Source organism: Leuresthes tenuis, unplaced genomic scaffold (assembly GCF_036924035.1).
Source record: "Leuresthes tenuis unplaced genomic scaffold, fLeuTen1.0.hap1 SCAF_2, whole genome shotgun sequence".
NCBI classification, from domain to species: domain Eukaryota; kingdom Metazoa; phylum Chordata; class Actinopteri; order Atheriniformes; family Atherinopsidae; genus Leuresthes; species Leuresthes tenuis.
In genome coordinates, this window is record NW_027325356.1 from 18,745,568 (window position 1) to 18,888,587 (window position 143,020).

General features: G+C 41.5%; 8 protein-coding genes across 13 annotated transcripts in view; 1 reads left to right on the plus strand and 7 right to left on the minus strand.

The window, feature by feature from the left end:
- Positions 1-1,893: 1,893 nt before the first annotated feature.
- On the minus strand, positions 1,894-72,822 carry furina (furin (paired basic amino acid cleaving enzyme) a). 5 transcript variants are annotated; one of them, XM_072380473.1, is made up of 16 exons: positions 72,652-72,822; positions 66,895-67,217; positions 36,291-36,389; positions 30,180-30,275; positions 28,328-28,456; positions 28,085-28,161; positions 21,298-21,386; positions 18,471-18,643; positions 17,117-17,329; positions 15,058-15,158; positions 13,809-13,912; positions 13,455-13,572; positions 8,860-9,039; positions 8,641-8,765; positions 7,691-7,813; positions 1,894-6,765 (listed from the first exon to the last, which is right to left on the minus strand). In XM_072380473.1, exons 2-16 carry the CDS (start codon positions 67,171-67,173, stop codon positions 6,158-6,160), a joined length of 2,514 nt encoding a protein of 837 aa, XP_072236574.1. In that variant the 5' UTR covers positions 67,174-67,217; positions 72,652-72,822; the 3' UTR covers positions 1,894-6,157. The 5 variants fall into 5 exon arrangements, with proteins under 5 accessions (XP_072236574.1, XP_072236575.1, XP_072236578.1 ...); XM_072380474.1 differs by lacking the exon at positions 72,652-72,822 and adding an exon at positions 72,099-72,205; XM_072380477.1 differs by lacking the exon at positions 72,652-72,822 and adding an exon at positions 69,664-69,755.
- A 2,631-nt stretch (positions 72,823-75,453) lies between these two features.
- On the minus strand, positions 75,454-90,919 carry LOC140302487 (stereocilin). The gene is made up of 29 exons (XM_072381306.1): positions 90,826-90,919; positions 89,599-90,723; positions 89,071-89,095; positions 88,425-88,977; positions 87,386-88,270; positions 87,233-87,295; positions 87,022-87,147; positions 86,582-86,748; positions 86,317-86,503; positions 85,115-85,230; positions 84,635-84,767; positions 84,335-84,517; positions 83,993-84,031; positions 83,736-83,912; positions 83,333-83,482; positions 82,137-82,195; positions 81,874-81,997; positions 81,663-81,745; positions 81,432-81,567; positions 80,699-80,901; positions 79,372-79,462; positions 79,110-79,281; positions 78,843-79,012; positions 78,227-78,382; positions 77,982-78,124; positions 77,573-77,721; positions 77,241-77,338; positions 75,710-75,857; positions 75,454-75,578 (listed from the first exon to the last, which is right to left on the minus strand). The coding sequence occupies exons 1-29, from the start codon at positions 90,917-90,919 to the stop codon at positions 75,490-75,492; spliced, it is 5,844 nt and encodes a 1,947-aa protein (XP_072237407.1). The 3' UTR covers positions 75,454-75,489.
- Positions 90,920-93,862: 2,943 nt separating this feature from the next.
- LOC140301870 (dynein regulatory complex subunit 4-like) lies at positions 93,863-99,904 on the minus strand. Its single transcript, XM_072380507.1, has 11 exons — positions 99,856-99,904; positions 99,523-99,618; positions 98,293-98,490; positions 97,249-97,449; positions 96,317-96,371; positions 96,029-96,231; positions 95,596-95,748; positions 95,410-95,490; positions 95,092-95,295; positions 94,920-94,985; positions 93,863-94,800 (listed from the first exon to the last, which is right to left on the minus strand). Exons 1-11 carry the CDS (start codon positions 99,856-99,858, stop codon positions 94,723-94,725), a joined length of 1,338 nt encoding a protein of 445 aa, XP_072236608.1. The 5' UTR covers positions 99,859-99,904; the 3' UTR covers positions 93,863-94,722.
- An 854-nt stretch (positions 99,905-100,758) lies between these two features.
- On the minus strand, positions 100,759-104,383 carry LOC140302417 (transcription factor E2F4-like). The gene is made up of 9 exons (XM_072381246.1): positions 104,188-104,383; positions 103,528-103,637; positions 103,288-103,443; positions 102,962-103,005; positions 102,008-102,072; positions 101,603-101,909; positions 101,199-101,246; positions 101,043-101,087; positions 100,759-100,955 (listed from the first exon to the last, which is right to left on the minus strand). Exons 1-9 carry the CDS (start codon positions 104,341-104,343, stop codon positions 100,915-100,917), a joined length of 972 nt encoding a protein of 323 aa, XP_072237347.1. The 5' UTR covers positions 104,344-104,383; the 3' UTR covers positions 100,759-100,914.
- Positions 104,384-106,351: 1,968 nt separating this feature from the next.
- Positions 106,352-111,895, plus strand: LOC140301866 (lysosomal protective protein). Of its 2 annotated transcripts, none has more exons than XM_072380502.1 (11): positions 106,352-106,587; positions 107,312-107,423; positions 107,502-107,639; positions 107,736-107,894; positions 108,017-108,108; positions 108,672-108,756; positions 108,846-108,998; positions 109,080-109,225; positions 110,172-110,334; positions 110,868-110,957; positions 111,048-111,895. In XM_072380502.1, exons 1-11 carry the CDS (start codon positions 106,418-106,420, stop codon positions 111,129-111,131), a joined length of 1,392 nt encoding a protein of 463 aa, XP_072236603.1. In that variant the 5' UTR covers positions 106,352-106,417; the 3' UTR covers positions 111,132-111,895. The 2 variants fall into 2 exon arrangements, with proteins under 2 accessions (XP_072236603.1, XP_072236604.1); XM_072380503.1 differs by having other exon boundaries at positions 106,407-106,587; positions 107,295-107,423.
- On the minus strand, positions 111,858-120,032 carry slc38a7 (solute carrier family 38 member 7). Its single transcript, XM_072380504.1, has 12 exons — positions 120,014-120,032; positions 118,671-119,072; positions 118,323-118,376; positions 117,373-117,517; positions 116,693-116,837; positions 116,493-116,591; positions 116,314-116,371; positions 116,111-116,225; positions 115,419-115,566; positions 114,141-114,340; positions 114,011-114,062; positions 111,858-113,764 (listed from the first exon to the last, which is right to left on the minus strand). The coding sequence occupies exons 2-12, from the start codon at positions 118,923-118,925 to the stop codon at positions 113,662-113,664; spliced, it is 1,374 nt and encodes a 457-aa protein (XP_072236605.1). The 5' UTR covers positions 118,926-119,072; positions 120,014-120,032; the 3' UTR covers positions 111,858-113,661.
- Positions 120,033-120,514: 482 nt separating this feature from the next.
- got2b (glutamic-oxaloacetic transaminase 2b, mitochondrial) lies at positions 120,515-129,340 on the minus strand. Its single transcript, XM_072380478.1, has 10 exons — positions 129,183-129,340; positions 125,923-126,079; positions 124,959-125,087; positions 124,810-124,869; positions 124,546-124,707; positions 124,344-124,448; positions 124,001-124,151; positions 123,534-123,699; positions 123,249-123,399; positions 120,515-121,788 (listed from the first exon to the last, which is right to left on the minus strand). Exons 1-10 carry the CDS (start codon positions 129,263-129,265, stop codon positions 121,666-121,668), a joined length of 1,287 nt encoding a protein of 428 aa, XP_072236579.1. The 5' UTR covers positions 129,266-129,340; the 3' UTR covers positions 120,515-121,665.
- Positions 129,341-134,319: 4,979 nt separating this feature from the next.
- Positions 134,320-143,020, minus strand: part of LOC140301869 (calretinin-like) — a 12,919-nt gene continuing 4,218 nt past the window's right edge. Inside the window, exons 2-11 of the mRNA XM_072380506.1 lie at positions 140,990-141,066; positions 139,435-139,524; positions 139,126-139,206; positions 138,275-138,331; positions 137,734-137,811; positions 137,346-137,401; positions 137,197-137,236; positions 135,929-135,982; positions 134,928-134,999; positions 134,320-134,799 (exon numbers count right to left, since the gene is read on the minus strand). Of these exons, the coding sequence (XP_072236607.1) occupies positions 134,683-134,799; positions 134,928-134,999; positions 135,929-135,982; positions 137,197-137,236; positions 137,346-137,401; positions 137,734-137,811; positions 138,275-138,331; positions 139,126-139,206; positions 139,435-139,524; positions 140,990-141,066 (722 nt within the window). The 3' untranslated portion in view covers positions 134,320-134,682. The remainder of the gene's footprint in view (positions 134,800-134,927; positions 135,000-135,928; positions 135,983-137,196; positions 137,237-137,345; positions 137,402-137,733; positions 137,812-138,274; positions 138,332-139,125; positions 139,207-139,434; positions 139,525-140,989; positions 141,067-143,020) is intronic.

Genomic DNA, 143,020 nt, shown 5'->3' on the forward strand with positions numbered 1-143,020 from the left:
AAATGAGCTGTTAGAGAAGCTGCTGAGATGGGGAAAAAGGCGCTCAGACTGAACCGACCACAGAGGAAACAACAGCTTTCACAAAACTTTGCACAAAAATTCAACGGCACACCATTAACAGCGAGAGCCCAGACTCACATCGCTCCTGATGCTTCATGTCCAAATGTCCCTTCAAGGGCACAAAATGTGCGAACTCACATGAAAGCACACAGCTCCATGGGGTCAGAACAGTGACTTTAAATTTGGATTTCAAAACCTGAAGAAAACACATGAATAGGGGCCCTTTACATACAACAGATTAAAAATATACTGAGGACTGGCACAGAAAAATAACACACAGTAATTAATCTTTCATAACATTTCAATGAACAGCCACGATTGTGCACTTTTCTTATTCTTTTTCATCGTTTTTGCCGTTTTATTAATCCAATACTGCAGAGAGAAGAAGGGCCGCATCAAGGCCATCCTTCACCTCAGCTGCTGTGAGGACCGCAGACACAACATATTCGGTCACGGACAGACAGTTAATCATTTATTTTTTGTATAACAGGAGGTGTATCAGGCAATGTACGTTGTTGACGGATAGATGCTGAGATTGAAAAATGCACCGGGCAGCAAGAAAAAAAATTGCATCACCAAAAGAAGAAACAACTGTGAGGACACCGAGGAGACGACGTAGCTTTGAAAATGAAACGTTACCCGATTCTTTATTTACATCGAGTATATTTTCAGATGCTTACAGAAATGTTTTCGTTGGTTTAGTGGTGCTCGCTGCAGGAATACCAGTTTAGCCTCTTGTTTCACTACAGAGTCACGAAAGACTGCCCAACTCTCAAAAAACATGTCAGGTTTGACGTTTGTTCATCTGGGCAGATGTGGGCAAGGGTTGCGCTCAGACGAATCTGCAGCCTCTAGTGGTTGTGAGAGTAACTGCAAGTGGAAGACTAATAACGATACATTCTTTAGACACATTATATGATGTCTGTGGTCACATTATAAAGATTATTTAATTCAGTCCCAACCATGACTGTTCTTCTAAGCCTAACAACACAAGGTTTCAGCCTGAACATACAAAGGAAGTTGGTGTTACGGATGGAAGGTATGTTGATCTGTCACAGATCAGTGCCGTGAGGACTGGAGCTTCTTGAAGGAAGATATGATGATGACACTTCGATGTCGAAATTTTATTAAATCTATATAAATACTATATAAATCTATTCTATTCTACGGGGGCGGTGCTTCCCAGGACTCAGTTATGCGCTGAAAAATTTGTTCAAGCACCATATCCAACTACCCAGCTGTTACAAGAACGTTCCCAAAAACATTTTGAAAAAAATCCAACAGGAATACTGGATTTCCCTTTTAAAGTTCAATCAATGACATGTTGTCAACATTTGACCTGTTTAAACATTGATTCACGATGAATTTAAACCAAAAATCAACCATACTGATTCTAAATCAGCACTGAATTTACATCTTTTGCTGACTGGGTTTCAAAGTGAGATGTTTTACTTTCTTTTTCTCTCTCCAATTAATCTCGTCACGACTCCTCCAAGAAACTCTGACTTTCTTGGTGCTGAAGAATCCAAATCCAAAGGCTGGGAACCACATGACGCTGTTTAACTATTGAGTGGTTTACACAAAGCTCAGTGTAAATCTGCTTAGACTCTATCTGCTTCTACAACACCAGCAAATTCTCCCTTTTGATCCTTTTCATCTCAGCAGATCTGCAGAAAAAACTTCTAATGGCATCTGAGATGTTTCGAGTTCGCAACTTCGCTCGACTGGTGCTTTCACTTCAGAAGAGGAACACTAGCTGAACGACCGTGCTGGATCAACGTCGCGACTGAACCATTTTTTTACTGAAACGTCTTCAAATAAACAAAAAACACATTTAAATTTGCATAGATCTTTATTTTTATTTTTTTTAGTAGAATCTATAATTGACATCAATTAAATAAAAAGGAGAAAACAAGAGCAAAAAAAAAAAAAAAAAAAATCTTTAAATTACAAGAAAATTACACTGCACCATTCATATAGTACAAAAATAGGCCTTATTTAGAGTTATGTCCCATGTAAGATAGTCATTCTTGTACATTAATCATAGGTCAAAAATCTGTAAGGTACTGTGTGCAGCCACAGCTCGGGAACCTCGTGAAGAGGCGGGAGGAGGTCAACAGAGTCGACTGAGGCTGCTGCACTTACTGCCCCTCCATCACAAAGTGTTTCACTTCTACTTTAACAAGCATGTGCACACGCACACGGATCTGATTCAGCCCTTAAGGTAATGGCGATGGGATACATTCTACCTCCTCCCTCAACAGCTGCTGAGTCCCCGCTGATCTCCATAAAGGCAGAGACAACAGAACAGTTTCAACAAAACACTTTGAACTCAACCGAAGGGGTGTGTGTGCGTGTGTGTGTGTGTAGGGGGGGGGTGATGGACCGTGACAACCTGAAAGCAACACGTTCCAAAACTAAACAGACAGCATTAAAATGATTGTCTTTGGTTAAGCCAAAGATATTGCTCCTATCAACTACATCTGCCTTCATGTTGATCATTTCTCACTACCTCCTGAAGCAGGACAGGAGCAACATCGAGCTCCACGCGAAGGGAATTGGCGACGGGAAGACGTCTCCGCTGCGCGTCGTCTCTTTACAACCACGGCGGAGACGCTTTCCAACAAGCGGATTTTTGTCAGCATCGAAAGACTTCACACTTTACTACCAGGGATGTGGAGGCCTTATAGCTATGAGCACGATTAGATAACCTGCTGGTTCTTTTTTTTTTTTTTTTTTTTAAATCAAGTTTTTTTTTTGTTTTTTAGTGTGCAGTTTCTCCTCGTGGCTTCTAATGTATTTCAGCAGCTTTGGAAGCAAAAGCTACTCAATGGTGGCCACATTAAGGACTTTCTTGAAAGCTAAACCTTTGAATGCAAATAGTTCAGAGTTCATCGGTTCAAGGTTTTCAAGTTGTAGTGAATACGTCGAGCTAAGATGAAGACATCACTTTGGGTGCCCACTCTTTGGGCCCAAAATGTTGCATTTTAGAGCAAATTATTCTTTGTGGAAGCAATACAAAAGTTTAGAAAGGCAAAATGTTTGTGCGTGACGCTGACGAGATGCAGTTTTTCCCATTATACTTCTTCAAAGGATCCTAACTCTAAGCTTCCAGAGTTTAATTGGAAGCAATTTTCTTGCAGCAGCAGCCCATTATCTGTTGTTTACACACTTTGCATCAAGCTGGGAAAGTCAATAAGATTTTGTGGCTGAAGTCTGACGCCGGAGATAAATTAGCACCTTCCTTAAACTGGGACTATTCAAAGCTTAAATGGCAGTAGGCACAAATGCACATCACACAAAACCCGTCACCACAATAGCTTTGCTGCTCTTATGAGCATTTTCTCTGAATCCACATTCTGGGGTTTGCCTCCGGTGCAGAAACTGCCGCAGTAAACCGTATGTGCTGCACCTGCTCTGGCCATCTGAGGCAAATTCGACCTGCTGGCTCAGAGCTGGGTTTGACACCAATCACATCAATCTTTCTCTGTTCCTCTGAAAATGGGTTTTGGCAGGTGCACGTTCGAAAAATCGTTAAGTCAGTTTGATCCTTTTGTATTCAGATCTTTTTCTTGGACGAGCACTTTTCTTACGAGTGTCTTTTAGCAACTTCAATCCCATTCAAATGCACCGACACCTCCTGTGAAGGCTACATCAGGAGCTAAAATCGATTTGCCTGTGTGCTTTTGCACCTTCTTGCCTTTAAGACAAGGAAACTGATTGTCAATGACAGAAACTTTAAGAGCAAAAAAAAAGGTCTTAATCCCAGGAGGAGATGCCCAGTTAGAGAGGGAGGAAAAAAAAAACACCCACCCTCCAATCATTTTAGGTTGATTTTGCACTTCAGTGTTGCCCAACAAGATCTGAGGACATTTCTCCAACACATTTTATTTCAGCAACAAGTTTTAAAGCCCAGTTGTGACCGTGCATGAATGCTGATCCGGAAAGGCAATACATTCAAAGGGAAGATGGGGTATCCGGGGGGATAGAATTTATTCAGCAGCTTTGCTGTTTCTGAACGGCAATCGCTCGTTTCTCCTCTTAAACATAAATTTGACGTGCGCACCTAGTATCTGCCGTCTCCCCAGAGAGGCATTTTCATATCTAACTTACACATAATTTCACCTCTATAATCATTTAACAGCCCCTCTAACTGCATATGAAACTTTGCTGTATGATATGAGAGGTAGATAAAAGGATGAGCAGCTGCAGTTTTCTATGCACGTCATCACCATGACAACCTCTCCCAGCAAGCTCTGCTGTTATTGTGCTGGAAATGGAAAAAGAAAACGAAAAGAAAAATAAATAATTACAATTTCAACAAAGAAGAGGAAAAAGATCAGTGGAATCAACATTTCTACAATGGATCAAACAATCTGATGGATATTTCAGATCATTAACCGGGGGGGGGGTTACTTTAAAATAATCAATTTCCTCAAGGTTTGATTAAAATATCCCAGAATTTAAACTTCTTAATTACACATATAGATACTTAGCTGTAGTATCAATTGGAGAATAACAGCCAAGTACGCTGAGGAGATTATCGGAAGATTGAGCTCGGAGGAAGACCGAGACGCTGAGACACTGATGAGCTTCGGAGCCTCAACCAGAGAATTTTAAACAATACTCAAGATTTGAAGAGGAGAGCAGAGGCTGTGAGATGAAGGGGGGAAAAGAAACCTTCGCTTCAGAGGGGCACGTAAACATTTCCCATCCTCGCATGTCGCAAACTAACATTAAGATACGAGACGTGTGTTTATTGTACTGACGCGCTGCGATGGGAGGAAAGCCTTAATGTATTGTTGCTGCGCCTTCTCTGTCAAGAAATCAATCCCAGGTAGCTCAGCACCTGCAGGTTTGCTCAACAGTCGCACGCACACACCAAGCACTTCAGCTGCTTTCCCCTCTCAGCCCCAGGATGTGGGTACATCAGATGCTGAGATCAAACATCCCTGGAAGGGATTGTGCCTCAGGCTTGACCGAGTCGGAGCGAGTAGTTTTCCTGTCATTTCTGTTTTTTATGGATACCCTCCATGTACCGGTTGGGAGGTTATGAATGCAGGAGAATTCAAAGTTAGTCAAACCAGAATAAGCTCTGTTCACGTGAAATCCCAAAAGGCTGAAGGAAGCTCTGCTGGTTGAGTGACAGAGAGTGCGACGACACTGGATTTAAAAAAGCAACTTGATGAAAGATGGGGTGACGTTTAAAAGAGCTACTACTGCTGTCTGACTGTCAAATGAGAAACAGCTGAGATGGCACTTCCAGAAACGCCATCCTTTTTGTTTCTAAGACTAGAGATGCAGTTTCAAACCATTTAAGTCTGGACGTTTCCTGACCACCTAATTCTACCATTAAGCTTTTGATTTGTGCATTTTTAAACGCACTTTAAAAAGTGAATTAGTACAGATATGTGAAGCCTTTGTGAGCAGATACAAGATGTCGCTGTCACAAAATGACACTTTGGAGAGAACAAATGTTCCCATTTGAATCGCCTGCCTCCTAACGAATCTCTTTTTAGTTAATATACGAACTGACTAACATCTTTATAAAGGCCACTATCCTATTCAATGTTCATCCCATCCAGACACTTAGTTATGCAGACCCAATCATTAAGAAATGTGTAAGCACAAACAAGCATCTCAACTTCACACATTCAGCAATCTCATCTGGCTACTGCACTGAGACTAATGAGAAGAGGGGAAAAAGAAAGAAAAAACAAGCAAACAATCGTGTGTTCACTGTAACAAAAAGGAGCTGGAATTGGAGGGGAAAATGGACTCTGCACAGACAGACACTGTTAGTGATGGGGGGGCGAGAGGAGGGAGAGAGCCACTTAAATAGAAACGCACCCAAGTGTGAACGGAGCAAAGCTCAGGTCATCCCCAGCTTTAAGAGACAGCAGCTTCCCACCAGGTCTCCCACCGCAGAATGGAAGACCAGATCTCAATACAGGACACAGATGAGAATCCGATAAAATTAAAAAAGAAAAAGGAGAAAAGAATGATGGATAAAAGCAGAAGAGGCTGTGAATCAAACCCGAAGGGTGCGAGAAGACTTAAAAAGCAGGAGAAGAGGAGGAGGGACGCGATGAAGACATTAAAGAGCACTTTGTGTTTTAATGAAGGCAGTCCTCTCATTGTGGACGTCAAACTCTTCGTTTTCGGAGTCTGTATTCACACCCTCATCCCCCCACACCGTTGGGATCCCACGGTATGACACCATTCTATTTCCCCCTAAGCTGAAGGTGCCCCTCAAGCCGCCATCGGCCTCGAGAGATGGCAGTTTGATGAGTGCACCTGAGCGCAGCTGCAGCAGCAGGAAGATGCCGGCAAATGTGGCGATGATGGCTATGCAGCTGAGCACGGCGATGGTGATGGGCAGCCGGGAGCCGAGCTCCAACTGCGACCTCTGGTTCCCCTGGCCCACCATGAAGCTGCCGGGAGACTCGCGCATGTAATGGTTGAGATGCAGGCAGGTACCAGAAATGGGGTCCAGGAAGCTGTGAGGGAGGCAGGACAGGCAGATCTGAGGGCTGACGCTGCTGCAGGTGAGGCAGGGCGGTAGGCAGGGCAGGCAGGCTGGGACGGAAGCTGGTTCTATGAAGTTTCCCACTGTGTAGTTGAGAGGCTGGGAGCCCACTGCAAAGCCTGCTGGACATTCTTTCACACAGCCCTGCTGATAGAGGTAGTAACCGGCATTGCACTCTGTAACAAATGGAGATTGAAAGTGAAATTAGCAGCTGCGCACACCTTTTATCTCTTCATATGAGTCAGACGACCCACAAACAGGGAACTAGGACTCTTGCCCAGACAGTTGAGGCGCAGAGAGAGCGGTTAAAAACAACAAACCCTGTTGTGCCTGACATTTCTGTTACTTTTCTGCAACTGTGAGGCAAGGGTTTAAATGAATTTGCTTTCAAGTTGCCATTACTAAAGCTACCCTTTATTACAAAGAGAATAAAGAAGATGGATTTGAAACGTAGATGCTGAGTGCCGCATGTTAAACCCAACAGCGCATTTCCATATGCAGCAGAGCCAGGTGCAGACACAGTTACAGCCTACAATGACAATTAAAGTGTTTGTGCTGGGGGACACAGAGCTGAAACTGGAGAGCCAACAGAAACATGGAAATGTTATTAACTGCAGTATTCCGTTAGCTGGTGAAAAAAACAACAAAAAAACAACAGAAATAACCATCACTGTGAGCCTCCAGTCAGAGCTCAGTGATGCATGTTCATCATAACATACTGCGTGAAACAAAAATCCAACACACAATAATTACATCTCGTCTGTCACCGTGTGAGGACCTCTGACAGCCTGTAGGGGTCAGACTGTCACTGTCTCAGCCAACATGGAGGTGGACTTCACATTGTGCTGGTGTTCAGTGGTATCATTAGACCTTGCCTGTAGCAATATTTGTATTGGATTGGGACTTTGGCGTGAGCACACTTAAATTAAAATTAGATTAGAAAAAGGAACTTGAGGTCAAGCTAAACTGAGCCCTGCAGAAATTAGCTCTCCATTTAAAATTGATAGTGGCCACATCATGGAATGAGTATAATTTTGCAGATGTTGTGAAAATGGGAGCAAAGCTGACGTAGAAACTGGAGACAAGAGATGTCAGTCTCACCGATGCACACGAGCCTCAGATCCAAGGTCTTGCAGCTGCCGTTGCTGGGCTGAGACTCCTCTGAGGAGCTGGAAGATGCTGAGCCGATGCCGTACAACACCAGGGTGAACTGGGTCAGAGTGCCTAAGTGGAGAGATGGGGATTAAACACTGAAATTAGAAGTAGGCCTGTCAAAAACAGTAACACTCCAGCAGTCCCAAAGGAAATGTGCCCTCTTCCCATCGTTGACTCTGGCAGAAAATGACTCTGTTACATTAGCCCCATGTTCCACTCGGTGACTAACTAATCACTCCTTCCTGAGAAGGGATGTGCGAGGTATTCATCTAGATACATTTTCTGGGAAATTCTTGGCTGAGTATTGTGCTGTGGGAGGAGCAGTTGCGTCCAGATGACACTGTTGTTGGTAGATGATGCAAGGGCAAAAATAAAATAAAGGGTGCTTTTCATTATAAATCACGCTTCTTCGCTCCTCCCATGTGCTAAAACTTGACCGCTCCACCGCCATCTTGAGTCATTTGCCAATCCCTTAAAAGCACGTTGGGGAGATCAGGACATCGGAGGCTTCTGGAGGAGCTTAGAACAAAGGAAAGGAAACAAAGGTGGATCCTTCTTCGCATCTCTTTCTGACATCCTCGCTGAGAGGAAGCCGGAGACACATTAGCAGAGTGAAAAGCACCCATAGAGTGTTCACTTCACTTTTTTTTTTTCCCCATCTTGTGCAGGAAGCATGATGAATAGGTCGACTGATTGCTGCAAAGCTACACAGACTCATCGCCTATAAAGATACTTTGGCTTCCAAGATCTCTAATCTTCTTGTACTGAACTTTGAACCCTTGAGTGGAAGTGCAGACACAACAGATTAGAACGTGCTAAATAACGCTAAAGATAACGCTGGCGTTCCTTTAATGACTTTTGCTCGGAAAAAGGCAGGAGGAAGAAAGCTGCTTTACCATAGTCACTGGCACCTGCCACGTTCTCAATCTCCAGCGTCCACACGCCGTTGGGGTTCTCGTCCCATGAGTGGGTGGTCATGAAAGCCCAGTCGTTAAAACCCTCTGACGAGTAGTCGTGAGGCCTGCAAGAAACAGAGCGAGAGGAGTGTAAAATACTTTGCGTTTACCAACCTGCGCAGTACACCACCATGTTCGCGCAGCTACGCCTTTTTGTACCTGGGGTGGAGCAGGGTGGAGCGTGTCCCCGCAGGACTAATGAGGTGAATGGCCAGGTTTCCCCTTCGGTTGTAAGACAGGGTGAGCTGGGCCTGGACGTGCTCTAATGAGGTCACGTAACTGTCTGACCCGATGCAGGAGTCCACACTCTTGTTAATAGATAAGTAGTTGCCAATGTTCCTGTAAAACAGAGAAACCAGCGCATTAGGATGACATCTTAAGCCAGCGGTGGGCACAATGTGTAGGTTTTGTGTAACTTATTCGGAAAGCTGGATTAAGGAAAGTCTCAGAGTGACATTTTGTTTCTGGACCTTGTGAGAGCTTGTGAAGGGTGACTAGTTTGTGGCCTTGAAAAGGATTAGTGCCTCACAACCTGCAGCACTTCTATCCTCCGAAAGGGAAAGCCCCCCCATCTCTTCTTTCTCCACCTCAAATCCTCTTAGGAGATTAAACACAACCACAACAATTTTTAAGGAGGATGACTACACAGGGGTTTGAGTTACAAAGATGTGCCCACAGTATAGACAAGAGGTGGTGTCGTCATTAAACTGTCATCCCCCCCTCTGAACAATTCCCTCTCGTTTCAGTTCTAACTGATCTCAAATAACATTAAATGTCTAACTGAAGTTAACATGTTTGGCACTTAAGGGAGTCTCATGTGGAAGAAAGTCTTGAAGCACTTCTCAGATTTCCAACCAGTCACACAATGATTGCCCACCTCAACATTAAAATGCAAACTGACAGCCAAGCAGCCCTTCCCCATGAACCCGTTTGCAATATGTAAATTTATGTGTTGATTAGTGCCGTCATAAAAATTTGAGAGCAGGAAATGGAGATTTATACAGATTGCTGCTGAAGTTGATTTATCACCTCCGGTTGATGAAAGCGATGCATATATCAGTGATTCAGGGCTGAGACAAAACAAAACGGCGACAATGTTGCAAATATCTGATTGAAAAAAAAACAACAAACAACACTGATTTGTGCACTGAAAGAAAGACTGGAGGCGTCACATACTGCAGACCCATGACCAGGAACCTGCCATTCAGAACTAACAACGTCTTACAGTCAATTCTGCATCACATGACATCGTAGAGCGCGATGGGCCCCGTAGCATGGATACAAACGCGTCTCTCTGGAGCAACCATTTTCTATTCACCTCAGTCCTCAGGACATCTGATCATAAACACGCAAAATACTATTAATCCTACTCACATGATCTGACTTTAAACAAACCTTACATACATACATATTTACTCCAAGCAGAACCTCCGTCTCCCTCTACTGGCCACGGGTGTAATTACACTATTGCTGTGAACGGAGGTGTGACACATGCTTGTATGTGCTCATGCCACACTACCACTGATGGTCTGTGCAGTTGATCACTTTTGTCTTTGAGACTATATTCCTCTCTCTGAAGTGCATTTTGTTTTCCTAACAGCTCCAGAGACTTTTTCTCATACAGTTCCTGGGATGTTGTTTGAGCACGTTCGACCTGAACGTGAAAAGTTCATTATTTACACGCAAAAGTCTGCAGCTCTGCAGGATGTTCATCTAAAAATGTTTTTTTTTCCACTTGTCATGGCTCTCTTTTGAAGTATGGAAATTGGATTTCTATTCGATTTCTATGTGTGCACCAATAATTAAAATACTTGCATATTTCTGATGCACTGAAGACCACTTTGCTCATATATATATATATATATATATATATATATATGAATAGAAATATATTTATATTTCTATTCAGTGTGAATAAAGCTTTTCAAAAAAACTGTCTGGGAGCCAACAAACCTAAAGCGTTGCTATGCGTTCCGCTGGCTGTATAAGAGAAGTAAAAGGGGGCTTTTAAATCATAAATCATCTATTGAAAAGCTATGCGAGAGCTTCCAACACATTCCCTGCCCCATTTTTCAAAGTTTTATTTTTTTCCTTGCACTGCTGGTGGTAATTTGCATAGCCTGTTAAATCCTCTTTGAGAACAAAGTGTGCAGACACGCTTACATGCCTGTCATATTCAGTGTTCATACAGAAGACTGGAAGCCTCACTGATAACCATTTGAAATGAAGCCTGTATGCTGCCTCACTCGGTTGGGTTTACATGAGATTTTCTGCTCATAGATCCTGCCTTGACTAAATCAATTTTCCAAAACACAAACAGATCGACTGTCCCAACGGTACATTTCAGATCACAGAACTGCTGTCACGCTAATATTCATAAACGAGCCTTTTGATATCACTCAAAACTTCCTTCTTAATCTACAAGAAGATGCTCAACTGTGGTTATAATAAATCACTGTTACTGTGAGCCAAGCAATCTGTACCAGTGCTTAGGAACAGAAATTATGCAGTACTGTTTTGGATGTAACAGTGACCACAACATTAATATAACCCGCTAATAAAATCCACCCCCCCATCTTTAAGTATACTCACATGACACTGTTGGAGGTAATGACAGTGAGAAAGAGACCAAACTCTTTTCTCCTACCTTATTGCAAGTCATTCTTGATAAATAGTCAGCTAAACACCTAAAATGTAAATTACAACCTGAACCGAGAGCAGTTTACAGATGCTCCAACCATCTGCTCCGAGTGTCTCACAGCCACAGTAAAAATGACAAAACCTCAGACCCAACGAGAGAAGTGACAGGAGGCGCATAATGAAGAGGAAATGTCAAACTCGGTTTGGGCAGTGACACCAGGAAAAAGAAGAAATGAAATGGTTGAGGAGAAATATTGAGTCTTACAGTAGACAAATCATCACTTTTCTTTTGAAAGCCTCATCTCAAGCTGTCTGCACCACTACACCCACACACCACCTCGTCTTCTTATCCCCGTGGGGTTTACTCAGTGTCATAATGCATTCCTCAAGCCCCTCTCTCTAAACGGAACCATCGCATATTAATGCCTGACCTTTTTTTTTTTTTTTTTAAATCTTAACCTTAGTCTAAATGTTAACCTTGGGAAAGCAGTTCCTATGCAGTGGGTCCCCATTGGGAATATTAATGTGAAGCCACACACACACAGAATGACAGACAGTTCAAAAGGCACCCAGAGACCGCAGATTGATGATGACATAATGTGCGACTTCAGTGAAGCTCGACAGCTCAGTCATACACAGGCAGCTCCGACACCTTCGTGTTGTTATGGACCGGTTTCTCTTTTCACTCACTGCCTCTGAAACATGCAGCCTTATCTAATCAAGATACTTAACCACAGCTCGAGTGTGTGTAAAACAACAATCCATTAAGAAATAATAACGTAAAGCTTTTATTTCTTTATGGGACATTTTGTGGGTTTTTTTTCTTGTATTAGTACACAGTTACCGTTACATTATCATTTCCATGTTTGTCTTCTTGATCATCCTCTTTATTCTCACCTGTTTTATTAGAATCTGGTCATCTGGTTCACAGCTGATTTTTTGTTGTTGTTTTGTTTTAATGAAAGCAGCATATTTATTCAATCATTCATTCATTCATTTTGCTGAATGGAAATATCCTGACCGTTTGTACTGCATTTAGGTCAAGTTACAAGAACATACAAACAATAATTCCAGTAATCCATCTCAATGACTTCCTCCAGAGCCACAGATGGATGTGGGCTTTGTTAATTCCAGTTCAAAATAGAAACCATCTTGTTCTTAGGATCACTCAAGTGATTACACCAATTTCACCTCCGGGACATATTTGTTCATACTCCGCTATCTAAATAACAAAAGAAAAACAACAACAACAATCAAAGAAAAGTGTGCTGGCAGGGGTGTAAAATTAGAAAAGGGGCACGGGCCCCTCGACCTCCCTCTTCCAGCACTCTTAACTCTAATTGTTCCATTTTTCTAACATGTTTTCACACATGCATGGTAGCAACCATTTCCCAGACATCTAACAAAGAGATCGTGTAAGATTACAAAAAAATACGCCCCAGACTCACTGGCTTTGTGCAGACTTTCCCAACCAGATTCCTGGTTTGTAGGCTGGAAAATATCCAAACGAGCCCACATGTAAACACAGCATGTAGAGGCACAGCAAATAAGCGTACGTGCAGGTGACAGTTTAATACTTTTTTTTTCTGTTTGAACGTGTGTTGCTTTCGCCTCTTTCACCAAAACTGGAGATTCTCTTAAATACATGTAGCGTCGCAGTCAGAAAAACAGACAAAAAAAAGAAGAATTACTGTGTTAATCCAAAACAAAACCAGACTAAAATGTCCAGATAATGCAGTCGGGTCGCATTACTCAGCATGTAAAAATGCTCTGCTAGAGTCAAAAGGTCTGAGACATGCCTCAAAGTTTCAATTTTTACATCTTTTTGTAAAAGCAGTAAAGTGTATATTAGTACGGTAATATAAATATATTAGTATGTGCCTGAAAACCAGACCATTAAGACCTCATGTCAACTCGCAGCCGCACACAGTGTTCCCAGACTGTTCTACTACAGTCCTGGTTTTATAACCTCATCATTCAAGTGATTTAAAGACATCTGTGCAGTGAATTCAGCTGTGCTTGCATGTAACTATTAATGTGTGTAGACACTTTTAATCAGGATGCTGAGATAAACTCAGCACCCTGATATCAGTGTGCAGCTGCAGAGTACTCACCTTGGCTCACTGAGGATAGTGATCACACATTTTCTCTGTGGCCTCACATTGGTCCACGTCTTTGCCAGCGATACAATTGCACCAGCATCAAGTAAGCCATATCCATATGAGTGACTGACTGCAGAAACCAAGAGAAAACATGAGACAAAGACACGTGAATGTCAGCCTGCTGAAGGCAGCAGCCTCACTCCCCCGGCTCCAATGTGTGTGTCCCATTTTCAAGTGTCATCCAACTTTTCTGAGCAGTTCCCGCGCCGTGCATTTCCACTGACAGCGTGACAGTGACATGCGTTGTGCACTAATGTGTCTAACACCTGAGGAGGGCGGCATAAACTGTGGAAGGAGTCGTTGTACCTTTGCGTCCAACCCCATTGGTTCTCCAGTCATTAGCAAGTAGGTGAACAGGGCGAGAAGTTCGTACAACCAGATGCTGCATGTCCCTCCAGGTCAGGTTTTGACTGTACATGCAAGCACACACAGAAACACACAGAGGGTCACATACACAGAGGGTAACACGCATAAAAAAAAGGCTCTGGTTTGCAAATCAAGCTGAGGCACTAAAGCAGATCAAAGAGACACCTTTGACAAGTCATCCTACAGCCTTTAACTGCAGGTGGACATCTGATTAAAAACAATGAGGTGCCTGTCACGTTCTTTCCTGAATTACATTAAATCTTTCCTCAACAGATGTTTGAAGTCCATTTCTGCCCTTTGGCAAAATGTTTTGTAGATAGAAAAGCACAAAAAAAGCTGCTATTATCATTTTCCCTGGAGCCACGTAGGCTAAAACTGAACAGGCATAAAAAGGCGTTAACTCGTGGTCACAGAGGGATTTTCCTCTCGGACGTGATTAACCACACGCAGGCTAGGAATTCATAACTCTTATTGTGGACTTAGAAAAAAGGAAGGCATTTCATTTGGTCACTTTGCTGAAACCTGTTCTCAATAAATTCATTACTAATTGCTTTTGTCTTTTTCTATTATCTCGCTCCACCACAAGACTAATTACTCATTTCCAGGACTGTTGTGATGTTCATGTTTGTCCCTCGCTTAGTGCTGCATGGCCAGCTTAGATTGTTAGTTGCAGATTATTTCGGTTTGTAAAAGCACAGTTAAAATATGTGGCGGAGAGGTTAAAACCTGAAAAAAAAAAAAGAAGAAGAAAAAAGGCATAATTGAGCAGAATTGATGCAAACACGCGCTGCACCAGCAGCTGCAGCTTGATCTCATTCAAGGGATTTAAAAAAGTTTGTTTAACAAATAAGTCTGAATAGTTTTCCTTTCTGAAATATTTATACATCTTTAATAAAGCATTTGGTGCCCACGTGCTAGAAACAGATAACAGATGTGCATTAATTCAAGACTCTTCTCAATCTAAATATTTTAGCATATAAGCAGGTCCTGGAAACGAGCAAACTTTGGAATATTTATTGCACAAACTAATGAGCCTGTTGTGAACGAGGGACGTTTTTCTTTGAAATTTCCTCATCCAATTTTACTCAACAACAAAAAGGGAAAAAGGCAGAAGTTAGAATAAAGGTGTACGGCTGAAGAGCAACGTAAGGTCAAACTGACCAACAGGAAAACAGTGATAAGCACTCACTTGGCTTCAAGGGCGAGAGCAATGATCCCAGCAGCCAACGGGGCGGAGGCAGAGGTGCCAGTGTGGGAGTCTGTGCACTTTGATTTAAGGTCTGTTGTCACCTGCAGAAGAAGACCACAAGTGACTTAGCTTTGATGAAATTACCATTACTATATCATTTTTTTCTATTCTTCTAAAGTAAAAATAGGTGAATGATTGAGAGCAGAAGTGTACCACGCCCTCTATTAAAGTGCAGTAAAACAATTCCTAAACATTCATCTCAACTGTGCTCCTGTGTCTTCACAAGGAAAACACTTGTAAACTGATAACTTTTAATTTGCCCCCCCCCTTAACTGAGCAAAACCCTTTATTCTGCATCATATCACCATTTGTTGTGTGTATTTGGTAAGGTGGAAATCGCTTAGTAGGTGAACAAGCTGGAACTTAAGAGCAAAAAGCCATCGGCCTGAAAATCAAACTGGGAAATCACACGCTGTCCTTTTATTGAGCAACACTATTTAGAGTGAACTCCTGAACAGCTGCAGTTAGATTGTGGTTTTACAGCGCAGCTCCAAAATGTGACTCTCTGCCACTGAACACAAGACGAGGTGAAGCAGAACCAAAGAATTTGTCCAAAAGGGAAAAAAAAACTCTCTTAAAGAATAAAAGCTCGAATCAGAAATCTGTTGACCAGCGCAGCGCATAAAGGAACTGATCTATAAGAAACAAATACTTCTCAGAAGGGTTAACTTATCACACCTTGAGGAGTTTCACGAGCACAGCCCCCTTACTTTATAGTAAAAGTGAAGGTTAGTATGACATGGAAGAAAAAAGCTGCACCGACATTAAGACATTCTCCCCTGTATAACCCCAGAGGTCCCGCCCACTCTCCTCTTCACCAGCTCTTCATTCCCAGGTTCATGACTGACAGCACAATTAAATGAGAACATCAGAGACACATTAAGGGACCAGCCACATGTCATGGAGATGTCATAAGCTGTCCGTCTTGCTGGTCTGGCTGATAGACTGCATGCGAGAGAAAGAGTGAGTGTGTGTGTGTGTGTGTGTGTCCTTGTGCATGCTCATGTCTGTCTGTGCACGAGAAAGATTTAGTGCTTGTGACAAGAATGTTAAGCAGCAACAGACTGCTGCGTGGAGTTTCGGCCGTCCACTATTCATAATCGTTTTAATGATCCAAAACTGCATGAATGTTAAAAAAAAAAAAAAAAAAAACGACTGGAAAAAGTCGTGTTGTGATTCAGACAGCAGGAACATAATAAAACTGCCTAACGCAGTGGATGTCAAACACTGAGAATCACTTACTCTGTTGAACTAAAGCTAAATCTGCTTTCATGTAGATCACCAGTTAATCATTCAACTAGTTTTCCTTCCAAACATCTTTTACTTCTTATCTGAATCTGGGTCGCCTGGGCACCAGTCTTAACATAGCTCCCTTTCTTCCTTTATCCCCTTAAGCTCTTCATGCGGGGGGGACACTGAGGCTCTCCCAAGCAAGTCAAAAGACATAATCTGTCCAGCACGCTACCGGTCAGCCAAGTCTGAAACACTTAAAGTGGGAGACACTCATATGTACACAGAGCACATGTAGGTTGTTTGGTCAAACGCCGCTTCCTTAACTATAAAGCAAGTAAAAAAAACCCAGTCCAGCTCTTTATGACCAAGACAAAATGCATTAGCTAAGGAGAGGTGGGAGCTCCCTGTAAACCTTTCCACCTGATCAGACCCATCACCACGCTGTGATGACATGACAGCTTGGCTTCTTTATATCATCCAGTAGAGCAAAAGCTTCCCATTTCTTTAATGTTAGTATATTTCTTGCAGTTTATTTATCTTTAGGTTTTGAGCATTGAAGGCATCGCACAGGGCTTAGGGAATTGATGGGCTTTTTAAAATCTAACAAATTGCAAAAGGTAAAAAACAGAGTTTGTTTGCATTAAGCGTTTTATTTGGGAATAAAAAGTTCCTTATTCCAGCACAGACCAGTGTGCGCTGTGCTCGTGTGAGGCAAACGAGACGAGGCAGATAAAGAGAGAGGACACTCCACACGGTGACAACTCACTATTTGTTTCTCATTGAGGTTCCCCGAGCTGTAAGTGGTGGCGAGGGTGGAGGAGCAGGCCTCGCTGTACCAGGGGACATTGCCGTTCTGTGTGGAGCTGCTGATGGACAGTGTGTAGATGCTGTTGGTGTAGCCATCGCAGTTACAGTTGTCCTTCTCTCTTCCACCATTCCCAGAAGCCCACACAAAGATGGAGCCCAAACCGCCACGACCCTGGGGAGAGTGCAGCACATTTAGAGGAGCAGAAAAAAGGCAACCGCATATCCTTTCATTCAATTATGCAACAGATCACCACGACGCAGGCAAGAACAAAATCTCATTCAATCTTTTAGAGGAATCCCAATTACGGGAAGGCAAATTCGTTTAAGGGTCCCTTTCGGCGGGGGCCAATTAAAACCCAGCATACATCGCGGAGGCCAGGTCATTGAGGAAATTGCAAAGAGTTAAATATCGCACGACAGCGATGCAATACAGAAATGCACAAAATGACAACCGCTCATTGTAATTAATCATCCGACCTCTCAGTCTTTGAAGTACAATGATTTTCATCTAAGAGCTGCTTTATTGTATTGAGTGGCACTGTCGCTCTCTGCAATGATCAATTCCAGCTCCACACCACCCACACCACCAACTGACAGTGCTGTCACTGTGCCAATTATCTTAGCAGCCAGTGTCAGCGGTTCCAATCAGCTTTATGGCACATGCTTTGAATCCTACTGCTGTACTGCCAGAGTCAGAGCAAACTGCAGGGAGGTTGTTTCCATCAGAGAGGATGTGGCAGATTGGGTTGTGATCTGTATACTTAATAACGTGTGAGGACGGTTGACATAACAATGTGTTCCCTTTCTTGTATAATATTCAGATTGTAGGATGCTGACAACATGGTTTTCTTAATGAATTTCAAGTGTGTTTGCATGTGAGTGCGCACACATTTAGAAACCTTTTAAGATGAAGCTCTTTTTGAGTAAAGTAAAGCTCAAGTAACTGTTGAACAGATAACTTGAAAGACAACCTTCATTTTTCAGAGAATTAAAAGACTGAAGTTTTACTTGAACAAACCACACGGTGACAAACTGAAAGAGCTCCAAGGTAAAAGTGCCCTTCAGCTAACAGCAAATATCTAAAAAAGAAAAATCAACACCACTTCGATTCATTTTTCCAAGATTATCCTCCCGGTGGCTTTTAGAGGACATTCCTTCTCAGTCATAATTGTCGGGGTCAAAAACTGCTTTGTTCTTCCTGCTTGTGTCCCTCTCATGCTTGAGCAGTTCAATTACTTACTGCTGAAAGGAAGCAACACACAGGCAGTAAATAATTCAGTCTCGCACAAACAATCTCCCAGTCATGCACCCACCTCTGTGACTCCACGCAGAAAGGCTTCCTTGGCCAGTTTGGCAGGTCCATCGACCGTTTTGCCGTCGTCCTCTGGGCCCCAACTCGCACTGTAGACGTCGATGTGTTGGGGATTCAGACTGAGAGACTGGGCCTCCACCATGTCGGTCACCTCACCGTCCAGCATGCGCACGCCTGCAGCCATGTTCCAAAAAAAACACAAACACAAGGACAACACGGAATTTTTATTTCATGACATTTCTTCTTTATGGAATCTCATTCACCACACCTGACGGTCACAAAAGCAAAGGTGACAATCAGTCACTGAGAACAAAGGAACAGACATTCAAAATGATGAATGACTTCCTTACGGCGGTCTTAATGGCTCCACTGAACGTATGCAACTATGTACTGCAAACACTGACTTTAAAGTGAGCGGTTTTCTTTCGAGCTGCCGAAGAGACTTGACGGAAATCAACCTCAGACAATCCTGTAAGTGGACAGTTTGGTCTTTGAGCTTTGAGCTGGTCGAGACAAGCAGGAAGAAATCGTGAGGGGGAAAAGAAAAAAAATGAAAAAATTAAAATCGATTGGCTGCTGGAATTGTCTTTTCTTTTTTTTTTGTGATGTTTTGAAGAGCAGATTATCACAATGAAAGATACAGACTGCAGCAGATATGCCAGTTTTGTAGAATCCTGTCAACAGTCGGCAGCACAGCGTGTCAAAGGTGTTGTACTTCAGATTTTTCAATTGACGGCGTGCACGGGAAGATGTAGGTAGAGTGTTCCCAAAAATGTTTCATTTGCATATTTACACATTTGTTGGCGGTGCTGTTCTGCCGTAATGTTCATGTGTGTTTGCAAAGCTTGTGCAGCGGTGCAGAGAATGCTGCTGGCGTTCTTTTCCTGCGCACCCACTGTCATATCATCATGGATCCAACCCTGTAAATCAAACAGTATCTCTATTGATTTTCCTCCGAGCGTGAGCTGGTTGGAAGAAAAAAAAGTACATAAAAAAATTAAAAAGGAATGAGATCAGTTGCATTGTGGGTGAACCATCTCCTCAAGTGTGAAGTAGACCTCTGAGACTAAAAATTCATCTAAGAGATGAAAGAAACCCTTAGTTGACTTCCGCTGGATGAAATTAGTGCAGCTCTGTGAGTGTAAATTGGATCAGAAGTGCTCTTATTTTTAGAGTTGCAAACAACTCAGCTGATGTTTTGGTGGCAGACTTAAACTAAAGCTCATTTATAAGGTGAATTTAAAGTGATAGCAGGCAAGCTCTAATACAGAGATGAAACAACCTACCGCACAACAGAGAGTCGGGTACTAATTATTTCTTCCTAAAGTTAAGAGAGTTTTCTTGCAAGAGTGCTCTTAGTCTCTTAGTAGCATTCTACAAAGAGGCAGCAGTTGGAGGAGAGAAAATAATAGAACAACCAAAGACACTTTAAAACTAATTTCCCCCCTGTGATACGTAGCAGGTCAAGTTACTTCATGCTGCTCAGTACAGGTTAAAGTAACAAGGCACAATCACTTTGAAGTTCCCAGCAAACATCAAGAAAGCACTGAGCTGTTTCTCCATGGCAACCTGCACCTCAGTGAGAGCAAGATATGAGTTGAGCATATGTCCAATGTCCAGTAAAAACAACTGGTGCTTTGCAATGAAGCTGCGGCTTCATATTTACCAAATAAACATGATCGGGGGTGTTGATCTTCACATTCAACTGCCTGCATGTCAGTGTACATGCAGGTTTACCAAAATATATTGAAATGCTCCTTTAAACGGAAATTTTACCACAATCCTGCCTGACATTTAAAGTTGAAATTTTTGTCCCGGACACGTTAAGGACAAAGCTCGATGAAAGTCAGACGCTTTTTATATCGAATTTCGTTGAAAACTGCTCAAACCAATTTCCGCCTAAGCTGCCATGGTGATCCAGCCAGGTTAAAAGAGAGCTTTTCAGAGACTTTCGGCTCAACAGAGTTCACTAAGCCAATAATCTCGCTTCAAAGTATACCCCTCAGGTCTTCGTTGGTATTTACAGACATTGGGAGATTAAATTTCACCGACTACAATGGCACGATAAAACTATCCAGCATGTTTAATACATCCGAGGCTTGTTCGGGTCAGAGTTGCGTCACTTCATAGCAACAGGGCCCAGGAGTTGTGTCAGGATGTCAGTTACAACCTCCCAAACGTGTACTATGACAATTTGACCTCAGCCTGTCTGAGACATGGCTTTAAAACAGTGATTATCTCATAGCAGGTGTGTTTCGCCTTCAATCAACTACACTGCAATGCAATGAAATCCAACAAACATGCCTCTGCTGCGAGCTCGGTCCGTCTGAAGCTTGTGATTTTTTGCTGCAAAACGCCAAAGAGGTGGTGGTTCCGCTGATAATTCATATGAGTGTCTGCTGCTGTCGGTTTTTGAGCTGAAAGGTGTTTAAAATGTTTTGTCGACACAGTAGATAAGGCACAGAAAGTGTGAAATAAGTTACAGCGGCTGTTTTCTGTTGAACATGTAGACAATCTGAGAACAATCAGTGTGACACTAAATTAAAGCAGATTTAATCAAAGCTACAGCATTGTGCCATTTCAGAAAACTGCATCTCAGAGCTGTTACTCCAAGCAAAACCAATATACTTACAACACTCTGACAATCCACACAACGGTTGTGATGCTTAAAAAGATTTAGTGGCATGCTGTGCCAGAGAAATACACTGAAAATAACGGAAGCACTGCAGATCCAGTATTTCAGCTGCTCTAGCAGTAAAAAAAAAAAAAAAAAAAAACAACAACTAAGATTTACCCCTGTGATATCATATCATTCACCCACACCGTACCTCCTATTTTTGCATTGTAGGCCACGCCGACTCCGCAGATCCCATTATTAGCCACCGCTGCCACTTCTCCTGCACATCGTGTTCCATGCCTGGAGACAACAAAGAATGAGAAAAGGGAAAAACCTCTTATCCTTGTGTCATTCACCTACTAACAGCATAATATTGCATCTTTACCCACAGGTAGGATACACATTAAATGATGTGCTCCACCATGCATAGTGGTTAAACTATAGACTGAGACCAAACAAACTCATGGTTCTGATTCCTTTGAAGAAACAAAAATAATCAGCAGACACATTCCATTGGGCATCATCTCTCCTTACTTGTTTTAGAACCATAATGCCTATAGCATGTATAAAGTCAAGTGAAAAGGAACATTAAATGACATAGAAGTAAGACACAGGAGAAACTTGTGACTATGATCATCTAGTTTCATTAAGCCTGCGCCATCATTAAGCCGAGCTGCAGGCACCACAGCGTAGAGGTCCAAAAAAGCTGTTACAGTGGGGCTGATGATCACATTCCAGTGCATTACTTAGGTCTGCCAGATGGATATGCATGCACCCTTAATGCCCTCAAAACCATGGTGCCAGTCCCACTGGACTCCAGCCAATAAGTAGATGTGTAGGAGAGCTGGATCCACAGCAGCATGTGAACACCATGTGAGCACGCCTCCAATAAGGTCCTCTGGGTAAACAGCCAAACTAAAACTAAATAATCCAAACAGCAGCCACTGATGAAATGGAGTGCATTTGAAGTCAGCCTGTGGACATCTAATTTGTGTCTTGCTTTATAGCCTGTCAAAAGCGATGTTATCAGTTACTAATCAGCACTGAATCGTATTGCCTGACTTGCTGTTGTGGGGGGAAAAAAAGGCAGAGAGGTGAAAGCCTGTCCCAACTGACACTTCTCATTGGAATCACTTTTAAGACTTCTGGTTTCATTAGCTACACAGATGTAATGACAGTACTGTAATACATTCGTCAGTCTCCAGAGGTTCCCTAAGACACTGTGAATGGCCTAACCGACAACACCTGCATCACAACTCTGATGTGCAGCAGGATTTCATGGAGAGAAAGACGAGGATGGAAACATCTGGGTGGAGACAAGCTGCTGGGTAAAGAACAATAATATATATATATATATATATATATATATATATATATATATATATATATATAAAAAGATTTATAAACACAAAGCAAAGAAACTCACGCACAAATGTCATCTGGGTGATTTTACAGTTAACCTTATCGCAACATTCCTGGAAGTTCTAGTCTGCTGACTGCATCCATGTTTGTGATGATAAGGAGGAGGGTGTCTGCAGCGAAATGCCAGGCATGCACAGGCCTATCCCTCTCATGGTCAGCACAACCTTTTTCGAATAGTTCATCTTGATAATTTCACTTTGTTCATTCGCATGATAAGACTGATTTACAAAATACAAGAAAAATGCAGTTAGAGAGGTGAACCTGATTAGGTAAGAACTGCTGGCATTATCAGAATTTTGGGCGTAATTCTCCAGGAAACGATAAAACGGACACAAGCAAATAAAAGGTGAACAAAAAAAAAGTGAGGAGTGTATCCGTTGGTAAGACACTTTCCTCAATTCTGTTTGTGAACAGCTCGCTCCTGAAGTAATTTCAACCTGACGCATCGATTTAGACGGATTTTCATTATAGTATTAGCAAGTTTAGTTTCACAATATGGATTTCAGGTTGAAATGTTACAAAAGAGTTAATTAGTTTCAGATTTTAGAGAGAAAAAAAACACACACAAAGTGTTTCGGGATCGTGCCGAATCACTATGCGTCTCCAGAAAAGTTTCATTTCAGTTTGATTTCATTTGGTGCTTTGATGAAGGTGGTGGAGAATTCTGACTAACAGTCCAAAACCCATCATAGGTGCTAAACTAAATTGAGATCTGGTGGCTGAAAGCTATAGCATATGATTAACATCATGTTCGGAAACATACATCCTTTGTGCCCTGTAGATGAGGAGATCCTGGAAGAGACGACTCCCAAACTGGAAAGAAATGTCCTTTAAATGGCAACACAACCACCTGATCCACTCACGGCAGGGATAAGAGATTAAGGTTTCTCTGTCCATTCGTCACCGATCTGAAATGGTAATGCTAAACATTTTAATACGTGGCCCAAGTGCATATTTCATTAGAAACTGCTAACAGGATGAGCAGTCACGAGTGTTTACCTCAGAGAGCAACTCATCCTCTGACAATAAGACCAAGACGTTGCTGTCGGTTCTGCTTATTGTTCTCATGCCCTGACACAGCTGACATCATCGTGAAACCTCAGCTGGATCAGACCTCAGGCTCGTGATTTGAAAAGGATGTTAAAGAGGTGAAAGATAGAGCAGGAGATCATCGCTGTAAGTGCACCCGTGAAACAGACCGTTTGCAGGAACAAAGAGCGGTCTGTCACTACAAGTGCAGCAGTGTTCAAATCAGTGGTTTAAAAAGTCAGAGAGATTAATCATCACTGCTCTGTCTGATGGGCTGTGCTATACATGAAAGACTATCTGAATTAACCACCAAGTACACACCCACTTCTTCAGAAAATACACACCTCACCATGTTCGGTCCAAGCCAACTCTTCATTTTGCAAAAGAAAAAACTGATTCATTCATGCCGGCTTCATCTCATTGTCTATAATTTAGAGAACTGTTCCCCTCAAACAGCCGTGTCTGTACGCGCACAACGTCAGCGTGAAGGAGGACGCTCCAGCCGTCAAATTTAGACGAGCCTCCAGCCGACCAAAACAAATCGCAGTGACGCAAGAGTCAATTATCGCGGATGCCTCCAACACCGAGGCATCAGCGTGATGCAAGCCATTTTACGGCTCGTACCTGCTCTGCTCACAGCAGAAATGTTCGCCTCTGCGCTCTTATGACAGCTGTCACAGCATGAAAAGCATGGCTTCTACTTAAGCACATTCATGCCTTTGCTTATTCTCAGCAGAATTTTGATCATTTTCTTTTCTCCACGGAACCTTCAAAAGACCTTTAGCTTCTTCTAAATTCCACAATAACTCAAGTCTCTTGCATCATAGAGAACGATAATAACAGAAAATTACAGTGAACGGTAAACAGTCGTGTTCCGACGAGAGCAAGAACAAACCCCACGGCCGACTCAGAGCACAGAGAGGAACTCTGGCTGCAACAGCTACAGTTGGCTGAGAGCTTGAGGCCAATAACATGATCAGTATTCATACTCACAGCTGGCAAAACCATCATCATCATACAAAATATAAATTGCCTGTGTGAGGACATGCGAAACAGCAACAGATACAGTATACAGATATACAAACTGTAAATTGGAAAAGTATTCACCCATCCATTTGCAATGCAATGCAATGCAATGCGCTTAGAAAAAGCAAATACCACAAAAACATTTTCTTTTACCGTATTTTGCGCACTATAAGGCTCACCTGATTATAAAGCGCACCCTCAATTATGGGGTCCATTTCTGTACTTAACCCACACATAAGGCGCACCTGATTAGAAGTACGTATTACCTAATGTTCTCTGATTGGTTTATCGCTGCCAGCACACGTAGTGTATGTATTAGTTCCTGTGTCAGCAGGAAAGGGTCCGACGGTGAAGGATAACATCGGTCGTTTTTACACTTATAAACTTATAAAGTGCACATCGGTCTGCATCACCCATCTCAGACTGAAGAACAGGCACTCACTGGGACATGGGCCAAAGCATGAATGATGACACGATTTAATCGCTAAGTACGAGCTCCATACAATCTTCGCCCCGTTCAGAGTGAATGTCTGGGATCCGCCTGACCCTGGATTCACACCCAACGCAAAGCGAGCCACGGAAGTGGCCCGTTGCCATTCTTTTCCAATGTACGAGAGCGAAGAGGCGCGGCGAAAGTGAACGTGGCGGTGAGCGGCGCGAAGGGAGAGCGGTGAGTGATGGGAGGGGGATTAATGCCCCGATGAATGCTCGGCGCTCCCCGCGGTAAATTCAAAATGGCGGTATCTGTGACAGGTTTTGGAATCCGGTGCACACATAAAACGCACCGGATTATATGGCGCACGGCCGTTTTTGGTGATAATTGAAGGCTTTCAGGTGCGCCTTATGGTGCCGAAAATACGGTACTTAATATATGAAAATCTGACACCACTGTGGGGTTGTTTTTGTGTGCAGCACGAAGCAAACAATAATCCTCCACGGTCCAACATCCACATGTAATTGGTAATATCTAAAAAGCTCTAAATGTGGCTCCAGCAATTATTGTAGCAAAGAATGAGTGACTCAGCCAGATAAAGAGTGAAAAAAAAGGGGTGGGGGCATATAATAAAAACTCCATTCCTCGATAATTATTAACTCATCACTGCTTTTGGGAACAACTTTTAAGGAAGTTGTCCAAGCTGTACACAAACTCCATGAGAGCACCATCGCTGTGCATTAGGTTTAATGCTATATTATTAAATGTGTACCGTTCACAACTGCATCTATGTTATATTTTTATCTCTGAAGCCCCAGCCCTCCCCACCCTTCAGAGTCTGGCACACTCACCTTTTGTTTCTTAAATCTTGCAATAGCTTAATTAAAGAACAAAAGGAAAATCATTGAGGTTCTCGGGGCTGCTGATAGTGGCATTTGCAGTTCATTATTTTCTTGGCTTCGCTGAAGCTCAAAGGTAAATCTGAACAATTGTTTTGCTCTGCTTACTCTTAAGTTTGTTAATGGTTCTGCCGGTTAACTAACGAGCTGGCCTACAAGACAAAAGCTCCCGGTGATGTTCACAGAGCACAGCAAAGAGGGGTGTATGAAGCGAATGCTCAGAGAAAAACAAATGCACGCTCCGGTGAAGGAAGACCTCACCAGCTTGCTACTTGCAGCACTGTTAAATAGGTCCTTTCATTCTGATTTGGACATTTCAGAAAAGATAAATAATCAGCCTGGACTGTCTTTGTTGCTGTGAAGTTCTTTTTCTTTTCTTTTTTTTTTCCAAATTCTGTATGATTCTTGAACGCGGTGAATAGGCGTGATTGTGACTCCAATCGTTCGAATGTACGATAGATGACCCTGCACTCAATCAAGAGGAAATGAACGCGGCCGCACTGGCACACGTTCATCCACAGAAAGCACACTTGGAAACCGTCTTGATAGAGCGGTCCGAGAAAATCCTGGAAAGAGCAACATCAAGAATCACATGCTGCTTTGGATAAACACGAGGGTGAATGGTGCTCACTGCTGCCTGTATGCTGGGAAAGAAAGGCAGCTTTATGGAGGTGAACAGAGTCAGGCTTTCAGCGGAGAACAGAAGGTTACAGTCTCACACAACCGTACGCCATTTCATGCCCTCCCACAGGTTGTTTACACATGCATCTGCACTGACCCCGCTGTTAAAGCGAGGGAAACACACACACACACACACACACAGAGAAACTCTCCAGCTCAACGGTTCCAGGTACGAGAGAGACGCACAGGGCTGGGTGGCACAAGATAAGAGCTGATCCATGTGAGGGCTGGAGATAGGTGCATCCAAAGGAGGGAAACCTCCAATAAGAAGAGAATTAGCTGGGCTCTGGGCCACAGTGAACCACTAGAGGGTTTTAAGCCTGCTTTGGCATAGATTTTGGATACGTGGAACTGCACCTGAGGGATTTTTTCCCCCACATTCTCCCACAAGAAATTCCACCATTTAAGATAATTTTTTTTTAAATTCATCTCATTTTCTATTTTGTGGGGATACAATTTTTCAGGAATCTTACTTTCTCAAACGGTCTGCATTAGAAAAAAAAAAAAAAAAAAGACAGCTTCCCTACCAAAACTTTCACTCTTGCCTTTGTTGCAGTTCTCCTCAAAATAAATCAACTATTTTTAGCATAAATACATTTAAAGACCATCTGCAGTTACCCTCACCTAATCCCAGATGTAAAGTTAGGATAGCTACGGTACGTTTGGGGCACTCGTAATGACTACTACTCGTAGTTCGGGCTGTAAACCTGTGGCCTCCATAATCACAGTCCCAACTCCATGCCACTGTTATAGTTGGAGACACTGAGTTGCAGCCGTGCCCAAATGTAATCTTCTCTGCCTATCATCAGTAACCACGTTAAGCCTCAAGTTAAAAAAGCTTCTACGGCCAGGAGCCCACAAACAGCAGATTACTGCAAATCAGAAATTAAAGTGAAGAAGGACACAGGCAGCGAGAGCATGAAGGCAGACAGGCCGGGGCCTTTCAAAGCCAAGAGATTTGCTGTTTCATTAATGCTGATTAATTTAATTCAATCCAGTTCTCTGAAAGTCATCACAGTGGAGGTACACAACTGCTAATGCCATCTGGAGATAACAGTGCAATAAAGCCGTTTTCTTCCCGCAGCACCTTAATCCTGGAGTAGATTTAGTCAGACAAGAGGAATGTCTTGGTGGCAGCTGTGTGTTTTAAGAAGCTAAATCAAATCCAAAACTTTCGGATATGATAGAGACGAGAGTCAAGTTGAAGAAAAACTTCTCAGGTTTGGAAAGCAGAAACAGTAGAAAATTCATATGGCTCGGGATGAAAGCAAAAACAAACGGCCTCTAATGGACTCAGGAGGGGACCGGAGCCAGAGGCTTATTTGGATTTTTGATCAGTTGTTATCAGACAACAAAGGGAGAAAAAAAGAATTGAGCAAGTATAACTTTGTCTTGAAATATTCCCTCACAGCCAACATTTACAGGATATGGAGTGGTGTTGTTTCAGGGAAGTCCAAGGGTCAAAACAGAAGAGAGAGGATTATGGTGTTATCTGCGTAAACTTCTACCTGTTGTCATTAAGCTGTGTGTATCGAGGCTGAGGATCTGGGTCACCGTCATTCACATCATAGCTGGCATCCGGGTCCTTAAAAAAGGCATATATGTAGTTAGATATGTAGTTATTCATTAAATAGCATACATCATCAAAAACTACAGTTCATTTACTCCTTACTGTTCAGCAGCTTCTCAAAGGAAAACAATGTTTCTATATAAAAGCTGTTTGAACGTTTCCATGACAACGTTATACTCACATAGTTCTGCATCAGGTCAGGATGACCCTTCTCTATTCCATCATCTAAGATGGACACCACCACACCTTTACCCGTGTAGCCCAACTGCCACGCAGCTTTGGCGTTTAAGTCACGGTGGTTGCCGTTGTCCTGAGAGAGCGGAGAAAGCAAATGGATTAGGTGGAATCTGAGAGAAGCTGACAAGAATGGGCTTTCTTTTTTTCCAGTTTTTTTAAGCCAAGATGAGTTTTTAAATCAAGACATCGACGCGAAAGGTGCTGTTGTTCTTCTACATTAAAACATTTGCAATTGAAGAGAGAGACAGCATCAGTCAGCAAGGAGAGTCTTTGTTCTGAAAGCATTAGTACCACACTTGCCCTTATTACACTTACCGGGTAGATATAACAAGCAATCAAAGCAAGGGTGAAGTGGATAATGGCACACGGTAATCATCCTGCATGCTTTTTGATAGGCTTCTGACATTTAACTTGACCTTTTATCAGAAGCCACGTCTGGCTTTCTAATAGTTCAAAGCTCTTCCTTTCAAAGTTTACCATTAAAAAGTAATGTGTCTGATGTGTCATTCACAGCTCTTCCCTCTTAGATTTCAGGACCTTGTGAGTGGAGTCTATCAGACAGTATTAAATCAATTTCACAACCTTGCAACATCGCTGACACGTAAGCCATCAAGGAGAAAATCAATTAAAGCTAAAAGTTGTTTTTTTTTCTTGCATTGATGATTCAGATTGAAGTGTCTTTTGTGGCTGACTTATTTCATTTTGAACATTGCTCATCAAGTGAGTGCTTCTGCGTCCTCCCACGATGCCAGCAGTCTTTCAACGTGCTCACTTTATTTCTGCGTCTAGACTCACTAATGATTTATCAGAGGATAGATATCCATTTCATCATTGCCCTGTTTCATCATTAGGAAGAATGTTTGAAAAATATTAGATACTCATTCTAACGATAAATGCTGCTCATTATAGCCATAATAACCTTCGCTGCTTCTTTGCACTTCTGAATATATTTAGATACTTGGAGGGTACACAACTAGCTCCTACGTGGAATTTTAAATGATTAAAAAAAAAGAAGATAAAGAGGAATATAAGTTAGGAGTATTAGTTGGACGTTGCTTAGGCCTATAGTGAAATTTGATTGGCATTTTGAGTCTTCAGAGACTATTGAGTTAATCAAGTAATAAAAATCACAGGAAAATTAACTTAAAACACTAAAAACACTAAACTAGCAGCTTGTCAAGGTCCCACTTCCTGCTCAAACATGGGGAGAAGAGTGTGCTAAAGCAGTCATTTTGAGGAACCGATGATGAAGTCTTTTCTGCATCACCACGAATTTTCTTCTGCCTGAAGCAACCTCACAGTAATGAAGGAAAGGTAGAGCTGAGTAGAAAGTAGAAAGGAGTTGATACTGCTGCGTCTAACAGGCCAACGTATCAGTGGCATTGCTCAAGTCAGATGTGAAAATCAATCCAATAAAAAACCAGACCGGTTCAAGATTAATCGCCCTGTCTCACTGCGCTTTCTCTCTTTGTTACTGTGCTGTTTATAGACTACAGTGAAAAGTCACTTTCTCAAAGCCCCAAAGCCAGGAATCAAACATACTGCGTGTACACAAACGTGCTTTTAAAGTCAATGAGACTTCTTCTGCGCCTTGTTGCAACAGGAAAAGTAAACAGGATTCCACCCAAAAAGAATGGATACTGAATCCATAAGAGTTGGCTTTTGACTCAGTAGAATCACCACAACTCCTCAATTTATAATCACATATTCAGTTTGGGAAGTACACGTAGGCACTGAATCATGTCCAATTAAAACGTGCACAAAGTGTCTTTTCGGTTAAGTGTGTTAATACTCACCAGGTACCACTGATCTCTGTACTTGGGATCTGAAGGTTCTACATTGATATCCCTCTTTTTCCTCTTCTTCACCACCTGTTGCTCTGCCCAAGTCACCTAAAGAAAGAGCACATAAAGAGCAAAACAAAAAAAACAAGTTAATGTTCAGCAAAAAAAAAGAAGAAAACTTAAGCACAAAAAGAGCTGCTCACTCCATTTAAAGGGGTGGGGGGGCTGTTGAAATAGTTATGCACTGGTCATGAGCGTTGTCACCACGTCAAATGGATTATTTGAGATGCTAACTCTCAGCGGGACGACAGCTGACAGGGTGAGATTAGAGGCACAGGGGTATCTGGACTTCTCACTAATGAGACTTGCTGATGAATTCCAGAGGAGGCCAAGGCTAATTAAAATTTTTGGCTGGTGTAAAATGGAACACACCAATTTTATTGAGTACGGGTAGACCTAAACATGTGACCTCACAACAAACAACGAGCACATGTAATAATAACAACACAAAGCCGCTCTGCGGCAGTATTTTCACACTGTGGGACCTCCAGCTGAAAGTGTTGACACAGGCAGAATGCGTACAAGTGAGAATAAACCTGCATATCACTCCCTCTGCAGAACTGCGCTCGCTGTACAGCAAAACATCTGGCAGACAAATTGCTAAGAAGAAACACGTCATGAGGAGGAAGCGCTGCCTGCCACAAGGACAAAGCACCTGATGTGAAGGACAAAGTAAAACACAGCACAGCCCTCTCTTTTTCTATCCATCCTTCTCTCTGCCTCTGCAGATCACTGGAGACCCAAAGTGAGAGAAAAAAGAAACGATGAAGGTCATATGAACTGCTGCACTGAAGCGATGCCAGTTCAACATCCAAAAATAACCTGCAACAGAAAAGAAGAAGAAGAAAAAAAAAAGCCATAATGGAAAAATTTCACTTCAAAGGGCCGCGAGACTTGTGTTTGAGTTGAATCAATCTAAGTGGAGGAGATGTGTTGATCCGATTCATACTGAGAGGATCAGGTCGGCCCCGTGAGGCGTCAGTGTGGCAAAACCCAAGCATGTGCATTTATGCAGCGCTGCAACCAAGAGCCCTCACTTTAGGTCTAAGAAGAAGAAGGGAAAAAAAACATCTGCATCAGCTGCTGCATTCAATTTCCAACTGACGGCCAACATTCATGTGCACTCTGTTGTTAGATGAGAGGAAATGACTATTAATCTGTAGCCAGCAGATCACTGCAGAGATGAAGCAAACAAAGAAGGAAAGAAAACTCTTTCACACACAGCGGCGAATCTCTTCACAATACAAGAGAATACATTAAGAACATGTCCAAACAAATGAAAACTGGCACATTAAGCATTTTTCACTGCGCTGGCGTCGACAGTCTCTGGACATACTTTTGGAAAAAGAGAGGAAATCTTATCAACCGCACATTAAAAAATGAACCCCTCCGTCATACTGCCATGGCAACTCATACTGATAAACTATCTTGCAGATAACACTGAGAAAATAAATCAAAGAGGCATATCATTTTGCAATAAGCGTTTTTCCAAACGTATACTTATATTTTTACCAACAACTGTGCACGACTACAGCAGAGCTCAGATATTAAAAGCCAAGTCGATATCGCTTGTGGCGGCTTTAGATCAAATGGAATCAAATGAATCAATCATTCATACGAGCTGCTGAGACTTAATTCTCTTACAACAACAAAGGCCTCTCTGTTCTAGGAGATACTCACACCCCTTGAGGTTTCACAAAACTATGCCAATGTGACGTTGTAATTACAATGAAAGTTAGAGAACCGGGTTAGCTACAGAGAGGCAGCTGATGGAGCACCGCTCCTCTTTGTCAAGCTTAAACATTGGCTTTGTGTTTAAAGAAAGGGGGCAGGATTCATTAAAACCATCTCCACAGAGAGAATCAGCTAAAACCCACTTCATTCCGAGTTAGAAGAAAGGGGAAAAAAAAAAAACTTTTCTTGTGCGTCATCAGACAAAGTGTGTGACTTCCCCTCTCCCATTTCCTTATCTGTTGTTCAATCACAACTGAAACTTTGGTTTTTACATGTACAAAGGGCAGGTCTGTTCTTTGTAACATTTCCACGGTGATTTTGACAAAACATGAAAAGAAAAGGGACGGCGTGAGAAAGCAAAGTGAAGTAACTTTATGTAGTTTGCACCACCTCATTATCAGTACAAGTGCTTTGATGCAGTGACGCAGGACAAACCAAACTGCAACATGTAGGAAGCTATGTGACGTCTTCTGTTCCGACTTGACCTCAAAGTGTTGCATAAACCTTCACAGCTAACAGAGAAATACTGGTAAAGCAAGCGTGCTAACGTAACAATGGGAACAAAACACTAATCCTTTAAAGGAAATAATAAATCAGTCTATTCACTTTACCCTTTGGCTGATCTGGTTCAAATTACAGGCTCAACGTTAAGTTAGATAACAGGATGGCACTTTAATCACGGCTCACAAACTTTGTGAAAGCATACAGATGAGTATCGATACAGTAGCTGCAATCTCCTTTAAGCTGCAGGGGACACCAGTTATTTACACAAATTTATAGCTGCCGGTGGCCTCGCCGTCATTCACGGCTATTTGTGACGTCCATCAAAATCAAGCTACGGCAAATGAATGTTTCACACACCGCTTCAGGCCCAGTCACAAGGAAATGATAGCACAGATTAGCACCCGGGGAGTGTTCGTCGGGCACGCACACAACAAGGAAGCAGACTCGCAGAAATATGCCTTCCTTGATGGCGCTTTACTGGATTTACCGACCGTATGTCTGGACTTTAGCGTGAATGTGTCACAAACTCTGAGAAAACAAGAAACAACTGGAGTCCCGTCGCTCAGAGCCAAACTTCTAAAGCACAACTAAATTAAACTAAACTAAAAGATTTTCAACTTTGGGCAGCAACAAACATTTCTACTTTTTTCCAGTCTTTTTTCTGTTTGAAATCGTGACAAAGCTCAAAGAATCCCAGAAGTTTAGAAACAGCTTCTTTTTTTTATTATTATTATTATCACAAATGGGCTTTGAAACATGAAAATCGGTCCATTTCATAATCCCAGCTCTATCAAAGAAGAGCCAATGTTCAAACAGACTGCGTTGGCTCGTGCTTAGGTGGAGGAGAGTCTTTCCAATCCAACAAACAGAATGCCCACCTACTCGTTTTGCCCACCCACTGCTTCGTCTTTCTTAATTATACAAACAGAGCATCCTCTCCCTGAGGCCAACTGCAGGCCTAAAATAAAGCATCATCACTGTACAGAAACACACAACCAGTTCAAGCGCAGATTGATATGTTTCTGCAACAGCTTGTTTGACTATAACAAAAGCTGCTATTTTTGCCATACTTCTGAATAAACAGTAAGAAAATACTACACGGAAAAAAAAACGATCGCATTAAAATGAGTGACACATTCATCACCTCTTGAGGCACCACTTGCCTCATTGCGTCTGCCTTCTTTCAGCTCCACCAACCAGGAAAAAACTCCAAAGTGAAATAAAATGCCCACTAAAACAAACAGAACTAAACAGAATAGAGGAGAAAACGGCAGAAGCAGTGGAGGCAGCAGAGGCAGCACAACCCTAAATCTTCAATAGACCCCATTAACAAAGCTCTGTCGTCAGTCTATGAGATCTGGCAGAGGTCCAGCTGGTTTGTAAGTAATTAGACACTCTTCAAAGAGAGTTTATATAGCCCTTTATTTAAGCCTCATCTCAACTAGTTCAAAAAGTTACGCACAGTCTCCTCCAATGTGAAACATATTTGAGGCGTTTTATCTTAAGAGTCATTTGACATAATCTGCTATTGAAAAAGCTTCGATCACACTGATAATTGCGGCGGAGTTGCATAAACGTAATGATGTTTGCGCATGAGAGTGCCGAGGGATTAGAAAAACCTGCAAGTATTGCAGAATCTTTGGAAAAATACAGCAAAAATCGCAGTCAATCCCAGCAAAGTTGACTCTACCGCTTCTTAAGCAGGCCGGAGGACCAGAAACTGCAACGGTCAACATTTCTCCCGAGTTGCTGTGGGGGGAAAAAAAGGAATTCAGCAACAGGAAATGGAGCTGCAATGTTAAAGGAAATCCCAGCGAGGGAGGGAGGGGTGGGGCAGCTCTAAAATGCACGCAAACAAACCCAGCAGAAGTTCTTCTACTCTCAGGGTGCACCTGAGACGCACAGCGTCGCCAGTGGTTACCTTTAAGCGTGCTCCATCACTTCTTTAAGGCTGCCATATTTTGGACAAATAAGACTAAATTATCAGAACCACCTTTCACTTTATACGTTTATCTAAATGACTGGATTCATTTACATGCAAATGTGTTAGTATGAACTCCACAGGTTTACTATAAAGAGTTTGCATGTGTGGCTACAATCTAAAGACGCTCAGACACTGGGCTCACCAGGCTGAGCCAGTCTGCTGAAGTTCACTGATCGTTATTGGCAACGTAAAGTCGCAGCTACTTCAGATGAACCCAACACACTCTGGGCACGCTAACCCACAGAAACGCTCCTAGCGTACTTGTTTAAATGCATTCCCGTTGTTCCTGCGTCGTCAGCCGGTGACCCAAGGAGCAGCCAACGGCTTCAATTATTATTTTTCACTCTGACAGCCGGTGTCAGAGATGTCTCCAGTCTTTTAAAAAAAGAAACTGTTGTGTCTTTGTTTCTGCATAATTCATTACTGAATTGCTCTCAAGAGATCATTAAAACTGAAGTTTTGATTTAGCTGAGGATGAGGAGAATGCGTCTGAATTGAGTCGACGCCTTTTCGCTCTAACTACAGACAAATACTCTCATTTTACAGAATAATCAGGGATGCCAAACAAAATCCCATTTGTGAAAAAGGAAAATCAAAATAAAAGCTGGCGTGCAGTTTTACAGTCATACTATAGTTTGTCCAGCAGGGAGCAGAAATTCAAGTGTTTTTTTTTTTTAATAGATCTTTAGAGCTGGAATAGTTCAGTCAATTACTGCTTCAAAGGAAAATGGCAGAAGGGAAGGTAGGGTGGTCACTAATTGGTGGTGTAATCTGGGCTCCTCCTTTTAGAGCAAAGCTTGGGGCAAGACATTGAACTAATGGTTGGACCAGCACTTCCAATAACATCCCATAAAATGTTGAAGATAAAACAGCTTAATCTGCAGCCGGTTTGAGAATCCTTAATTTTCTAAGCATATGACATCGTTCAAGCCTCCAACTCTGACGTCTCTCTTTATCTTTACACTTTTCCCACACTTCCATCGTCTTTCCCAGCAGGGCGGGACAGACTCATTTTTTCACACAGACCCTTAAATGCTGTTGGAAAAAGAGAAAAACAAAGAAATGCGAGTTCTAAAATTAGCTCACTCGAGGAGGAATGCATTTGTCTGGGGAGCGTTCACAAAGAAATAACAAGTTCTGCTTCGTACTCTCAGGTGAAAAAGGACAAGAGGAGCTGGAGATGTTTTCTGCTCGTGTGAAATAAGCAGAAGAAAAGACAAATGGCAAGTGAGGTATAGTGAGGGTTTGGTCACAGTCACAGGGCGAGATGCGGGGCACAGCCTGGACAGGTCACCAGTCCATTTTATGTATTATATTTTGTTTTTATTTAGCCTCTCCTCCTGTGCAGGACAGCTACTGACATGACTGTGTGACTCATTAACCCTGAATGATCAAACTATTATTCTAAGATGTTAAACGTAATCGTGCAACAGAAACTGCCCCCACTGACTGGAAGACATGCTTCAGGTTGTTGTTGCTTTGTTTTAAATGTGCACAAATAATGCAAACAACCCAAGCTCAAAGCTCCTCCAAAGCTTTTCCTTTTTGGCAATCCCAAAGCATGATTGCGAGATTACATTCCACGGAAAATAAGTTGCCTCAACGGCAGAAATCTGAATAAATGCATAAACTCCAAATACCGTTTTCAGCAGCCTTTCTTCCCAGTAAGACAAAAAAAACATGTTCAAAGCCCAACAGCCACATCTACACAACCACCTCTCGAGGGCATGGATGAAGTCCAGCAGCTGTCTTTAACTGCGTCACAAACAAACCCAAACAGCACTACATTTTACCTGCATTCTTTCCTGAAACCGCCCCCCAAGAAAAAAAAAAGGTCTTACCTTGGGATCGCTTTGAAGACGGACTTGTGTTCCCCTGTGATCTGACAGCGATCTCTTTGCGACTGTGCGATGCCGGAAGTGATAATAATCACCAAATACCTGGAAAGGCAGAGAGATATGATCAGTTGTCACATTAACATTCAAATCTTTGACACTTTCAACACAGCTTTAGTGAGGAATCACATTATTCTGCTTACACGAGTTGTTTAACACATATTTCTATCACCATTGTTGAACAAAACGATACAAAGAAGCAGTTCTTTGAAAAAAAAAATGTAAGTGACTGCATTTTCTGTAAAGACAACATGTATTTTCTGCATTTGGTGGGTTGGGGTTGCGAGTAACCAGTAAGATCAGATGAGATCACATTATTTGTGTAGATAAACTCATTTCCATAATTCATTTGGAGAGCTCAGCTCATTCCTCAACAGCCCTATCCACCCACGGCATGCATGAGCCATGATTTAGAGGTTAGCCTGAGCTAAATCCTATACATGATCTATAACGTTCCCTGGTCAGTCAGTCAATACAGTATGAAATAAAATCACTTCAAATAATGGCCCAGCTGTTTCAGAAGATAACCAAGCACCTGAAGGAGTGAACCAAAGTGGGTCTTAACACTATCGATTGGCTGAAGGAATAAAATTTTACAATCCATTAATAATTCAAATAACTTCTGAATTAAAACTGCTACTGAAAGCCTTTTGAACATGATTGTGAATAACTTTTTTTTTAACTGGTTATCTCATAAAATTTTGGCCTTTGCAAGAAAAAAAAGAAAAGGAGGAACTGCAATTAAATTGGGAGTACAGAAAAAAAATAAACTGCTCTCAGATTTCTGCATGAAAACATGGTAGAAAACGGGAGAAAACACATTTTTGTCTGACAGGGATGTTTTGTGTCTCTGAAAAATGTTGAAGTAGAAATAAAGGTACTGCAGTGTGCACTGCAACATTCCTTCAGTCTAAAAGAGGCACAGATTCCCCCCCCCCCCCTTCCAACCTCCCCTGTTCCCATTTAATCACAGTAAACAGGGCTATTCCAGCCAGACTGACACAAAAAGCCCCTGCACACAAAGCCAGTGGACAATAGGGAAGCAATAACCAAGAGGGAGGACACCCTTCACAGTCACATTCAACTCAGAGACCACCTAAAACCCTAAGCCTGTGTGTGTTTAAAACCATTAAAGAATGAGATCAAAGGAAAATGCTGGATAGAAAAAGGCTTTAAACAACAACGTGCACAGACATTAGCTGATATGACTGTCCGTTTCTTTTCATAAGAAAAGAAGAAAGAAAGAAGCGGGTCCATTGTCATTGCTCAGATAAGAGCCCAGAAGACTGGATTCTGATCCAAGACACGAGTGGAGAGTGGTGGGATCCACAAGCGAAAAGACCTTTCTGAAAGAATGGCCAATTTCAGCTAATCAGCTAATGTGTCTGAAGGTAACCGATCACAGTTAATGCAAAAGCTTTTATGTTTGACATGGACGACACAGGAACAAGGAATTTCAATACTTTGTTAACACGTGCATGTTAATGTGTGGTTCAGCTGAGAAAAACTGAGTATAATGACCGTTTTCACAACAATGCATTAAATGTCGTCAGGATCCGATGTAACTGATGTAAAAGTCACTATGAACAACACAAAAACTGCAATATCTTTTAGACTAAAACTTCAAATGTACTTCAAAACAAAAACATGTGGGAACTTCAAATATTCTATCATTATATGCTAGAATAGATTAAAAAAAAAAGAGAATACACGTGAAACCAATTGCAAGACGTACAGCTCCCTTCAAAAAAGTAGAGACAGACAAACAGCAAACTGGTCAGAGATCGGTTCTCACAACAAAACTGCAGGGGCACCTTCTCTTCCAACCAGATCAACTGTTAACGTAACATATGCGGACACACACACGCACTCGCCTCACTCTACCAAAGGAAGCCCATTCGGCTCCTACTAAATGTGTGCCCTGCGGCTCAATCATCATCTAGCAATCAGCAACACCACTTAAGGTTGTACGTTTTCAACAATTCGATCTCAACACCACCTTGTTTCTGTGGAATTTAACTGCTTTCCACTGGGGGAAAAAAAAAAGGGCCATTTACCACAAATGCATTAAGATGGAAAAATGATGTGGAAACAGACGGATCAGGTGCTGTAACTGACCATTACTGACGAGATAAGCCGGGGACCACTGGAGCGTAACGAGCTGCCCGACGAACGGCCCTTTTTACCAAAGTGAGGCATTAATCCATCAGCCTCATTAAAATGCACAGTAACAGACAGCGGAAAATGACTGTCGGCTGGTTTGTTTGCATGTTTGGTCCCAGCCCGACAGCCGAGTTTACCTTGTGAGAAAGCACTTAACCAAAGGTCTGATGTCTCATCTCCAGCAACTGTTGACACAATCATGTTTTACAGAGAGCCAAACAATGTCTGCAGACAAGCTGGGAAAGAGTTTCAGGCCTGCAGTAAAACAATGGGGAAGCCAACTGATTTTGGAAATTCTTCTCAAGTTCGTCTGCAGACAGAAATTAGGATCGATTCCCCTTTGGATTTGACAGCATTTGATTCATGATGTAGTTTTTTTTGTTTTGTTTTTTTTCACCATGTTTTTGCTTGTGCGGAAGTGAGTCGATAAAAAAATGGAAAAAATAAAAAATAAAAAAATGAATAGAGGCAACAGCGAAACAGCCTCCGAAAATAGTCCAGCAACTTGTTTACATAATGAGGCTGGTGTCTAATTACTTACTGTGGTGAATAGGGAGAACAACGGCACAGACCAACACGGTGGGAGCTGGACATAACAAGCAGCTTCTTTAAAAAAAAAAAAAAAAAAAAACGGGCCACAGCAGTCCGAGTTGTCCCCACACCTGAAAATGGGTTTGCACAGCTGCTCTGTCCCTCTGCCAAACTACCTTACTGAATACATGTTCTCCTCATTGTCTCCTTATTATTTGTCCTACAGCACTCAATCTGCCTCTCCTTACTTACTGACCTTAACTTTTATTTGGCACCTCGGCTGTGTTATGTATGTACGTAATAAGACCGTAAACCCATTGAACAGTTTCTCTAGCCTTTAAGTAACCTTTTAACTTTGAACAAGAGCAACTCGGCTTGCAGCCAAGACAGGCAAACGTGTGGCTAAATTTTGGAGGCTAATATGAGGAAAACACATAAAACAAGTAGGGAACATTTAAACCTTGTACAGCAAGCTCCAGCTTCTTTATTTATCAACAAGCTACCGGGACCCCATTCCTCCACTGTCTTTGTAGAGTAAATAGAGATTATCATTCCTGGCAGAGGCCAGGGTTTACCCCGGTTGATCTGAAGAAGTTAGATTGGTTCATTTCGTTGTGTTGACAAAAATAAGTCGATTATACAAGCTGGTGAAATATGGGACATTTGAGCATGGGGACAGGCAGGATAAACCGATTACTTCAATATCAACAGGGGCTCCACAGCAAGACATTGAGTGCATTTAGTGTTTATTGGCCGACTGAGTTTCAGTGCCGATGTGCCACGTTTCTCTCTTTTAGAGATCATTAACTTTCTGCGGTCCGTTGGATCAGCGCTTGCCTGATTCTTTTGTTTGTCACTTGAAGTTTGATACAACTGATCTCTTATTATGTGGCTTTTAACAACTCTGTTTGAAGACGAATCCCATCAGTCACACACGTTTGGTTTCTGCCTTTCATATACAGCTAAACTGGTCAGTGAAACGCTTTGGAAATGTGAAAATTAGGATAAGTTAGAAGATTTTGTGAAATCAGTGGTGTTAAATACTGGCTTCTGTGTTGAGAAGCTGACTGAAATGAAAATGGTTCCGCTTACTTTAGCCATTGGTGATAAAAATGTAAACATAAAAGGAGCCAACTCTGCATCAAAAGCCTTGCTGTGCTGACACTTCAACTATCACCTTAGGGGTGACGTCTCTGTTCACATCCTATCCAGACTCATTCTTTTTGTAATGGAACCTTTGGGGAACTATTGGTTATCAATAAAGCGTGTCGAGGGCATTTACACCGAACAAGTGAAGACAATGCAGATAAAACGCAGCTGTAGCCACTGACAATAGTGACACTTCAAAATATGGATGCCGCTTTAAATACGCCTTTCCTCTACTCAGCAAGGTTTCTCCCCTGAGTTATGGCACTGATTAACTGGTGTCACAGTGAAGCTGACATGATATATCCAAAAGCTCAAAAGCAATCAATGCATTGTTTTATCCTATCTGACATTTACTTGAAAATGTGTCGATTTAATTAAGACATATGTGGTCATTTTGGCTTACAGAACAGTGAGGAAAACAAGGAGCAGAACAGGCGTTACGGCCCGTCGCTCAGTTGTGGCGATGCTGGGGTGATCGTGTGAGGCATGAATACGTTTACGTGTCTGCAACACTAAGAGTCCCGCCTGACGAACAGCGGGATTTCTTGTTAATGGTTAGTGAAGGCTTGTGTAATTTAGGGAAACTTGTTGGCGCAGCTTTAAAGTTGACATGCTGTGTGGCGATGCAACGCTGGAAAACCTCATGAATTTTTTTTACAACTCATTCACTTCTGAGCACACAGCAAACACAGCTGCTGCACCTCGGCTTAGATACAGAGTGACAACACTGATTTAATCAAATTAAAGACTGATTTTTCAAGTTCATGTTCATTCCAAGCTAAGGAGATTAGAGTAACACAGCGCATGAATATAATAAATGAAAATCATGATCAGTCAACTCAGCCACTGCAGCACACCTCCACTTTCCTGACAAGATGAGCACCAAAAAAATAAAATTTACAGCGTCATAGCAAAGCTGTGTCAGGGCTCTGAGCTCGTGGGTCGATGGGACCTGCTCTCAGATGACTAACTCTTTGTAATGTCCTTATGGTGGGGCGAAGGTGGTCAGGTCAGAGAAAGACAACACAAATAAATGGTGGCAAAGGTCAAGAGCCAAACACCAAAGCCCCATCGACACAGTTTGCACAGCCAATCATAATCAGTTTAATCAAAAGTCAACGCATGTGAGAAGCAGACACACAATCACTCCGTTAAAACGTGTTGCCTTAAACGGAAAAAACAAAACAAAACAACGGCACCCGTGTCTGGATAAGGCAGGTCATGGAAACATTCCCTTCAGCGATTCCAAGCCACACTTGATTCCCTCACGGGGTTCTCACATGTCGGCAGTGTTTACTTCCCAAAAGAGGAAAAAAAAAAAAAAAAAAGGGTATTGACAAGGCATAAGGAAAGAACACCCTGAACCCTCTGGCCTATGATCTAATACGATAATTCCTCATTTGTGACGACTCATTTGTGAAGACTCATCGTGTCAGATGAAAAATTTTGCCTCGGGATGGAGTTCGATTTAATCTCAGAGAATGAGTTTGTTCCTGAGCGGAGACACACTGATACCTCTGGCCTCAGTCTGAAAAGGATTTCTCAAAATGTTCCCTGAGAGCAGAAAACTGCTTCAAGAAGGGAGTCAGCGGAAACATTTCAACTGTTTAGTGTCTCTGAGATAAAGATTTGGGGTCTTTAGAAGTTTAAAAAAAAAAAAAAAAAGAGTAAGTTCTTCTCATGGTTCTGATCTCAGACCAGCAACTAAGTGTTTGTCATATGCATTTGCCTCGAATCAACTGAAAAAAGGATTAGAGATGTGTGCTCCTTTTTTTTGATCTGTTACTCGTGAAAATAATGTTTCCTGTCTGGGAAAAAAATGGCTGACAACAAAACATCCTGCAACAGACGCATTGTTCATCAGACTTTTATTTTTCTGTAATCTGCACCAAGCATTTCCCTCGCTGCACAGTCCAGTTCGTTTGTCCTTCAGCAGCCAATTCTCACGTTGACTCGAGCGGTCTTCCAAAGGGAGCTGATGACACCGATGTTAAACTCATTAACTGCTAATAATGGCACATGATGTCTCCTAATACTGGACAAAAGACTAAATTAGAAACGTAGGCGCGCAAAAGCCGTGCGCTTGGTGTGATAAAATAACTCGAGGAAGGTAAAATAACACCAAAACTAAAAAGAAATTAGTGCGATCAATCAAAAAGCCTGTTTACACAGCGGTTCTGCCAGATCTTCTCTTTCACTGTGCAGCACACAGTAAGAGCACATCTCATGCTCCAAAAGCTGCAATAAATAACCAGACCTACGCGTCTTTGTAGACGGATACAGCAGGAAAGGCTTTTTCATGCATACGCGTTTTGTTTTCTGAAAGTTATTTGTTTAATTCAAAGGTTGAAATGGAATTTTAGGCAATCCAACATAAATAAATGGTGGAAAATCAAGAGGAGCTGTTCCCACAGCAGACGACTGTGCGATCGGCATCACAGAACTTCGATCATGCTGAATCTCTAATCACTCTCCGGCGATCTCTCTGACAGCCGGAGACAAACGACTTTTTGTGACCAGTCTGCTGGAAATCAAAGGTCATCCCATTAGAGTCAAATTAACAGTTGAGAGATAATCTCTCCAAGCACGTCCCTGTGTCTCATGCAGATGCCTTGATGAGCTCATCCTCATTAGTGGACTGAATCCATCGCTGACTGGCCTGAGAGAGCGTGAGTGTTGTCGTATATGGAAGGAGGGGTGGTGGGGGAATCTGGCATTGAGAGACAGCTCAGCTGAAATGGAGGAAATTGGAGAGGGACGGGGAGGAAGCAGGTTTTTATCACGAGGGAGGCAGTTTTATCACGGGGAGAGGAGACAGCATGATTGCCTCTGACACTGTGAGGATACACTAAATCGAATGGAAGTCTTAAATCTGTATTAAACCATCAGCTAAACTGACCAGTTTCTAATTTAAAATGGGAAATGTGCTATTTAAAGCTGGAGATACCGAGGAGACCGTTCGTCCTATCTGGGTTACCCGTTGTTATTTTTTTTATTCCTTCGTATTCCCACGGCCAACTATAACAGGGCTGCACCCAAAAAATAGCTGACTCAGCTTTAGGCGATAGTAAAAAATCTTGGTTGGACAAACTTTCATTGGTTGATTCACTTTTGGGATGAGGTGGGGTGGTTTCGGTACTTTGCAATGAACTTACTGCATGGATAAGAAGCAACAGAATAATTCAATTTTCCTTTCTCACGTTCAGATTATCTGGCTACAGTGAACAAGCTGCAGCGTGTCCGTGTGATGATCATGTAATGTAAGGCAGATATAAAGTCTCCCTCACTGTGCTTTAGGGAGCAAACAGGCACCGTCCCACACAGAAAATCCCTCAAGTTTGTTTGAAATGTTGCTACGTTTCTCTTCTTTTTCTTTTTTTTTTTTTTTTTTTTTTTAATTATAAAGACTTACTATATAAGGGGGTCTTTTAAAATAAGTCTTAAAGTCTGTAAATCAAGTTGCTGACAAAGTAATCTAATAAGCATTCCTCTGTGCATGTGCATGATGTATTGATTCAGTGTGCAAGAGGGGGGGGGACTGATGTAACGTGGGGGCTGAATTGAAGCGCTGCACACAGCCAACGTTTGCATGCAAAAACCCCATATCAGCCCACTTTTTCTATAAAGAAGCAGCACATAAAACATGTAATCTGCACCAAATTTAACACGAACGATCACTGTCCCATACAGAAAAAAACCACACGTCAATAATGTTTCATCACCAAAGCCCCATCCTCCCTAAGCAGGAATTCACAGGGTTTATGCTATTAGATGAACTAAAAAGCCACTCCAAAATATACATTTCAAACTGTGGTCAGTAGCTCCTTAATGTTTTCAATACGCCTCAGTCTCGATGTAATCCTTATTTAAGAGGTTTCCTGTTAAATGACCCGTCCTTCACCATGAAACAGAAAGCTGAAGTTACTCAGAAGTGCACACAACTCATATTCTGCACGACTGAAAATGGTCTCGGACCGATATGTCTGCATGTCACATTAACATTCTCACTGACTTCATAACAACGCTGTTCCATATGTAGCATCTATGTGGGGGAAAATTATGTTTGGAGATCAATGGCCAAGAAAAAAGCATCCGTTTATGAAAGTAGGATAGTTTTGAGGGGATTTTTTTCAACATTGTAATTACAAAGTAAAGAGAAATTTAGGCCTCCTAATTTACAGGAAATAAAATTTGTTCCGAATTGAAGATGGGTTCTTGATAAATTGTTTCAGCCAATTTATTTTGAAAGTATTATTTAAAGTGTAAAAGTCTAAAAAGTTAAGGCCACCATTATCATATGAGTTAATTATTGCTGATTTTTTTAATATAGTGGTTTCTGTTCCTCCATATAAAGTTTAATAACATCTTGATAATATATTTTGAGACCTTTTTGTTAACATCGAGAGATAAAGCAACATGTAAGACAGGATATACGCATCAAAACATTCTTTAATAGCAGCGTGTACGTCGTCACTAGCAGCGCCCATATTTTGAAAACAGTTCTTCCGGTTTAAAAGACGGACCAACACCAGTTCCATCAGCGAGGGTACCTTCCTTGTCCGTTTTGGTTAATGTCGTTGCGTTTTCTCTTTCGCGTTGTGATTTGCACTTCTGGGCCACCGTAGTTTTGAGTACTAAATCAAAACAAGAGCTTCTAAATCTATAAATTCTAAAAGTGAAAGGAAGCGAACGGTAGGGTCTTTATTTCAAAGGCCAGGTTTTTTAATAACCTGTTGAATATCCCCCCCCCCCCCCCCCCCCCCCCCCCCCCACACACACACACACACTTTCCCACAAGAAACACACACGCCCCCACACACACACACACACACAGTCGACGAATGAGGTGCAAAAGGTGACCCTCAGTGGGATAAGAGCTAATAAGATTCAACTCCGCCGTCTTATTTCTATCTACTCTTTTTAATCTTGGAGCAAAGATAGAGTGCTGCTGATGGACAGAAATCCCAAACAGGTTCTTCCCACCCCCGCTGAGAGACTACGTTGGCCATTTGAGAAGGCTTCACTCTCTTAGTTCCCCTCTCAATCTAAAACATTTCCCTCACTGTCCTCTGTGTCCACAAAGGACTAGCCACTTTTATCTCTATAGTCATCCCACCACCACAGGCAGAGAAGCCCTCTGCACCTCAATTTAATGTACCGTCACAAGGGTCTCCCAAAAGTGCACAGTGAGAGCACTTTGAGAATGACTTTGAGGAAAATGAAGAGGACGCCTTGCTTCCATATTGTCAGGACCCCTTTTCAGCTGCACACTTCTTTCCATTAATGTAGCGGCAACTCAATGTGTCAGTGTCACGTCTGAATGAAAACGCTGGTGGTGGTCTGTAAAAAGTGGCATCAGCAGCCACACTCAGTTGGACCGGGCAAAATACACACACCATGTTCAACACAGCAAGTCTTACCTGCAAGCGGTCACATTAACGCAGAGTCACAGCCAATTAAGGCAGGTCTTAACTTGGCATATGACCTGCTTTTCAGAGTCTAAACGGTCCCATTCGATAAATAAAGAAATGCATATCAGTGCTGTCCAAACGTTACTGCTTCATAGTTTTCCTACAGTTGTTTGGCGCTGTGGCTCAGCTTTTAATTTACAGCCAATGACTGAAATATGCCAATGATTGTTCTACTGTATTGTGGTTTGATAGGCACACAGTGGACAGCGCGGAGTCCGCGGTAGAGGCAGTGAACCCAAGTGACACGAACGATGTTTTTCGAAAGTTAGAGTGAACGCTGCTGCACGTGTTCGATAAGCTCAAACACCGCTGTTCCGATTCACTGCCAGTATGTTTGACGTATTTCACGCATCCACAAAGGACCATTTTGGGCTAATTTCACTGCAATATTATAAAATCAAATAAGACTGATATTTTAATTCACTTTATATACCGTCCAGTCATGTGGAAATGTGGAGTCCTGCACACGGACCAACGGCTCGATCACCGTCATGCGTGTGTTTCAGTGAGCTCATGGGAATCTTTGACAGTGGCAATCCCCGTTGAAATAACAAATACCATCATTTTAACAGACTTATGAAGCCATTAATGATATACATCAAATGTCTGATGTGGGTTAATGCATCTCATTAGTTTTTATTTGTTGGGTCAACACTGGTTTTGTTATTCCAAACATGTCCTTGTGCACCGCTGCTGACATGAAACTGAGCAACAAACCCGATCTATTGCTGCCAGCGCCCAAAAGTAAACAGGATACAGTATGTTGGTCCCTGTCACGCTCGAGAAAATAAAAAGTTTATGATTCATCGTGCTTTCTTTTCTCTGCATCAGTGAAGCTCGGTGAAACACGGCACACAAAACAAGAGCCACCGAGCAGATGGAAAAGGGAAAGGCCCTTCAACACGGTTGTTACTGTTGGCGTTTCCATTGAGAGCGGATCGAGTTAAGTTCAGTTTTGACAATGTGGCATCTTAGAAGAGGAGAGGACTGGAAGGGCTGGAGAAAGTGATAAAGTTTTTACTTCTGACAGGAAAAACATAAAGAGAGTGAGAGATTCTGTGAGAGATTTATACACTGGAACGCAAAACAAACTTTATTATGCCCAATATTCTTTCACAGCACCCCAGGCCTTTTAAAAACAACAAGCAGACAACAGATTAAGACTCTGTATGGCATCCATAGCACACCTTCGTGATTATGGAAAAAATTGCTAAGTACATAATTTTGGCTTAACAGCTGACAGTCTAATCAGTCACTAATTATCTGCAGTGTTATGGTCTTGTCTGAGGAAACACTACAGGCAAGGGCTTTCTGCCTCAATAATAACATCACAAAGATGCCAATTTGGATCAATTCCTGTTATCTCAGCAGACTGCATTTGACACTGTCATGTTCAGCTGGCGCCCGACTTTGAAAAACTGACTTTTCAGCTCGTTTCAATCTATTTCAACTTCAATTTCACAGAAAAACACGCAGCAACAGGCAAGAGAGTGAGGGTGGCAAAAACTGATCCTGTGACCACCTGGAACAGGTTGTGAAACTACAATTTTTCAAAAATGCTACTTTCTAGTAACTACAAAACGTGACGCAGTAGCAGTTTATACATGTACAATGAGGCCACGCCCATTCTCCAATTATCTGGTAGAGATTACATATTTCAAGCCATTTACTGGCATGTAGGTTTCCTGTAAATAAACTACATAACAAATGTGAGCATTACCAGGAAACAGCCACAGATTACCTCTGAAAGCACTTTCGATATTCATCTGTGAAAGAAAAAAAAAACCCAGAGGACATCCTGTGAAAGGATCAGTTCCACGATACATCACTTAGATATTACAGGTTGTAAGATTGTTGCGGCAAAGTCTTGTGCAATAATGGCCGGCTGGATACGGATAAGGAATAAGGAAAACACTTTCCCGTTTGAAGAAAGATTAATCATCACAGAACACAATGAGAAAATGCCTCAGATGTAATGTGATCAAACGCTCCTATTTATTCATATGGCCAACTGTAAAAACAAGTGACTGCGTCTTCTTCTGATTCCCGGGGCACAAGCAGGCTGAAACTGATGAGAAGAGGCAAGGGAAAAATTAAAAGACTGACACTGACGGCGTGGCTTTATCGTAACTGACCCGGTTTTGTCTGACAATAATCATTACCAATATAAATGTGAGTCATATGCAGTCTATATTGGAAATCCTCTTTTAGTCAGGACACAGCGAGGATAGCCAATAGATTCTGTAATTATAGTCAGCCATTGAAGACTAAACGGTTGAAGACCGTGGGCCTGAGAGGTGGACCTATACAAGCTTTTGCCTCTTAATCGGGGCGGGTTACGTGGTGTCGGTGAAAGGCGATACGCTGTTGAAATGGCTTTAGACGCTGTGGCGTCATCCAGCTTTTAAAAACACTCTATGATGTGCAGGGAATGTAAAACAAAAGCTTCAAAGGGCGTCTTTTAAACTACTGCTGACACAGAAGAGTTAATAAATTAAAAGGTTTATTAGCTTCACAGTTTAAATCTAGACTGCAAAGTGTCCTGTGCATTTAACAGCTTGATCACAATGATCTGTGGCTTCGGGTTATTTCAAGAATGAGTGAAAACACCGTCAATGGAAATTGATCAGAGGTGAAATGAGCAGTGATCGGTGATAAAGCTCGAGAAATTGGGCCATGATTTGTTTGTTTGTAAAGACACAGAAGTTACTCAAGCTGTGTTGCAACCATTACTGCTTTTTTACTCACTCTTAACATGAGCTTGATATGTTAATTCGAGAGGGTGAAAGTAAAATAATTATAATTCCTCTATCCTTCGCAGTGTGAATAAATAGTCTCTTCTAACCAAATAATTCAGCAATAGGAAGAAGAAATGTTGAATGCGACCTCTGCACATAATTATTCATAGCAGACAGCAACATGCGGCAAAACAACTCTGGTCTCATCTACATTATGGGAATGAAAAGCAGTCACTGCCTTGTCAAGGAACATTAAACGCATATGACATGGCTGCCTTTATTTCAGCAACCTGTCAAATAAAGCTGCACTTGGTCTGGCATGAAAATGACATCAATCAGCGGTCGTTCCAGAGAATGGAGAGTGTACAGACATTAGGAAGTGTATTGCCTTGCATATTATATGCAATTTTTGGCACCGAAAACATCCCAACCAAGCCCAGCAGCAATATAGTTAATGTAACACAACACAAGTGTGTGGAGAAAACTGATGAATTACCAAAAGCAGTCATGAGCATAGCTTGTTTGCTCACTTAACTAGCTTCAACATCAGAACACATGTTCCTCAAACTGCACGCTGTGTGCCGCCGAAATGAGCTGTTCCACCACATTCTACAGCTCATCAGTGCAGCGTTCTTTGGAGCAAGTTGCTTTAAGAGCGACTGGTTTACTAATCTGTGTGAACACACATTGAATTTTGCAGAGTTTGGGAGAGGCCTGAGCGCGCGATCCAACACGATCAATTAAAATGTATCGATGTTCATTTTCTCAACTGTCTCACCAGAGTTCCCCCGACAACAACATTCTTGCCCGGCAACTACAGTCCTCCTGCTTTTCTCAGCCTTCTCTGCTCACAGAAGACACAGTGAGAAAGATAGCACAGGTGTGAGGCAAAGGTCTAAAATTGGACATTGGTTAAAAACAGCATGGCAGATTTGACTGTATTGCTGGATGGGTTCTAATGCTGCATGACATGCTCAGCATTGTTTCTGCAGACAGACTCTGAGCCGTTCTCTTTCCCCACTTCCTTCTCAATATCAACTCACAGCGGGCGAGACCGAAAACAGCAGAGCTGCACATAACGCAGAGGCTGAGTGCAGGCATCGACTTTACAGCGGCATCAATTCATACTGTAGATATTTTACTTTTCCCAGCGGGAGGTTTGATTGACAAAAAAAAATAATCAATACAATACAATACAATACAAAGACTCACAACTGAAACTCAAACCAAGATCAAAAGCTCAACTCTCTTGCTCCCTGTGCATTTCCATTAAATTCAGATACCTGTCATATACCTCTACATTCCAACCATAAAGCTTTTATTGAGCACACACTGTACTGTACATGTGTGGTTAAGGAGGTTTTACAGTTGTGTGTTAAAGGGGAGCAGCAGCTTAACAAAGTCAGTGCTGTGGGCTACATCGCAGCTGACATACACCTTTACAAACGTGTATATAATCTGTGGCTTCGGAATGAGTGAAAACAGCGTCAATGGAAATTGATCAGAGGTGAAATGAGCAGGGATCAGTGAAAAAGCTCGAGAAATTGGGCTATGATGGGACCGAGTCTTCCCTGAAAATGTTGAGAGGTGAAGATGTCAGAAAAAAATTTAAATTAGCTCAATTATCTCACAGTAAATGAGGGGATACAAACGTACTGCCTACAAAACAGCTGTTTCTCAGGATGTATAAGAGACAGGAATGCACGTTATTAATGAAAATAAACAGATAAAGTAAACTCATTCACTGTGAGGGCTTCAACTGAAGCACCACACACTTAAAGGGGAACTCCTGTATTTTTAAACCTAGACCTTATTTCTGGCATGAAATCCGTTTATCTACTCACCGAGAACAGTTTGGCGAAAGTCTGCGTCCTTCGGAAGCTATTTAGATAACTGGCGATCGGCGTATATCCATAAAACTGAGTGAACAGGGCAGGGACGATGCAGCCTCTGAATAAGGCATTATCTGTCTTTATTTCACCAATATTTCAAGACGAATGAATGAACGAACGTGTACTATAGCTCTGTTAGCTCATAGGTGCTGTTATGTGGCTACTTGCAGCTATAGGAGAGCTAACGGAGGGATTTCTCCACAGGCACTCTCCTGTGCCTGTTTAAAAACCAAAGCTTAAGAAGACAGAATACCAATCTCACACTTCCTTAAATGGATTCTGTTGAATTTACAAATATTAAAACTTGGAGAACAACTGCGTATTTTGAATTTATGTTGATCTTGTTTGTATTTAAACAGACATAAGCCCATTTATCTGGTTCGCAACTAACTATCAGACTTTTTCGCTCAGTATCATAGAGCACAAAAGGGAAACAACAACAGCAGAACTGATTCTGAACCGAAGAATCAGTCACTGGGTTGAATATGACCCGACATATGCCCTCCTCGTAGGCTCAGTAAGGGTTGGTGTGTGTGTCTGTGTGTGCGTCTTGTGAAGGCATTTCAGGTCACACAGCTCAGCTCAGGGGACCGTACAGTATGAGGTTCTGAAGAGAATAAAACTGCCCCGTTGCATCCCACAACTGCTAGATTCAGCTTTCTGGTGTGTCAAACCACACTGCTGCATGGTGGCTGGTACAATAGCAGGGGGAGCTGACCACAACCATTTCCTTGAGTCCTTAACAACACTGTCAGTGCATGCTTGTCTGTTATTTATGTGATTACATTGCTCCCTCTTCTCATAACTCACATCTGGTTCACTTTCCCCGAGCACGTAGAGTTGCATTTTTACATATAGCCTCATTAGGGCATTTAGTGTAATTTAGAAAGACCCCATAAAACGGCATTATTTATGGTTCCCTGGAATTGCTTTCACGTTCCCCGTTTCCTGTAAACTTAAGAAATGAGTTAGACCAGTGTGAGCGGGTAATGTAAGCTGGGGCAACTAGGAAGACGGAAAAACAGCCAAAAATAGACAAACAAGCCAAACTGGTACCAAACAAGCATAATAAAAGGCTTCAGACTGTGTTATGTGCAGATGGTTTTGGGGGGGGTTACGATATCACCAGTATTATAGGTCTGGAAAGCAGTGGGAGGCTCGCAGTTTTCTGTGGACTAAACACTGAACCCACTTGTTGGGAAAAGTCCCTCAGAGCTCAGCTGAGCACAGGACTCAGCTATTTCCAATGCACCATAATTGCAGCTCTCTTGGTTTACTTTGTGTATTGGAAAGACGTGGGACGGCGGCTCTAGACTCAGGGAAACCTGGGAACTGGAGTACCTCCACACAGGCCAAGACGAACAAGAACTGAATTAGTCTGGACCGCTGCCCCAAGAATGAGAATGAGCCACTGAGGCTGACCATCTATAGCCCTCACCACAGCATCCTGTCCAAAACATTGGTAGCGTTCCCTGAACTGAAGCAGCCTTCAGAGAAACAAGATCCAAACAGATGGACACTTTTCACAAAACAACCCTCTTCAGTGCATTTACTGGGCAGACAGTTCTCTGCACAAACAAAGCAGGAATCCAAACATTTTGTGATTGTGAGGAATCTTGTCCACGTATTCTAAGATAAGCTACAGTGAACGGTGCCTGTTATGCACATCAGCATTAACTCCTTGGTACCGTTTTGCAGTTAAGTTCAGCAAATAACAGTCACAAATTTCCAAAAAACAAACACCATTAATAGACCTTGCAGTAGGGATGTTCCTAATGACTTATTTCCAAATTAAAACTTTAATATAAACTAAGAGATTAGAGTAAAGGTAAGGCAATACTCGCAAAACTGTCCACACTTAGCACAGTTTAAAGGAGAAGGAATCTAGGAAGCAATATTAGTCCCACCGCAGGTATATTGTCATTTTATAGATCAAGATACGGCAAATCTGCTCCTTTTTAAAACCAATTTCATCTGCCATTAGCACAAGGGGAGAGGAGGCGTGGCCTCGGCTACAGGCTGAGAGATATCGTTGAACTGCCTTTAACGGAGGAGCTCTTCAGGGGATGACTTGCATGGGCAACAACGTCTAATTTCCTATTCGGCAAAAAGTCAACATCTCAGTTGAAGGAGGTCTACAGAAAATAAAATGGACAAAAGTATGTGATGCCATATGTATATCTACACTATTGCTAAAATGCTGTCGTTCCTGCAAATGAGTTGTTTAAAGCTGGCTTTAGTTTGATAAAAGATGCACAGCAGCTTGGTTAACGTATGAATTTAATCTAATATTTGACCTTGAACACATTTGCTCCACCAATATAAGGCATTTGGCAAATTCAATTACGTGAAATACAATTAACTTGTTTAAGCTGCTCATTAGGTTGCTGCTTCCAGCTTCTTCAGTTAAATGGATTTGCCCCTTTTCTCCGTTTTAAACAACTGTGAGACAGCTTGAGACGCTAAACGATAAAATAACTGTCATTAACTGCAACCCTTGAAACGTGGTACATTATAGCAAAAAATCTGCATCAGAAAAAAAAAATGTATTGTGGGTTTTATTTGAGTCAGATCCACTCGTCTTTAAGTAAAAGACAAAAAGAAAACTGTGTCTGAATTTTTTCAAAGTGCAAAATAAGATACAGAAACTGCACATGTTCTTACCAGCAGCCAAGACCCAGATACACATATAAAAGTATCATTCTCGATCCAACGAGCCAGCAGCAAACTCCCACAGTTGAAAACCAAACACATAAAGCATCCAAGTTAGTCAGCATGCCTTCAGTCAGCAAAACCATCATAGACAATAAAGCAGATAGCAAGCATCCAGGGATTCAATTTCACCAACATCTGATGAGGTGAGGGGCTGGGGGGGGGCTGCAACTCACTGATGTAAAGCTTGCATCAGCAATAAAATATTCATGACCACTTGAACACCCACAATAACAACTGATGCTGTACGCAGATGTGATAAATTCTACTTCCTTTGCAACATGGATAGATGACCTAGAAAGGAGTCCTGTAGAGCCCGTCGCCGCGCGACTGCTGGCGTTTTAACCAGCCAACTTTGAGGAGGCTCGGTGGAAAGAGAAGAGATCCATCACATCAATAAAACAGATGATATAACATACAGGAAAGACAAACACTCATTTTTCAAGGGGAATTAGAAAATATAAACTCTACCTCGAGCACATTTAAATGGAGTCTCTGCCAAGCTGGCGGGAAAACAAAATATTACTAGAAACACTCAAAAACAAACAAGCTGCCTACTCAGAGTGCAGAGCTGCGAGGAGAGAACAGCCTGGTGAAAGCTCAAGAAGGAATTTGAGAAGCAACAAAAAGGACAAACGCTTTTGGGGTTTTTTTTTTGTGCCCATCAGTGTTTCTTCAGAGAAACATGGGAATTAAATCATTGACAGCTAGTCACTGAAACCAGACACAAAATAACTTCAACTCGTAGGACAAAAGGAAGGCAACATCGAAACAAATGGAAAAGCATGCAAAAAGGAAAGAGAAGCGGCGCGTGCGTTTGTTAACTGTGCAACAGCAAAACGTCAAATCTTCTAATATTATCAACAGTTTAATCCTCTGACACAAAACCGGAATCTCCTCTGATGGAGCCACGTTTCCTCGCCTCCTGCAGTCCCGTGAAGCGACACCAGCTCCATCAGTGAAAACGACACCTGATCTGACACCTAATCCAGCGTCTCTGGCACACTGCAGCAAAAGCAAACAGCTCAAAATGTTACAACTTTGCAGGCCTCCTGTTGCAAAAGAAAAAAAAAAGAGGAGAAAAAAAAAAAAAAAAGCCCTTGCAGCCATCATAATAAAGCTCCACCTAAATGCCGCATTCCTCCCACGCTGCAGCCTCCATTAGGCTTGTTGCAGGCTTTTTTAACATTCACCCCTTTGTTTTCATTGTAAAAGGCTTATCAGATCTGAACCGCAGACGACTGCCCGCCTCCCAGGTCGGCTTGCGTGTGCGTTTCTGCCACATGAGGGAGGGCGGCTGGGTCGCGAAGGCCTGCTTAGTGAGCAGCAGCAGCCTGTCCTAGAGGATACAATTTACGTCCAGCCTGGTCAAACACAATGTGGCTCATTTCAGCTGCCAGCAAATTCATTTAGCGCCGGTGTTCAGCAACACGCGTGTTCACACCTGCACCAGCTGTGCACAGTCTGCAACAGCTGGTGCAGACTGTGGTTGTACTCGGTTCTGTGGCTCCCTGAAGTGACTTCCTTTCCGACAACGCTGTTCTCGTTTCCCCATCCAGATTTTTTTTTGGTCAGAAAGTTTCAGATTTATACAGTGCCGACATAAATTTCTCACATCTTTCTTTGGAGACTTCGGTGCTTTGGGACTTCGAGCTAATGACCGTCTTTCATTGTTGATTCATCAGTTAATACGCTCATCAGTGAAATGTCAAAGGCGTAAACCGTGCGTATAAAAAAAGTTCTTCTTTCCATTTGTCTCCTGACATTCCTCAAATACATCTCCTCCCAGTGTGCGCCTGTGCATGCACGCACACGTGAGCATGCTCATACTTAAAAAGGTAGAGAGGTGCCTGTCCAAGTATTTTCATGTCCCCTCTGCACATCTGGCTCTTGTTACAGCCCCTGTGACCTGTGTGCGGCTCCATCCCAGCCCCCCCCTCTCCTCCTCGCTCCCCTGTGGGAGAGCAGAATAATGATTGAGTGCTGCTGGGCCTTTGCTGCTGAAGTTCCCAGGACTGCTGGGTGGTTCGCTTCCATGCTCCAGGCAGGAGATGGCCTCCCACTGACCAGTTTGTTATTTCTCTTTTCATCTTTGTCTTTAGATTTATTTTTTTCTCTTGAATACGACTGATGCCTGTGTCTGCTTCGTACAGTCATTTATGCCATCATCTGCACGAACACCGAGTCCTGAGCTGTTTGAAGCAATGTGACTGCGCTGTCCGTTTTTGACAAAATAGCAGTTATTCATTTGGCCTGACAAAACGTGCTTTGGATTAAAAACCCGAAAAAGATTAAAAAGAAATAAAAAGAGAACAGTATTTTGGAGCTGTGATGAAAATTCTGGCATAAATGCTGAGACAATAAATACTTACGGAGCCCTTATCACGCATGGCAGACACGATTTCCAACCTCCGGTAGTGAAGCTAGTATTTACTAACTATCATTTAGAGTAGTTCACATGTCAGGAGCACCACATCGTCATACAGTTGTGATCAGAACCGTAAGCTTCTCCTGTTCTCGTTCGGACACAACACCTCAAAAGTTGCACAATTAGTTTAGCAGCTGTACGAAGTGTGTTGATATTAGTCCGTTTCACTCCATGAAGCAGCTACTGGGTGACAATGACCAGCATGCTGAAGGTCACGTCAATAAATTTAGCAGCTTAAGCGTTTGCGTAGCCTCGTCAATAGAAGTGCTCGCTCGCCATAAAACTAAAGCAGGTTTTGTACAAGTTCGATCCACTTCTTTACCTTCACACTGCAGAAAACATTAGAGCGAACGTGTTCATTTGGCCCTGAGCTTTTTCAAAGGAAATCTTGACGATGTGTCATAATCACAAGCTAATTTTCCCGACTGTGCTAGTACAGAACAACAACTCTTACAAATACAAATATGACAACGTACTCACTTGTTCACCTTGTGATCCTTTCGTAGATTTATCAAGTGCAGTGAGGTCTTTAAGACGAGATGTACTCTACGAGTAACATTCCAGTGCTGGTGACTTTATCACCGCAAACCACGTTTAAATGTAATCTGCACATGTTCCCAACAAAATACAAAGACACTGTGAAGGCTTTATGTTTCTACTTTCATTTTTGATTGCCTACCAAATCATTGGGGCAGCACAGTGATGTCGTTGTTAGCACTGGAATGTTTGCTGGTTCAAATCCCAGCTGGGGCTTCTCTGTGGGCAGTTTGGATGTTCTCCACCTTCCTCCCACCGTCCAAAAACATGCATTTTAGGTAAATTGGTGATTCTGGATTGACTCCCCGCCCGGTGACTCTGGGACGGATGAAGTACGGAAAAGGGACGGAAGGATGGAATTAAATCATTTTGCTAAACTGTATAAAATTGCTAAATTTCGTGATGATCGTGGATTAGGATTTAGTTTTGGGTATACTGGCTCCAAAGTCCATCCTGTCGACGCATTTTTCAGCAGAGCAAACAGGATATGTCAATCTCTGCAGTTCATTAACTTTCAAAGAGGAGCAGCTGCACTGAAGTGAAAAGTGAGATCTGGGGGTGCTTGATGAGAAAGAGGCCAAAAAAAAATGTTAAAATGGAGACTCTCTAATCGACTTCAACTCAAGGAGAAAAAGCAGAGGAAGACGCGCCCCAAGTCACTGATAAAGCATACCAAGATGAGAAACGATTCATTGTAAATACACTGTAAATACAAACCCTGTCCTCTTGACCTAACAAAAGCCTATATCCAACCATTCTGCCAGTGAAATTGTGTCGCCGTGTTCATCTCCGAACTTCAAAGCAGCACAGTCTCCTCGGGCCGTGCCACACACACCGGTATCTTGCACACGCTGATGGACCGTTGAGCTCTCATTGGCTAACATAGGAGCAGAGCCACAGCACACAGAGTGGCATTTTAAAGATTAATGAGAACATGGCAAAGGAAAACCAGCTCGCAAACATGCTTAAGAATAATAAAATATTTCGATGTGGTAATCTGTACGACTGATGCGTTTGACTCAAAGACCCCAGAGAGGCCCTGTGGGTATGGGAACAAATCATGGCTGAATAGGAATACTGACACTTGTACAACAGCTGGTGTCCATCCAACCAAAATGTAAAATGCATCACCGTGAAAAGTGCATGAAGAGGGAGTAAACAACAAAACAAAAGAAAAACATCCACTCGCTGCATTCTCCTGCCAGTGAAAGAGGGGTTTAATGAGAAAGCATTCGTCACCTTCAGAATGATTCAGTGATGTTTGCACCAAAGGCCAACTTTTAATTATCTGTCCACTACATCCGTCACATCTATTAAATGGCCTGTCTCCTTAGTTTATGGCTCCTTTTGTGTTAGCATTAGAATATTGCAAAACACGGCCTTGTTTTCCCCCCATTCAGAGTATAAACTATCGGTAATATCAGCCAAGACCGTCTGTCTATCTATTATCTGAAAGGCTCTTTAAAACCCATTATTAATTTCACATAGTTCTCCGAGGGAGAGAATAAAACGTGTCTGCGCGGTGGCACAGAGCTTCAGTTTGGAGAAGAGCGCAGAGGTGTTAACGCAGGTGTTGAGCTGAGTGTTCGTCATTGTTTAATGAGTTTGCGTTTGGCAATAATGCCACACACACACACAGCGGAAAAAGGGAACCGCTTGTGTGGGTTTGCACGAATCACGCGAAACAGCCCCAATCAACACAGAGTAGGCATCTTTTTCTCCAATCATCTCTGGACTAATCATATCCTGTCAGATGATTCTCCAGCAAACGGCCTCCTTACACACTCACAGTTAATTGCTTCAGGTCTCCCGAGTCCAATTATGGATCTGTACGTTCAGTCTCTCATTTCTGCTGTTTACCAACTCAAAGTCGTTGCTGCTCGCGACAACCGAAAGATGGGTCAGAGATAATTCCGTCCTCATCGGGCGGTGCAGCGCGGCATCTACATCGGGGAGTTGCGGTTTACACAACTTTATGTCCACAGACAGAGATGACATGCGAGAATCTGAGTTGTTGCTTAATTCCAGTTGCAACACTTTATAAAAAAAAAATATGCTGCTTATATCTGTAAATCCATGTGAATCAGCGCCTTTGAATGGGTGTGCTATTATACCAGGGATTATACCAGGGATGAATGGTCATTATAAGACAAAGAAACAGGCTCGGACGCCCTGTTGCAAGACTGCACACGCCATGTCGACACGCCGCACAAATGGATAGGAAAATAATAATAAAAAAAGCTAATCAGTGTTGACAACACGGATAATAAAAAACAAAACTTTGAGAGATTGCTCACGTCTACAGGGTGTGACTTCTCTAATTACGCCACAACAAACAACGAGCACAGTTAATTCACAAATATGAACGACGATCGAACGTGCAAACGTGACACTTCTCCGCTTCATAGCAGATCCTCATTGGCAGAGGAAATAATTGCTTTTTAATGCAGCTGCTACACAAATTGTCAGGTTGCTGATGTTTAGGTTGACTCAGGGCTGCATCCACGCATTTTATGTTCTTCTTCTAGGTAAAAAAAAAAAAAAGAAGAAAAAAGTATATAGAAGAAGTCTGATTAGCTGTCCACCTTCAATCGTATATTCCCCTGTTTCTGCCCATCTCTCCTCCTCTCACACACACACATGAAGACAGCAGGTCTCCGACTCAGCTGCTGCCAGTAAGTTGCATTGCCAAATTAAAAAAAAAAATAAATAGCTCACGTTATTACAGTCTGTCAGTTAAAAGTTTAAAGCTGTGCGGAGTGAGGACAGATGGATGAAACCGACCTGTAGAAGTTCAGATGTTCATTTCTGATTAAGATCCTTTAACAGACACCGTGCCCTGCAGTGGGGTTCAGGTGGTTACCACAGAGATGGAAAAATGTTCTGGTTTCTTCTACCAGGGGCAATATTCAGGTCGAGAAAAGGCTGAAAATGAAGCGGGACGTTATTGAGCTTGTGTGCAGGAGAGAGTGACTAACAAGACTGTCGTGCAAGCTAAAGGGACTCAATTCTGAAGCCCAAATAAACTCTCCCCCTGTGTGAAGGTGTCTCGTGTTCAGCGGCTTCATTCAGTCTGCTGGGGCCTCGCTCTCCCGTCTACGTGCTGTGGTTCGGTATCGACCATCACAGTCACCTTGCCTTGCTCTTTTTCATACATCGGCAGGCTAATCTGCCAAATCCTTGCGGGTCCTCGGACCGTGGTGGCTTGCAAATCCACCTTTCAGTTCCTTGATAATAGTCCCTGTGATAAAAAGCTCAGAAGCTCCGCGGGGGTGGAAATGTCAAAGATGTCATGCGAAAACCTTTGGAGAGTCAATAAGAAGAGTCCTTTTTTATTTCTACTCACATTAGAGCTGAATTACATTTGGGTGGAGCGTCGTCGAGCTGTACTTCATTGTGGGATAAAGGCGCACCGTGACAGTTTCTAAGCGATCGACACGTTCATATTTCTGAGGGGGCTCGTTTTCAGTTTTTCTTGCAAAAAAAAAAAAAAGAAAAAGAAGCCTGTGTTAGTATTAAATTATTTAGTGAAAGATATTGCAATATCTGGCATTGCTTAGCCCTGTAGGGAAAAGGCTTTTACTTTAAACAAGACTGCAAAATTAAAGGGAAAAACCAAATGAATGCAGAAGAGAGATTAGAAGTTCAGCCATATCTTTTGAGCTAAAAGAACAGTGGGCTAGATAAAAGAGAAGTTCTTCCAAGGGCTTCCCTAAACTGCACTGCTGTGTCATGACTTACTGATAGTAGAGTGTCATCTCATCTCGTACATCAGAACTTCAGATAGTATCTAACTCCTCTGCTACTTCTTTAATCTTGTGTCAGACAGAATATTAATAATGCTCAAAAAAAGAGGAGGAAGAAATAGGAAAATTAGATTGGAGAGAGAGGCCGAGATGGTGCCGTGGAGTACAGTGAGGACGCTGCATGCCAAATACAATCCTGCCTTACAAGCTATGAGGGCTTGAATAGATCAGATGTATGAATACCGGCGTTTTCATCAACAAGCAGCATCAGAAGCCACAGCTCACACAAAGGGAAGTAAAAAGCTTGTCAAATGGGCTTCTGCCATTTGACTTTGAAGTGACAATAGAGTGGAATAGATGAGCTGATACTCAAACTTTTCTTCCTCTGGTTAAACATAATCAAATGCGGCCACTACCTTTGAAAATAAGAGAGACGCGTGACAAATGAACAACTGCTTCACATTCCTGGAATAGAAGGAAGCAGGAAAGAAAAGATAACGGTACCTCTTATACCCCACGGCACTCCCGTGGGACACATTGTCATAATCAGGATTTTATAGCAGCTCTAAAAAAAAAAAAAAACAACGTCACAAATCAAACGTTGCTTCACAGCACAGCAATGAGAGAGTTAAATATTCAGACTTTAAGCTTCCTCATCAGTAAGAAAACTTGCATACAAGATGTGAGAGATGGTGAAAGCCGGAGGCCTGACTGTAAGGCACGTTTGAGACCCACAAAGAGCTTCATTCGCACTTTCAACAGCAGTCAGATTGACCTAATGAAAACGGATGCTTTTGTTGCAACGCTGTTTGTATTTCATACATTTTTAAAACTGCACCTGGTGGCATTAGATCATAGATGGCACTGCAATTACTGCCAACATTTTTTCCCTTGTGTTAGTCCTTGTTACTGAATCTTAGCAATAATACCAATCCCTCTAATCCCATTTCAGTATTTATTTAAATACCTGCTTAATGGGAGTGTAATAGCACCTCGATTTCAGGTCCTCTTCAGCTGCAGAGTAAGTCTGACGATGTGGGCAAGAAAAGGTCTTTAAAATGCTAAATAATTATCAGCACATGCACGAAGGCAGTTAATATCCATTTACTGCTGTGTGAGTCAGCCGTTTTTTAATTTTATTACTTCAACTAAGTTTTAATTATTCCCCTTGTTTAAGATGGCCCCTCTAAACTACAAGTGCTGCCAGAGTGAGAGGCGTAATCTGTCCACAGAGCACTTGGTCTCTCACAAAAAACATACTCTATGGTACGTCTATTTCTCAAGAACAATCAAATCAATACTTCCTGAAACCACAACAAGTTTAAAAAATGAACTGTAGACAAAAGCCCGAACAAAGAAACTTACAAAGGCAACAGAGGATGGGGCAAAGAGGGAGCAACTCAGTCTGAACAGTTGGTGCATTTACTGTGTCGGTTTTTATATGATTCGCTGTTATGAGTTTCAAAGCTTCAACACCGTCACACGAACACGCCCCACCCACTGTCGCTATGGCCAGCTCCGTGTGACCGATGTGCGGTGACAGGAAAACAAAATGAACTTCAATTGAATTTTGGCCTCAACAACCACACTGACTGTGAAGGCGTAGAACAAAGAAAGACAAATGCATCACGTCAGATGTTAGGAAAAAAAAAAAACATGGAGGAAAAGGAGCAAAACAAAACAAAGTAGGACACCGCTTTGGTGCCATCAGAGAATCGGATAGATCAATCCCATCAAATGGTCAGAATGCAAACTCCGCCTGATAAAACTTGAAAAAATGCTAAATGAATAAATTCAAAGTAAACCACAGACATAAAGAGGCTGTGGATGACTGCTGTCACAGCTGTTGAGGATACGCTCGTGCATAAAGCCATCGATGCGCTGTAATTTTAGACTGTTCCTCGCTAAAGATGGCCAACATAAAAGAATCATGAAAACGTTCTAAGTCGGGGCTCCAAAACAGCAGTAACTGAGACAGAGGTTCAAAGAAGGCCATTGTCGCAGTCTTGTGACTGCCCGGGGGGGGGGGGGGGGGGGGGGGGGGGGGGATTCTGAGCTGCAGAAATTTATGATGACCATCTCAGTGTAATTGCAGCTATGACCTACATCTATGAAGCAGCCAATAGGAATACAGCATGAAGTGAAGAGCTGATCAACAAACCACTGGCTCAGCTGTGTAAAAAAAGAAACAAAAAACTAAACAAACACTAACTGAACCCATATAATAAACAAAATGTTCTGAATTAGTAGAGTTTTGTCAGCAGAAGCCTTGCTTGTGTCGAGCCTTTAAGTTTCTATCTTGTTTTAACTTGTGAGGGAGGGTGTAGCATGAAAAAAAACAGGAAAAAGAGGAGAATGACAGGAAATTCAGCACAGTCTGCAATTCAGTATCAGTGTAGAGTCTGCATACAGCAACAAACAGGCCGTACTCGAGTTTATCAGATCGGTGTCAAAGTGGGCTTTGCTAACAAAATGACTGGAATCTCATTTTGTAGGTCCCTTAACAAGTCAAACCCAGTAAAATCCTGGCCAACTGGACACCAAATTTCCATTTTTACCATTTTCTGACACTTAAGAAGGCGACTAAGAAACTAAGCGATAGATTAATCAGTGAAAAAAAAACACGGTTAAAAAGGGTCGTCTTCAGCTGCGGCCGGGATCTAAATAGCAAAAATCACATTTCGACTCAAGTCCATGTTGTTTGACAAAGAGAAATCGTGCAGCTCGAGCGAGTGATTTGTTTTGTTGCTCATTGTGCTCACAAAAATGTGTCCAACCGCCGAAACTGTCATTGCAGCACGCCCCATGAGTCACAATGGAGGCCCATCAAAATCTAATGTGTTTAGGGTAGAGGTTGTATGGAAGCCATAGTGCAAGCAGAGTCGGTGAAGGCGAAATAAAAACAACCATCACCAGAGTCATAAAACCTGCCCAGCTGTGGTCTTTGATCCTCCCCTCCCGCTCCACTGCCTCATTCAAACACCTGCACACACCAGCACAGTCGCTCACACAGAGCTAATAAAGCAACTCTCGTTTCCCCATCATCGATGGGCAAAAAGACTAAACAGATTTGCTTGTTCCCATCTCTACAGTAATGATTTCATTTTAATCAATGATCGGAGACGTGCCGTCAGAGCGGCGCGGAGCCTGAGTGCATCTTTATTGTACTCATCACTTGTGGTTACAGCTCACCTTTCAAATCTAATGAATGGAGAGTACTTACCAATAACAAGCCAAGGACTAAATACAACTGTCTGAATGTAACAGATGTAACGGTTTCATGTCATTTACTCTAAAGGTTTTTAATCCTGATGACATGTTGGCATTGATCATACAGAAAACCTCTTAGAAGCCAGCATCTGAAGAGGCTGCAAAAGAGCCGTCGCTATCAGTATAAATCCTTATTTCATCAATGAACTGTTAGGCCTACACGGAGCAAACTGAGAAAAATGCACATCCACGAAGCCCAAGGTGGCATCTTTAAATGTCCTTGTTGACAATCCATCGGTCACTCAGCTCTAAGATTCTTATGCACTTTGTGGCAAAAAAAGCGACAGCAGCAGGAAGAGTTTTGTCCTGATCATTGATCTAAACTTGGCTCTTTAATTCAACACCACATCAGCTTCCTGACGGGAGGGAATAACTTGTGCGCGGGCACAAAGTGGCTCTTCTTTGGTAATGAATAATCACCCCTTTCATGAATTTCTGTTTGATACTTTAAACTCGCTTTTTCATGTGGTGCCAGCAGCCAAATATGTGCAAATTAGGCGTCTGGTAATGGTGGACTTCCTCAGCAGCACAAGATGGCTGCCATAATTATTTCAGCAAATCACCAGATGTGTCAATCTTGCCTTTTTTTTTTTTTTTTAGTACTGTGCGGTGGCTCATAACTGGGTTACATTAACCATCATTTTTCTTCACAACACAAAAATGCTTGTCAGGTAAGAGCAGGTTTAATAAATGGGCTGACATCTTCGAGTAAAAACCTGCAACATCTGTTTTCACTTCTGGAAATGTTTCAAACTTGAGCAGACTCAAGCCTTTACGAAGCATCGCCCACAAAAATACCTTATTAAGGCTGCTTCGTCAGACAGGGTTGTGCCTGTTTTTCTACCTTGGACGCTGTGTCAAGAGCGGCTCATCAGTTCAGCTGTGGTCAGACACGATAATTCACTACCCCGCTTTCAAAATATCATTAAAATGTTTTTAAGCAAGTTGCTGAGGCAAGGAAACCGCACACAAAGTCATCTCCAGGGTGCAGTTGTGTGAGTACATGGTTGCAACTGCTTTGCCTGCGTTTCCTCATTGTCCACAGCAAATATATAGTTAAAGGATTTAAGTGCGTATGATTACTCATACAGATACAGAGTCAACTGAAATTCCCCAGTCGTAGTCGGCGTGGGTGTTACTGTAAAAGCAGCGAGGACTCAAACAACTGCACAAAGTGCTGCTTGTTCTCCGTTTATCAGGACGCGCGTTTCATTTTGTAAAAAGCTCCCGTACGGAGCCTTAATGTCTAAAACCTGCTGTGTAATCAGTCAATTACAGCTCAAGTGTCCCACTATCAGAAGTGCAACTATCCCAAACTTTTCCAGAAGGTGGAAACTTACATCAAAGCAGTGGGTACAAGATTTGATGCATTTTCCCATTCACCAAGACAGATTACTGTAATTCCTCAAGTAAAAGCCGGGATTCAACTAAAAGCCAGACCGGTTATAACGGCCAGGGGCACGGTCGGCATGAACAAATAGATTATCGTTCCTGATACAGGCCTGGCAAGGAGAGGGAGCATGTCCTTCAATATAATGAGCATGCCAGAGATAAGAAAAAGAAAAATCTAAGTTTTCAATCCCATCAGTTTAATGAGATAATCGTGCTGTTTTACACATTTTGCTGTACTGGACTGAGCATTTCCCACAAAGTGACGTTTTATTATCCTACAAATGGCATCGTTTCATTCATTTGTTCTGAACTACGTCCTGTCGGTCCGGTCCGCTGTCATCTTCCACAATGAGAAACCCTGCTAAGGACATGAGCGTTCCCATCCAATTAAATTCAGCACAAATGCCTTTTTAATCCACAACTTGAAACGGTGCTATAAGTGTTGAAACAGTTTAATGTCTGACACATACGAGTGTTTTTAGCACATATTATTTTTGTCTGATACATGGACTAATGCCCCAAAATTATCAACTTCAGCTCAGGGGTTAGAAAATGCTTATTCACTGTCAGATAGAAGGAAAAACCCAACTATAGCAGAGTTCCCGTCCCTTTTTGTGAAATACGTGCTTGTTACAACCACAATAGAGCAACACTACTAACACAAGAGGAGAGGCAAGTTGGTCGGTGTGCCTGTGTGTCATCAGCTGTGTGAAAGACGATCCTCAATGTTCGGATAAGTTCCCCATCGCTTCAATACCAGCGTCAGTTAAACTTCACAGGAACGTTTTCACTTAAATATGTTCAAAACCTAGCATCAGTTTGATTGCCAAGCTAGGTTTGTTAGCCAGCTCTCGACTTTGTTTGTCCAACGTTCTGGCACACGAAGGAGCCTCTTTTCAAAATCTGCCACAAAAGTTCAAACTTTCCACTGTACTTGAGACAAATTAGAAGTACAGATACTCCAGACATTCCCACAGGAAGGAATGGATTTCCAGGTGTCTGACAAACACATGCGTTTGTAAGCAAGGAAACAAGACACTAGCATTTATGTGCACCGTTCCCTATTTTGTTGAGACGGAGCTCAGGGGACGGTGCAGCTGTCTTTCATTTGGAAGGTTGCTGGTTCGGTCAGCTACTTCCTCATAGTCGGCATGACCAAGACTGCTTGGGCAAGATTGTAGACACCACATAAGAAACTGTTGAACATTTATGCAGATCTACAATTTTGCACTAGAGGAGCAGAAGGGCACGATGACTCTGTATGAGTAACACAATAATTCAACACAAACCTTTCTGTTTCTTTAAAGGGAGCAGCTGACGGTGTGAAAGGACAACTTGGGCCGATCAGTTTCCACAGAGGTCAAACAGGAAGTCGTAAAAGTAGAAACCGTCAACAGGCCACACAGGAAATGATTATCCCTAATTCAGACTGAGGAAGCTATGGGCATTATAAGAACCTTCCTCTCAATACAGGAAAACAAACAAAACTGAAAAAAATCTTTTTTATCTTGAGCACATCAGCTCAACTCCCACAGATTTGCAGTGTTTTTTCTTCATCTCCCAACTTCCCACTAAAGCATACAGAGTTACAAATATCCAGCATTACACAACCACATGGAAGACGCAAGACTGGGCGATGGGATCAATTTGGGTTGTCTCTATGAGAGAAGCACATTCTCTATGAGAGTTGCAGCAGTTCTGATCAGCTTAATTTATACAGCATGAGCTTCCTTTTGAGTGTCAGCACACATCAGACCAGTTCCTTGGATTAAATGGGGTTGTGGCCTGCCGAAACCGGTTCCCCGACAAGCATTTTTTAGCATAGAGAGGACTCGCAAGAAAGGTAGCAAACAAACAGAAAACAACAAACCTATTCTTGTGACTTGTACATAAGAGAGAAAAAGTGAAACATGAAACAATGAACAATGGCACACCTGTGGAAGTAATTCTTTCCATGACAATAAAGCACTGGCAACAAAGCATCAATACAATGTGGCTATACATTACACACACACACAATAGGGTGTATAAGAAAATACTGCTTTTCACTTTAGATTCTCTTAATGACTAAGAAGAGAAATATAGTTCTGTGTTTTTTTTTGTCCCGATGGAAATGTGGGTAAAAATAGAAGATGTAGCCCCGCTGCAGTGTGCTGGACAGCCGAGTCAACAGGAAGCCCAAATGAAATGAAGACAAATAATAAAACCATTTAAAAAAAAATCTCTAATCAATTTAAAAGTGTGTTAAAGAAGCACATCAAAATTTTAGGGAACATAATGACATTAAAGTCAGATATTAAGACAGAAAGTAATGACGCATTGTGTTTGACAGCTGCAAGCTAACTGCTAATGTTTCAGGACACGGGTGAGTCCTCTATTTGCATAGGAAAAACACAGCTGCTTTCACTGTGTCACGGCCTCTGTATCACCTGTAACACGGAGTGCTTTCGTTCTCTGACATTACCACCGAAACCCAACAACAGCTGCACGTCAAAAGTCAAAAAGGCAGTTTGTTACTTACGTGTCCGTGGTTGAAGAAGCCATGTTTACTGGCTATTCGATCGGCTTCCTCCGGACCTCCGGGTATGTGGACAGCCCATGTGTTGGTGTAAACCTGCTCAGCGAGTGCTGGTCCTGGCCCACAAACCAGCAACACCAACACGGTCCCAACTAGCAACTCCAGCAGCCTGAGCCTGCGGCCTACGGAGGGAGATGGAGGGCCAGAAGCCATAGGTTCTCCTAGCGCGGCACACTCACCGAGTACAGCACCTCCAATAGGACGGGGCTGCTCACAGAACATGCAGGTGCACGGGAGAGACAAAGACAGGGAAAGTCGCAGCACACCTGGGAGGAAACAAACAAAGAGAGAAAAGCACACAGAGTTAAAGCCAACACTCGTTCAATAAAGGAAGTTTCACTGCATAGTTTCTGTTGACTCTGTTGTGTACAAAGCATTAACAAAACAGTCGACTTATCCTCAAAATTACTGAGAAAACTAAGCAGGCTTGTCCAAACAATCGAATAAGTCACCTACTTTAGAGGTTTTCTTTTCCTTTGTTTGATAAAACGAGGACAAAAAAAGCGTGAAAGTGTAGAAGTTAAGTCAGAAGCTTGTAAGATGTGTGGTAACTAAGTGTTGTTCAAATCAATCTGGTTTGTTCGTGGGCAAAAGAGCGCAGCTCATCTAACCCAACAGCAGGCTTGAGTAGGCGTTGCACAGCCCAGCTACGTACAGGTACTTTATAATCTCATAGGAAGCAGCGAGCGGGGCGTCAAGACTCAACCTAATGTTGTGGTCAGAATAAAAACCAGGAAATACAGGGCTTTTATACTCCCATGGGAGGATACAGTTGATGAAGCTTGCATAAGAAAATGGCTTAGGTACACCGAGTTGTCAGCAAAGGTGGAGAAGTGCGGTTGGAAAACCAGACCACACCCTCGATGCTGAGGGATAACAGCAGAGTCGGTCTCAGTGAAGCGAGGTAGCCTCCAGAGGGTGGAGGGCAAACGCCCGAGGCATCGGTAGCAGCCTTTGAAAGGCTGCCGCCCCGGACAGAACATAAAGCGTGGGAGTAAAAGTTGACAACATAATGATTTTAGTGCTGCTATTTGTACGCCGTTGTATGCTGGAGATAATTTATCAGCCCACCACAAGCAACCAACATCTGAAACACAGTCACAGGGACGGGAAAAAGCCATTCATCATACCAAGCTTCTGCAGCCAGTGTGTTCACACACACAAATAACAGCTTGTGTTTAATTGTTTGCTGATACTCTTTTGCCTTTGAGCTGTTGTTTCAAGCCAATGAGATAAGCTGTTGCAAGACATCCATCCAAAGAGGTGACTCTGTTGTGATCCTGCACAGACTAGAATGACCTGAATACAGTGCTCCTGTGTACGTGTCCCTCTGTAAGAGGCTGTAAGTGATCTCCTGATTCAGGTCTACAGAGAGGCAGGGTTTCTCATTTTTCAACAAGCCACAGTCTTCGGTTTGATCCACCGCGCCATCCTCCCGCTGAACAAACACACATATTTTCTACGTGTTCGATACACAACCGAATTCATAATTCGGAAAGTGTTGTTTTTAATTCAGCGAGACCGTTAAAATCAGCATTGTATAACTCATTTCTTCTACATAGCTTCTTATTTACAGCTCCTGAAGGTACAACTTCCTGTAAACGTTTGGTTTGTCAAAGTTAGCGTTGAGTTCTTTTTGATTTGAGTTGCAATAAGCCCATCTGTAAAAATCTGTACTGTTTTTCAATGATCTCTGGTAAAAGTGCTCGTTGATTTAAGTGCACTTGATTTTTTTGGGTTTTTTTCTTGCAGAGGGTCTACAATAAGGTGTATAAATACCCCAAAGGGAAGTTTATGGTTTTCCTCTTCTGGCCTGTTCCACAGAAAATGAACAATAAATAATATCACTACCTCTTTCGTACGCAGTCAAAAAACAGCATTGCCATGTGTTAAACACATACTGAAACAACAGTTTATCGGAGTAACTTCTTCACCGCGACAGAAAACAAATCCATCTTATCCATCCTACTAACATCAATCACGCTTTGTAGTGTAAAGAAAGCTTTCATTTCAAGGAAATATCTGAACCAACGTTACCCTAAACGCGTTTGAAGAAGTGAAAGTGTGGGTCACAAAATATTCCAACCACATTATCCTGAGACTTTGTTGAAGCAACGTGACGCCTCAATATCTGAGCGGCTCTCACAGCCTTGGTTCAGTGTGTTGAGAGGCTGGAGGTGACAATCAATAGCAATCAGCAACCAAACAGGTCAACCTGGCTGTGAGCTGGTAGGACAGGCTGCTGATCTATGTCAGGCATTTGAACTGTCAGAATTCATTTCATGAATACCTTCACAACAGACACGACCACAAACACAACACGAGCACTATGTGTCAGCTGCAGACGAGCAGAGCAGATCCGTTGTGTTTGACACCTAAATCCCTGCAACACCTTTTTTATTTGTCGCTTCTTCTCGGTTACACACATCCCCTTAAATAAAGAAAAATGATCTGAACCCAAACTCAGCGACGTGGTTTTTTTTTTTTTTTCCCTTCTCGTTTTTAAACCACCTTCCCGCTTCGTGCCGAAAAACCGACAGACCTGCTCCCCCGTACGGATTTTCCAGAAAAGCTGAAAAAGACGACTTCAGCCAACACAGGTCATAATCACCCCGATTTTGTCCCAATTCATCACATCTCATCCGAGAAGAAATAGAAATATCGCAGAAAACGACAGTGGAGGCGAGAGAAAAGGCTGCAGGTAGAACTCACTCAAACTTTGTCCTGTGTCCTTTGATGCAACAAGCAAACAGAGCGCGAGCGTTCCCGAGGCTTTGTTTGATCTCGAGGCACATTCTGACTTTAAGTGCAGCTGCCTGTGACCTCATCTAGGCGTTCAACCACTCAGTGTCTCCAACGTCAGCTCGCAAACCACTCACCATGACATACAAAATGTCCAACGACTTTACTGTTTACAAGAGAGGGGAAGCCAGACGTTGCGCTGCGCTGCACGTGGTCTTTAGTGTTACCACAGTAAACCATACCATATGTCAGACTGTGACAATGAAGCTGTTAGAAATAAATAAATAAATCTAAAAAAAAAAAAAAAAAAAACACCATATTATAATTAGCAGAGTATCATTAAACCCAAAGGATCATACCGGCCTCATTACCAAACTAACCAGGGCAATTTAAAGAGGAAACAGTTTACACCTCATCAGTTTGTTGTTTATATTCAAATGAGATGAAATTGAACTCAAATGTATTTAACCCACATGACCCTTTCCAAGTCATCGTGAGTGGGCGCAGTTACCGCCGACTCTCACACTGCAAGACACATTAAATCAATTATGCCATGTCAAATAAGCTGCGAGTGTAGCAGAGAGTAGACTGCAATAGGTAATTTATTATGAAAATACCATCTGAAAGATATCAATGTGCTCCTCCAAATATCGCAGGAAAGGTGACAATTTGTCCCCCATTCGTCAGTGTTTTATGGCGGGTTTAAAGCTAAAGGTTTAAAAGGAAAAGTACAGAGGCAGGGGGCTCCTTAATATCTGCAAAAGCCTCCTCTTCTTTGGAGTTCAAGGTAGCTTCCCGGGATATTACGGGTAGATACCATTATTCCTTTATCACGACCAAAACAACAACGTGCGCCTTCTGAAAACTTCTCCCCGACCAGACTGGACACAGCCATTAACTTCCATCTGCACGTGCATCTTCCAGCAAATAAACATCGTAAAAGCCTGCACCACGACAAGAAGACTTCTTCTGAAACTAGTTCACTAAACTTCTAATGGAATGAGTCCAAAATACACGCAATTAAAACTGCGAATAAATAACAGTCTGGCCTCATATCGCCAGTAAGAGTGAGCGGCTATCACTCTGGATCCAAATGATTTCCAGAAAGCAGTTATCGTTAAAGACAAGAGCAACACACTTGTTTGTATCTCTGCTCATGAAAGAGCAGAGACACAAATCTTTCCCCGCAGGAGACAACAACATTTATAAGAAGAGGCAGCAGCAGCACCATTTTTTACTTTACTGGCAGACATGACTAATTAAGGAGCCTGATGCAGTCTGTTTTGGGTTGAATTTCTTGATTCGGGAACTCTTATCTGTTAGCACCCCATGCTTAAAACAGAAAAGGGGGTTGGGCAACTTAAAAAGGACACTTTACTGATTTTCAACCCAACACAATTGCAGATTAATAATAAGAAGAAGAAGAAAAGGCTTTATTTAAGATGTGAAAAGAAAATCATCTTTTTATTTGCTTCCTTCTTTGAGCCTTTTGTCCTCCTGATTAACAGTAAATTAACTGTTTTTTTTCCCTCTTAGATTTACTGCTTTAATAAAACGACACAGCAGTAAGAAAACATTTGCTTTGCCACCATCTCAGCGACCAAGAAGTGCATCTTTGAAATACGTTTTTTTAACAGCAGAATAGGTCATGAGGTGAAGGTATTCAGCTTGTCTCATTAGAAGCGCTTACATGACAACCAAAGCTCAGCTGCCTGCTTTTCTTTCTCTTTTCCACAGGAACATTTGTTTTGCTCCAGCTTTGTGCTCTAAGTACTTCTCCAGACTCCCTGCAGAAACCTCGACATTAAATCATCATACAGACACTTCTCCTGCATGAGCCACTCTTTTAGAGTTCAGCTATTAAATGATACTGCAGGGGGAAAAAATGGGGGTTTATCCATGATGATTCAATACTGCCACAATAGAGAGGTCAACATAACCGCGTTAGCTTTACGGAAAGCACACACACACACCAGAAACGGCTCAGTTTCCGTGAAATTGAAATTTATCAGATTTAGGGCCAAACAGGCAGGAACGATCATCTTCACCTCCACCCACAGCGAGCGCCCCGTTTACAGCAAATCCAGCAACATCATCCGTGTTTGGCAGATTCTGCTTTGCTACTTCGGGTGTCAAAGTTCACACCAAGGAATCTGCAAACTGTCCGGACACAATGCTACAGCTCCTAAAGAGAGACTTCGTGTGAGCTGCATGTGGTGCCGAGCAGCAGAAAGTCTGCTGAAAGCAGAAAACAAACTGCAGCACAGATCCAGAGGAGCAAAACTTCTCTCACTCAGGCCTCCGACCCCAAACGCATCAGTGTTTACGAGCTTCTGTTACAAGGTTTTAATCAATCAACCAGCAGATGGGCAGAAATGTTGTGAGTTTGAAGTCTGTTGACTCACCTCACTGGGTCAATTCGTGACAACAACACGTACTCACAATTTGTCTGGGAGCTGCGGCTGGAGCTGATCCGATGATGACTCCTCCGCTGGACAAATATGTCTGAAACTGAACCGCGACGTGATTAACGCAAACTTGACGACACGGTACTATTGTGAATTGCTCCGTCTCACAGGTGCCTCCCCCTTTTCCTCTCCTCTCACCTACCCTCGACGAACATTTCCAAGCCTTCCTAGTTCACATTTTATTCCACTTACCGACTGAGCCGCGCCGATCGGGAGCACCACAGTTTTTTTCTCCGCTCCGCAGGAGCAGCCACGGACACCGGACGCGGCGCGGTCGACGTCAGCTCGGCGTGTGTATAAGAGCTATTCTCCTTTTGGAAAAAGACTCACAAACTGGCAAGACCCTTATCAACAAGAAAACAGATTTCTTGTCTGGTCCCGTGTCAGGGTTTCAGTACTACAGAAGCCTGGGGCACGGTAAACTCGGCAGCTCAAATAAGTCCAAATACAAGCTAAAGCAGACAGGAAACTTACCAACGGCAGAACTTACCAGCTTCCTTTACATCCTGCTCGACCCGGCTTACTGTTGACTCACACCGCGGCGTTAAAACCGACGACGACACGGCGAAAGGACTGAAGAATTGTCAACAGAGAATTGCTGTTTAGAAACATTCATGATACCCCTCCGGTGTACCGCTGAGTGGTCTGTACAAGCCCCAGGAAATACGTCACTGCTGTGGACAAAGTGGAGACGTGATAGCAACAACTGCTCACCGAGCAGCAGCGCTGCTACATCCCCACCTACTGGTCACAGGCGGCGTAGCACCCTTCAAATGACACCCGGGCCGTGTGTGGCTGGCAGAGTCCAACCAAGCAGAAGGGGGATTTATCATAGCGAACAACATGTAATAGATGCCCAGTAAGTGGACTACATGCCAATACACGTCATCCTGATTGAGGAAATTGTTGTTGCGAGCATAGAAGGATTATGAATAGGCTTACCGGGCATCGGCCCAGGGTCAGGAGATGACCCAGCTCTGTTTGAATTGATTATTTCTGGTTGAAAAGTCCATAAAATCACTACAACGATGCACAAAATACAATTACAGAGAAAAAAATAGCAAACAACTATAAATACACACTAAATGAGAAGACAATAGATGCAAAGCAACCACGAAGAGAACCAAAGCCATAAAAAAGAAGCTCACGTTTCTCAATAAGAGACGAAATGTCTGCAATGAAACAATGTAATCAAAGACAGAACCAACTAAAAGCAGATGCAAAATGACTTCATGCAAAACAATCACAAAAATGAGAAAAAAATATAAAACAAATACACAAAAGTAAACAAAGAAAAACAATATGACGATCAAGACACAAAAACTGGAACCTCAACAAACATTGAAACAGCTTCAAAAAGAAACCAAGTGACAAGATGAAATTCAGAAAATGTCTAATATGGGAGGAACATAGGGTTTTTACAGCCATGTCCACAGTTGAGAGTCCAGACAACATAATAAGGTATATTATGTTGTCTGGGGGATCAGGCAAAAAATAATGACGGTAAAGCTTTTAAGCACCAAGTGACTTTTAGCCACATGCTTGACCTCTTAATGTTCACAGCACCGTGCAGATTACGGCTTCATTTTTTTTTTAAAATGTAGCCTTCATTTAACCAACCTGAATGTACAACATACAATGATGCGTAAGAGCTTTAAGTTTTGTAATGGACCTCAGATAAACCCAAAGGGAAACTGTTTCAAATGCATGTAAGCATTGTAATATAAGTTAGTGACAAGATCATTTTTGGCCTGAAAGGAAAGAAATTACTTAAACTCAAAGAAATACATTAGCTTTTATCACCAGATGGTCATCAATCAGTCAGAAAAAGCAATCTTTATCAGTATTGCTGTAGAGAAGTTTTACTATCTAGTTCAAGGTTTTCTGTGTGTCAGACATATTTGATAATTTGATTAAATCCGACATTAATTAGAAATGTGCACCAAGTGGGCAGAAACTGCAGCCAATCATGAACCGCAATGCGCCTAGTTCCTGTCCACAAGGGCACATATTTTGCATCTCATTAATTCATCTCTCCCCTCTCATTTCCTGTCATATCTCTGTTGGAGCGATCAAATTAAGAGACACAATGCCCAAAAAAATGAATGAAGATGAATAAACCATTGGAATTTTCAGTAACTAAACTTATTATTTCTTCATAAATGTGCTGAAATTAGTTTGTAAAAGAGCCTCCAATGAGACAGGACCACAAATTGTAGGCATTTCAGGTCCTGCCTTAATTTATAAGGAAGAATAGATCAAATTCCTTCCATCAAAAACCTACCGACAGTTTTTCATTTTGCCTTCTTTTTCACCTCCACATTCTCCAGTAATTGTCTGTACCTGTAACAGCGTACAGGGCCACGCATGGTCCTTGGCTATCATAAAAACCACAAAAGGTTTCTGTGATGGAACCATATAAACCTTCAGATTTAAATGAAAAAGTTTTTGGTCATCATTATTCTCTTTCCCCATGTGTCCTTGCTTTACTGAAGTTAAGGCTTGATTAACATTTGAATATTCTGTTCACAGATCGTCTGTTTTGCACCTGAGACAAACTAATGTCTGTAATGTAACTGAACTCTTTCTTATGTTTGTTTGTATTTGAACCCATCATTCATATATCTTATATTTTGATAATAGAAAAAAAGATTGAGAGTGTGAGTTTGGATATATGGGTGATAGATCAAAACATAATTCTGATGTTGTCCAAAGGTGGTTAGGGAGACACATCAAGGAGCCGTATAATTGATTTGAAGCTTCAGTTTGATATGATTTATACATTAGATTTATAAGAAATCCTGAAGATGAACAGAGCAAACAACTTTCCGCAGAGGGGAGTGGACTCCTGTGGAGGTTGTAGACTGTTGTGGTGGGCAAATTACAGAGCCAACAAAAGTTATTAATAAATAGGTGCAAGATTTCAAAGGTCTATTATAGGTTCTAGCGGCTATTTGTGTTCTCAATGTTCTAGATTTCAGTGTGGTGTGTTAATGCAGTAAAATCTCATCTCCGGTTTGTTTGCTTGGTTGTTGGGTAAATGTCGGAAAGCCTGTTCCTCTGTCAAATAAACATTAATTATATCACTGCTTGTTGTTATTGTTCTAACAAAAGAGTCTTACACAAAGTACACCAGCACACACTGATTTACCCTCTGCCAAGCCGATAATCCTCATAAAAGTGAATCATGTGCAACACAGCACAAATGAAAGCAATGTGAATTAAGGGACCAACACACAGAAGAGCAGAGCAGTTCAAAACATTTATTTGAAATACAAATATGACACCCAGGGAGGTCAAAGGGACAATTAAATGTTGTTCCAGCATTTTAAATTAGCTGCCATAACAAGAGACACAGAGCCACTGAGCATAAAGTGAGGCTGTCTGGTTTCAGGGTTACTGGGGCTGAGTTCCTTCCTGCAGAAGAAAACGAACATAGAATTACACACAAATCATATTCACAACTAAGTAGAAAGAAGCATCATACAAACAGACTCAACAGGGGCATGCTTATCAAAAGGAGTCAGACGCTTTCTACGAAGACACACCTCTGAGCTCCAGCAGGACGTCTCCCTCATACCGAGCGAGTCCAACAGCGCGCCTCTGTTCCGTGTCCAGCTCAGCCCACTGCGCCTCCGTGACAGCCCACGCCTGCTCCACACTAAGCCGGGACAACTGAACTGCACTGAACACCACCTGCCAGGCAAAGCCACGACACAAAACAAATGTGTGTTTTATTGCCAGGAATGCAGATGTGACGTGGCTTATTTGCTTTACAGTCTCCAGTTGTTTCAGAGACACACGGTTTTATTCACGAGTACAAAAAGCAAGTAGAGTTTTGTCTGGTATTACAAGAAAACATCCTATTGAATCTTTTTTTTCTTGTGAATTTCAGAGTGCAGTTGCCCAAAAAAAGTTTTAAAAGCCAGGAATTGTGAGTTTATTAGATATGAAGTGTAGGCTGAGCAATATCACAGTCTTTATTGATCGCATTATGTATTGAACACAGTCCAGGCTGTTAAAGGCAAGGAAACTGCACAAAGCAAGCATTTTCTCCAGCTGCTCTTCCCTACAAAACTGATTCAGTTCATAAAAAATTCAGGGGTGTCCTGATGGAGCACGCTTTTCCAGCTTCACAGTCTCTATGATGTGTGTCTTCTAAAATCCTGGAAAAGCTGCTGTGATTGAGAAATTGTTCGAACTAAATAATCTGTGTTGAGAAGACTTTGTTGATGCTTGTTAGTGTTAAAGAAGTTGTTAGAAACAAAGATCCGAGTACATTTTCTTGTTGGTTTATAGTTGTGCCTCAGAGGAATATCAGAACAAATCCTGGTCATGCCAAAGAGTTCACAAGCCTTTTTATGCAGCTGTGCCTTATAGTGTACTTATCATCCATCCATTTTCTGTACCTGCTTAACCCAATTTTAGGGTCGCGGGGGTGGGCTGGACACACCATGGACAGGTCACCAGTCCAACACAAGGCCACACAGAGATGAATGAGACACACAACCACACTCTCACTCCTTGGAACAATTTAGAGTCACCTGACATGCATGTTTTTTGTGGTGGGAGGAAACCAGAGTACCTGGAGAGAACCCACGCATACACAGGGAGAACATGCAAACTCCCAGCTTGGAATTGAACCTGGAACCCTCTTGCTGTGAGGCGACCGTGCCAACCACCACACCACCATGCAGCGCCATTGTAAAGTCATTTGAGATAAAAATATAGATTGTGTCATTTTTTTTTGGACACAAATTCATATTAAGTAGCTTTTTCAATTCAAACTGCAATATATGTGTTGTTGCTGGAGCCTTTAGCTCTGGTGTTACTAATAATATGAACCATAGAACTCTGCTATGTTTAAGTTCCAGCAATGGCAGTGTGCAGAATCCTGATGATGTAACTCAAACAATGCTATTTTTTCATTTTTTAGAACTGAGCTTTTCCAGATGTGACATGTCAAATATCTTTTTTAAAGAAAGAAAACATCTCCCATTCGAACCTCAAAGTGTACCCATCCGCAATGAAGCTGCAGATTAGTCCAAATGAAAAGAATAACACCGGGGTGAAACTCACTGCCATCTTTTTGGGTGACATCAGGGCGACAGCTTCAGGGGTGATTCCCTCCACCTGTTCCTGCAGCAGAGCTGACAGCACTATATCAGGCAAGCCCGCTGGAAACAGAGACAAACACTCAATTCAGATAATTAATGTTTCTCATTTGAAATCACAGCAAGAGTGTTGAAAAACTCCCCTTTCGCACTCTTAAAGCCTAAACCCTCTGGAATACTTTTAATTGCACCTATCCATCCAATAGCTGTCATTGCTGACCCCCACCATCCTCACTGTTTGAAAAAAACAAATTCTAAAAAGTTTAAACCCACAGGGGATAGTGTGCTCCACTGTACCTGCCAATGTCCCAATTTCAGTGAAAATCTCTGGTCCCCAAGCACTGGCTGGACCAAAGGCCTCCGGTCTGGACAAACAGCTTGTCAACGCCTCCATCTGTTGTTCTGTGCATGGCAGGGACATCTCCCTCAAGAACAGGATAGCTATGCTGTAATTTATGGGAATAAATTAAGGACTTTAACCTCCTCTGAATACAGGAAAAATGTTCTCCAGCAACTTCTCAGTTGGTATATCTGCAGGTTTGCCATGCTCATTTTTGTCTCAACTCATTCTGGAATAGTAATGTGTTTTTTTCTGTGGTTGCTCACATGCAGCACAATGAATTATTTATCAATTTGTTGCTTTGAAAAATTCAGTGTTCGAGCAGGTTACAAGTATGGATGAAGATTAATGAATTATTCTGCTGACCTGAGGTTGTAGGGGCTCAGTTGTTTAATCTCAGAAGGATGCAGACCACAAATCAGATGACCAAACGCTGCCAGATCAACAACTGATAGCTGCTCCACTTTCAGTCTGCGTTTCCGCATCACACTTAAAATCACTGCTCTCATCTGAAATGTCAAACAGAAACATTTAACATCCAATTTATGAACACATTAAATTACTCAATATCAGGTTTTGTTTCAGGGTAAGATATTAAAGACAAAGCTCACCTTTCGAGGACTCCAGTCTGTCAGTGTGCCCAGATGTGCCAACACACCCACATCAGTAAGATTGGTGTCTTGCAGCTCTCTGTCTCCCATCTCCGTCACTACTGAGCCCAACTCCAGCACCTGATCCTCTCTCAGCTCCCTCACAGGACTCAACGACTGAATGAAATGAAAAGCCACAGCAGTTCATCCATAGATTATGTGGATATCAAAACTCCTCAGCCAGTGCAAGGTTGTCTTATTACTGACTTTTTATCCTCAAACTTATATCTCACAACTCTTTGACATATTGAACATGAACTGTCGGACAGAACTCATCATTTTTTTATATATATATTTTTGTGATGACAGAGTAATACTATTTTGGTGATTATGTCTTAAGTGGACAAGATCTTATAGGATAGGCAGATCTGCGGCAGCACAGGTCAGCGTCTGAGGAACTCTGAGGTGATGAGGTCATATACCTCTTAAATGACCCACATAGTGTCTGCATTCACACTCAGAACATGAATGTCTAAACTAGTGTTGGTAAAAACAGTAAGTCCAGATAACTTCAGGCTGAGATCAGAGAAGACATTGTATGTGTTGTGTGGAATTTTGTCGGCGGAGTTTTCCTGACCTGCCTGAGTTTCACCCACAGTGACCGACGCTGCTCAGAGCTCAGCAACGAATCCTGACCAAAAACCTCCACACACTCTTTTAGCTCCGTCAGCGCCATGCGCCTGAGCTGTGTCGATGTCCAAGCTGATGGAAACGTTCCTCTGATGTCTGCACAGCTGGGAACTGGCACTGCTCAGAAAAAACACAGGTATTCAGTGAAATGATAATAGTTTGATTTCAGGCTAAATGTATAAGACAGCGTTTACACAAGACGTATGTACTGGACCTTTTGCCCTCCTGTTCCGTGCTTTGACTATGCCTCTAATGAGACTCTGAGTCTGCTGTTTGTGGCGATGCTGGTCCATACACTGACTAAAACAAACTCCACCGATGGCGCTGTCTTCCCAGTGCTGTTGACTCACTAGGACCTGCTCCACTATGTCCTTATTCAACACCGTCTGTACAGTGGAAACACACACCAGAATATGTCTCAAAAGCTGTAAAAGCAAAGTGATTGCTTGCATGGGTCTGTGATTTTTGATGCTTACCAGTGGGATGGAGTTAATCTGCTTTATTGAGAAAGCAAACAACAATCTGCCCACATGTTCAACATCCCCAACCTGCCATTTGGATGGATCTCTGGCAAACAAGTACACATATTCTATCATTACTGCTGCTTTGTGTAATCCATGTCTCATGGCAGGAATAATGCTACAGTGAGGTCCAGTATATTCAGAAGGCAGCATTTACAACTTTTACATTTGTTTGTGTGTGATTTTCTTTTTGTCAGTGTCCACTTATCCATCACTTGTTAACCTATTTTGGTCCAAACTGAAAACCTAATCATTAGATGAATTCCCATGAGATGGAATTTAAGATAATTACTTTTGTTATTGACTGATGCCACCACAAAGCTCACAATTGCACATTTTGAGTGAAACATATCCAGAAATTAAACAACACTGGGTTGCATGATTTAATGGAAAAACATGATTTCACTATAACCTAAGTCAAGTTGCTTGAGTAAAAGCTCATTTTGAGCTATTTAATAATGAATTGATCTATTGTGTGACTTTTGAAAATAGTAAAAATGTCAAATCATCAAATTCAGTCAGCTGATTAGTTGATTATCAGGCTTGTTTTAATAAACTCTCAGGTAGTATAATTTGAAACATAGGATCATGTTTTAGAAATACTTGACATGTTTAGTCTGTTAATCCTAATGTGTGAAGTAATCAGTAGGCTAACTGCCCAAAAAGCAATACTTCATTCTTGAAATTCAGCAGGACTGAATAAAAAAACAAAAGGTACGAAAAAACTCATGTAAAGTAAGAGTTTTCAAATCATTAAGCACTTTAAATGTACTTTGTTTTGTCCCACCACTGACCTTTTTGACGAGTAAAGTTTGTGTTACATTTGGCTAATATTAGCATTAAGCTATTAGTACAAAGCTGCTGAGTCAAAGTCTCTGCGAGGAACTCACTGCAGACTCTTTATGTTGTTTGAAATTGTAAAAAGTTCATGAACACACATTTTGGAACATATTCTCCTCATTGAAAGTCACCATCAGCAGTTTGCTTTTGAATGATCATCTTCATCAGTAAATAAGCCTTTAAAGATTGAAACTTTATAGAAACAAATATTTTAGCCTTCGATATTTCATGAACATTTGATTGTAAGAATGTAAAGCATTTCTGAAAATGTAACTGACATCATTGAACTTAGTCTCTTTATATATTTTGGTAAAGTATAAGCATATATACTACTTTTGGCATGTGCAGCCAACAAATTAGTATTTTTTTTCTTAGTTAATGTCCTCCATTGGCCCTGTTGTAAAACAAAAAAAAAACAGAATCTGCGGCTAAAACTGTATACCCGAGCAGGTCGTTTTGAGTGAGAATATCACTAATATCTCTGAGAGCCTCCTTAGGAAGACAGAAACTTCTTATCTCCTCCAGCCGCAGAGCCAGAGCTCCTCTGTCTACCAGAGTCAGACTGTCTCGGTCCAAGAAAGGCAGCAAAGGACCGAGGACGTCCAGAAAGGTGCCATCAATATGCCCTTCAGCCAGAGAAGGGTCCTGCAGAGTGGCACATACAGAAAGCATGCCAGGATTACCAGGATTTAACACTGATAAGATTTAAGGTGTGTGAAAAGCTGTTGAGAGGCTGTAACAGGTTACACTGTAAATCTCTTTCTCCATCTGTTTTCTCTGCAGATCTGCTTGCTTGAAACGGCAGAAGCAACAAATGCAGAATGCTCTTTCTGCTCATTAATATGTAACAAATCAAATACATGAATCGTCATCACTGACGCATGTCCTGGTTTAAGTTAACCAGAAATAGCATTTCTGTGTTGAGTGGGCATTTTATCATTTTAACTACCTTGAGGGGAAAAAGGGATGATTAATTATATTTAACATATATATTACATATATACAACAACATATATATATATACATATATACATATATACATATATACAACATATATACATACATATAAATTAGAGAAGCGTCTGATTTTTTTATGACATATTTCTATCTGAACATATTGCAGTAAGTCAACTCCTGCTCATCTTGTGTTTGTCTAAGTAATGTAGGTGCTTTACCAGCTCAGCTTTGGCCTTCTCAGCTAAATTTGTCTGTTTATAATGTGGCAGTCTGAGGAAATCAACAAAGTGGGACTCAATGTGGTCCAGCATTGCTCTGACTGACTCATTGGAGAGGTTCTCTATCATCGTTGTTCTGGAAAAAAAAGAAAAAACAAGAATAAATGTTGTCTTCATTGAATAAGCTGTGGAACATTTATTGTAAAATATACATTTGAAGGGGATACTTACGGTAATGTTGCAGCAAACCCAGAATTTAAAGCATTGAGATCGAGTTCAGGTTGTGTTCTCAGTTCTTCAACAATACATTTTCGCTGGTAACACATAGCAAAGTAAGTGTCAACTTGTCAGCATCAAATATAATAGTGTATTTGTTACAGAAACATTAACTTTCCTAGCTCCATAATAGAGATTATGATAGAGAGTTTTGGGGGGTACTGACCAGAGCAGGTCTTGTGCCTCCAGGCAGGTCGCTCACAAACTGAAGCAGCTCCATAAAGTCTGTGTCATTGATCCAAAGCCTCAAGAAGTCACAACTCATTCCACTGGCAATATGACCCAGATCCCTTTAGGTGAAAGAGAGATTACTGCATTGATTAGTGAGTGAGCTTCTGACCTGAAAAGGACTTCTCTGAGTCGTTACTTTAGTTAGCAGGAAAAATAATCAAAACCATAAGTGTGAATTTTAGAGAAGGTCAAACATACCTCACGGACTGGATGGTAACATTCTTAAATTCGTAGATCTTATTGAACAAAAATTGAGCCTATGAGGAAAAAAGACACGGTCAGTCCAAATTTTTACTTACTGCTTTTTTACTTTACTTACTAAATTTTTAATTTACTGCTATTCCCTTTAAAATGAAGAATACTTTAATTGATTAAAAAATTTTTTAAAAACAGCTCAAACAGCCTGTAAATATTCTGAGGGATAATAATAAAAAATGTATCAATTATGTGTTAAATTTCTGTCAAAGTCTTTGAAACTTATAGTGAAGCGTAACCAAAACCTTCTTCTTTTCATTTTGACATTTTGGACTATCTCGCTTTTCCAACAGTAGACACCTAAATGCATAAGTCCACACACACTCCACACAGAAATCTCTACTTTGGTAATTTACACTCATGTAACTATGCATTTGTATTCATATCTTCTGAAGGTTTTGAAGCTTTCATCCACAGCCTGATTTTGAATAATTTAGTCCATGAAGTATAACTGTTTACAATACCAAGTCTACAGACAAGTCTCCAGACTAAAAACCTTTGTGTAACTGGAATTAAATAAGATTAATTCTAGACACACACTTTATAGTGCAGTATTCATTGTAACACTATCTACAGTGGAGTTACACCACAGATGTCACTCGTTTGAATCAAGTTCAAGTCCCATCCAACCAACTATTGTCACTTTTAGTAACAGTTATCAGCACCTCTATTGTGCCACTAATACATTTTGGACTTGTAGAAAAACATGTCTATTGCATGTTTTCTTCTGAGAGCAAGCTGCTCATTGTGACTGCAGCGTATCTTTCGGTGTGAGTGAAAAGGGCGATGTTTATTGATTTGATTCAGGTCTTGCTAAGCTGAGAACAGGTGGTGAAAGCGGACTCATACACACTTGGCTGTGATAAAATCCCTTGAAGGTAGCCATTATTAATTTATGCTACACTCCAGCACATCATTGTACTACATCCAGACTAATTAGCTTGATGGCAGCTGATCTGAATAGAGTATTAATATCCTGAAAGGCTCATCTGAAGCATATCCAACGAGTTGCAGATTAATGGGAGTGAAAACCGAAGCCGGTAACATTTCCCTGTGCAGCCAAAGAACCGGCAACCTATTGTTGGCATATCAGTGAAATGTTAGACTGCACACAAAAGTAGATATGGTAAAATGTGCACCTGCTGTGGTGACCAATGTACGTCTCTGTATATGCCGATGCCTCTCCATATGGTTTCACCATTCATCTCCTGTATCATTTTCCTCAGGGGGACAAAAGGAAATAGACAGTTTACCTGCTGAGTGATGTTCTTCAAGTCTCTGAGCCGAGCCTGTCAACAAAGGCCCAAACAAAGAAGAACACTTTAAAGAACCCTATAGTCCTAGATTAGACAAATTAATCTAACGTTCTCCTGTATTTTCTAATCCCCAGACACAACCCGAAGGGTGTTGACGTTGAATGTGCCAAGATCTCTCCAGCCCACCATTCAATGCGTGACACAAAACAAGGGCCAGAGCAAATTACAGGAAATAAGATAGTGAGAAAGTGAGAAGTGATGCGCTGAAGAAACAAAGCACAGTCACCTCCTGTATAGCACTGTATAGTATGGCTCTGTGACCAGGCTTAAGATCAGTCAGCAACGTTCTCCAGCACGAACAGTGGGCAGCTTTACTGATTTCAGACCACTGGAGGCCTCTAAGCACAGCAGGAGAGAGACCAGAGTGTAACGGCTTCAGTCTGCACAGTTTATCCATGGTGAGCTGGCAGGAGGATAGGAACACAATGATGAGTGTGGAGTTGGCTGAAATACGGTGCAAATATTTTGAAAATGTCTACTTACATTGGCATCCTTTGAAATCTTGGATAACATCTGAAATGCCTGAGGGGAGTATTGAAAAAATAATGCAGTTTACATAGTTTGGACACAATTCATCGACATTCAAATGCTTCTGTCTGAGCTGATTGACCAATTTACTAAGGTCCTTATGACAAAAACGTCTGCGTACATCATAGTTCCACATAGCATTTTAGAGAAAAGACTGCTGATTGCTGATGACAATTTGGGGACTCTCTTTCAAAAAGAAATATTTTTTATGCTACAACTAAAAACAGGAAATGAGAGAAAAGAGGTAGGGAATGATGAAAAACTAAATGTGTAAGGAAAAGCTCACTCCCTGCTGACCTGTGCTGGTGAATATCTGTGCAATCCTGGCTGTGACAGGACTTCCAGGAGCTGCTGCAAGGGGAGAGACAGCAGGATGGAAGATCCTAACTGAGGGAGCAGACTGCTGAGCGCAGACAGCTCTGTAGAAGCCATGCTGCTGATGTTCAGGGTTTTAACTGCTGGTATCAACCAAGATGACAGCTACAGTAAGCAGGAAACACAATAAACAGTCTGTCAAGCAGTCTATGACACATGTGAAAAAAAAAAAGTGTATTTCAGGATACTGATGGTTCGAAAAGCTTGTTCTGCACCCCTCACCCTGCCACCGGCACTGATGAGCCCCTTGGACATGCACTGAGACAGCTGCTGCCACAGAGCAGAGGACACAGCAGAGTCCTGAAGATATGAGGCCAGTTCTGCTGGATCCAGGTAGCAGGCAAGAACTCCTAATCTGCAAAAGACTTTATTCTTCATCCTTCTGTTTGTCAAATTGAAATGAACTTCAAACACATAGTTTATGTAGAAGGTTTTTATGTAGAGGGCTTAATGACTGCTCAAAATGAAGGTTAAATCAGAAATAACACACCAGAACACAATAATAATAAAAATATTTGTAGGATAAAGAAAAAAATAGATCTGTTTTCAGCTTTCTGAGAAAAAAAAATGCTTCCAGAATTTGCTGTGCGCTGACAGTAATTACTGTTCATTATCAATATTACAAGCACTCTACACTGACCCTCTGTGAGCCTAATATTGATGAGTATAAATGCATATAAATATAAAGCATCTCTTTCCCACCTCAGTATGTCATCACCGGTCAGATTCTTCCTCTTACTGAAAATGGTCCGAAGCACATGGCGCCCCCTTACACCATCCAGGCTGCTGTTGCCTAGCAACTCCACCAGCGGTGTAAGCTGAGGAGGAAATTGATTAAATGTCAAAACACACTTTAACAAACGCCACTAAATATAATTCATCAAGACAAATAACAGAAAGAATCGTGATAAGGTTGGAGTTTCTTTTCAATGTGCTTCTTCTTTAGTGCTCTACAAAGTCTTTCATCCAAGTATATTTAGTTTCTGCCAATGTAATTACTGCTGCACCCGTGGAGGAATTACAGAACAGGTCTGCTAGGCCTAGCAACCAAGAGTCAGGGGGCCGTTGTTCAGAGCCTCTGTTTGAAGTGATGGAAAATCTCTCTAAATCAATAAACAACCAGAAAGAGACATCTAACAATACCAAAAAGACAAAACTGCAACTCATAGTTGTAACTAACCACAAAATGTTTCATAATGACCAGAGAGAGATGCATTTTAACAAAAAAAATTGCAGAATTTACACAGACACATGCAAAATGACTGTAAAGACCGAAGAGACCAAAAAAGCTGCAATTCCATGACAGAACCAATTAAATTGAAGAGATGCAGGATGCCGGAAAGCATTTCTTTTCTTTCTTTCTTTCTTTCTTTCTTTCTTTCTTTCTTTCTTTCTTTCTTTCTTTCTTTCTTTCTTTCTTTCTTTCTTCTTTCACACAAATTAGATTTTTATAAAGCTTCTATGATACGTTTGTATAAAAGAATTTGATTTGTGCTCATTCAAAGAAAGTAAACAGGAGTGGAAACTGTTAACTTATTTCTACAATCCATATTTCATTGTTTCCAACTATTTAAACTGGCCATCGGCCACTAGCCAAATTATTCTCTTTAACACTGATATCGCCTACGTATTTTACAGCCGGTGTGTTCCTAACAAAAAACGTTGCAAAGACAAAGAAATTACCAGACAGACAAAATTAGCACAAACACTTGCAGAAACATCGCCAACAGAGTTTTTAAAAAGACACACAGCTTAGACACAATATAACCACAGACACTCAATCGCCTCATCTTTATTTGTTGTTTCTCTGCATCTGGTCCTCCACTCTTTTATTTGGCTTTTAGTCATGTCTGTGAAATAGATACAGCAGTCATGTAAAGAGCTGTACTTTAATGCTCTCTAACCTGTTGTGATGTCAGCTGCTGAAAATGGCTGACTGGGAGGTAAGGCAGAAGTGGAAGGATGGAAGTGAGAAAATACGGCGGCCATGTGGGGGCATCACCCACTGCACTTGACTGCAGAAGCCTTTTTACAAAGGCCTTTTTTTGCAGCAGCTTCATCTCCGAGCTGTGGTCACGAATGGCTATCAATCTGAGGAGCAGCACAGAAAATGTTAGCATTAGTGGGATTTTTGATTGAACACAATAATTTGTGCTGTCTGTAACTCACACGCTGTCGTTGACGATCAGGGAGGCAGGGAAGCTCATTATGTCAGACACAGACATGAAGGGGATGAACTGAGAAAGGTCCACAAACAGCTCTGGGGTCACTCGGGGGAACTTATGGATGAAAGCGGCCGTCATTGTTTCCATGGCCTGTAACTCTTGTTGAGAAGCCTGACAGAGAAACAAAAAGGAGCTGGAATGGATGTGTATTCAGTTCGGCCCTCTTTAACTATGCATGGGCCATGACATGCATTCAAATCAGGTCCCTATAGAACAATATTTTGTAACAGCTTCTACCGAAAGAACTGCGTATCATGTTACAAATCCTCCTGATCTTTTACTTTTTAATGGTTTCAGTGGGAAAAAAATTAGCAGCATTAAAAGAGACAAAGTTTCACGAAAATGTAGCATATTGCCTGCTTTATAAGAAGTTAGAGAGCAAACCTGGCTGGTTTCAACTTGAAGCTGGTCCCAACTTTGATGCATATGGGAGAGAAATCTCTTAACAGCGTCTTTCTCAGCAGACATCACAAGAGTTCGAATGCTGTCTCTTGGCATCTGGAGGTACTCCTGGTGAGACAGAGAGATTCAACTGAATGTTCAGTGAGCTGAGCACTCTTTTGTGAAGTGTAAATATAGCTGCAGAGACCAGTACCTGCAGCAGAACCCTAAGAGCAGAGGAGTTGTCATTCTGCTGGATGAGGTCCCACAGGACGGGCTGAAGTCACAGCAGAAACAGGTTATTTACAAAGTGTGTGTGTGTGACAGAGTAAAGGTGTTTGTTTTTATCATTCAGACTGTATCTTACACTAAAGCAGCTCAGCAGGTCTTCCTTCAGAGTGGCGTTCTGCTCTCTGCGCAGGAAGACTCCCACAGTGTGAAGGACACTCGTAGAAGCATCTGGCTGCAGCGTGGCCCAGGATGTGTTGTCAAGGAGACTGGAAAGGAGGATGGCCTGACCCAGACCTTGTCTCGCTTCTCTTTCCCCCTCATCCAGCCCAGATGAGAGTCCCACCATGAAGTCCAAGACACGCAACACATATCCCAGCGCCACTAAAAACCCCTCTCGCTCTCCTCCCTCAACCTCACACTGCCTTAGCTTGTGGAGGAGGTCCGCAAGCAGTGGTGACGGGTCCACACACAGCTGCGATGTGTCAAACGCATACGGTGCTGGTAGCATGTCAAAAAACCTCTGCAGGAGGCACTTCTGGTTCTCCTGTTCCGTCTGCAGATCTGCACAGACATCAACAAACTGAGGCTTCAACCTTAACAGCTGATGGTAGAGAGTGGCGTTTAGGCAGATGTGTTCTCTCAGTCCTTGTGTCTGTCCACAGAGCTCCAGGAGGGTGGAGTTGGTGAAATGTTGTACATTCCACTTCCTGTACTGACAAGCCTCTATGATGGTGTCATCGTGGGAGAAGTTGTGCATCTTTGAGCAGTAAGCTGCTGCCCAGCTGCCCTCTGGCAGGGATTGTTGTGAGTCAGGGGACACTCTGCCACACAGAGCAGTGATCAGGACTGAGTTGTTAGGCAGGAAGCAGTGTCTGAAAGCTTCTGCACTGAGTGGCCCGCTGTCCAGCTGAGCCAGACAGGTCTCACTGAGGTCTGGACTCATTGTTGCTTCATCTGAAAGCTGCACGCACAAGTCATCTATTGTCTGGTTGAAAAAACTATAGTCTTTTGCCACAGCAGCCTGCAAATAGTAAAACAGGAGATGGTTAGCGGGAATTAGATGTATGCATAAAAAATGTATGCATAGCATGTTCTCAGCAGCCCACTTTGCTTTGCCAGTTTCTTAGAAAACTCTAAAGTGCGAATGCTCACTCATCTGAAAAGTGATCCATTACCTGATGTGCTCTCTGCAGCCAGAAAGAGGAGTTGGCACACACCGTGTTGTTGAATTCGTGGGCAAAGAACTCGCTACAAACATGCACCCAAAAGAAGTCCTCCTCAGCAGCAGACAGGTACCAAGCTGCATCGGAGCATGTAGAATGAAGGTCGAGCCCCATGTGAGCCATGGCAGGATTAACTGAGCCATTCTCACCTTCAAACAGTTTACAATACAGAAATACAGTGAAATTAGAGACGCCAGTCAAGCCTGGGATGGATTCATTACACGCTGCCTCCAGGATCTCTGTAGAGGTGGAATACTCCATCTCTTTCTGCTTGCTGTTGCCCTCTCTGAACTTGCTGTGAGGCGCGGCGGAGAGTTCAAGAAGGCGATTGGAGATTCTTTGTGAAGAAGGAGCTATTTTTTTAGACAATTGGGCAGGTGGTAGTTGTGATTGTAGCTTTTCTCCCTCAGTGAGTGGGCAGGATAGAAATGGGAGTGAGCCTGGGAGGCCCTGAGAGCTGACGCCCAAAGCCTGAGTGTTCCACATCACGTTGTGTCTTATCCCCCTACAAATGCATAGATAGAACAAGGACTTAAATGTGTTTCTGTTCACTGTACACTTCAAGAATACTGTCAGTCTCATCCTAGAAATATCTTACCATAAAATCAGCTGTCTCAGGTCACCTTCAAAAAGACAAGCAAGAGGTTAAAAAATATATGAAAATCAAAGTGAATGAGTGGTGGAAAAAGCAGCTGGAGGCTCCTGTAAACCACAACTATGGGAGATGTAACAGTGCAGCTCAGTTAACAAAGACCAAGATATAATGTTACTGACATCAATGAAAGGATAAAGAGATTAGCTGGGCTAACAACAGGGGCTTTCACTGCACAGAATGATTAAAAAGATTTTAAAGCAGTGTCCGTGACTGTCACATTCCCTGCTGGACCTCTCAGGTGGACCCTGGACCAAGTGGATGAGGCTTTTAATAAGAACTCTTGATACAATCTAAACAAGCATCTGCTGTATAAGCCATAATTGGACAGTGCTCTATCTTAATGATCTAATGTCTCTATTATCAGAATGAGGCTTCAACAACTCTGAAAGCACAGCATAATGCCTGTTTTGTTTGGCTTCATATTCAGGAGATTTTATGGCTCACAAGACCCCATCTTTCCCTAATACTCACCAACTGAGCACCGGCCCTGTGTGTTGGACTGTGGAACGTCCACCAAGCTGCTGACATCATCAAGCAGCGCCATGGTTACTCTTGATACTTTTTTCCTCAGGTTACCATAGACAGTGCTTCCCACTCTGTGCAGAAGGCCCCTCCTCAGTCCATCCAAACTCTGCACAAGAGCTAAGTTTTTCTTAGCCAAATGTCCTCCGCGCTCTCCACCCGAACGTGATAAAGCCTGCAGCAGAAAGCTTTGCATGGAGTCTGACTCATCCTCTGTGGCCATCATCTCTTCCACAGATGCATTTGCAGGCTGCTCATCCTGTCTCGTGGCCTCAGGAGGCAAGCTGAAGGGCTTGAAACGTCCAAATAAACTTGAGCCCTTAAACTGCCCAGCAGCTTCCCCTGCAGGGTGTAAACTGACCACTGGTTTCCAGTTGCGTGTTTCCAAGAACTCTAACAGCTGCTGAAGCCAGCTAACACTAAAGGCACAATCATTGCGACCCTTCAGAGCACAGATGAAGCCCTGCAGGCCTGCACTGGCCTGACCATAAGTCCCACTGACCACAGCCTGAAGTGCAGCTTCCAGCACAGCACTCAGTGTCCTCCAGTTCTGAGATAAGAAAGTCAAGAAGGGCTTGTAGGGCTGACGCTCAGATACAGTGATGAGATTCTGCATCAGCCCCAGCAGCAAGTCCCAGTGTTGGCTGCCCCTCAGGGACAGAAACCAGTCCTGCACTCTGATGCTGGGTCGCGGTGGCACACGGCCATTCCACTGGTTCAGGGCAGCGCTCCCCTCAGACTGGAGGAAGAAATGCAGCACCTTCTCCCACAGCTGCTCCTCATCAGACTCTGTAGGCACCTCTTCCAGCTCAGCACCCATCTCTTGGAGGTACAGAGAGATGTTGTAGAGGAAGCCAGAGAGACGATGTCTGTCTATTGGCTTGTTTATTGAAGGCAGGGTCTTGCTCGGAAAAAGTGTTTTCAAGCCCCCCATAATATTCCTCATCCAAGTCTGCACAGACTGGTCCTTGTTTGTACCAGGAGTGGATCTGAGAGGACTGAAGCCATATCCTTTACTCCACTTTGAGAGGATCTCCTTCAGAATAGCATCTCTATGCTCCACTTTATCACCTCCTAAAACAGAATCATTGGAGACAACTTGAGGCAGCATTGTAATGCACAAGTAGAAATGGAATTGATATTGTATTCATTGCCATGTTTTGGCGAAGCACTCACCTGTCCTCTCAGGGGTTCCTTGTCCAAGAATAACAGCACAAACGATGACACTTGTGAATTTTAACGTGGCCATCCCTGACCCTTTCTTTACCATCTTCATCTCATACCAACATGCCCAGTGACACCCTGGAGTCACATCTTTCTCTCAAGGCTATTTTCCCTGTTGAATTCAGAAAAAAAACGCAGTCTAAATACAAGCAGCATTGTTTATTTTGTCTTAAGTAATAGAATTGGGTAAAGTATCACTGCGGAGAGAGGATATTAAAGCTTAATGACTGGCTACCACATCATCTTACCACTTACGGCGAATGGTTGCCAAATAGAGTGTGCGTAATGTAATTAAGTTTCACAAACTTTAAGTCTGAATATAGTTGGTAGCATATTATCTGTGATGGTGAAAGTATCCACCACATCCAGCTCTGAATTATTCAAAATAGCAAAATATATCCATTCCAACTAATTCCCAGTTTAAACTATTTTGAATATCATGATGATTTCCAGTGATGACAGAAGAAGGAAGAAAAAGCATAACTTTAAAACTCACCAACAGTTGTAATCCACTTCTGTCTTTAAGTGTTAGCCAGCACCTCCTTAAACTCACCAGCGACAATGCACCCAGCGCTGACCTCCACCTGAGTGGGACTCTCTATTTCACCATCGCTCTGACTTTCTCTTCCTTTCACTCTCCACCTGCACCCCTCCCACCAGTGTCCACTACCGCTCTGGTATTTTAACAGGGTGGGGTGCTTGTTTTGTGTTTTACATCAATCTGTGGCTTTATATTTCAGCATCATTCTACGGTATTTTAGTAGTTTACTTCCTACTGACAATGTGTGTGCAAACGCACAGGAGAGTAATTAAAGTTGGGTTTTCAAAATCTCTTAAAACAGTCTTGTAGGGCTCTACTTTGAAATGTGTATAATGCTTTAACTGTTCCCAGTTCTGTATTTTGGAGCATTGTGAGACTGCAGGAAGGTCACAGCACTCAGACAGGTGAAAATCTGGATCATATTAATCACACCCAGGATATCTATCCTGTTCTCGAACTGTCCAGTGTGTCTTACTGACCAATTCTCTATTGAGCTGGGACTCATCTTGTGACATTGGGTGTGTTGGGGGTGTAGTCTTACCGAAGTGGCCGGGCCAGCAGGACTGTGCATGTTGTCACTGTTAAGACACATTTATCCCTCTCTCAGGCAAACTTACAATTGAGCACTGTGCAAGGGCACAGGGGCTGGCTCCCCAGAGTCAGACCTCTGTCTGCGGGCCCTGAAACCCTAGAGGACTGAGTGAAAGGACCACCTCCTCCCTCCACTTGCTTTAGCTGTATGATACTGTGGTCCACACAGGGACAATAACTTCCTCCTGTATTATTGATGCTGCAGGGAGCAGCGATCACTCAGTGCAGCAGGGCTCGATTCACCATGGGAATAGTCAATGAGACACTTTATCTGCCCCATACGTTCCTCCTTTCTCTACTGGAAACTCTGTCATAGCAGCAGGGAAATCATCAGGTGAAAATAGCTGTTGAGATTGGAATATATGGTCCGAGGCCAACTTTTCACCTCAGTTTCCAATAGAAAGGCAAATACATGAGACCTGAAATTTGCCTTAACCCTCTGGGGTCTAAGCCTATTTTGGTCATTTTAGAATACTTCTGATTTTGCCTTTATATACCACAAAAAAAAATGTTTGCCATACCCATGCTTGGGATCTTCTTTTTCTAGTTTGTAATATCAAAATGAATTGTAGTTTGTTTTTTATGGCACCATAATGACATCATGCGATCTGATCATATAATTCAAATCATATACTGAGTCATTTAAATCGGTTTGTTTTGATACTTTGCATTTCACATAATGACATTTAAAGATACACGAGATTTTTACAGCTTTGGAAATACCAGATTTCTGAAGAAAAAGCTGATAAAATGTGTTTCAATCATTATCTAAGTCAGAATTACAGAGATATACAAACTGCTCAAACCAGTTGAACACAAATATACAAACACACACACACATATATATATACATTTTCACTGAACACTGAGTTATCACTCAATGTGAAGGCCAGAAAAGTGAACTCATTTAGCAACGACCAAAATATCCCCTTTAAGTGCAACAATCTACATCAGATGTTTCCTGTTGGAGCTTAGGAGATATTTCAAATGATGGGGAGAAAGTCTGGACCATTCTTCCAACACAACAAACACACCTCCTCAAATCATGCTGCTACATTTCATTTGGGTTAAAGTCAATCCTCCATTCCTAAATGGGAGTTTTCTTCATTTTCAGTCATTCTGTTGTTGATACTTAACCCAGTTCCAACCAAGCTTTAGGCAATGAACTGATGTCCTGAACATTTCTTGTAAAATGTATTGATGTGTTTTCGAATTTATCCCTCTGTGTGGTAAGGTATCCTCATCCTGAGGTGGCATAACAGCCCCAAACTATGATTCTCCCTTTTACGTGCTTTACAGTTGGGATGATGCTTTAGTGTAAGTATGAAGAGCCTTTTTCCTCTGTGTTGTGCTTATTTACAAGAAAGTTCAACTGTTCCCCCACCTTCCACAAAATACAAGGCGTTGCATTGCTTGTTCATAATTTTATTTCTCTGTTTTAAAACAATGGTTTGCAGTGTGGTTGCCTGTCATCATCAGTGACATTCTTTCATGGATAATATGAATGAAGATTTTTGATAAGTTTAAGGTATCTCTGCAGCTTTTTTAATGCTTCCCTCGTACTCTTGGTGGAATTTCTGTAAAATGACTGAATTTCTTCTAATTGTAAATATCTCCTGAATCAATACCACTTAGCCCAAGTGCTTTTTGGAGAAGGTGTTAGTAGAGATTTTTATAATTTCCAGCCTTGAAAGAGAATGATTGCACAATGTGTTCAACAAAGATGTGAATAGTACAACTGCTTGTGTGTTAGTAATCAAAACAAAATTCCTGGTTATTCCTAAGAGTTCACAAAACTCTGCTTTCTTGTTGCCCAGACTGAGGGGCCTTCAAGTACATACAGGTTATTTTACAGCATTCAATGATATATATCATGATGGAACACAACAGTGGTTAATACCGTCGCCTCACAGCAAGAGGGTTCCTGGTTTGAATCCCGGCTGGGGCTTTTCTGTGTGGAGTTTGCATGTTCTCTCCATGTATGCGTGGGTTCTCTCCGGGTACTCCGGCTTCCTCCCACCGCCCAAAAATATGCATGTTAGGTTAAATTGTGACTCTAAATTGACCCTAGGAGTGAGTGTGCGCGTGCACGGTTGTGTGTCTTGTTTGTCTCTGTGTGGCCCTGTGATGGACTGGCGACCTGTCCAGGATGTACCCCGCCTCTTACCCAATGACAGCTGGGATAGGCTCCAGCCGCCCCGCGACCCTCTGTTGGATTAAGTTGGTATAAAAAATGGATGGATGGAACACAACAGAGCATAAAAACTACTGTAAATCATGAGATCAAGAAATGAAATATTTGCAGAAAGTGTTCGCCACTGGGAACAGGGTTTTTTGTGTATTATGTTTGGTCGATGACATCGATTTTTGAGAATCAAATATTTATCCTTAAAAGACTTATCAGGATGCCACGACAGCCTTTAAATCATAACTTTACCACTTTTGTAATTACTGCTCATTTCCTGTGGAGGGCAGCATGAATCAGGATCTAAAGTACCGTTTAGTGTTTTTTAGTATCACTATTATAGGATTTCTAGTCATAAAAAAGAGGAATAGAAATCATTGTTACATGTTAGTTTTTCTTCATTACTGAACCACATTCACATCAAAGGTAAATCACAGACACGTGTCTAATTCTGACGAGATGCGATGCAAGAGCAGTAAGATTTGCAGTAAATGCCCAAAATCCAAAATTGTGTTTCAGAACAAAATTTCTGTCATGGCAGGAGCTCCTCCAAGGCAACACAGAGAGCTATTTCCTTTGCTTCAGTCGTCAGCTGCACATCTCTACAGGCCTGCAGGATACACAGTTGTTTCACTTTAATATCAAAACTATATTAATTGGATCATCATCAAGGTTATCACTTTAACAAAACGCATGGCAGATGTTTCAGGACCTGAATCAATGACTTACCTTAGAAACTAAGTTTCTTTTATATTCCAAGTTCTTCATGGCAGATTTTAAGGACTCAACATTTTCCTGTAAGCAAAAGCGCGTTTCTGTGAATATCTTGTAGAAACATGAAAAAAAAAAAAATACACACTTACAAAACACAGAGCACACAGATGTGAATCTAAGACAGCACCTCAGCTTTGCTTGTGACCTCGCTGAGGGCAGTGTGGTCCATGTTAGGGGCTGAGAGCACAGAGTGGAGCTGAGCCTGCATCCTCTCCAGGCTATCCGTCAGGGCCTGCAGCTTCTTCTCCAGCATTACGTTCCCCAGATCTGCTTTACACTGATAGCTCTCAATATTCACGGCCAACGACTTGTACAGCTCATCCCTTTCTAGCTGGAGCTGTGTGAAATGGGTAGGCACACACATACAAAACAAAAAGGGGTTTCATCCATGGTGCACATGAATAATGCTATCTGAGCACTGTGCAGCGCAATCTTTGGCTTCTACCTCACTGAATTTCTGCTCCAAGACTTCATGATCCAATTTCAGATCTTCCTTCATCTTTGATTTGGGCTTTTCTTCGCCGGCCTGTCAAAAATAATTTAACAAATTCCACTTGTCCTGTGCACCGTATGGCACCCGTAGAAGCTAATTTAAGGTTTCTTGTTATAGATAGTCAACTCAAACACGTACCTTTTTTGTTGAGAAACTTATCCTCTTCTCAGTGTAAGCAATTTCCTTCTTGACTTTTGAGATAAGCTCAGCAAGGCCTTGGTTATTTTGCAAAACAGAACGCTGGTCCTCTCCCATCTTGTTAACTTTCACTCTCTTTTCTGTAATTGTTTTCTAGATGGTGAGAAGGAAACAAGCCGTGTGAGAAAAGGAAAACATCTGGATCAATAAATACTGTCATCAACTTCAACAAGTTATTGGTCAAAGATAACATAATCAGCTTGCCAAAGTTGAAGGTTTTTCTTTATTTTACTAAACTCCTGATCAAACAACAAATTTAATGACCAATCAAAACAAGGTAAGTGTGTCAGATTGATTAATTATAGGGGGAAAATTAGTCGCCCAAACAAAGCATCCAAAACAAGTTTGTTGCTGCATGTCCTTGTGCACATACCTCGAATGTTTCGATTATCTCTACATCCTGTTTTATATCAATAACAATCGCATTGGTGTCATTGAAGATTTTGTTGTGGTCCTCTCTCAGACCAGAGATGTGGCCGTTCCACTGGAGCTCTTGCTCGCTGGTCACACTTTTGCTTAAGTTCTCCAGCTCTTGTTGCAGCAGCTCCATCCTTTCCTCGTATTTTGCTGTAGTTTCTGCTCAAATTGTGACAAAAACATGGCAGCCAGTCAGTTTCTGATAACATGAAGTGTTAACTTCAACTCGGGAGAAGTTATTTACCTACAAGTTGCCTCTCCCAATTGTTCCTTGTTGTAGTCATTTCCTCATCATGCTTCTGTTGAGAAACGAACCAAGTTGAAGACCGACCATTCTCCCCCCAAAGTTGTCACATGCATCCTATGTTACTCTTCAACGTGCAGGATAGCGCTCAACATCACATCTTTACCTAAGCTAGCTAGCACAACTAAGATGGACTACAAAGAGCATATCAGATCGTTTAACCCATGCATTCTGCGTTGTTAGGTGGCTTCTGGATAAGGATGGGCAACCCAGTGTAATCGTTGCCATGGTAAAGAAGAAAAAAAAAGGAAAACCACAGAAATTAAATATATCGTTGTCACCGTCTTCTCCTCACACTATTCTACATTAGTCCAAATTAGTATGACTGTACAAAAAAAGCTGAGCCTTGCTGTGAAAGACAAATTGTGAAACAGCTTTATCTACTTTTCTTTCATTAAAGATAAATGCTAAATGCTGCAGATAACTAAGAAGGAAAATTCAGAGACATCAACCAGCTCTTATCAAAGCTGATACACATCACTCAGAAACTTTCCGAACCAGGAAATACTGTTTGACCAGACTAAAACCGCCACCACCATGTCATCTACTGGATTATAATCTGCTGATTTAAAGCCTTTGACAGTGAAGGAAATATTTTCTGCTCACTGATCGAAAGTATAGATTCTAGCTAATGACATTCATTAGAGAAGTTGATGCTCTATGGATGGTAGTTCACTGAGGCCAGAGAAATGGCATCATGGCATCTATTTCAGATGCTGAGGAAATTCTACTGAAGTCCATCAGAGGAAATAATTATTTAAAAAGTCGAATGTGCCACCAATGCGTCCTGATCAAACATCTGTATGTGGCGTGTTTAGATGAAAAGCAGCTTATCAGTTTTGATGAGTGCAAATGAATGAGGTTCTACAAACCAGTTCAAGCTCTCTGACGAGGTTTTCATTTTTGAGCTCCTGCATGTCGATCATGAGGGCCTTCATTTTCTTATAAAGCTCCATCTCCAATTGCTCCTGCTCCGCCTGCAGCACCTCAGTGGAGTCTGAACCATATGCTTTCAACTCAGAGAGCGTGTTCTGATGCTCACATAGGAGGTGCTTCATCTTCTGCTTATACACCTGGTGGGGAAACATATTCAAAGATAAAACATAAATCATTAATTCGTCAAATCTGTTCATAGAGGTTCTTTGGTTGTGAGCTTTGTTTGGTTCTTGAACCATTTCAGCTCAGGATTATTGAAGCCTTTAAGCTATCGGGGAAAACTGCCCCCGTTTTCAACAGTTTTTAAGCAAAAGAACAGAACTCAGCCAAAGGTTCACAGTGGTGATGGTTCACAATAAATAAGTAAACGAACATGGTCATTTTTGGTTCTGTTTGAGAACATAATCATAGGGTTCTGAACCAGCTCATTTTCAGTCAAAAGGCCCTAAAAATGTACAATACTGAGTGTGCAAAAAATAATAAAAAACAGTAAACTGCTTAGTTTGAACTAATAAAGAATGATATAAAGATTGTGTTTCATACCACATTTTACCTCTGGAAAAAAATAGATTAATTTGAGATTATGTCTCAACACAGCAGTATTTCCAGTAAAGTTGGAAGGACAAATTCCAACCTGAATATATAGAACAGTTACCATTTTCTGTGACAACCAAACAGAAAACAGGTATCCGGAAAGCTAAAAGGAATAAAGTTTATTGATCGTTACATTACTTGCTTTTTCATATTAAAAGTGATGCATTACAGTAGATAGATGAGTGATTACACACTGAATGTTGATATCTGGTAAAATTGATGTGATCAAATGATTATTTCTGAATTTCAAAGTTGAGAGAGTAACCACTAAAGAAATCAATGGTGCACAACTGAATGGGGTTTACTCAGGACAGCACACACACACACCCCCGTTTTGACCTCGAATCTGACTGTGTAGCTGCAATACCTCTGTGTGTTAATCTTACCTGAATCTCCACTCTGTGTCGCCCCTCGTCATCTTCTTTGGCTTTCTCCAAGTTTTTCAGTTCAGCTTTGACCTCCTCAACTTTCCTGTCAGTGATTTCCCAGAAGGTGTGGATCTTATCCCTCTCCAGCTGGAAATAGTTCCTCTCTTCCCGCTCTCTGTCCAGCTCCTCTCGGAGGCGCACAATGTGCTCTTCCAGCTGAAATTTATAAACTTATAGTAATGAGGGTATTAAAATAAAATAAAAATCTCCCCGTCATCCCTCTACTTTGGGATTGGTGCATATGCCTTCATCAAGCTCAGGGCCTGTAACAGGGTTCTGGGAGTTTGGTGTGTCAGTGCAGTACATTAGCTTTTGCTAAGACTTCTCTCTTGTGCCTGGAATATGGGCTGTTTTGGAACTTTAGTTGACAATTATTTCTCACTTAATAATTTCCAATTTAAATGCTTCTGTCTATTTTTTGGCCACTATTATACTACGACCCTACTAATAATCGTATAACTCACCTAACCCCTTTAAAGTATAACAGCCTTTCATTTCAAATCAACACAGGAACATAAATACAGATATTTCTGTTTGCCTATTAGCCTTTCGAAACAGAAATTGCACAGATATGCAGATATGTCCACAGCAGTGGACAGGAACACAATGAGATGATGCACATAGAGCAGTTTCGACTCTGTCAAACTATGTCAAAGAGTAAAACAAAGTGTAAATATAACATTTTGGACTGTTGCACGCGGTTGTTTTCAGACTAGTGAATGGCGATGATGCAATCATGATTACAATGGGATCAGATAATAATAACCACAATCTGTTGGAGCCACTCTTCAATTCTGGGAGTAACAGATACTAAAGTGCCTGTTACCACTGGGACCACTTTGGATCGGGACCACATCTGCTCCAGTGTTCAGGACATGCTGATGAGAAGTGGGACACTGGAACAAGGCACATTAAGACTTAGCACTTTGACAATACAGAATTTATGAAGTGCTAACAGAGGACCAGAGTTCTAATTACACTATATTTTCAGCATCGTGAAGCTTGGCAGGTATTTAAAATTGGGTGTTTCGAGAGATTGTAACTGAGAATGCCTCAATCTCACATGCCTTTCTTAGTTTTAAGACGTATCTCTTGAGGAGCCATCCAAACAGTGTGAAAGCAGAATAATAACTTGCTGGGATTCACCTACAACGCACACTTCCAAACACATTACATTTCATCTCTGACCTGCTCCTTGGACATCTCCTCCTTGGTAAGGCCATTTATCAGAGTGGGCGTCCTTGCCTTTGCAGGTTTTTTTCCTGAACCTTTCTTTTTAGGCGGCTGGAAAAAATAAGATAGAATAAATCAACATCCCATATAAGGTTAGCAATACTTGCCAAAAATGCCTGTTTTAACAAGTAAAAGCATGCTTAGATTCGGTCAGCATCTTATTTCCGAGCATGGCCAGAAGCTAAACCAAGTATGCATCTGATCAGTATAGCTGTTAGCTGCTAGTTAGCAAACAATTAATAACAGCTTATCGACGTAAATGGTTCATTTAAACAATGCGTTGATTACCATTATTTATGTTGATCAAATAACGTTGAGACCGGTGATGTGTGGGTCGTTTTAAAGACAGAGACTACAGGAGTCAGAGGTCCCAGCTGGAGCCGACTGTTTCCAAACACGTCTCCATGACAACACGAGGAGGGGCGGGGCTTCAGCCTGGAGCAGGGCAGAGCTATAGAGTAATATAGCTGTGGAGCAAACGGACATTTATCTAAGTACTGTACTTCAGTATTTCTTTTATATGTTGTTTGTACTGTATGCTTGTTGCCCTTTCCGTTTCAGGTTATATAGACAGGTGAGTGTATGAATAGAAGTATGTTTGTAACTTCAACCAAAATAGTTGTCCGTTACAGATGTTGAATGAGATACCTGTAACAACATACAACCCTGAAAAATCTTCACTCAAAGTTGTTACACTGCTAATCCTTTAAAATGCCATGTATCAATGTGTCAGCTTTATTTAAATGGTTCAAAGAAGAAAAGTTCTTCTCATTTCTCTCTCTCTCTATATATATATATATATATATATATATTCTTTTTCCCCTTTTGGACACTTCTGCTACATGAACGACACGCAAGTGACAATAATCAACATTCCCTGTGAGTCATTCATAACGTCTTTGGGGGTGCCTGACTTTTCCTCTAGAACCACCATCACGCTGATGATTTTAAGTTGTCAAATTCTCAGGCTTATCATCACAAATGGCTTTTTAGCAGTTCACAACTTAAAGGGTGTATACTCCATGTTTTAAATCTGAGAGAAAATACCACAGAACAACTGGAAAAATGTGAATATGATGAGCCAGACTTTATCTGCTTTATCTCTGAGTGTGTGGTTAATGTTGAGGTCTGCCTCACAATCCCGGTTTCGGACGCTGAATGAAATGGACACAATATTTGTTTTAACTTGTTTTATTATTTGTTAAAACCAAATAACTGTTTGATATTTGATATCAGGAAAATATCCCCTTGTGTCAAAACGCAGGAGCTGATGGTCAAACATTGAGGGGGATGTCAAAGAGGTCAGAGCGGCCTTCGCTCTCATTCAGACTGCAGACATATTCACGCTCAGATGGGGGGTGTAGATAGGCGGACGAGTGGAGAAAAAACTGTCGGAGAGGTTGACATGCGGTTAAAGAAAATATCAATATGTGATAGATAAATGTAAATGAAGGGAGACAGTAACGTACGCTTACCTTCAGAGGCCATGAGCTGTGTGATCACAGCTGCATTTTTTGCTTCTACAAAAGTGAGGGACAGCAACCATCAAGTTGGATAATGTCAAGTAGACTGAGTACTATCATGGAATTATTAGTATAAATAATGGAGGGACACAGCAAGACCAACACTACCTTTGGACTGATCTTTTAGGTCCTGCAGTTCATTTGATAAATCTCGAACTGGAAGAAATCATTTTCTCTTTAAATCAGTATAAAAGGTCCAAGCAAAAGAAACAACATAAATACAAGATATGTGAAGGTGTCATTGTGTACGTCCGCAGAACAGTGAAAAACATGGAAACTGCAGAACCAGAAACTGCTGAGAAGCATGACGTCTGTGTCTTTTCCTCTACAGTTCAAATAGTGATTTAATGTTTGTTCAATGATTGAAATGAATGGTAAAAAGACACCAAGTTGGGGTTTTTTTTCCCTCAAGCCTTCAAGCCCACATTTTAAATCAATAAGGCAAGGGGTCGGGTTTGTGTAATGTAAAAAGTCTGTTTCAGTGGCACATTCATGAAAATTAAAGTACTCACATGCAGGTTCGTCGGTTCTGTAGGGTTCAGCCTTTATGAATGATGATGCCTGAATGTCTTCCACAGCTGTACACCTAGATTTAGTGCCATGTGTGCTATGAGCTGAAGCCTGATATGACTCTGTGTCGTTTTCTTTCTCGTCTGACTTAGACACGGCTGACTTGACACACAGTAAAATTTCATCAGGCGGTGGGACTGGAAGCACAACAGGAGGAGAGGTGACTGAATATTTATTAAGAAGTACAACATCTATGGGTCCTCTGATGCTTTTCATGTGGATCTGGTACTTTGCCGGACAATCTGGGACCTGAAAGGAGATGGATTCACGTCTGATCAACCCAGCTGGTTAAAGACAGGAAGCAGAGAGGAAGAAGCCATGAACAGATGAAATGATGCAGAACCTACAGCTTTAGGAATGGGAACATCTAGCTGTGTGCCAGGTGCTGGTTGTACTGCCAAAAGAGTGTGGCCTGAAAAAGAACAAGACAGTCATTTTGTCTTTTATACATTTCAAGAACAAACTAGTTATTTTGCCTCTTTACTGAAAAACAGGCTATGATGAAATCAACTACTATGATGAAATCAACTACTGATTAAATCAACTTTTAACATATATACAGCTAGATACATCATCAACGTGTGTCCAGCAGGCACCATCAATACTCTGCTTTCCTCCTAAAATAACCTTTCATTACTTTTGTGGCCGACTTTATCTTAAGGTCATTCACCAACAGGTTCCTGAAGAGAAACAAGCCTCTGCACCCCATCTCAATGGGTCAGCACCTTTAACTCACCCCGCTGATTCAGCCTTCTTCCACTAGCAAAGACTATTTAACCTCATCCTCTCTTTAGCCACCTCTGAACTTTTCTCTTAAGGAACGGTGAGGTCTGCTAAGAAGCTACATCATTGTTATTAGCGTCATCATGGCAGCAGCTTCTACCATTTCAGATGCCAAACCAGGTTGGCTTTCTGCTCCGAGTGCTGTAAGTGACAGACCACAGGACTTGGTCACGTGGCAAGCTTTAGTGCCCTTCATACCTCATTGTGAGTATCGAACACCTCCCTAGTAGAGGATGTGCTTCAAGGTCCCCATCATCAGGCACAGAGGGCAGACTGGGGACTCTGCTTTCCCATAACAAGCTTGGTACAACATCAAGAGTTTTACTTGATGGGTCACTTCAGACTATGTACTTTTCCAGTGGCTCTCCTCTAATCCAGGTTTACAGATGTTATATTTTAACCATCCTGTTGGCCGATGCCTCCACAACTGATGCTTGCACAGCCCATCATGGAGAAACATGGAGCTGCCACACAGGCTGACACAAAAACGTAATTGAGAGCATGGGATTGTACATTACCATTGAAGCAACTGCAGATATCTTCATGAGTCACATAGGTCAGAGTTGATTTGGGTTAAGAAATATTGAGGAGAAACATAAAGGATTGATGCAAATAGTTCACTGTTATAAACAATAAATTACCATACTGAATCTGTTTAGATTTACTCTCAGGTCTGCCAAGAATCTCATTTATATTTAAAGCAGGAACATTTCATAGAATAGAACAGATTTATGTGCTTTTTGCTCAGATTTGAATAACAAAAACAACACGTTGGCCAGAATACCTGACGAGTCCTGGAATGTTTTCGAGTTTAAAGAGATATTTTCTTTTTAAAAAAGGATATTTTCTGCAGTCTTCTGTTATGTGTGTGATGCTCTGTTCAACCAAGAGTTTCTGCTGGTCCAATATAAATTCTTTCTGCTCCAAATCCTTCAGCTCAGACCTTAACTTTATGAGACTATTGTCAAAAAAAAGTGGATTTTCTTCTGGATCTGCACCTCTGATAAGCAAAAAGGAGATATATTACACAATGAAACTTAATTTCTTTGCACTCTGGGTACACAAATGACAGTTAAAAACTTACATCCACTTCACAGTGCTCTTGGATATTTTGACTATAAGACCAACACCCTCCAGCACATTTGTGATGTCATAGATTCTTCTTTTCTGTCCAACAGCCAGGACGTTGACCGCCTGAAAGGACACAAAAGCACACTTTATCAACATGATCTTAATTGGTTCATTTTGTTTTTGAAAAAATGCTGCTAAAGCCTATGATCTGGATGTTTAGGCTTATCGGCGAGCAAATATATATTGGTTTAAGTCAAAATCAGCTTGGAAAAGAAACACAGAACGCAGTGCTATTTGTTTACAAAGCTTCTTCTTGTGAAAGTTGACTGAACTAATTGCCATCGTTTAAAACGACAGTTTATGCTACATGGATGATATGCAATGTTTTCTATATTTACTGAAATGTAACATAAACCGTAAGCATACTTTAATTACTGTAAACGAACGTTTCTTTACACTTTTGTTTGGTTACACAAATGGGAAACATTTTGGATGTGCGTCAAGTTTATACGTGGATCTGCACTTATTGTTTGGCCAGCTGTATGCGTTTAGACTTATCATTTAAGTACAGTCACGCTATAAAGAGAGCCATAGAAGTGACTTTAAAGTTTGATAAAAGGCTGTAGCGTGTCGGAATCGGTGCTCCTTGAACTTTGGGTTGCTGTTGACTTACGTATCTGAGGTCCAGCTCTCCGCCTTCAGAATCTTGTAGTAATCTAACAAACCTCGTGGCCAGCATGCTAAGGCTTCTCAGGCTCCTGGGGCATTTAAGGTTTAGGTCCACAAGCATTTCCTCATCTGGACTGGATGGGGTACCATCAAGATCCATGCTGCCACACAGCAGAAACAACAAAACAAACAAACCTGTAGGATTCCTGGCGGTTTGAATGAGCTGCACGTGCACGTCGCCAACCTTCCTTCGAAATAAAACCTTGTGCGAGTTCAATTTATATGTCAGCTACGAGAGTATTGAGTTCTGCCCATAAATGTAGGGGGGAATAAATCACCTAAAAATTAAACACGTTTTTGTAGGCCTACTCCATCTGTACTCTCAACTTTAGAACAGTTATGATCACCTATGAAGGTTTATTATGAAAATCCTCTACCGGAAATACTTCTAGAGCTGCTGTACTTGTTAATAACTTGGATTTTACCAAACCAACTAAATAAGCGTTGAAAAGGCGTTGTTACACACACTGAGATATATTAGCATATTATCAGTGTCAAGCATGAAAAGCAGAATACGAAATTATTTATTTATTTTTTTAAAGTGTATCTCATTCGTTGTAATGACAAGAAGCACACGGTTGCTAGGGCGAAGCTAACAATTAAAGGCCCTGAAGAACACCACTTTAAAATGAGTTATCAAAGTTTGAGCGTTATAAGTGAGAGTATTAAACGTTTATTCTATTAAAAATCACTGTTTACTGTACTGTACAGTGTCCTCTGACAGCCTACTCCCTGCCAATGGGACGTTTTTTGGTGTGTATTTGACTGCCTTAATAAAGACAGTTCAAACTCTTGTCGACCGAACTTTTGACAAATAATATCCCATCTCCATGAAATAATAACATTGAATCGAGTTTAACTCTTTAAATGGGATTCTGAGCGAGACATTAAAATACTTGACTTCTTTATTTATTGTTGTTGTTATCCTCAGCCTGAAAAAAAATCATCTCAAACATGCAAAAACAGACATAACTTGTTAATATGTAGGAAGGGGGTATACTGCTACAATGGTGGTGAACTGTACTACCATAGAAGCAAAGTAATAAACATCTCATTTGTCTCATTTATCCCATAAGAACCCAGACAGAGAAAGAAACATTTTAGGCAATAAAACAAACCAAATGGACAACATAGATTTCATTTCTGAAAAAATAAAATAAATTCAAATACCACCACCAAGTGTCCAGGATCTGTAATGTTACACATGTTACATTGCCCATCTTTGGTAAATGTATTATAGTTTCAGTCATTTGTTACACCCGTGTCACCACGGGGCCTTATGGGCAACTGACAAAAAAAGAAGATTTCTATTAAATACAATCGACGGGGTTTAACGAAAGCTGAAAAGTTCTGTAATGCTAAAAACACTTGGTAGAACATTACAAAACAAAATCGGGCATAGGATGGTGGTATCATTGGGTATATCTTCATTACCCCAATTATGTCTACTGTTCATGCTGTACAATCAAAACATTTACAAAGACATGCCTTAGCTTTTACCCCAGAGTAACAAATTGGTGATTTTTATACTTACTTTCAAATTCTTTTGCTTTATTTATGTCTTATCAGTTTTTGTCTCGTGTCCACTTCTGTGTCTATGTCTTAACTTTGATGAATTTGATTGAATAATGTACAGCACTTTGGTTTTCCCTAGGGATGTTTAAAGTGCTATATGAATAAAGTTGCTTGCTAAAGGTCATTGTTTCCTTCCGTTATTGTCTGTGGTGCTTATTTAAGGACATGACTTATTTTCTTATTCCAGCAAAGGTTTTCCTTAATGCAGAATGCTGCATAGTCTGGGTGCTAAACTGACCTGCTGGCAGTCCAATCCAAAAATATTTGGAGCATTATGAAATGAAAAATACAAACAATGAGGCTGAGAGTTGATATCAGCTTAAAGTTTATATCATGCAAAACCAGGGGAGCATTTTGCATTTTTCAGAAGTGTTACAGATATTTGTTAAAAGCAGAAGCGATGCAACAGAGCGGTAAATATAACCCTACAGCAGCGCCAACACTTCTCCATGTCTGAAAGTCTGTCGTAGTCACGTGGAACGTCACAGCGGTCATGTGACTTAACGGGCTCACGCGGAGCTTCGGCAGAGGAACTGACTAACTCCAGGACACTCTTCCAGCATTGGGGCTGTTTTGTCGGAGGAGAGTGAGGTTCAGACATGTACGCTGGTGGTTTTCTGTTGTGTTTTCTGGCCGTGTTTCCGCTCGGCTCGCGGACTCAGTACGCCCCAGATGAGGTGACTTTCCTGCCAGGGGCGACTTTCAAATGTAACTATCGACAATGGTCTGGATACCTGAAAGCAGGGCCCGGGAAGTTCTTCCATTATTGGTAAGAAATCGCTGGTTTTGGTCCGCGGGTTATGGTGGGAAAGTATTTCAGACATGGGGACCGAGAAACGTTTTCTCGTCTATGTCTGTTCGGTTTCAACTCCCCCAGAAAAGGTGCACACTGGAGTCGTTTGTTGCCAGGTTTTAATTGACATTTTCCGCAATAGACTGTCTTTGGAGCATTTTTTTTTCATTTTATTTTGAGACAGTTTACAAACGAACGTGCATATAATCACCCGAGTTCACCTTATGAACATGCTGTGGAAACCTTTTATTCCCACCTTATCAAAGTATCCATGTCAGACCAACGAGATCAGACTTCTTACATGGAGCAGAGTAATAGAAAACATTTCCTGATGATGAAGAAGTTTTGAGCAAAATTGAGGATTGGGTCAGATGATTGGATCAGTTAAATAGTGTTAATGAGTTAAATATAGTTAAATAAAAATAAAATAGTTAATGATTAAATTCTGTATTGATTTTGGTTTGGTGATTGCCTTGAGTCCATAAAATTTAGGGGGTTAGAGTCCTTTGACACTGGATAATGTATCATAATTGGTTCACTTTGAATAAGGCTGGAGGTTTTTTTTTTTTTCATTTTTCCTTACTCTGTCTGAGTCGTTTTATATGATGTGCAGCAGATTAATAAATACAGCTCAGTAACCATTAAGTATTGTTAATTGTTCAGTGTGGATGATTTAATCCCAGGTCCTGATCTCTTTCAGGTTTGTGACTTCTCAGAGGGACCCAGCCAAAGACCCGTTGGTGCTCTGGTTGAACGGAGGCCCCGGCTGCAGCTCACTGGATGGCTTTTTGTCCGAGAATGGACCGTTTCACGTGAGCATAACTGCGCCTGTGCTCTGATTTGAAGAGACGTTCTGTTTCAGTTGTTAGTTTTTTATTTTATTTTTTCAGGTAAATGATGATGGAGCCACTCTGTACGAGAACAAATTCAGCTGGAACAAGATTGCCAATATGCTGTATCTTGAATCTCCTGCAGGAGTGGGATATTCCTACTCTGATAACGATACTTATACAACTGACGATAACCAGGTGAGCTCAGTTGTTTCTTTAGCAAATAAGAAAAGTTTAGAGACAGCCTGGGACTATACTCAATTATAAAAAAAACATGATATTTTCTTGTCTTAGGTCGCTGATGATAATTACGAAGCTCTGCAGAGTTTCTTTGCCAAGTTCCCGAACTTCACCCAGAACGAGTTCTTCATCTTTGGGGAGAGTTATGGTGGAATTTATGCACCGACGCTCAGCCTGCGTGTGGTCACAGGAAGTGCCAGTATCAACTTCAAGGTGAGATGCTTGGTGCCTCTTTCTCGTGGTCAGAATGAAGTCTTCCAGCAGCGTCATGCATACTTCTCTATGTGTTATTAAACACCCTTAAAATCTATTTATGGATGTTCTCGTCTTTTTAGGGCTTCGCAGTGGGGAACGGTCTCAGCAGCTTTGCTCTCAATGACCAGTCTTTGATCTATTTTGGCTATTACCACGGCCTCTTTGGAGAAGAGTAAGTTCCTCTTTGTATGACTTGTTTGCTGTGCCATGAGGAAATGTGTGCAAAGAAAACACAAAGCACCTGATCGCTGACCTGTTGAACAGGTTAGAAAACAATTCTGTCCACAGAAGTATAGACAACACAGACAGTTAAATAGTTTGTGTAATCACTGATCAAATTGTTGGTAGTGCAGAGTATTGAAATGTCCAAATAACATAATTCAGCAGCTTAGTTTTTGATCAACTCTTGTTTTTGTTTTGTTTTTTTATCATAAAATAGTTGAAATATGGGTCAGTGGGCTTGTGAACACTTTTGACCCACGATGCAGAACACAATGAAACAAAGCAGTTTCCAGCCACAGAACAATTAAAAGATGGAGGACACAACTGGCATACTAAGACAACAAGTGTATAATTAATTCGGACAGCATTAATTTTTATAGAATGCTACATTAAAGACGTTGAAAACGTTTCTTACGATGTGGCAGACGGCTGTTTGAGTGTCTTATTGTAATGTTTAGCATCGTGAGTTTCTCATTGCTGATGCACCAATTGTTTTGTACATTTTGTGTGCAGTTTGTGGCGTGAACTGAACATAAATTGCTGTAATGAGGGAAAATGTGACTTTTCCAACCCTGTGTCAGTGAACTGCAAAACGCTGGTATGTGTGCACAGCTTTACAATAACCAGCTGGGACTCCTGGTGTTCCAATCAGATCGATCAGATTTCTGCTTCCCTTCTTCGTCTCAGGTAAACGTGGCCTTTCATATTGTTTATGAGAGCGGACTGAATGAGTACGCCCTGTACTTGGATTGCGAGGGTCGCAGGGCATTCCACAAAGGATACGAGAGGGCCATGAGCCATCTGTTTAAGAGCTTCAGGGAAAAGCTGCAAACCCACAAGGTGCTCTGAACAAGTCTATTGTGCGCTTTGAATTCTTTTTTAATTGTGTCGTTGTCTTCATGGTAAATATCTTAAATGAAGTTTTCAGATGGTGTGACGTCCTCCGCGTCCTTGAACGAGGTTCCTCCCTGCATCAACAGCACAGCTCAGACAAACTGGCTGAACCGAGGCGACGTGAAGAAAGCTTTGCACATTCCAGATACACGGCCAGCCTGGGACCTCTGCAGGTACGCCGCAGCAAATAATGACTATGGTGAGGTGACGGGGCGCTTATTATTATTATTATGTTCCACAGCTCAATCCTCCCTGTGGCTGTTGGCCTGAAGGTTGGTCAGAATGCCACTGATGAAACTTAAAGCAGTTGTGACTTAACGTGTGTTACAGCAGAACCCGAAGCACCAACCAAAAACACATGCTCTCTCCGCGTTATGCCCTCATCAGTACGTTATATCTCCTTACAAAATGAAAGTAGCCATTGACTGGCATGTTGAAAGTATCGTTCCTTTATAAATATGTGTACATTTGGAAATGGCAAGCATTGTTTCCTAGGCGTTATGGATACTTGATACTTGATGCTCTCTTCATTTGTCCTGCAAGGAGCGAGTTCAGACAGACAGTTTTTGAAATACAAAAGATGTCTGCATGGAGGTTTAAGAAGAAAAGGTGGTAAATAATGGTGTCAAAAGCTGGAACTGGAGCATGTTCACCACTGCATTGCATCCATCACTTCTCCTTTTAACTACACTGTAAATGTTTGGTTACTTAGAAAACCAGTTGCTGTTAGTTTTAAGTTTAATATTTTCCCATTTGCCACTTTTTTTATTTGTCTTTGTGCTGATTTGCAAGAAACGCAGGATTTAAATGATTTGCAAACCGTTGCATTTTTTTTATTTTGGCTATATTTTACACACCATTCCAATATCTTTTTACAGAAGTGTATCTTCAATCCAAGGAACAAGTGACGCTTTTAAGGAGAAAAGATTGTAACAACACTCACTGATGATGATTTACACTGGAGTTTCAAAGCATAGATGGGAACTGTATATCGGGTGTGCTTTCATAGGGGCAGTTAACTACTTGGAGTACAACTTTTGGACAATCTGCTTTGTCGAATCATGGTTGGAGGTTGACATTTTTATCATGAGGTTGACGATGGCCTTGTCTCTTTTGTAGTGATGCTGTTGAAGAGCACTACAAAGTTGTCTACTCAACCATGAAGGACGTGTATTTGAAGCTGCTCTCCAAGGGCCTGCGAGCGCTCGTCTACAACGGAGACACTGACATGGCCTGCAACTTCCTGGGAGACCAGTGGTTTGTGGAGGACCTCGGCATCGAGGTAGTTTTTTTTAATTCTGGGAAACTTTAAGTGCAGTTTGTAGTTTTGAAGGTGTAAGAGTGGTTTCTGCCAGGCAAGCTGCTCCCCGCAGACACTGCAGCTGAGTTTGTGTCATTAAACCGAGCCGTCAGCTGAGGAGCAACTAAGCTTCTGACATGCACACTAGACATGGAGAGAAAGTCGTCTTCAGCAGGGCAAGTAACCCTGAACCCCTGAACCCGAGAAGTGGGAAACTTCTCATAGGTCAGTGTGCGACCCAGTGAGGTGATGCAGAGTGAGAGCCTTCTGAACTCTGTAGATTCATCCCCCTCGTCTCAAAACCAGAGCACACTTTCTGGATGAACTATTAGCTTTCAAATTACACTTGAGGGCTAAGATAGCTGTTTGGGGGAGTCTGCACAGTGTCTGCAACATTACACCTTTTTCAGCGTTATTATGTGTTTCTTCACACGGTGCTTGTAAAAAAATCTTACCCCAGAACTGTGAAGACTCCTCCACAAGATATGTGACTAAACTGCACCAAAATGTTTTAGGCAACCAGCAAGTACCAGCACTGGATTCATAACGACCAAGTTGCTGGTTTCTATCAACAATTTGGAAACGTCACCTTCCTGACAGTTAAGGTAGGAACGAATGTGTTTGCATACATGCGCTGCTTTAGGTGGAGGATGTGGCGTCATTATTGCAAAATACCGCTTTGTTCTGTGTTTCAGGGGGCCGGTCACATGGTTCCTCAGTGGGCTCCAGGCCCGGCTTTACACATGTTCCAGTCCTTCATAACGAACGACTTCTACTGAGCCGTGATGGAGGCTGAATTCTCACCTGCACTTTTCACTTGTTAAGCTGTACCTGGAAGATCAATTTAGGGAGAGCAACTACTCAGGTTTTTTTTTTTTTAATTGCCGGTCATATAATTCATGCAGTACATACAGGTCTGAGCGTTGGATTTTTTTTTTTTTGGAACTCTGACATATTCGGTTGATGTTTTGCCTCAGTTTAGTGAACAGTGTAGCGATTATAGTGTGTTTCACATAGTCTCCATCAGATTTATTCAAACATTTTTTGCCCTCTCTCTTGTTAAATGGTATTTTAAGGCCATCTACAACTTTCTGACTAATCCTGCAACCAAATAATTTCACTGGAAAGAAGACCAATTCCAAAACTGGTCAAAGGGAAATTAAACTAAACACTGACATGTTGGAAATGAAAAGGGATAGAACGCCAAGATTAATGGCACAAAGTGACCAAAAATTATATTTAATTCCATGTTATGAAATAAGAGTTTTTCTTCTCCGTCTTGGGGAAATACTTTTTCTCAGTAGGTCGCCTTGTCTAGTGATGTTAAATGATCGTTTCAATATTAGAGCATTCACCCAATATGAAGGTGAAAATCTCTGTGGTTAACCATCTTCTTTTGGCCTTATCAGTGACCTCAGTAACCAAACGTTATGTGAACAAAGTGGTTCGAGATCATTCTTCAGATACTGACGATGCTCTGGATCAAATCATGAACTCCACTTCAGTTTGTCTTTTCATTAAATCTTTTATTGAGCTTGTGAAACGTGGATTGTCCCTTTTTTTTTTTTTTTCTCCACATGCTTTAACAGAACATTATTTATGGGAATATCATCTGTGAGAACATAAAAATCCTTTAAAACTTCCCATTGACATGTTACTAAGTCACCTTAAAAAAGGCAACAGCGATGACGGATGTCTGATTGATTAGTGTTGATCTTTACAAACAGACAAAAAATAAACAGTAAATCAATGATGGATCATAAAAACTGCATTGAATGAAATTGTATTTAAATTGGCCACAAATGGTAAACTATACAAACTATAAAAACAAATCTGCATTCAAACACATTCTAACGCTACAGCCCAACATTTTTGGTTTCAAATGCAGCGTCTTTCCCTTCTATTACGGTCTGTGTAGGTCAGTGTGTTAAAACCAATAACTTGATCAATACAACCATTTCTTTTATTCCCTTTTAAGGTTTGTCCTTTATGCTCCCTACATGAAAAAATTACTGCTGTCGGGTTTAGATTTTCATTCAAATCATGAAAACTTTCTCAAAGCTTCGTCACGGTCTACAGCCGACAGGGATGACGTTAGTTTATGTCCAGATTTCTGTATCGTTTTAAACCTTTGCAATTTTTTCTTCTCAAAAACTGTTACTTCAGCGAGCTTTTGCAGCTTTAGTGGGAAAAGTACTGCTGTGTACTCAAATTAAAACTCAACTGTACTCCTCACTTCCTAAGTGTTACGCAGAAGTCGTTTTGTAAACCAGAACATACGAAAGATCACACTTAGACTTCAGGTCTGTGTGTTTTCACTGTCTGCACCCAGCGGTTTCCTGTAAATACACCGAATCGTGTAGGCTACACCCCTGTTGTTCCGGCTCTTAACGGTACGTTTCTCCTTACTCTTTCTGTGAGGAACCAGCACTCTCGAAAGAAGTTGAATTTTCAGATCCTGAGCGGGGAGGAGCCGCTAACTTCTGCACTTCAAAAGCAGCTCAATCGTTTCTGTCATCGGCCCAAACGAGACGAGATTTGTACTTAATCGTCCAAATACAATCCAACCTCAAAGCCAACAAAAAATATGAAACCAACAAAATCCACGAAAAGAAATTAATGACTTTCAAAGTAAGTTTAAAATGACATAAATCAAATGTCCCAAGTTTGAAACTTGCTGTATTTTAGAAGTTCCCAAGTCAGGCTGAACTGTACAGACCTGTGATTGTGTCCCTCGTTAAATATGTTAGACATGCTATATTCTAATGCGTTTCCATGTTGATTCATTTGATTTCTTTTTAAAAGGAAAGTATAAACTGTCAGCAGCACCTTAACTTATGGAACAGGACACAGGAACCAAAAGGCGTCAGTTTTCAATGATAAACATTGACATGCAAGTTAAAATTCACAAATTGGTACAATTTCATGAGGTAAATCAATTTGATTAAAAGACCTTTCAATACAAAATCCTTCAGCTCATGTCGATAGGACGGGAATCTCTCGCCCATACAGCGAGAATCCAGTCTGGTTCTCCCTTGAATGACGACTCGGTCAAAAACATAAACCATGCAATTACAACGTCACAGAAAATAAAAGAGATAGTGTCTGAAGTTACTTGGCATTTGTGGTCTCTTCCTGACTGAACCACTCTTGATTTGTAAACCGTATGGAGCAGATGGTGATTTTCTTCTAAATGAGCATCATGTGACACTCCCTCTCATCCAACAGTGCAAAATAGCAGCTCAGGTCTGAGTACTCCTCCTGTCTCAGTAATACAGGACGGCTCCGGCTCCAAAAGGGAGGCTCCTTTTAGTTGACAACGTCTTGATAGATGGAGTTTGTTGTCGTGAGACCAAAAATGAAAGCACCGAGTGTGACCATGGCAACACCGAAGAAAACCAATCCGTGCCAGCTGTGAAAGAGATGACGAAACCAAAGACGAGGAATTAGCTGGGAATAAGCGTTTTATCGTGATTGTGACTCACATGTCACAATTCGCTTTTCTTTGATCAACGCAGACAAACAACAGAACATCAACCAAGATCCAGCTCCAAGTAAAGGACGAATGCTTCCCACACAAGTTTTTTCCAAAGAGAAAACCAGGATATAAATCATTTCGAAATAACTGACAGCCATAGAAGAAAAAGCAGCATCTCACCTTGCGGATCGGATGTCTGTCTCTGACAGTTTGGCTTGCATCAGGCACAAACCTGTAAAGTTAAAGACATTAGTGGAACAATAAAAACGCACCAAAGCCCCCAAACTCTTCACAGGATGCACGGCTTTACCTGGAAACACAAAGATGAAGCAGGCTGCCAGTCCTCCGATCAGCGAGATCACGCGTCCGATGTCTGGGATGAAGAGGGCGAGGACGAGGGTGACGACAAACCACACCAGCGTCTGCAGGATCCTCCTCCTCCGCTCACGGCGAACACACACCTCCACCTGTTCGTCTTGGAAACGCAGCCAAAGTCCTTCTATAACAGCCCTGGAGAGACACATGATCGCACCAGAGTGCAACAAACGGCTAAATAAATGGCTCATAAACTGCATCGTAAAATAAGAAAAGTTGTCGGAGCCACTCAGCAGACTTGCTCAAATCCAGCTTCGGATATCTGTTCTCAGGCTATAAGCAGAAATCTTAAAGATATTCAAAGTTCTGTTCAGACGTTTGCGTCATCAGTTCAGCCACAGTGAGCCTTCTTCCGGATGTTAGCAAACTATCATCCTTAACAAAGAGGAAACTTGTTAAAGATCTTAAAGAAGGGCCCAAAACCTCCAAGTTACAGGTCTATGAATCGAGTGGAAGCCCCTGCTCTACATTCGACACCTTCAAGCTTGAATTGAGTTTTCCAATGAGATAAAGATATTTACAATGAGATATAAAAAAAATGGAGTTTTATGGTCACACAGACCCACAATCGAAGCAAGTTTGGAGTAGAGAAGGCGAGGCAATGAAAACTCAAAGAACACTCAACGTGCTGTTAGGCATGGTGGTGGAAGCATCGTAGTCAGGGGTTGTGTGCTGCCACAGGAAATGGTTGATAGTATGAAGTACAACTACCTCGGGATTCATCATAACCTCAAACCTACAGCTAGACATAAACTTGAACACAATTAGGTGTTCCAACGGGACAATGGCAGCAGACACACATCCAGACTGGTTGTGGAAAATAAGATGTTCAGCTTTTAGAAATGCCTTCCCGATGACCCAACTTTAACAGTTCTGCCAAGATGTGTGGACCGAGTATCCAGTCAGAATTCTGACAAAAGTTTGTTAATGGCCAGCAAAAGCATCTGGTCAAGGTGCAACTTCTATTTTTTGATGTACAGTTTTTAACCTGTGTTTTTTGGCCATCTGAGATGTTCTACTTCTGAACCAGAACAACTCAAAGAACACATGACACAGCACAGACAACCGACGTGTCCAGCATTAAAATGTCAACTTTAGCGTGAACATATTGGTCTGAGTAAATTTATGCAGCCATATCTTAAATAAAGACATAAAGACAAAATAAAGGATCCAGCGTTCAACGGGAAAAGTTTTCCTTTTCGCCGTGTCTTACCTGCCACAGAAGTGTAAAATGGGATAAGAGGTGACCACGCAGACGATGATGAAAGCTCTTGCGATGGCCACAGCGATGTCGTCCGGCGGGTACGACATCAGTACATCTTGACTCACGTTGGAGCCAAAAGTCAGGAACCCACAGACGCCTGAGAAAACCAAAGCATCACACGTAGTAGTTAAGTACAGACGGGACAGATGATGGAATCCCGTTTTAACTGACATCAACTACACGAACAGATGACTTTTATTAATCTCAGATTACTTTCATTTTTTAATGAAAACTATTTCTTTCAGACAACAAAAATTTAAGGACATAATTAAATTTTTTCTATTCTATTGTATTAATTCTACATATCAGACTGTTTTTGTTTACAGGATTTATTGACTTTGCTATTTATTTCACAGGCATAAGACTTGTTTCACTGACATTTATATATAATTAATCATTAAATAATCACGACTGAAATGCCATTTCAATATCACATAATATAAACTCACATTTCAACACAGCAGTAACTTCATATCTGACCCATCTCACATAAAGCAGATGCATCCCATGTAGTCTGTTTGATTTAAATGTATCAAACAACTTATCGTGGCTTTGTGTTGTGATAAAAGCATGAAAAACATACGAGCCACTGACAGATATGCTAGTGAACAATGGTGTAACAATTGTATACACCGACATACCTGTTCCTGTGTAGACAAAAAGGCAGATTATCATGCTGAGGGTCACTACAAGTCCCCACGGTTTGATCTCTTTCCTCCTCATGCTGTTGAACACTGGCACACAGCTGACGTGACACTGCAGGAGGGAGAGGGCAACATTCATCAATATCAAACTCAAGGGAATACTGTTTCAAGGTGCCAAATGATACAGAGTGAGGGGATACCTGGAAACCAAAGCATATGGTGGGCATCGCATTGAATACAGCAGTCCAGGAAGCAGAGCTGTAACAAAAACAACAATTTAGCAACACGAGGCGAGGAAGGTGGTGCAAATGCAGATCAGTTGGACACTAAATAACCGAATTAGAAAGAACCGTGCCACGAATGACGGTGTAGGAATCACCTGGTGGGAACTACACTTGGAGTCAACTCTTTGTCCGGCCAGATGTACTTCACAATGACCACGATGGTAACGTACCAGGTTCCCATCACACTCAGGGCACTACAGGCGAAAACAACAACTGATACGATCAACATGCGGCGTAAAAGGAAAACGTGAAAAGAGTTTCAAAAATTCAGCTGTCAGTCAAAGATTTTCCGTACCTGGCATACTTCTGAAAGCCAATCTCTTTGGGAATGGAGAGAGGAAGAATGACCAGTACGGCGGTGACGACGATGGTAAACTTTCGGTCAGTGTACCAGTGACCGCCGGCCGGACCGTCGGTGTCATGATGCGCTGCAGCGATCACTGCGACAGAAAGCAGCAAAGATTACAAAGAGCTTTGAGAGAGAGGGGCAGTGAAATGTAAAGAGTGACAAAGACATGCAGGGAACGCCATGCAGGGAATTAACTGTAGACTGCTGCACACTAAAACCAAAGTCACAAAAATGTCATTCACTTAAAACGACTGCAAAGAGAATGTAGGTCACCAATAAGCCAGATCAGGATTTCTACCCAGTCAGCATCTCAGTGCAAGGACATGTAAGAGTTTGTCACATGAGTGAGACGCGTTTAAAAGCTGAGGAGAGTCATACTTCATGCTCTTTGCCCTCATCAGTGACAGCAAAGCCTCTCTCTATATTGCCGCTTCACTAAACTTCTAAACAGCTAAATGTAAAAACAATAAAAGTTAAAGTCTTAACAGATACATAACTAAGCTCAGAGCAATGGCACTCAACTCTTAGGTGTTAATAAAAGATAAAGTAAGATCAAGTGCGTGTCGAACTAGTCTAACAGAATAAGACCGAGAGGCTGATGGTTCACTACCAATAGATGCACTTACAGCGATCCAGCTGGTCTCCAATGACGATAAAAAAAGCAATGCAGGTGCCGAAGGTGTAGACAGCAATGGCTACTTCGCATATGACTCCTGAGACTTTGCCACAGGTGGCTCGAACAACCTCCTGATAGGTGCCTTCATTACTGACCTGAAGAAACCAGAAAACCATTTAAGATCATTCATTCAAATGAAAAACAATATTTACTTTGTGTCCAATCTGCCCTCAGAGACAGCCGGCATAAAAAGGGCACTGAAAAGCTGAGGGGCTTGTGTCAAGCTGAAGAAATGCACCTCAGTGCACCATATACCGATTTTGTTTTTTCTTCCATAGTTTCATCTTCAGAAGGTTTCCACAATCAGTCTGAGATGAATATGATTTATGACGGTGCACTGAGAGTGGAACAAAATCCATACATGACAGTATGCACCCACTCAGGAAGATACACAATGTTAAATAGTAATAATTTATCCACAGACTGAGATGAGATTAAAGCAAAAGCCAGAATGCTAATTCTCTCTACCTGAGCCTTAACACTTAGTTACTTTCTATCCAAGCTGAAGTCAGTGGTCACTTATACAGTTAGTTGCATGCAAAAATGGTATGACAAGGTTTCCCCTTCAGCAGAAAATACACGAGCTTCGACTTTTCTTGGAATATTTCTGCATCAGAGCTTACTTTTTATATCATCTTTAAACAATGAACTCAGCTTACTAAGCTTTGGTTCTGCTTTGTCTTCACTTCATGTTTCAGCACATAAGCATTTGTCTGAGCTGTTCAGGAACTGAAAGTCTACATTCACATGCAAAGTTCTGCATTTGATCAGGGGTACAACCACAGACTAAAGAAATTACTGCAAAAGCATGCTGCTTCCTAACTTTTTCCACAAATGAAGGGAAAGTATTGAGGAAGGACTAAAGAGATCAGAGTATAACAAACGGTAACCAAGACATACCAGGCAGCAGTAGCCTAGAATCACAAGCCCACTGATGATGAAGATCAGCATAAACTGAAACACAGAGAAAGAGGAGACAAACTGTTATACATCCTGTAACTGTGTTTGTTCTGGTTACAAGAATACAAATAAGGCCAACTGCTATAATCTTCAGATGATGTCTGTTATGCGTCTCTGGTAATAACAGATTCCTTCAACAGGAACAGAGCAGGGATGATGAATGTTATCAGTAACATCTGACCCTCAAAAACTGCCTTTTACACAGGATATATAAAATTTTACATCACACGATAACAGTGTTGAACACAAAACAGAAGGGAACCTGTTACATCACTGATATCTCCTCACCATCTGAAGCATCACTCCTGCAGTTACTCCTCCTGCCATGTTGAAGGCGGCAGGAAAATTCAACAGGCCTGCTCCCAGTGCTGCATTCACAACGATGAAGACGGCTCCTATGGACGACACGCCTCGGCTCCTGTTGCCGTCCGCCTCAAGCTGCCGGACAGAATCCACACTGGGGCTCTGCAAGAGCCACGCCCTTTCTCCAGAGTCATTACTGCTGATGCCACCCCAGTCCTCAATGTCAGTGTTAATCGCCATGAGAAAATGGAAAAAGTCTGAGTGAAGGGACTCAGCTGCAGCTGAAGATGAATGTCCGCTGTGTTCGGTTCCACAGCTCAGAAGACAGCCGTTGTTCAGGAGTTATCAGGAGAGATGGTGCAAGAGCGAAGTCATTTACTGCTCAGTCTGTAATGAAAGACTGTTTGCATTTAGACTTAATGGAAAGGGTCAAAAACAACAGAACAGTGTGGTATCATTACCATCATTCATGTACATTAGAAATAAACATTATGAAGAAGCAATAGGACTGTTTGGTAAAACACAGACTGTTAATTGACTCTTAAAAGTACAAATCTATATACATCTCTCGAGTATTATGACGAAAATCCTCTTCAGTCAGTTATTCAGTCTGATTTGAGTACCACTCTACCTGTGCACCCCCGAGATCAAATTAAGAGCTGCTTGTCAAGTTGGCAAGTAAGCTAAACCTTCACTTGTACTTCTATTTTTTTTCTTTTTAGAAAAAACGGTCAACTCAGTATAGTGTAGTGCTGTACAACCATGTGATTTTGAAATAAAGTCAGAGGTGATTGGACGCTAAACTGTAAATATCTTTATGAAGATAAGTCACGATGTCTTTTGAATATTCAGTGACTAAAACACAACAGAGAATTATAATATTCAGCCTGGAAAAAAAGAAAAAAAGTCCGGCCTTTGTCCACGATTTAAGTGTGTCTTACTGTGGTTAGATACCCGATGAGCTCAATCAACAGAATCTGCATGTGTAAAAGTAACTGAGGTCGAAGTGGTGATGTCCACATGACAGGAATTTAATTTACTGCCAATTCACCCAGATGAACTTAAGTTTTTCTATAATAAGTACACCACTGCTTAACGTGATTGGATTGGGGCTTCTCTATTCATCAACAGAACAATAAGAGTTGTAAACGCAGCCATGCCCTTTGTTATTGTGTCCTACAGCAGCTAGCTAACAAACGAACTGAACTGAAAACACAACGAAGCTTATGTTCACCAAACCACACAATCAAATATGTCATATTCACTGTAACGTCGTCATTGTTGTTCACCAATAACAGTTTAAATTAGAGCAAACAGATGCCGGTTACCTTACATTCTGCCTCCGCCGCAGGGAATGACTGGGACCTACGTGTTTTTAGCAGAACGTAGAAACCGGAGGGTCATGTGACATTGCGTCAGGTGACTGAACTCTCGGCCTTCCGCCTGCTTGGAATTGTGGGAGTTGTAGTGCTCTATACAGGGGAAAATTAGGACGCAAATTGCGACGTTTCCAGAAATCTAACTGTGGTGTGAAACCCTTCATATGACAGGATTAAAAATTATACGAATGTGTTTCACGCGTGCTTTTTATTATCTTCTGAGTAACTACCGACTCAAAGCCGTGCTGGAACACAACCAGTATTTTCATAATGTCCACAGAAATGTGGCAACTACACTGCTAAATCTGAACTCAATGGCAAAACATCACCGGCTACATAGTTTACATTTGATTAGTAAACCATCATTGTTATGAGATAAAAAAATACTTGTGAGGAAGGACGTAAGTCTAACCAACAGCAGTCTGAGGAAAACAAACACACTGAGAAATCTTATTCTGTAATTATTTATTGTTTGTTCAGTGAAGTACATGACCAATGATCCTTAGTTCAAGACAGAATGCAGAGCATGGAGGCAAAGTGCCAGAAGTTTAAGCAGAAAGGGGCAAACCCCACATTTCTAAATGCCATCTGTGTGTCAGTCTCAATGATGAACAAACACTGAAATGTGGCATCTGAGTAAGTGAGCAGCATTTGTGCGTTTCCAACCAACTGCCCCGTTCACCCCAAGATGCCCTAATTCATCTTTATAATCGCACACAGACATCAGCGCTGGCGTCAAGTATAAAGCCTTCCAGTATGAAAAATTACACATTGGTTATTCCATTTGGGGCATGAGCAAAACATGGAAGATATTCATAAAGATTTACGTTGCTTTTCTTTGGACTTTTCTCTCCATACTGTTTAACTCTTGTGGCTTATGTGCTTGTTTTGAATTGGAGATTTAAAACAAAAAACGGCCGACTGAGAGACTGCTGCCCTGTGACCGCCTCGACTGGAACCACAAAAGATTCACACGTCCTGCAGGAAAAGTACTGAATACAAGAGAGATAGGAGAGCCATTCCCAAAGAGAGATAGAGAGACAGATCAAATTACTGGATGATTGATCAGATTAACAAAGTGACCTGATAGCCTGATAAATACCTATTTATACAGTGAGGAACTCAAATAGTGCCATACATCTTTATAAAGTGCTACCACACCACCAATGTAATCAAATAAAGAAGAAAGGAATAAAAATCACATTTCCTACAGATTTTCACAAAGCAACAGAAATCCCCATCTTGCACATAAAGCCGATATACACTAACCTGATGTTTATTTTAACTTGATGTTTAGAGAGAAGATAGCGGGCCCACAGCCGAACCTGACAGTTCTGCACAGCCGACAGCTGTCTCCATGTAATAAATAAATTGAGACATAAGCTCAGTCAGAGGTGAAAGTCCATGTGTTTAAATTTTGTTGGGGGAACCTGTTCAGTAAAATGTTGAAAAAGTTGGAGATTACACAGCGACTGTTCCAAGTTGAAGTCATGATGAAATCCATAGAAAACATATAGCTAAATGCCAAGCTCTTCTCTACAGGTGGAATGGAGGAGTGACACTGCAGCTTTGATTCTGTCGGGCCTCCAGCGGGATCAGCTCTACTTGGTGACTGCATGGATTCCCTCTGCCAGGTAGCCCACGTTCCCAGAGGACACGCCTGCCATGGAAATCCTGCCGTCCTTGGTCATGTAGACTGAAAACTCCTTCGTCAGACGCTCAACCTGCAGGAACAGAAAACAGCCATAACTCACAACTCTGACAAGACTGTCAGAAGATAACAGGGCTCCATTTCTTACCCACTTTCACACCATTGCTGTGTCTCTGTTTTTGATGATAAGATACAGACGTAGAGTGCAAGTGTGAGGTAGAGTCGTCACTGTTGTCAGCCTCTTTGGCAACATACATTAAACCTTTTTACATATGACTCAAGTTGAAGATTTTGACTCACAGATGCATTTTTTTTTGTCCAGATCAAAGTTGGTCCGCCGCCGCTGCGCCTCTGAGCTGGAAACAGAGGTGGTCCTAGAAGAAGTCTTTTCTTCTATGTGGAGCATGTTACTCTAACCAACAATGTTGTTGCCATTCATTTGATCCAGCTATGGCGGGGCAGCATGAAGGGACACGTGGATGTGGCGCTGAGGCGCCTCAGTTTGATATGTGGCAATAACCAAACAGGACGCACCGTGTTAAACAAGGGTGTCCTTTTCAATTAATGACCGATGTGTGACCGACACCACAACACTGAGGACTGTGTGAGAAAACCTCCTAACCGTCAATGTGGGAGACATGAAAGAACAGCTGAATTCACTGCTCAGACGTCTTTAATGAATGGATCAAAAGGTGATTGTGTCAGACGATGATGCAGTTAAAAAAAAGAAAAAAAATGATTTTAAGAGTCTGAAAATGCTTGTTGACAGTTTCTGATGCAATCAACTGACCACAAGAGCAGCTTTATTAGCATGTGAAATACATCTGGAGCATGTACAGACAACCTTGGCCCATTTGAGTCTAGTTGAGGGTAAACACGCCGGGTCTTAGTCCACTTTGGACAAGCTTAACTCAGACAAACCAACATGCATTTTATATGTCAGGTTTTGATGAGACTAACACAATCTTTTTCTTTTTTCCCTAGTGTTATGTAAACGTGCTTAATGTGTAAAACAGGCTGCTGATAGGGTGCTATGGTGCCTTTATCTAATCATGATTAACAGCTAACAGCATGAGGGCATTTTCTTTACACTATAGTGTGATCACTGTGGGACACTGAAGCTGTTGATGCAACTGATAACGTCTCCCTTTCAAAACTTGGTAAAGAGACAAGAAATTACAGAATACTTTTTCTTTTAATTAGCTTTTTTTTTTCCCTGTAAAACTTTTAACAAACAATGCTTTTAGCTGCAGTTTTCAGTTAGGTAAACTATGTACTCGTCTCAGAATATCAAATTAATTCATTTAGAGCAGCACGAGCAGACGAGTGGGGACTTGAGGACAGTTGAATGGGGGAAATGCAGACATTAGATAATTAAAACTGCTCTCACGTCTGAGCAGAATTATTATTGGACGACAATTTTTTTTCTACTGGTTCAGTTTTAAAACTTTTCAAAATACATTTCAATGACGAACATAGTCTCCTTAATGTCTCCTGCCGTCAACTCCTAACTTCAAACGTGTGCCGTAGTACCTGTTCGGGTTTGAGGCCTGTGAAGCAGAACATGCCGATCTGGTCGATGACGTGCTGCCAGTTGTGGGAGGAGCCCTGCTTTTTCAGACCTGCCACCAGCATTTCTCTCATCTTAATGATGCGGTTCGCCATATCGTGGACCTCCTGCAGCCTGTGAACAGAGATTAAAAAGACAGATCTCAGAACAAGATCTTGACCAGTTCTGTGTACATGAATGATGGGGACGAGGTTTTAGCTTTTATTTCAGGCTCAGCACGTGAACACAACTGTCTGTAAAGCTCGTACCAGATGGTGCGCAGGTCGGGTGTGTTGAGAATGGTTGATGCAATTCTGGCGCCGTTCATAGGTGGGTTGGAGTAAATGGGCCTGATGAGGATCTTGAGCTGAGACTCCACCCTCTTTGCCTCTTCTGCATCGTTGCATATGACAGTGAAGCCTCCCACACGCTCACCTGTCGGGCACCAACATAAATGAGTCTGACCGGCTCAGGCCATTGATGAACCAAACTTTTACTGAAGTTATGAAGAGGAGGGGCCACCGTCATGTCCAAAGGAGCCTCGATCAAGATGACCGACTCGTTTTGTTCAAGTACTGTAATCAGTGCACTAACTCCAGGTGCTCTGAGCACCCAAATGCATCTTCATCATATCATCCAATCATACCAGTCTGCCACCACTGGGTGGAGCCAAAACACAAGAACACAGAATGTTTCAAATCAGTGCTTTGATGTGCTCCTCATCTTTATGACTGACCGTACAGTCCCATGTTCTTGGCGTAAGATTGGGACAGCAGGATGTTGTGGCCCTGTTCAATGAAGTAGCGCACAGCCCAGGCATCACGATCGATATCTCCACTGGCAAAGCCTTGATAGGCCATGTCGAAGAACACCAGCAGGTTCCTCTTCTGCAAAGGAGAGACGCAGATAAAAAAAAAACAAAAAAAACAGGCAGTTAATGTTTGAAGTGATGACATGACAGTTAGATACTATTCAGCTCTTATCAGTTATGGACTTTCATTTTGCTGATAATGAGGTAAACAGCAACCTATCTCACCAAAAATGTGCCTTGAATCTCTTTGGAGTTGATCCTCACTCACCTTCACAATGTCTGCAATCTCCTTCCACTGCTCGGGCCTGGGGTCTACACCAGTGGGGTTGTGGGCACATGCGTGTAGCATAATCACACTCTTTTCTGGGATTTTCTGTGGCACAAAAAGGTTTTAGTCCACAGAGTAAAACAAGCGACACCAGAAGTAAACACAAAAAGGGCAGGATTATATGCATGTATTATAATCTTACAGAGATGTCTTCAAGAGCTCCTTTGAAGTCAAAGCCACAGGTGGATGGGTCATAGTATCTGTAAGATTTGAGCTGCAAGCCAGCGTCTCTGAAGATGGGTGTGTGGTTTCCCCAAGAGGGTTTGGGAAGGTAAACATCAAGTGGGCCTGCATGGAATCGGGCCTGTGTCAAAGAAAAGCACAGCGACTTAGCAAGCATAACTTTAGTGCTGTATCTTTTCAACAGTTTATTTTGTCCAAAGTGACAGATGCTAACAAAACTCACCAGATAGTTGCCTCCAATGCGCAGAGATCCAGTTCCGGAGATGGTTTGGACAGTAATGTTCTGTTGGGAGAAAAATACCGCTGCACTGATTTTGGATTTAAAACACTGAACTTTGTTTAAAGTGGATTAAGCGAACCCAGCCCACTTACCCTGCCACTCTTCAAGACCTCACTGTCAGCACCAAGAGCCAGCTGTGCACAAGCCTTGGTGAATTCCCCCAGACCACCAATGGCAAGGTACTCCTTATCCAGCTGTTTGGCCGCGATCAAAGCCTCTGCCTACAGAAGAAGTGCGGAAACCAAAAACATACAAAACACTTTTTGAATTCCTTAACTGAAAACAAGCGGTTAGAAAGTGCAAAGCAATGGAAGCACAGTTAATTCTCCTAATTATTAACATGTTTGTTTCATGGTACTGAACTCAAGTTTATTAATAAGCTTGTTTAACCCATTCAGACCTAAGGCTTAAAATGGCCCACAGGAACCTTAAAACTGTCCACAAAGACCTTCTATTTCATAACATAAAATAGAAACTAACCGAAAGGTTTAAACATTCAGCTTTTACTGCAAATTACTGAATTTGCCGTCAAGTTTATACATATTTCCGAGAAGTTAAAACCCATGTCTTCGAAATGTTAATATGATGTGTGCGTCTTAATGAGTTAAAAGAAGTGTCCATGACTAAAGTGCTACATTAAAAAGAGAAAAGAAAATTAAAGCAGCAAAAGAAAGAAATAAAAATAATATTTCCTATTTCAAAAGGCTCCACAGGCACCACTGAGGATGGCTAAAGATGTCAGGATGACTTATTATTGTTAGTGGGAAGCTTTCGAAAATGTAGGCTTTTTATACTGTAAATTATTCATATTTATTGTAATGTGTGGATTCTTGCTAACACAGCAAGAATCCAACAGAGTGAGAAACCAGTGTGAAACCTCCTGACTGGTGACAACCGTTTCACTTCTAACAACCAGCCAACTGCCTGACACTGCACTGCACTGGAGAAATGCGGCCCTCTTTGACTTCAAACTCAGCAACAAAGGAAAATAAAAATGTGCAGGTGTCTGACGCGAGGAAATCTAAATCGATTCACTGGAGGTTTTGACGGTTCTACCTTGCGAACACAGCTGAGGACGAAGGGCTTTCCCTGGTCATCCCTGTAGGCTCCCACTCCCAGGTTCATCTTCTTGGGGTTGGTGTCCCTCTTGAAGGCCTCACTCACCCCCAGGATGGGATCAGGGGGGCCCATCTGAACTCCACTCCACCATGAGCTGCACCAAAGACACACAAATCAGATGAACAGGGATGATGACAGAACTGCAAACACTGAGGTCAACTACACACTACGTGCTGAAAACCTCTTCATTCATTAATGGAAACACTTGAGAACCTTCACATGTTCAAGATGCGGTAATGACCCTATTTGACACCAAGAATTAGCCAAGCACCCATTGCATACTGTGGACCCGATACTTAAGCTTAACACCTCATGTGACCTGACGATATCACATTGACGTAGAGGCACACATGCTGAGGGGGCGCGAGGTTCAGAAAACAAAAAAATAATCCATTCAGAAGTTTCAAAGTCCAAAAATAAGAATAACAGCTAATCTGGGTCCAACATGCGACCAGTCACTAAAAATCACATTCACTCAGTAACTATTCCCACCACAATGACAACCAGTTGGATACTGTATAGTTGCAGTTATTTCTGGGGAGGCAGGATTAACCAAGACGCCTGGCCTTTGTAAGCTAGAGGGTTTTGAGGAGATTTCTGAAAGCCACAACACAGGTGGTGACACAGATCTGTGCCTGGAGGGGAAAGAGTTCTACAAGGTGGGGGCAAGAGTGAAGGATTTGTCCCTGAAGGTCTGCAGACTGGTGTGGGGGATGGTGGGCAGACCCATGTCAGAAGAGAAGCACGCAAAATTGCAATGGCCATTTCTTACACGTGCTTTTAGCAGCATGTTCAATCTCTTTTTCTTTTTTTATTCCCCTTTCATATGTTCAATCACTCAGGCTATGAAATGTTCATTTATTTTTCTTATTTAATCTTTCCATTTTAATGTTTTCTTTTGAGACAATAGATTAATCGTGTTTTTTTGTTTGTTTGTTGTTGTTTTTTTTAAATTGATTGAGTTGTATAGCATTTTAGAAATAGGAACATATAGGAACAAATGGAGCATCGGCTCATTCTAACTTAAAAACATCTCGTCTTATAAACCGCAAAAATAAGCAACACCTCCAGTCATAAAAGAAAACTGACACCACCAGTGAAAAGGTAGAGAACACTCCAGGATTAAAGGTCGTAATGTCAGCTCGATGCCAAATGTAAACACATCTGACTCGTTGGCATCCACCTGACAGTCCGCAGCTCATCGTGCAAATGAGAGTAGTGTAGTGTAAGCTGTGCGATTTGATAGGATCCAGCTGAGATTTGCATGTTATTTCAAATGAAATAACCGATTTTTCTATTCTCACTTTGAGTCAATAGTTTTCCAACTGGATTTCTACATGTTGGTGTTGAGGCAAAGTTTAAAAATCTGAACAAGAACTGAACTGAACAAAGACTTTGAAAACTCTTCTGTCCCACAGCCAACTAAAAAAAATAAAATAAAATCCGTTGTTTTAGATCAACATGTCTGCCAGTTGGGTGAAAGTAAATATAGGTTGCTTCATGTTGCGACTTCAGCTGCACTCCTATGCTCATGAACATGTCATTGTCTCAGGTTTCTTCTAGTTTTGAAATCTCTCGAAACTTTGCAGCTAAATTTAGGACAGAATGCTTTGCAAAGGGCAAGAGTCTCCAACACTCTACCATTAATACACGGACGGTATTAAATTGTCACATCATTTATTGACAAGCATACGTTCACTGGAAGAAAATCCTGCAGAAATAAAAAGGTATGTGCAGGGTTCACCTCTGATACAACTCTAAAAGGTGGTGCTGGAGAATCCAGTAGAAGAGGGTGAAATCCACCTCGGATGCTTGGTGAGAGGACTGTTCTAGAGTGTACTTTTTGATATATTTGAGTGTTTCATATAAAAGGATGAATGCAGTATAGGAGTGAACCTTAAGGACACCAAAGCTTGCTGTTTTCATACAAAGATTGCTGCAATTATTCAACGGTGCAGTTTTATTTAACTGCTCTATTGTATTTCAAATCATAACACTTAAATGCTTCTCAAAGGGGCATTTGGGCTTAATTTGGGCATTTGGGCCTCACTGTTCCTGCAGAGTGCTTGCCCATATAAACTTTGACCAGTTGATCCTCTGAGTTCATATAAACAGAGACTGGCAAGCTAACAACGATCAATAGACCAAAGGTCTTTTGGCAAGACATGGTGCAGGGATGTTGTTCCAAGTTGTAGGTGTTGATACTGGTGGCTTGAAATGAGGCGAGCCAGACTGCACTGTCAAAGTGAAACCACTGTTACGCCTGTTGACTTAGAACGAGAGCCTCGAGAAAGATACTACATCAAACTATCTAAATTAAGAAAAGGATCAATTATAAAACATTTCAAATAAATGCTAAATAGATGATCTACACCAGTTTGCCCTCCAAACACAGTTTGTAAGGACACAAAAGTTTCACCGTTAATTAACCAATCAGCGATCGAAGGTGGGACCTGATAACCAATCAGCGTCTAGAAACGGAATAAACTACCCAATCAGCTCGCACGACTTCAACTACGACAAGTCTTCTAGCTCAAAACGTACGGCACATTTCAAATTAAGACGATGGCGATCGTATCAACATGAAGTTATACTAAAGATAAACAGTTTGTTCTTTAAATAAATTAAACGACTCATGTACGTATTTCAATCCAGCCGTCTAAATCGTAGTTAACCGACCTGGGCTGATTTCTTCCACACACTACTGCATTTGAATTTGCGATATCGACACACCAACGTGACTTTCATCAGTGTCACTACTAGCAACACCAGTTGTTCTCTGGTGTAAGTTATGTTAAAATCAGTGAAGGACTCTGAAGTTACAGATAGGATTTAGTGGACAACCTGTTAGGTTACAGAATTGTAAAACTAAAGACTGCATATACTAAGAGCTTCTTAGCCGCGCTGTGTTCACTGATGCTAACCTACACCGACAGCACACCGGGGCCTGTTCAAACCGTATGACCCCTATATGTAGTTAGCTAATCAGCTAGTGAAACTTCACTAAACACTCATAAACGAAAGTACTCCGTATAACTGAAGGCTGACAGGTGTGATAATACTTAAACAGCAATTAGCCTGCCACTCTGTGAGCTGTAAAACGTGACAGCTCGCCGCTAACTTATCAATGACATCTGGTGATGAACTCGCTAAATGTCCGTGTGCGGGTTAGTTTTGGGCGTAGTTTGGCGGTTTACCTGTTGCGGATGGACAGAGCTCCCAGGGACGGGGAAAGATTCCCCAGGCAATAGATCACCTTGTTTGACTTGAGCAGGGCCATAGTTGCAGCGCTTGGGAGACGAGCCTAGCTGGATGTGGACGAATGTGAAGGACAGCCACGGCCGCGATGATACGCTCTTGGTACGCGATGACGTTAGTACAACGTAGTCGCGCCAGACACTGAAGGAAAGAGAACTGAGATTATAATTTATTGATCCCCTTAATAGTATGGCAGGGAGAAGAGAGCCACACAAACATAAATTCACACAAGACAAGTGCAGTCTTGCACAGGATGAAATCCATGTGACTGACAAAGAGGCGGTTTCTGTTTCATGACCTTGTGTTCACCGAGTTATCCGCTGAAAGATGTTTGACGACAGACGTTTGAATACCGTCGCATCGAAGCAAATGCCATTTAAATTAAACCGAAGAAACAATTTGTCCATTGCCTTTCTTAAAGAAAAAAATATTTTAAAAAAAGAATATGAAAGGTTGAAAAATATTTTTGAAAGTAAAAAGTTTTAAGGCCATAATTATCTGTTTATTTGATCTTTGATTGTAGATCTATCCCGGATACTTGTAGTAGCATCCTGTAGTTACTCCACAATCCACTTGAGGGCAGCATAATACAATAGCGAGTATATCTTTTTGAATTCCAGCTGCCTTGACAGATGCTCAGTGCATGTTCATGTTATATTAATCTTGTGGTCCGAAATTGTCCGAGAGGTCAGAAATGACCTCCTACTGTTTTTCCTAAACTCTTTCATCTCATTGGAAAACGTCACGTGGTCAAGGAATTATAGTAGGAAATCTCTAAAGACTGAATAAGAATAAGAATAAGAATCCAACCAAACTCAAGCTAAGCTGTGATGTGGATCTGCAGTCCTGAAACTGAGACAAATCAATAAATACAAATGGGAGTTAGGTATGTCTAATGTTATCTTATCATACTGTTAAACAGTGGCTACTTCATTTATACACATTGGTGTATAATATAATATGAGACCAGCTCTTATCTTATCAAACTTCCACTCAGATACTTCCAGGTAATTTCTCTCAGTTTGGAACCTTCCTGAGCAAAAGAGGCTATTCAACTGGACCCCAAACCCTCACACAGATCCCATTTGAATATTTTAATATCGATGGACTCACATAACAGTAGCTGATTCACTGCAATATTTTCTGCTGTTTTTTGGCTGATATACACTTGAAAGCTGCCATTATTGATGTACTTTTGTCATTTGACTCAGTAGGGGCAACCTTTTTCTTATACGAGATAAAGAATAAGAACTGTTTCTGTGTCTCATAAGAAAAGTATTCTTCAACCTTTTGAAGTTATCAATCAATAATGATCCAGAGGGATCCTGCAGTAAGTGCTGCATAAAAAAGCGAGTATGTTTTTGTTTTTTTTTCAATTCCCAAAGCCCACAATGTTCAAGAACACTAACCTCACTAGTGTCACCATCTGAAAGGATGGAAGGAGCAGCGATCTGAATGAACGTTATAGAGCCGGGAAGTACATGAAACCCATATCTGGCAAGGGAGCGTTTGCTGGCACACAAACAGAGATACAAGACACGTTCAAGACATGTTCAATGCTTACATGTGGGGTTGTGTGTGTGCAAAAAAGACATGGATATTACCAACAAACCTGCGATGTCACAAAAAGGAGCACAGAGGGAGCAGAATGTTTTTTATCCAGAACTAGCATACATAAGAGTAGCGGTGTAGTGAGTTAGTGCAATTGTAGGCTGGACATTGCAGTCATTGTATGAATGTCAAAGCATAAGCTCAAGTTAATACAGATACAATCCAAATCTTTAAGTATGTGTCAAGTAGTTAATCCTGACCCCAAAGCTGAAATTAAATCATTCTATATATTTTTTTTGTTTAAAACACTCGACTGACTGAAAATGATGACAGTTTAAAATCTACTGATGAAGAGAGGTAGGAGGTTGAGGATCAGAGGAGCTAACAGAGCGGAACACAGGAGGCATTAAACTGAGAGAGCAGCTGAAAATGAATAAAACTGATAAGAGACATATTTCTGACTGTAATGCTGACTTGCGTTTCTCTGCTTAGAGGCTTCTTTAAGAACTCCATTTTCTGTATATCATGCACGTGTGCACATGTATGCGGTTAAACCTTTATCTGCCATTTGTTTAAACGTCTGAGACACATTCTGCAGTAGCATATGTCACCTCTCCGGTCACTCCCCTGCACTCCCTCAGGTTATGGGTTAATAGGTTGTGCATGATAATTGAGATGATTAAAGGATGAGCAGTAATGCTGTGAATCATTAGATGTTTCATTTTTTTCCGCATATAACTTCCACTTATGGCACTTGGCATAGTGCTGGCCAACACTGTGTTTTATTTCATTACATTTCTAAAAATCCTTTCTTTTTCTTCAGTCACATCTGTAACACAGGGAGTTCCCTGTATATGTTTAGAGCTGCTGCTTTGCAGCCGTGCACGTGCTGCTTAATGCTTGAGTGCTTGTAGTTTATAGCTGAGAGAACATCCAGTAATACAGTATAAGTAAGCATGTGTGTGACATAACAACCAATAAATTAATTGATATTGATTGAATTGATAGTGATCAATTGAACGTTGATATTTGACAGTAATCAAAGTTTACCGACACTTTCGCTTTTGCAGATTAGTTGCTCTCCACATTGGCCTTTTTTCCACAGCAGACACAGGATTTCTGCTTTAAATGCACAGAACACCACCTACTGTCTCAGAAAGGTCGTGTGTTTTATGTGGAAGATTGGAGGAACCAGTCCTTCTCTTGGTACGTGCAGATTCAGGATATGCTGGTGTGTTGTGTAGTTGATGAGGACAGACCTGACATGTTCTGTTTATGGCTGTAACAGCACACGATCACATTATTTCAGCCATCACAACAGAAGTTTATCATGTTTACAATGTCTACAGCTTATTTGTAGACATTGTGGTGTCAGTTGTCAGCGGGGTCAACAGTCATTTTTCTGACTACTGCTTTGTAAATTTGACCCTAAAATAGTTGGGTTTTGTCACTAAGCTAATTACAAAGTCTGACACTGTTTTGCCTGTGCCCTTACTGGCTTCCAGTCGTATATCTTGATGCACAAGGCCGTGTCCAGCAGCTGTGTGTGCCGAGCAGCTGTATGTTCAAATATGTATGGCTAGATTTTTAATCCAAATATATTTATCACTGCTGCTATATGTGGAGATATGAACCCTTTCGGTTTGTTAATAGTTTAATAGTGGGCTCTCTCTGGTCGATTTACGTCCTATTACGTCATTGACCAAAACAACAGCTTGCAGCTGATTGGTTATGCGTCCAGTGGGAACAACGTTACAGCTCTGTACATTTTGTGTATGCTGTTTTGTGTATGCTGCATGTTTTAAAAAGAAATGCATGCTACCCCTTATGTTTATGCTCTGTCATCGCTAGCTTCTTCTTCTGTGTACTCAATTCTGTTATTCTCGGGTTATAGCCTGAGGCAGGAACTTTGCTAACTTGTCAAGGTTTGTCAAGGTTTTGTGGAGGAGCAGACCCAAGTGCAGCCCATAAGAAGAGGTGAAGAGTACCTACAGGGGAAAGGAACTAGCTGCAACATGAAAAGATCCGATAAGGGAACAACTGAGGATATACTGTATATACGACCAGGTGTAACACAGGAACAGAAGTAAAATTCAACAGAATAAACAAGGGGGAAGCTCTACAAAATAAAGCAGGAAATACCCAGAACATAACAAACAAAACACATGAATCCAAGATCATGGCAGTGTTTTACTCAAGTATTATTTATTGAAAAGTAATATTTATATGCTAGAATGACTGTTAGTCCAAGTGAATTTCTTCCAAATGAAATTAATCAAAATCCAGTTTTAGTTAAATTAACAGAATAATTTGATTTTTTCCAACATTGTAATTAATGACTTCAAAAGCGCAGTGCAGTGAATAATAATCTCCACCATGAGTGATTGTAATATCCAAAAATTTTGAGTCAGCCAAAAAGTAAATGAAATCCTCGAGTTTTAAACACCACAATAAGCTAAAAGGGATGAGAACAGATTAAAAGATGAACATAAGAAACATGGTATTCTGAGTGATGTGCAGAAGTAAAGCTAGTCAGGTTTGATTTTTTCGCTTGCAGACAGAACTTCCAGTGATGTTGTAATTTCCATAATCTGTCATGTATAAACAAACACAATATAGTATTCTATGTCCAAAACACTCAGTTCATGACTGTTGAGTCAAGAAGAAACTAAACCATGTCAGTGGTTACTCTAGTGAGTGTGTGCAGCTGTGCTGAGGGTAACAAACAGAGGTAATCTCATCTGAGCCTCATTCCTCTCACTGAGTGGGACTGATGTGCGTGAAGGAATCAGAGCGGATATAACTCTCTTTTCCCTTGTTGTCAGCAGTTAACAGCTTGGTGTACAGCCGAGTGTTTCTCTGCATGTCCTTCTGTACGTCCATGGGCATATTTACTGTATATGTCCATGTTCATGCCCAAACGTGCGTAAAATTTGAACATTTGCTGTGAGAATTATGCCATGAATGAGGGAGTTTGATGGCAGTGATGGCGTTTGTGTTGTGAGTTTCATTTAAGAAGAAAGTGCTGATGATTAATTGATGGAAGGTAGACTGCTCCATAATGCTGACATATGGGAAGGTATGGGAGTGTGTTGATTCCCCCTATAGACAGAGAAAAATCAAACCTGTAAAAACCAGGCCAGTTTCTTATAAGGACGCTCTGCCCTACAGTCCGTTCAGTCCCTGGTGACGTCTACTTATCTACATATAATCAATATAAAAAAAAAATGGAGCAGTACAAGCTCTTTCTCTGCCACTTTCTGTTTCCAGGAGAAAGTGAAGCAGGTTCCCTCACTCTTATTCTGATCGTCTGTACTGGAGATGTAATCTTTGCACGCCTCTGAGAAGTGTGTCCTTGTGTTGCACCTGTCGCTGAGAGGAAAGTTCTACAAACTATACACCTACATCTGCATTTTTAGAAGCTCGTGAGACTTTCTGAGGCAATTGAATAATTGGGACAAGAGCTCTCGTGTTATATTTATTCATTCTCTCATTAATATCTTTAATAGAACAGTACAAGCCTCTTCAAATAAAATAAGCTCATAATAAATTAAAGTGAAATAAATAAAACGAGGAGATGCTACAGAACTGGAGAAATCATCTTAAATCCAGTGGGTGAGAAAAATACTCAATTATAGATACAAATGCATATTAAAAATGGAAAGTCAAATAAACAAATACACAATATTTTCTTGTTGTCACTGCTACGGCAATCTCACTACGTAAATGCACGTTTAAAAAAAGAAAAGGGGTCACAGATCTGAAACAGCGAGTCCTGCAGGACACTTTTGGCTTTCAGGAGCAGGTTTAGGGTCACACATGCACCAGGTTACATCAGGAGGTAGGAAGGAGGAAGCAGTGCAGGAAGGAAGGTCCCAGGCAGGAAGGTCACAGTGTGGAGTCCCGACAGAGGACGATCTCCATCTCAGTGCGATACAGTTTCCCTCCATCAGACAGAGCCATTATGCTCTTCTTGTATTCCACCAATCCGGTCGAGTCCACGTCCTGCCAGAAAAGCCACGGGCACATCGTCAGTGGAAAGCACAATACAGCAGTGTCCCCATCTCACTACTATTATTGGAAAGAAGAAAAGTAACCTGAACTGATCAGTCAATAGAGAAACTATTCCTTACCATTTTGTTCTTGTCACAGAGGTCCTTCAGCAAAGCATCCAGCTCCTGCTCATCAATGTAACCGTTACCATCCTAATAAAAGACACAAGACAAGAGGTCGGAGTTACACAGACAAAGAAGCTTTTACTTGAAGTATTGAGTTATGCTAGGGGCTCTGCGGTTGCTCTCATCTATTAGATATAATGTGGATGTTTAGCAGGTATAAAGTTTACTGTGTTTACCACTTTTTTACCTTTGGAACTATTGGAACATTTCAAATTTTGATCTAGTGATGACACGACAGGACAAGTCAGATCTTGTTGAACTTGATTCTTCTGACAGTTTTTTAGATAATCTAAAAGAAACCTCACATGGCAGCCTCATAGAAGTCACTGGTATGCATCTTCTGGAGATAATGATCATAAACATACATAAAGGTATCTATTAATTGTTGATGTATTTCAGTTTGGGCCAAAGCACTGGACTGACAGACTGATGCCTCCATCATTAAATCAATACTGCTAGCATGGCTTAACCAGGAAATTAATTAAATTCGTATTGGGATTGGTAGCATTAATTGGTAATATACAACAAGCCATACATTTGTAACTAAATAGCTCTAAATGTCTCTTCGTCACACTTAGTTTGGCAGCCTTTGAGCCATCAGGATGACTTAGGGTCAGGGTTTCAACATACATTAGATAGATTGTCACGTAATTTTCCCCAGAGAATCAGTCCAAATGACGAGATCCTTTAACCTATTTAGGACGCACACCAGGTTGACATTTGTAGTTCTGAGTGAAACAGATCAACTTGTACTGAATAGATCACCATGACATTTATACAGTTTCTCAAGGTCCAGTGTAGGGATGTTGAACATGCTGATTCTAGCTGCAGTGCAGCTGCACAGAGCCTGTAGGATGGCTGCATGCTGTTGTTTAAGCGCCACACACTGTGGACTTCACATAAAACATTGTACAGACGCAAAATACGAAAACAGAAACATTTCTGTTTTTTTTCACCTGATCATAGAAAGTGAAGAGTGAATCAAATTCCTTGACGGTGAGTCTGATTCCCTGCATGAAAGAGAGACAGGAAGAGCAGTGAACATTATCAGAAACTGACAGATATTTCTAGAGAGCGGTAAAAGCCCCCTGATCCACAGCTGATATTAATCCATGCAGATTATATTAACTGGGACTAGAGTTGAGTTAATCCACACGAGACAGACTAATCCTCGGTCCTGAGAAATTGTTGATCTGATCTCAGAAGCCAGCACGTAAAAATGAGCACATATATGTGAATGTAAATGTGTAGCTTTAAGGGGAATAACGGTACTTCTAACCGTGTGATGAATATTGACTTCTGAAATTAATCAAAATGTGTATATAAACTGCATTCTTCCTTTCATCATAATGAACATGGATATATGTATCCATATACAGTATATCATACATATATATATAAACATATATACAGTACAAGAAAGGAGCTGTGTATGGTTATAGAGTTTAAATGAATTGATTAAAGTTGCGATATTAAGACTCTAACTTTGTAAATTAGGTTACCAGTTACCACTGACATGTCTCTGGGTGGGAATTATACATAAGTAAATAAATAAATAAATGACTGGTTCGTGTTCACTAATCCGGAACAGCTTAGCATGGACATGGGGGCAATGAAACACCACAACGTTTACTGGTGATGTGCTTTTAGAGACTTTATGTTTTGGCTCACTCGGCTGTGGGATTCACAGATTTCAATTTCCTCAATTTTGAGAACAAACAAAACACAAACTCCTTTTCTTAGTCCTGTGGTAGGTTCGGTCTTTTTATTGCCGATTTCCAGTACAAATTGGCGAGAGCGCTGCTGTAATCCTGTTATCTAGTTTCATTTATTTGCTTCTACACTCTGGTGCAGCTTAAGATGTGTCTCCTTCATCTCGTCAGGCTTCCAGAAGATGGTCAATCCAAAGAAAGTGGGCTCTTAGGGATTCAGGGCTTAAAGAGACAGGAACCATAGCTGACAACCCTCTCAGTAAATGAATAGATATTATTAATGGTTTGTTTTCTTTCTTTCAAACATTTTTTTTCTAGATCCGAGTGATCATGTGGTGTCCATGTATTATCTAATCCTTGAAAGCCTCAAAGTTAACATACACGCAAATGTGTCAAAACCCATATTTCTTCCAGGTGAATTTCATATTCCAATGTTGTCTGGCTTCTCTGTATGATAGCCATAGATTTGACTTGAAAGTAGATGTGCTCGTTGTTCGCCAGCATAGTCTTACCTGAAACTTAAGCAGGAAATTCTCCTGGACTGGCAAGAGCCTGTGGTAAAAAACACAGAGGCTCATCAGTTTTTTTCCCTGCGCAGCATCTTCAAGGAAAAACTGAACGAATCTTGTAAACACATGAATAAAAAAGAAGTGACATTCACCTCGCCATCTCAGAGAGGCCCAGCTTTCCATCACCATTAAGGTCGAACATCCTCAGCTACACAAAAAAGGAAATTAACCGCAAGGTTAAAAGAAAATGTCGTGACTATCTCTTCACACACATACATCGCATGTTACAGCATATCTATTCAAGTGAGACTAAATGGCAGTCGTCGAGTGTGTTCAGCACACAGATGGTCCACGGACCCTGGTGGCAAAAAAAGTTAAGTCTCAGCATGACAGGTGCGCTATCTGAAGCAGAGGTTATTAATATTCAAGCCCTCAGACATTTGAAGATTATGAAGTGTGCAGCAAATAAATGCTTCAAACATAGCAGCATTAAGACTGTTCTACATTGACAGGCTGTAACATCAATAATCTGACACTCACAATCGTCTGCGTGTACTCATTGAGCTTCTTGTCATCATAGTTTCTGTTGGCCTTCTTCAGCAGTTCAGACAGGAAACCCTGAAGAGAGACAGAAACAAAACAGCACACAGTCAGCGATGATGACACAGTTTAATATATATTCATGTTCAATCGAAAGTCGTTTAATGTAAATGATTGGAGTGGACGTTTTTAAAAGGTGCCGTGGGATTTAGTTTTTAAATGACAAAAATGGAGCGTGTAGTGTTCATTTTTAGAGTTGGTGAATCACTGGAGATATTAGCACCAATCACATATCAATAGCTTGACACAGAAGCTAATCATCACCAGGGGCTGGATTTGTATATAAAACTTTCTGGACAAGTATTCACAAATTCCCATATTTTCTTCTTTGAGAATCTACTGTTAACAACTTAATAACATGCCGGAAAGCAAAAGTGGAATTTAAAAGCATCCCTGTCGTTATAAAAAAATTATTTTATTGTTGCATCTACAAAACTCTTTGTCTGCATCATGATTTTATGTGAAGAGTTCAGTGTTTTACCTTCAGCTCATTCGACTCAATGTATCCACTACGGTCAGAGTCATACCTCCTCCAGGCCTGCAGGAGAAGAGTTACGTTTCCAGAAAACAAGTACAAACTTTAGCCACAGAAACACTACAAAAAACACACATTTATGCAGAGTACAGTAAAGAGAATTATTAAATTTAATTTGTCAAACCCCTCCTCAAAGATCACTGACTCGCCCCCGACAGAAAGCGGGGGGGTGCATCTATAATGTATGGATGTCTGAGAATAGCTTTAATTCACCGAACATCGCACCATAAAACCTTCCCAAAATGCTTTAAGCCAATTGTGTGCAAGTGTGCAGTATTAAATGCAATGCATTTGGTTTATGTTAAATGTTATATTAAATGAGATACTGAGATGCTTTTCTGTCTGTGATCTGGTAGCTGTTTAGCAATGTTAACTTTTAGCCAGCTGAGTTCCAGACACAAGACAATTCAAGTCTTAACTGGGCAGTTACAGCATGAAACAGACGTAAAACTTGGCAGTGAAGCCACAGGAATTGTTGGGCAGCTGAACATGTGTCCCATAGGACAGACTGTGAAAGCACGTTGGCTTGAGGCATTTTTGAGGCAATTTCACAGTTCAGTAGGATTTATCAGTTAAGCCAGTGAGCAACCTTTCCTCAAAAATGAAAGGACTCTAATAGAGACTGCGAAGGAACAAGACTGTTTCTTTTTTCTTTTTTTACAGTCATTAAACTGAAGGGTTTTTGAAGTGGATGAAAGCTTGACAGAGCATATTTAAAATAAAGAGTTACATAACGACACTTGCTGCATGTCAGCACACAAGGTAAGGGACACAGATGTGACTATAAACCAACTTACGTCCATGAATTGAGCACTGGATCCAACAAACTCTCTGAAACAGAGCAGGAAGTTTTCTTCTGTGGGCAGAATCTGCGCCAACTTTAGAAGGAATTAGGAAGAGTTTCAGAGTTAATGTTTACAGTTTGATAAAAGCAGGAACGGTTTAAACTGTAGGCTTTCCTTTGGCATTTTACAGTGTTTGCAAGTTTTCAAGTTTTTTTATGGTAATTTTAAACTTTATTGGGTAGATTCATGGGAAATCTATAGAGGCAACACACAAGGCAAGACATAATTAAAAAAAAACATGTATGAATACCCTAGACTCACCTCTGACATCTCAATTCTGCCATCAGAATTCTTGTCAAAGTTGGCCATGAACTCCTTCATCTTCTCCTTGAACGTAGCATGTGAGGGATCCTGCAACCACATCAGATCACACATTCATATTCATCTATTAATTATGCCAGCCCATACTTTGAAGATTACATTTACAGCCTACTGTTAATCTGCAACAGCAACTCAGCTTTGCCATCTGGCTAATGTGTCCCGTTCCTGATGAAAATGACTCGCAAATGATTCAATGTTTTGGAAAAAATATCCCTGACAATATATTCAATTTATTTTTCTGTCCTCAAGTTTTCTATTTAACACCATGCGGAAATTGTGTACCCAAAAAATAAATCAAATATCAATGAAACTGGTTGTCAGTACCAGTGGCTCCAAACTTTTCCATCTGTAAACACCCAAAGCCTTGTCAAGTTGTCTCATAAAGCCTCAATTAGCACCATCTCTCCAGTTCAGATGTTTTTAACTATTTAAATTGGACCTGAACTATCCATCTATTTTCCATAAACGCCTAATCCAGTTGAGGGTCGGGGGAAGGCTGGAGCTTATCCCAGGTGCCACTGGGCAAGAGACAGCGTACACCCTGGACAGGTCACCAGTCAAACCTGAACTATGCTTAAGTATATGTTTAGACTCAGTAATGGTATTTAACTTTCTACTCGGTGGCTGTAGCTGCAGCGTTGCTAATCTATCAATATGTCCTCGCAACATAGACAGAATCATCATGATTATGAGTGTGTGTGACAGAGGGGGACAAAAGAAGCTCTGTGTAGCCTCAGCAGCGTTGTATAAGAATATGTGTGAATGAGTGAATGTCATTTGTAGCGTAAAGCATTTGAGTGGTCAACAAGACTGGAAAAGTGCTATATAAATACTGTGCACTGAACTTAACCAAGAGACACAAGAAATTCTTATATTGCTGAATCATCTTTGACTTGAACTTATTTCATTACTATTAGCATATAATTTCAAGCATTAATCCACTACTTTAGGCTCGTACTTCATTTAACTATGTTTGATTATCAATATTGTACTGACAGCAAACAATTTCAACAGTTTATGCTTTTAGCAAAATAATAATAATAATGATAATAATCATTATAGATACTAATAATAGTGTTTCTCTAAACTCAGCTAACAATGTCAAGTCTCTATCTATAGTTTTATCTTCCAATTTATCTCGTTTATCCTTCCAATGAACTAACATTTTTAACTGTTTCCAGTTATCCATCACTTTTATTCTGCCATTAACTGCTTAAAAGTGTTCTTTCGTGCTAGCTGTAGTCTGTTCACAAAGCTTCTGTCTACAGACGTGATTTCACATTTGTAGGCCATCAGCACTCTAAGCCACAATATCCATACTGGGAATCAGTAGATTAATGACAATTAATGATAATTGTGATTGATATATACTTTTTTGTTCTATCAAATGATGTACTGAAGGTGAAACATTGAACAGTGTGACACTGACTCTTGTTGCCCACAAAAGAGGTGTGCTTTTGATAATTAGCTATATGCTGTACAAGCACAAACTCACCATGCCTGCTCCTCGTCTCGCAGTTTCCAGCTCTGTGAAGAAATTTTCCAGCTCCTTCCCTTCGATGTAGCCATTTCCTGTGGTGCACCAGAGAAAACAGAATTAGTTTGGTAAAATAATGCTGTTGGGAAACTTTTAAACTGTTCAAACGTTTAATTAAAGACTTAGATGTGGAAGAAAGAGTAATGGCTACTGAGGGTCTTTAAATTTTAGAAGAGTTGCCAAATGCTGAGCACTAGTTCAGCCTCAAGCCTTCTGAGATTAAAGCAAAAATTAATCACTTTCCAAGATAATGTAGAATGCATACATACTTAAAACTGTACTGAAGTCAACTGGACCATTTCTGACATTTAGATGTTCAATTCAACTGAGTTCAATGCACAAATTATGCTTTGAGTGAATCTTAGAGCTTTGCTAAAGTAGGAAAAGATTACTACATTTGACTAAAAACTCACTTTGATTACCTGCTGATGCATTTCACACAAAAACAAGGTAATGTCTATATGAATACATCTATGTATCCATGTATCTCGTTCAAACCTGGCACTTAACTGTAGAATGGACTATACATATATGTTTGCTGCAGCAGGAATAAACACACATCACAAGAGTAAAAGTGCCACTGGGGCGTAAGCAGAATAATGACCATTTTCTTGCCTGAAAGGATGACAGTGGGCAATAAGTTTGATGCTTATTGGGGCATTCCGTCCCTCTGTCAGCACTTGTACTACTACTCATATAACTGGGTATAGTTAAATGTAATAATTTGCTTCATAGTTTATTTGCAACTCACAGACGACGCAGCTTATTCGGTGTTCTGTTTTTAATCTTAAAGTGTCCCACCAGGTGACTAAAGAAGACACAAACGGTATTAGAATTCAAAATGAAACATTAATGAACTGAATAAGATGTAAATTCATCCCATTTCCATCATCATCTCTTAATCTCTCAGCCTCTCATCTCCTTTATTTTTTTATCTTTCTCTCCCTCCCCTTCCTCCCATCTCCCTGCCCAGCTGCATTTGTAAGCAGTAGTTGACAAGGACTCCCATCTGTGCTTAGGGTGAGCTGGTGTTGCAAACATAAACAAATCAGTATACGGACACAGCGCTATGGCTGAAGGCAAAACGCAGCCATAACAGAGTCTGAAATTAATCTTCAGTTCACTTTCACTTTGCTTTCATTATTCATAATTCTAATCACCAAGTCGACTTATAGTTTGAAAAATGGCTAAAAAAAAACTCGAGGAACAAACTAATCACAGTTTGCATCAATCTGTATCAGCAATGATATGGAAAGGATGGTTTTAAATGCATTAAGATGGATTGTCTCCTTGTGTCAGCATTTTACATCTGTTTGCCTCTCTTCTACTCTTTGTGTTGACATAAACTATTTTCTGTCACAGCTGAATTCCTAATAAAGCTGCTCTAATTAAAAAAAAATTCCAGTTTCTTTTGTCAGCATGAAATAGTGGTTGAAAAGCAGCCCATAATGACATCAACCTCCAATCAGCTACTCTGAACCAAAACATAAACTGTAATTTCCATGTATAATGACCAAACAGAGGGAAAGTTAAGAGGGATATAATATTTTTAACCTCTAAAACAGCACACAGTTCCCCTCTGACTGTGTCTATGTTGTAAAGGCTGATCTTTTACTGTTTGCCTGTATAGTCAGCCCAGTGTCACAATGAGACATGCACATTAAAAATGTCCACACGTTAAAAATGTAGCAGTGTCACATTTCAAGAATAAAACTTGTGAGATGGCAACGTAATGCCAGACTGTTGTTCTCTGCAGGGCAGCGGCAGCATCATGTGACGAGAACTACGACCCGTGACTAAAGAAATAAGCAGTTTTCAAACCAGAACCATGTATTTTAAGCATTCAACCCCCAGCCGTTCGCTGGTGAGAGTGAAGCAGAAGAGTGAAAGGACTATGGAAAACAATACGCAGGAGAGGGGTTTTAACTACCAATATCATGTTTAAATGATACCATCTACTAAACCTAAACCTAAACCTACACCTACACC

Coding starts and splice junctions, on each gene's coding strand:
- furina (XM_072380473.1), bottom strand. CDS start 67,173: ATGTTCTGTGAGCAGCCCCGTCCTATTGGAGGTGCTGTACTCGGTGAG. Junction 36,390..66,894: donor GCTTCTTCAACCACGGACAC/GTAAGTAACAAA, acceptor CTGCCTTTCCAG/GTATTTGGTGATTATTATCA. Junction 21,387..28,084: donor ACACAGCTTAATGACAACAG/GTAGAAGTTTAC, acceptor TGTTGTCTCCAG/GCATGGAACACGATGTGCAG.
- LOC140302487 (XM_072381306.1), bottom strand. CDS start 90,919: ATGGTAAAGAAAGGGTCAGGGATGGCCACGTTAAAATTCACAAGTGTC. Junction 82,196..83,332: donor TACATTGGTCACCACAGCAG/GTGCACATTTTA, acceptor TTTTCCTCATAG/GCTCAATTTTTGTTCAATAA. Junction 75,579..75,709: donor CGTCCTGCTGGAGCTCAGAG/GTGTGTCTTCGT, acceptor TTTCTTCTGCAG/GAAGGAACTCAGCCCCAGTA.
- LOC140301870 (XM_072380507.1), bottom strand. Junction 98,491..99,522: donor AGGAGATGTCCAAGGAGCAG/GTCAGAGATGAA, acceptor TATAAATTTCAG/CTGGAAGAGCACATTGTGCG. Junction 95,296..95,409: donor TGGAGCAGAAATTCAGTGAG/GTAGAAGCCAAA, acceptor ACACAGCTCCAG/CTAGAAAGGGATGAGCTGTA.
- LOC140302417 (XM_072381246.1), bottom strand. CDS start 104,343: ATGGATCTTGATGGTACCCCATCCAGTCCAGATGAGGAAATGCTTGTG. Junction 102,073..102,961: donor TATCTGCAGTTGCTTCAATG/GTAATGTACAAT, acceptor GTTCTTTTTCAG/GCCACACTCTTTTGGCAGTA. Junction 100,956..101,042: donor ACAGCTCATGGCCTCTGAAG/GTAAGCGTACGT, acceptor CCTCTCCGACAG/TTTTTTCTCCACTCGTCCGC.
- LOC140301866 (XM_072380502.1), top strand. CDS start 106,418: ATGTACGCTGGTGGTTTTCTGTTGTGTTTTCTGGCCGTGTTTCCGCTC. Junction 109,226..110,171: donor CCAGCCTGGGACCTCTGCAG/GTACGCCGCAGC, acceptor TCTCTTTTGTAG/TGATGCTGTTGAAGAGCACT. Junction 110,335..110,867: donor TGGAGGACCTCGGCATCGAG/GTAGTTTTTTTT, acceptor AAAATGTTTTAG/GCAACCAGCAAGTACCAGCA.
- slc38a7 (XM_072380504.1), bottom strand. CDS start 118,925: ATGGCGATTAACACTGACATTGAGGACTGGGGTGGCATCAGCAGTAAT. Junction 117,518..118,322: donor TTCTAGGCTACTGCTGCCTG/GTATGTCTTGGT, acceptor TGGTTTCTTCAG/GTCAGTAATGAAGGCACCTA. Junction 116,372..116,492: donor CCAAGTGTAGTTCCCACCAG/GTGATTCCTACA, acceptor TTTTTGTTACAG/CTCTGCTTCCTGGACTGCTG.
- got2b (XM_072380478.1), bottom strand. CDS start 129,265: ATGGCCCTGCTCAAGTCAAACAAGGTGATCTATTGCCTGGGGAATCTT. Junction 124,449..124,545: donor GAGCTCTTGAAGACATCTCT/GTAAGATTATAA, acceptor TTTGTGCCACAG/AAAATCCCAGAAAAGAGTGT. Junction 124,152..124,343: donor AGATTGCAGACATTGTGAAG/GTGAGTGAGGAT, acceptor TCTCCTTTGCAG/AAGAGGAACCTGCTGGTGTT.